Consider the following 144,179-nt stretch of genomic DNA (forward strand, 5'->3'; position numbering starts at 1 on the left):
TGTTAGAGCAGAGTAAACAGCAGCAGTCCCAACATGCCTGTGAGATAAGACCATGAGATTTTAAAAAGTCTGTGGTAAAAAAAAAAAACACGTGTGAGTTTAAGAGATAACGTAAAAAGTGATGTTAACTTGTTTTAGGGAAGCACGTTCAGGTGGAGACTGATCTTATGAAATTAGTTCCATCAATCAAGCGTGTGTGTTTGTGATTGAGAGAGCATAAAATGCATGCTAAAGTGGAAGGTTGAGTGATTAGCTGTTACCATAACATCAGTTCGTCAACCTGGGTCTAAAACAGGAGTGCCCACACTTTTAACCCGTGAGTTCTTTTGAAATTTCGATGCACGTTTTGTTTTAAGCTCATTTAAGTTATGTTGGTTGTATTGACATTTTTTATAGTACACGAAAAAAAATCAAGGAGCTATTTAAGCTTTTATGTAGGTTTATACAAGTTGTTTGCTCAGCCTAATTTTATTTCCTGCGCTGTTGTTTTTTGGTTTAGGTAAAGATTAGTCATGTTAGTTGTGTTGTTTACTGCAGAAGGTTTCAAAGAGGTATTTTTTTTTCATTTATAACCAATATTTTTTCTTTTTTTTGCATTATTAAAAAATCCTCACGCAGATTTATAAGCTTTTAACAGCAAATCGGCTGAAAATATCGGTTATTGGCCTCCTCTTAATACCCGTACTGGTCGGTCCTTAGTTTATAGCGATTGAATTGAAGATGGGCGCGAAAACAATCCCCACATTCCTGAACGCCAGCCCACCCACCGGCCCGCCGACGTCGTACAGTAAACACAAAACGTGAGTCGGGGGGCTCGAAAAACGTTCATTTCTATGGGGGGAAAACGATTGTGGCTGATGGGACGATAACAGAGCTGCAAGTTGAGCTACAGATAACATTAAATGGATTACTGTTGATGCACCTTTTAGATTACATAGACAAGGATGTCAACTGATCCAGACTTTCTGTTCTGAGGTGGGCCGTATCAGTAAAAAAATGGGAACTCAACATTTTTAGCCTAGTTTTTCAGATAATGCTTTATCTTTCAGGCTACATTAGTAACTTAACCCAGTGTTTTTCAACCCTTTTTGAACCAAGGTACACTTTTATCAATAAAAAAGTTCCGAGGCACACCGTCCGTCAGAAATGTTTGAAAATTATGTCATGTCAAATATTTCACTGTACAACCTCATAAGCAGATAATTAGTAAATAAAAAGAAGAAAATAATACTTAAAATAAAAAGAATGATGTGCTTCATGTTTTTGTTCTTTACAGTGCGATCTTAAACCGCTTAGTTAAAAAAATTAAGTTGTTAAATGTACTGTGCTACCTCATGAGCAGATAATTAAAAAAATCTACTGCCACCTACTGATATGGATGACTATTACAGTTCTTCGTCTAATGATAGTAAAAATACTGAATAATGGCCTGATTTTTTTGGGAAAGATGAAATTGGGCAAATTCCAGCGGCACACTAGACAAGGTCTCACAGCACACTGACTTAACCGACACAACAATGGTGGGTGAAGTATGGCCTACAGGCTTTTACATACACAAACAAAAATTGTCAAAATGATCATATTAAGGTACTACTCGTGTTTTTTTTGTTCCTATTGTCCCTTTGTGTTTCTACAGAAAAAATACTTCTACAGAAATAAAAAAATAAATAAATATCATATTTAATGTTTCAAAACTGGGGCTGAACATTTTATTTTGCTCTCTTTTGAAAAGAAAGAAAAAAAAACAATACTATAAAACACCACTACGGTAATACTATAATACAAAAATAGTACTCCAGAAATATAACAACAGAATAAAAAAAATCAATTAAAATAATGAAAATACTAAAGACATTTTACAAAAGTACTATGGACGTACTTCGAAAATACTTCTGTGGAAATACTCCGAAAATGTTTTTGTAGAAATGCTAAACCCTACTTAAGTCATTCCATAATAAAAAAAAATGATCTACAGTAAATAAAGTACTTATCATTCGCGAAATCGTATTATTATTTTTTTTAAATATGATAATGTAAAAGAACCGAGTACATATCCTGGTACTTGTCTGAAAAGGGTAATACTACACATCAACAATTTGACTCTTCTATTCTTGATCAGGGTATTACCTTAAACTAAACATTTCAGTTATTCAGCACTTACCTCGATTACTGTACTTGCTTAACAGTGTAGGAACATACTTGGCTTACAGTACAAGGTTGAAGACGTCTCCAAGTTCTCGTAAAAGCGCTAAATAATCACATTCGACGTCATTGGTTAATAAAAAATGCATTTATGGTAGACATTTTGACAGACAGTAACATTTTGACTGGTAAATGATTTGGCATCTTTAACAAGATGTGTGTAAAAAGTCTGCATTGATATAGATTTCATACATTATTAATTGACATGTGTGTCGTATCTTGTTTAAAAAGAAAAATCTAAAAACTGAAGCAGAAAGTGGTCAGTGTTTGGTTTTGGGAATCATGATGAACACAATCAAAGCAAACATAATACACAAGTACAACTCAGGCACTACTACCTCCTTTCCAGACCTGTATGTGGGGGCAAGAGTACAGAACCTCAACAAAAGTTCTTGATTTTCACAAGCTTCATATTTTACGCTTCTTCCATTCCGGTTCCTTTTCTGCCTCCTCGTCCTCACCGGAGTCCTCCGCAAACACGGGATTGGGCTGCGTTCTGCAGGATGGAACCAATCACAGGCTAATCAATAACGGAAAAAGATCATCAAAAGAAGGTCGTAAAAAAATAGAGTACAGTAGACCTCCAGGATACGGCATCCCTGACTCAAAGATGCCAATATGCTATTGGAAGAGGTCCCTGCCACAATGTAACAAATTTTAGACCCTTTCATAGCCTTTGACACGCGTGGCAGCACAGTCAAAGCTAGAGGCAAACCAATACTCCCCACTGGTCAAAACACTATAGAAACAAAGTTTTCAATTTCTAGTTTGGTATTAAAATGTGGTCATGTTGTGTGTTTGGGTGCCAGAATCAGAGAAAAAATAGTGATCGTAAATTTAAGATTTAGAATGTGATTTCTTGCTGTGCAAACAGGCAAGGTTCTAAGCCCGGTGTGGCATTTATCATATCCCTTCGGATGAATACAGAAGACGGTGATGAATATCTCCAATTAATCGGTGGGACGGGCATCCCTGAAAGGACACTCGAATTTCCAGCGAGCATTTATACAGGGTTTGATGTATTTCCGAGCACTTTTATGTTAAGTAGGTACGGGTCACTTCAAAGACACTCAATGTAGCTATCAATAAGTTAGCTAGTGTGTCAGATTGGCCTATTCAAAAGGAGCATAAATGATAAACAATTTGTGCAGCTTTCGGTTACAGTGAATTTGAGATTTCCTGGCACCCTGGACGAAACGAATTAGCATAAACAGCTAACATTAGTGTCTTACCTTTGCCATTATGAGGTACCTCCCTTTGTCTGTGCAACACCTGTAGCCGTAATCCAACCAGCTATGAAGAACTGGTAAGCAACTAGGCTTTTATACGCTTTAAGCTCAGCGTTGGTATTTGGAATACTCCATTTACATAATAGTGGTATAGAATGTGTGGACTCAAGTCAGGCAGACTGAATGATTTGGTTAGATCTGTGAAAATTTCAGGAGGAAGAAGACGGTATGGGTCGGTAGCTAGCCCTGCTATCCTCAGTTTCTCTAAATAGCGTTCTTTGTGCTTTCCGACAAGGTGAGCACCCTCATCTGACAGCTGCACAATATTCGTTTGACTAGTCATTGCCAATGGTATTAAATAGTATATCTTTTATGTTAATGTCTATTGTTTAGTGGCCTCATCTAGGGGAGTACTTTTTACTTACTGTTTGCTGTCGTCCGTCATGTGGTTATGGTCAAGTGTGTTCAAAGTGTCAGTACAATTTATACTTTAAATACGTTTGGATTTTATATTAGATTGATCAACTTGCTAGCTCCGAGCTCACCTGCGTCGGCTCATTGCAAACATGCGGACGTGCAACCTGGCACCTTTGCCCATGATAGCCATCTAGCGCCGTACGTTTCCGTTTCGAACATCTAAAGCTCTCCATCACTTGTGAATGACGACCGGCTCTTTAAACATTTACACTCGGCGCCGAGGATGCCCGAGCCCTCACGTCCACACTAAGGGCTGCAACGATTAGTTGACGTTGTCGGAAAAAAACGATAACAGACCATATTTTCATTGTTTGAATAAACGTACATATACGTGAATATAATCTCTGCTGAGAATCGCTCATGTGCAATAGCGTCTCTGTCTCGGGCGGCAACATACAGAAATGAAGGCGTCTGCATGAAGTACCATAAATGCAAAACGTCTCCAGAATGTAAAAAAAAAACCAACATGTGCTTGTTTAAAAATGGAAGTGGCAAACTTTTACCAAAACGGAAATCTGATGCAATTGGTATACTCACGTAAAAAGAATTAATCTTCCTTTATAATAAAGCAGCCATAAACTTAAATACTAGTCTTGTGTCAAGATTTTTGTTGTGGTTCAGATTTGAAAAATGGTAAATTTAAACTCAATCATTGGTAGGGGTTGTTAAGGGGAGAAAGCGGTAATCCAACGCATTCAACTGGAGGTTGGTAAGTATAAAGTACGTGTACCAAGACTTCTGAAGTTTGGGAGCATTTGAGCCTGGACGCGCCAACATTTAAAGGTAGGGGTGTGTAGTTTGAGGTGTCCTAAAAAAAGTTTAAAAATAAATATTTTGTCTATTAAGCAAGTGTTGTTAATGACCAGCAGAGTTCAAAGAGCCTTTATAAATACATTTTCAGCATGCCCATCTGCTTTTATCTTACTATTATCATCGGTGTTCCTGCCACGGAGTGTATTAGACTAGAAGAGAGGAAGTGGGGGGATGGAGAAGGAGAGTGATTTCATGCACCTGCTCGAGGTTTATTATCCCTATTTTAGAATAGAAATGGTGAAAGTAAGAAACGGACTGTTTTGAATGCAGTCCAAATGGCATCTTAGAATTTCAAATACCTGCAGAAGATGGCATCAATAAGTAGATTTTTTTTAAAGTTACATACAACACCTTTAATAAAGCATATGTAGCAACTAACTTCACTGAGACCACTGTGTTAGACAGGGAAATACCGGTATGCTGACTAAGTTTAGAAATGTTGGCAACGGACAGCATAAAGCCAAATTAGAGGTAAGATTTTGGGCCTGGGCTGGGTTCAGGCTTAAAATATCCTTAAGTCAGGCCGGTCGGGCTTCTCTCGCCGTCAGAGCTTTTCTTTTTCCATGGTTGGGGCGTTACATAAAATAATTTAGAAACACTGGTTTACGGGGATATAAAATGTTACTTGATTTTAATTTATCATTTATTTTCCTGTCCCTAAAAACGGACAGAGGTTTATTCGGGGATTTGTCTCTGCTGACCGAGCACGGTGTCTTATGTGTTTTAGAAAGGCATTTTTTTTCATCTTTGAATGAATCTGCGGTATGTTCAATTAAAGATGTATTTTTCATCGTACCCATTTGTCTTGATTTCATTATGTGACAAATAATAAGAAACAGAACAGCAGCTAAATTGAAGGAAAAACTAATCATTTTCAGATTATTCAACTAATAGTGTCAATGTTCGGCGATTAGGCGACTCAAAATAGTTGTTAGTTGCAACCTTAGTCCCCACAGAGCCCTTTCGGTCTTACTTCTTGTAGGCTGGCGCCACCCAGTACGGGTTCTCCGAGGCTTCCTTGGCGTGCCGCAAGATGGCCTCCCGAGCGTTGCTGTCGTCCGTCTTATCTAGGGCGATGTTCTTCACGATGAAAGAGGAGAGGGTGCCGCCGTGAGCCGCCACTCTGCCGCCTCGGCCTGGAGCGGAGAAATAAGTGGGGAGTCAGCTAACATGTTAGCCATAATTGGTGTGGGTTACTAGGCAACTGCCTAAAGCAAAGGTGTGCAAACTTTTTAAGGCGCGATCCAAATTGGTTTAAAGAGCTGGCAAAAGGGCAAGGCCAGGAGGCTCTACCGTAATTTCCGTACTCTTATTGAGCCCGAAATTTGAAAGTCAGTTTATAGGCCTGTGCGCCTTATATACTGCAGAATCCGTCCGATAAAATTGTAAATGCAAACATTAATTAAAGTATGCGTTGCCATACAAAGTTTTACAGTAACTGTCTAAATTGATTGCTGACCTGAGATGCAAAACATTGTATGCAACGGGAATCAAACATCAGTAGTGGTATGATAGCATACAACAAGGCATAGTCATTATCAGATTATTTTTACTCACGGTGCCAGAAACACTGATTTGCATAGTGGATTCAAATGGATAAAACAGTGTCTCCACTTCTACATCAATGAAAGTTATAGAATGGAGAAAACAAAGACTTACAACAAAATATTATATAAGCTCTTTTTCATACGCATATCTTAACCAAGAGCTTTATAAAGCACAGGTGAAGAAGTGGAAAGGCGGTTTAACCTATGCACTATACAAAACAGTGTTGTGGCACCGTGAGTAAACATAGTATGATAAAGCGATAAATTATAATGCCATTTCTTGTATCTTATGTACATTAATGGCCTCTCACCCTCACAACTGAGGTTTGATTCCCAATTCATGCATTGTCAATTGATTTTGGCTAGCGACACATGCTAATGTATTACTGTCGACACAATTTCATGCACCTTATAGTCCGGTGAGCTTTAAGTATGAGAATCATATGACAAAAGATTATTTTATGATAGTTTGAGCGTTATACATATTATATGCCTTTTTAAAACATTAAATTCTATAAAATTCAATTTAAAAAAAGTGCAATAGGGCATAGGTGTTTTTTTTAATTGATTTTGACAAACATCTTGATAAATATCTTAATAACTGATAAAAATAATTACCAACTAAAGACAAAGGTAGCCAGCTATTTGAATGTTGGGGACACAAAGCAGCACTAAGTTCAAAACATTTATTTGTTGTATTTTTATTTTTTTTTACAAATATATATATATATATATTTATTATTTATTATACAAGTAATATATTTTAAACATTTGTGTTTGGGGGGCTGGATTAAAAAGCCTGTTGTGTGGTCCGCAGGCTGGAGTTTCCCCACGAGAAGTATATTACTGCCACCTCCAAGGAACAAAATAAGAAGCGCATTGCATAATAGTAAGAAAATACCCAATTCAGCTTTACAACAATGAGAGCATATTTTTCTGGAGTCTTCCATTGTTACGAGCATTTGGATAGCATGTGTTGGAACAGGCTTGATTTTTTTTTTTTTTTTGGCTGCAATCCTTCACTGACGAGCCAGCTGGAACTGAACATGTGCTATAGGTAACTTATGGAAAGTAGCATGTACAAATATTTGGTTACTGTAGAAATATGCACAGGTAAGGTGTTTGCATTTGGGGTTGTCCCAAAATATATATTATACATATTTTTTTTAAACAAACATGGCCTCACCAGGTCCCGATACCGGAGGTTCAGGTTTGTGGGACTTCTTGGGGTCCAGTCGGTCCTTCTCCAGCTGCTTACGGGTGCTCCTCTGCCGGGCTTCTCTGAACATGGGCAAGGCGTGGGCTAGTGGGGACAGAATTAGAAAAAAAAGAATTAGTTCATTACCTGAACAAGAAATACAGTTTAAAGCGAGTTTATTGGACTCATATAATTCGGAGGACAGAAAATGTTCGTTCATTGTGTCAAAAATTATTATTGTTTTGGTTCAGAGACCCAAAAATTAAATCTCCTAAAAATGAGACCGTTTCATGAAACGAAAGCAGCAAGACCATGTCAATATTTTTACAATTGCTAGATACGCTACGGCGTCAGCATCCATGAGTACGTCCGCAAACAATGCATTGCGTGACACAATGAAATGAAATGATCTGCATTTATATAGCGCTTTTCAAGTCAATGACTTCCCAAAGCGCTTTACAATGTGCTCCACATTTCCCAATAGCGGCCTTGCAGCCATGTAAGGCGCTAACCTGCTTATTGGGGGTATTAGGGGTTCAGTGTCTTACCCAAGGACACTTCGACATGTAACACGGACGGAGCCGCCACGTGTCCTCTTCTGCCTGTGGGAAACTTGTCACGTTTACACAGAAGAGGGCATAAAAGTTACAGCAGATAGCATGCAAGTCACATTTAGTAGGAAATGGGAGAGATCTCACAAATACATCGGATTTCGCTCAAAAATGTTGTAAGTCTTGACTCGGCCAAGGCTCAAACCTGTGACGTTCCAGTCTCGGGGGAGGGCGCCAAACTGGTCTACATTCGCTGCTCTGCATGAGTCACGGGGTGCGGCACACCATTTAAAAGATATCTGAGACTCTTGCTAATTGGCGATGCACTACTGTATTTTTGGTACTGCATTTACCTGCTAAGGCTTGCAGAGATGCTCAGAAGAATCAAAATCATGATAACCAAGGAACAAATCTCGTGATTGTTAAGAAAGACGAAGAATTTACAATGAATCGCTACCATTGCTAAGTTGCGAGGCAGAAACCAATCGATGATCGGGACTTTTATTAAAATTAAGTAGTCGATTAGAGCAAGGAAGTTCTCCAAGGACCTGAAATACTCAGAAAAGGACATTTAAAAATCGGTTTCATTTTTAATCCGCCGTCAGTCTCCTCCCCCTCTGCATCCACCTGCAACTTCATTCGACCAGCTCAACAACAGGTAAATAAAATATTTTTTTTTCCTTTAAATGTACATTTTATTTATAATCCTATGCACCTATATCCAGTCATAAAAACAGGTTTGTGGTATGAAAATTTAAAAAAAGTGTAAAGGGTGTGGACGCAATAGGTTGTACACTGTACCGGAAAATAACAAAATGTTGATACGTTTATTATCATTGCTGAATTTAGCCCCAAGTTGATTGCATGATAGCAGATTAAATCAAGATCTGCTCAGTGATTGTGGTGATGAATTCTCTACAGCTAGCTTACTTCTGAACAGGCTAACCAATAGGCTAAGATCATCCCTGGAGATGCATCTGGAACTTCTACTATCTCGATTATGGTTTTTATAACCCTCCAACACCGCTAAAAAAACATGTTCTCCTTGGATCAACACAATTTGTGTAGGTTACCCTCTTGGACTTCAAAACGGTGAATTTCTCCAAAAGGTGAAATATTTTCCTGTCTGTATATTACACAAAAAATGTAATCACTATATACTATTTTGTTGTTTTATTGTTTTTATCAGGGTTACTAGTGGTTCAGAACTCAAAAGATAATAATCCACCCATCAACTACACTGCACCAAGTCAAATCAAGCAACACCAAATGTGAATACAATTCATAATCTTTACATGTATATTTAACTATAATGTGATTTGATCAGATATATATGTGTGTGTATGTGTGTGTGTGTAAGCATTACATATAAGTAGTACATACCATTTTATTTTGTTACTAATGTTTAATATGTATAATGTACATTGTTTAAATGGTCAGGACCCACTTTTGGGTCCTGACCAATGTTTTATGTGTAAGCACATATTTAACACCGGTTCCTCTCCCCTACTATACAGGAATTGTACTTAGCAATCCCCATCTCAGAATGAATTAATGTTAATGCATGAAAGGAGATATCACAGCTGCAGCTGTCATTGAATGAAAGCAACATTTGAAATATCTGTAACCAAGTAAGTCCTGTTTTTTTTTTTACCTTCTCTCCCCAAATCTTGTCTCGTGTCAACTCATTCAACGCTAGCCTTACTAAAATGGATCTTCGATGTCTACAGCCGTCAATGGCAGCTTAGCTAAAATGGATGTTATACATCTATAGCAGTCAACGGAAGCCTAGTTTGACTGGAAGTTTGATGTCTAAAACTGTCAATGGGAACCTGGCTAAAACAGATCCCTGATGTCTCAAGGCACGCATGGCAGCTTAGCTAAAACGCATCTTTGATGTCTATAGCTGTGCGTGGCAACCCAGTCAAAATGGATCTTTAAAATGTACTGTATAGCTGTCTTTGGGAGCGAATGAGTTAAAGGAATATTAAAACATATGTGAGCCTAACACCAATAAAAGCCTCACCGGCACTTAACATCACGAGTGTACGTGAGTACCCAACATATCGTGTGTGCGTGTCAAAAAGCTCAGATGAAGTAAATTTCCATCCGCCTTAATTCTCAACCACGCCCCATTAAGCAAAAAGGTTAGCGCTGACAGATTCCCCCGCTTCACTCCTCAACAAGCCCTCTAATTTTCCAGCATCAGGGCACCGAGTGCGTCATTCAGAACGAGCCGCCCGAATAGAAAGTGATGCTTCAGTCCTGAGGGCGGGGCTTGCGGCGCATCTCGGCAGACGCGGCAGTGGAGGCGTTCGGCCTTGGCGTGATCAATGGTTGAGGGGACACGTGGAGACGGCGTGGCAAGTTACTCATGCGCAACAGGGCACTCCATCAGCTAATGGAAGGCCGTGGACGACGCGTGGTTTTCTCCTGCTTCTGGTCTCAGTCTTCTAAGGGCAACTTCATAGGTCGTGTCAAAGTCCAAAAAGGAGATAAAGCAATCTCAGCGCCGTATGAGGGAAATTAAGCATCTAACCAGGTTTTCTCTTATATTTTTAAAGGTAGTGTCCATCCATTCATTATCTGCAACGCTTATCCTCAGTAGGGGTGCTGGAGCCCATCTCCAGCTATCTTGAGGCAGTGGACAGGGGACAGAGACATAACTCACTCGTGCATTCACACCTAGGGACGATTTTGGACCCGCCAACTAACCTGACATGAATGTTTTTGGAATGGGAGGAAACTTTAGTGCCCAGAGGAAACCCACGCAAGCCCGGGGAGAACATGCAAACTCCGCAAGGAAGGCTGGTAGCTGGATTTGATCAAGGTGGTGTCCGTAACTTCAATTCTGTATGCTGACGCCTTCTTGTTGAAATTACCATTGCAGCTTCTTTTGTTGCATTTACAAGTCTGTGAAAACCTTAGATGTGCTCGTATAAACTTCCCTTTTCACCTTTTAGGGAGTTTGGGTGAAATTTGGACTGTGTTTAAAACAGTTGTACACTTACTTTCACTATTTTCATGCTACACTAACAGAAAATCGCGAGCACACGCATTAAATCACACTCCACCACCCCGTTCCCTGCTTCCTAAAGTGTTGCGGGTCCTGAGCAGCTCTGATAAAAGTAAAACAAAAGCAGATAGGCGTGGTGGGAAAAAATTATAAAGGTTCTTTAAACTCAGTTGGGCATTGCTAACACATACTTAATGGAGAAAATAAATTATTTCCTTTTGAATTTTTGAGGACAACTCAAACAATGCAATATTTTGGAAGGCTTGATCTCTGAAGACTTTTCATAGCCATTATATTCACCCACTTTTTTTTGCAACACTTCAATGCAAAAGAATCTGTGTCGTTCCAACTTACGCGTGATGACATATTCCTGGGCCAAGGCCTCGGCGTGCTTCAATTTGGTCTTGCTCTTCACCACGCACAGCTTAGCCCCCCTGAATGGATGCCATGTCAATCATTTGGAACATAGAGGGAACGTGGATTTCCTATCATGTGGGCGAAAATACCTGTGACTCTTCACGGGGTCGTAGTAGACTTTGGTCAACCCGTTTCCGGTTCCTACCATGATCTGGTTGAGCTTAGGGTGCCACAAGCAGCGCACCACACTCTGAAATAAACACAAAGAAATATTCAACGCCTCATTGTACAATTCACCAATATAACTGTTTTTTTCCCTAACTGATACCAGTGACCAATAAAAAACTGCATCTGGAGACAATAGAAATTCCAGATATTGTATTCTGATGAGAAACATGAATGTTTTGAATCCCTTGAACACTTGTGGATTAAAAGAATATCGTAGTGGTTCCAGCTGACGATCAGATCTTTTTTTAACTTGGCCGATAACTGTGACATCATAATTTGCCGTTTCCGGTCTGATTACTATCGACCCGTTTGTTATCGTGCATTCCCACTTTTAATGCTTTGTATGTGTGCAGGTTGGCGTTGTTACAAGTGGGGATGAGCAAAGAGGTCTGCGCCGTGCTGCTTGACCATTTTTGGTGGTTGGGGACGAGGGGGCCGGATCTCCATGTGTGTTTTGTGTGTCTGTGTGTGACAGATGGCCAAGTGCCAATAGGCAAATGTGACAACGTCTATCCTCGGGGAAGGAGTAATGTGTGCAGTGGCAGAAGAGCAATGAAGATTGTGCATAAACCACAACATCATAGGTAAATATAGTCGTTAATTAAAAAAAATCTTGAAAAATATAACTAGTGCCTCAATGGTCAAAGGGACGCCGTGTAAAGTGAAAATAGACAGAATGAGAGAGTAGAGTGAGAAAGCAAGAGAGAAAGACAAAAAGAGAAAGCGATAGAGAAAAAAAAACAAGAAAAAAAAGCGAGAAAGACAAAAATATAGACGGACAGAGAAAGAATGAGAAAAAGTGAGAGACGGAAAAAGAGAGTGATAGAGAATTATATAGTGAGAGCGAGGAAGAAAGAGAGAGTGAAAGAAAGAAAGTAAAAGTATGAAAGACAACAAGAGTTGACAATATCTGTGTATTATTTGCCCTCATGTAGGTTTTAGATCAGGGGATGGTGTCATAATAGTCTGCGGTTTGCATTAGTTTGTTGTCTGTGCAGCCCTTTGAGACTTTGTAATTAAAGGCTATACAAATAAACATGACTTGACTTAATAGTTAGTGCCACCTAGTGGTGCAGAAGAACTTTAATTAAGAAAAAAAAAAATATTTGAATACTAGGCAAAAAGACATGAACTATCACACCAAAGTTAATTTTTATTAAAAAATAAAATTATAGGTCAAGAAATTTGTATTGGTTTTAGGTTTTTGAGTTTTTCCTTGCCCTCATGTTGGTTCCAGATCAGGGGATGGTGTAATAATAGTCTGAAAAAAAATAGTCTGTGTAATAACCCGGGAAGCCCTTTGAGACTCTTTGTGATTAAGGGCTATACAAATAAAAATGACTTGACTTAATAGAATCTATACATAAGGTCGTCGGCATGTTTGTCTGGCGTCTTGTTGCGGCACTAGTTTTCGTTTGCATTAGACATCAGTGCCATGTAGTGGTCAAATATTACATATTGGGGCATTAAAGATGGGGTGTGTCGTTTGAGGCGTTCTTAGAAAATATAGTAAAATATTTTCTCTATTAAGTATGCGTTCGCAATGAGTTCAAAGAGCCCTTATATTTTTTTTTCCCCATCAAGCCTTTCTGCTTTAATCTTACTTTTAGTAGAGCTGTTCGGGCTGCGGAAGGCCTTTAGGTAGGAGGAAAGAGGGAGTGGGGGCTTACTGAGTGAACTTATTCATGTCACCACAGTTTTTTATTAGTGTGGCAAGAAAATATATGTAAGACAAGAATGTAAGACAAGGCCTGTTCCAAGTATATTCCAAACGGCAACCCAAACCTCCCACAAAGAGAAAATTTTAAAAAAAACTGAGATTTGTAGGTGCCCAGGGGCAAGAGCACTTTAGGCGTGCAAACTGTAGTGGGGGGTGGGTCGGCGGTCTAGGACAGTCATGCACAGGATGGGGGTAGTCCAGATTCGGTGAGGGTCGGAAAGCTGCTTAGCGTCCAGCTGTTCGGCTTCCCACCAGGACACCAGTGCAAGGGGTGACCGTCTTACACGCACATTCATTCATGCCAACTCATACAACGGTATTTAAATCATCGTATCGTACATTGACACGATGCATTAACAAGAACCTCAAATTAAAGCGGTTATATTAACGTTCAAATTGAATGGGTGAAAATGTTGCCTCTTTTTCCCCTCTACTTGTAATTATAAGGTATGACTATCATATGTTAAAGCAGTGCATCTCAACGGGTCTTACTTTAGGACCCACCATCAAAGCCAAATTACAAGCTGCGGCCCAAATCAAGAACAAAATTCCACTTCTCAAATCTATTGAATGAAAGGATTAGGCAGTTTGAACCAAAAATAGTGTAATTTATTCAGAGTTAGAAAGACAAACCGAAACAACTTCAATAACCATAGATATTGGGCATAGAAGCCTACATCGCAAATAAGCAGCACCCTAAAACTGCTTTAAAATACCCACATTATAAAATAAATTAAAAATATTAATGCAATGTGTACCTAAACAACAATAATTATTAAATAAGGTTGATGATAGAGACTAGTATACAAGTAAAAAGCTGAAAATAACATTTTTTAACAATTATCTTTCAGCAGTGCTTCAATGGCAATCGGACACCAATTTTGTATTTTGCAATCATTTCCTTCTTTGACTCAATTTTCATTTGTCCTTCCCCTCATCACAATTTTTTGGAACCCATTATTGTTTTTATGTACATATGTATATACAGGAGCCATATTCCCCTCCTCCCATTATTATTTGGAGTAAAAAGAAACAAAACAAACAAAATCACAATAAAGCGAGATGTGGTCCCTCTCAAACACAATTTGGACAGCGCCGATTGACTTAACAGATAGAAGAGATCGAGCAGGGCATTATCTACTAGTGATCCCAAGAGCCAAGAAGAGAACCGCAGAGATCAGAGAGGTTCTCCATTCAGGCCCCAGTCCTGTGGAATGCTCTTCCCCCTGAGATTCTATCTGGAACCTCAGTGTAACCGTTTAAATCTAGGCTTAAAACACACTTATATTCTACAGCATATGAATAACCTATGTTTTATGTTGACAATATCCGGTGTATTATTTGTTATTGCGACATCCATTGCAGCCTGGTCATCCTGGAAGGGGGATGGCCTCATGTGCGGTCCCTTCTCAAGGTTTCTTCATTTTCCTCATGTTGAGGTTTTTGTGTTTTTACTTGCCCTCATGTAGGTTTTAGATCAGGGGATGGTGTCATAATAGTCTGTGGTTTGCAATAATCTGGTCTGTGTAGCCCTTTGAGAGTCTTTGTGATTAAGGGCTATACAAATAAACTTGACTACTGTTAATGAGTGTAATCGACCCTCTGTTTTTTTCTTATTCTTATTATTATTATTTTGCCAAGGCAAAGGCTCGCTATCGGATGATAACGGGTTTGTGACCCACTTTTGGGTCAGGACCAACAAATTGAGAAACACTACGTTAAAGCACCGCCGTTGCCATATTTCACACTCACCAAGCAAAAATCCCAAGTCAATTTCCTCACCCTTTTTATCCATTGAGGGATGAGTGCAGCTCAAGCCAAGAGATGAGGGGTTAATCTGCTCACCGCGTGCTCTTTAACGACACGATGTGACAAAAGCACGAGGGAATGCAATCCTCGCGTTGTCTCGTTTCAAATAAAAGACATTGGGTGAAAATATGTAATACGTTTTTTTTTGCAATTTGACCTCAAAATTGGATCAGGGGGACGTTTTGATGACGCGTCAATCCAACACCGACAAATTGGTCCCAAATGAAAAATCTAATCCCAAAGGTCAATCTAAGGTAAACGTTGTGTAACATTGCCAAATCTCAGGTCATGTAGTGTCAAGATTCAAACATGCAGTGCCAATGATAGCTATAGGCGTCTGAATTTCATTTTCCGTTTAAGTAGACTTGCAGGGAAAGGATGAGTTGTGAATTAAGACTAATATATCATTAAATATTCCAAGATAATTAAATAAATAGTTTCAAAATAAATTAATGTGTTTCCGCAGTGCACTGGTTGGCACGTTCGCGCAACACACGAAAGGTTCCTGGTTCGAGACAAGAGTGGAAACATTTGTTGGGCGCCACCAAGCTGTACTTGCTCAAGACGCACCAAAGGAAATGGTGCCCCAACGACCCTAGTGGTAAAGGGAATATACAAATTAAATAAATAAAATACATGATATAAAAAAACTAGTGCACCCTACATTTGAAGTGATGTGTAGAACAATGTAAATAAAGGATAACAACTCGAAGAACTCAAATAATGTCATTAATTTACGCTTTTATTTATCTCGAAAACAGGCCTAGATTAAATGAATATGTTAAACTCTAAGTAAGAAGACGACCTTGAAAAATGGTGTTTTACCTCAAAATTTTACAGATGTTTATTGCAATCAATTGAAAACAAAACTATAATATAGATCAGATTTTTGGGGTTCATTACAAAGTATCGACGATGCAGTCGAATTTGTATACTATATTGATTTTGGCCCTAAAAAAGGAAAAAGAAAAAAGCAGGAACATTTTTAGAAAACTAAGCATTTTTTGGAAAACTAGAAAAATAAAAAAAATAAAAAATGTTTTAAAAAATGTGAAACTACTCTCACATGGATTTTCTTTCATGTGACAAATGAGACAATGGACAAATGGTTTACACAACACCGGTTTACTCGCCATGTGTATTGGTTGATTTCTCCGACACATTTCCATTTTTTTTTTGCCCGAAAGCGAAAATGGCATAGTCCGCATATAGTGGATGCAACTGTTGCATCCATGGGTATATAGCAGGGATCGGCAACCTATGACACGCGTGCCACTGCTGTCATAGGTTAACCAGTGGCACGTGAAAATAAATATGACTAGTTTTTTGAAAATGCGCATTTCTACCTGAAAATTAGACATTTTCAGTTGCGCGCTGTGTTATTTAGAGGCTTTACGGTAGCGCCCCTTCTCCTCCGCTTCGTGTGTGAGTGTGAGACTGCGCGGCGCTGAGGAGAGATCCGTGTTTGAACGCAGCCACAGAAACATAGGCGCGCGATGAATGAACGAATCATTACAGTGCCTCCAACCAGAAAATCTCGTTCTCTTCAGCCAGCGTGGACAGATGACTGAGCTTCGTGCAAAAAAATTACCGTGCTGTTTGTGCATTATGCCTCGAGAGCGTTGTACCTCGCACATCAAGTGTTACACGTCATTACAAGACGAAACATGAACATGAATTCAAGGATGAGTCTGACATGGCAGACATTAAAACGCGCTGTGTCCAGATACGGCAAACAAACACAGACCCTGAAGACCTTTGTCACTGCTAAAAACGCCATTGTTCACTGCACAGGCAAGTACGGAAAATCTTTTACCTAATGCGAAAATATTAAAGAAGCGTGTGTGTTTGTGTGTGTGTGTGTGCGTGCGTGCCTTCTGCTTTGCTGCTGTTATTCCAAGTTTTGATATTTTCTGCAACAAGATATCATTGATGAATGGTATGGTAGCTGTCCATATCACTTGTTTTTTGATTGCAGGTCATTGTTGATGAAGAATGGTTGATTCTTGTGGTCAAAAGTTGAAGTCATGAATGGCTACAGGCCTTTCCACATGTTGTTTATATTCATTTTTTAGTTAATTTATGAAAGAGAATAGTGGAATATAAACTGGTCAATTATACGATTTAAATGTATATCCATGCTGTATATGTGGACTGGTGTAAAATTACAGCTCTGTTGGATATAAAAGAAATGTTGTGTGAGTCATTAATCTTGGTGTGGCACACTGATTTACAAGGAAATATGAAAAAGGCGCTCCACACCAAAAAGGTTGCTGACCCCTGGTATATAGTGTAAAGTCATACTTTTGGCAAGATTAGTACATTCGCATCTTGTAAGCAGATGGGACGCAGCAATGAAGCATGATACTTTGTAGGTCTTGAAGAGTGACATGAATAAAATCAATTTTGAACGACTGTTAAAAGTTAAATGTGGAACTAATGTCTGTTTTCGTAATTACATCACTTGTGCTTGCCCCTTGATAGGATTGCTCACATTTTCTTAGACTATCGAGTTTCACATAAATATTCTATTTTTTTTGGTCATTCTGGAAGTTTAATCACACCCACAAATGTGATGCTCCAAATAATCCAATTGCTCAATGGAAGGTCAGTTTTATACAATTTTTGTCTGAACTGTTCTTAGCTGTGCTTGCATAATTTCGAAAGGGTTTGTCAATCATCCATCAGCTGTCTAATGCAATTAGCAAACATGATGTACTATTAGAATATTTGAGGGTTGGTAGCTGGAAATGGGCCTCGATACACCTACGTAGATATTACAATACAGTGAAAATAGTCATTTACCACGTTAACGATGAATAGGGTGTATCTAATTAGTTAAATGTTATCTTGGTTGAAAAAAAAAAAGTGTTTTTTCTTTAAAAAAATAAGGACATTCCTGAGCGACCTTAAATTTTTGAACGTAGTGTTCGTATTTAACTCTGGAACCTATTATAGAAAAAAATTATCTGGGTTTCAAGGACGCAAAATCTAAACCACTAAATGGTATCACTCAACTTGCTATTAACTCCGCTCACATCTCCTACCACTCGAGAATTTAGTGCGACGTAGGCAGGTAGAGAAGAAAAATGCAAAAAGGCCACCAATCACTTGTACCTCACCGCAATGCACTCGAGATCAGAGCATCGTGGCAGGGTCCTCCTGGGGACGGAAGCTTACAGTGATGCATACATCACGTCTCCTGACTCAGATGATTTTAACAGAAGAGGCAGGAATCTATGGAGTGCTCGGGCCACACGGAAACGGGAGGGAGGAAAAATGCCTCATGACAAGAAAAGCTGTTGCCGTGTTCAGAAATATTCTGGTGAGTGTCAAAGCTTGGAGTGAGGTTTTTTGGGGTGTCCTTAGATTTTATGTTGCGACTTTATGCTTATAACTGCCGTTTTTTCAGTATAGCATGAAAACAGTGAAAGTAAGTCAAGTACAGTCCAAACGACGACCAAAACCCCCCAAAAGATGAGTTTTTCGAGTGCGTCTAAGAAATCCACCTACATACACACGCAACATAAGGAGCTTGACTGCAATGATGACACAAGCTGGAAGATGGCGTAAGCAAGTAGTAGTTCCAAATTCAGTACAGCCCCTTTTGAGTTATCATTGTCAATTAGTGTTGATTTTTTTTGGTATGTTGTTGTAGTCACACACCAGATAATACAAAATCAACTATGTTATTTTGGGGGAGATTTATTGTCATGCAACACCAGGCTGTACTTGCCCAAGACACACCACAGAAAGTGGTGCCCCTACACCCTTAGTGGTTAGGGGAAACCCACCAAATTTACTTTTTTGAGTAAAAAATTGTGTCTGTTTTTGAATGTGGAAGTTTAATTCTATTCTCTTAAATTTAGATTTTAATAGTGATTTTTCATATTTATTGTAGTATTGTAAAATGCAATTTTATATTGAAATCCTATTTTGACAATTCACATTTAATTAACTTTTTGCAGTAGATTTTGGTTTCAGATTCCTGATATTGCTCATTAGATAAAACTATTACAGTAATACGTAGGAAAAAAGGGGTGATTAAATATAGGGACTGCAAGCCTGATCAGGCCGACCATTGTGTCCAATCAAGCACGTTAGAACATAACACAGTATACAGTTTTGTGCATAGAATTAATATTGCTCCCAGTTTTATGTGCGGGAGGGTGAACGTACAACCTATATATTATTCAAAAATTGGACTCAAATAATGTCGGCTCGACCGACTGGGGAGAGAGGAGCCACTGATCTTCTGGGCTGTCTTGATGACCCTATGTAAGGTAATTTGGAATTTTTGTGAGAGGGTTGGTTGCTGCATCACAAATCACACACAGTTAAAAAATCGGAAATGTTAATTACATTTTCAGGATAGACTTATATCTACTTTAACCTTGACAGCCAAGAAACTGTTTTCACTCGACAATATTTAAAAACCATCAGGCCACAGATTTGAAAAATGGACTCTCAACAAGTATGCACTGAGCGACTCCACATCGCATTCTGGCACGATCTGACATATTTTTGGGAAAAGCAATTTTCTGTCCCCGCGTGACCGATTCCCCTCACTTTGAAATGAACGTCTGTCTTCCATCGGCAAAATAAGCAGCGAAAGCTAAAATGGAGCCGTGGACATTGTTTTTATTAATAACGGCACAATTCAACTCGAACACGAGGAGCTACATATTTATCGATTTTAAACATTTGCGTGATTTTTCTTAATCCGAAACAAGACCCTGCCGAGGCTTTTCCAGTGCCGTTTGTGTTCGTGAGACATTTTTGTCCCGCGATGTGTTTGGCGCCGGATATTTGAATAAGGCGAGACCAAGAGACTGCTACTGAAAATGCTTCTTTCTTCCAGATACAAGTTTATTTCCAGGCGTAAATGAGACTCCAACATGTTTTCTGGGCTGGGTTTCCTTGTGTTGGCTTGATGGAGTTGCTCTTGGATGGACTCCTTCCTGGCCTCCAGTGTGAACTCTGGATATGTTATGTGTTTGACTTGTTCCACTAGTTTGACTCTCTGAACGAGAGGAGGATCTTCAGAACCACAGCTCAGCACCATCCAAGATTTTATAGGTTGCTGTCACTCAAACAGCAAGTCATGACGTGTCATTTTTATTAGATCTCCACTATCTTCACACCAGAGATGCTATAAAAGGGCTGACTTAATGGTGGAGTCATGCTAATGATGGGATGTTTGTGTTTTCAAACGTTTGAGTCAAGGGACATTCCTGTGGTGTCCCCAAAAAAAGCCACCAACAATGGATGAACAAGTTTATCATACTCTTCCAACATTCATCTTGCACAGGCATACAGTATCACGTTGTGGGATACTGGGGGGAGGGCAACAAACAGGAGAACCTTACAAAGAGTCATCAATGCAGCCCAGAAAATCATCGCCTGTCTCTGCTAGGTCTGGAGCACATTGCAGGCTCGCACTACAGCAGCAGAACTGCCAACATTATTTAAGATGGTGTGCATGGTTTGAGGTGTCCTTACAAATTTGAAAGGTAAATATTAATATCTATTAAGTGTTAACAATGTCCAAGTGATTTCAAAGGGCCCTTAATGCAGGTATGTCAAAGATACGGCCCCCGGGCCCATTTGACGCTAGAAGGCAGAGTGTTGTTTGTGGGCGAGTTCAGGGGTGAAAATGCAATCACTCACATGTTGAAATACACCAGTAAACACATTTAATGCCAAACATGAAAATCTTTTTCCACATTGTTTGTGGGAAAAAAAGATGCCTCGTCATCCGTGATAATAATATATAAGGTAGGTTACTTATGTGGGCTTAAAGATAATGCATAAGACTGAAAAGCAAAGCTAAAAAATTGGAGTTGACATTCTTTTACTGATCCAGCATGCCTGAGAACAGAAAGCCCTGATCTGGTCCCAGAGCCAAACGGAGTTTGACATTCCTGCTTTATTTTCCACTGCGTCTATCTGCTTCCAACTTACTTTTAACAAAGCTGTTTGGGCCCCGGAACATGAGGTAGGAGAAAAAAGAGGCGGTGGGTAGCTATGAAGAGTGTCTTTGTGCCTGTCACCACAGTCTTTTTCGACAAAAGTAGGAGGAATGGGGAACAGGAGCGATTGCTGGAGAGTGCATCATGCTTGTCCATGCAGGTTTTTTTTGTTTCCAATTGTCAGTGTAGCATGAAAATGGTGAAAGTAAGAAGGATTCTTTAAATACAGTCCAAACGCCAACTCAAACCCCAAGAAGAGTTTATTCGGGAGTGTCTAATAAATGCACGCGCTTGCACGCACATCATAAATGAGCAGAGGCTCCAATGATGACACAAGCCAGGAGATGGCAGGGACAAGTAAAAAAAAGTTCCAAATCCCGTAAAGCTCTTGTACAGACTCTTATCTTGACTACAACCTCTTTGACCTGCTGCCCTCTGGCAGATGCTACAGTCTCTTAAAACAAAGACTAACAGGGGAAGAGACAAATTTCTTCCCAAGAACCGCCCTGAAAGAGCACACAAACCTTGGGAAAAATATCTTGCCGCTGTATAGAAAGATATATCTTCGAATGCCACGTCTAATCTCGTGGTAAACAATGTACACCACGTGTAAACAGTGACAACAAAGACAATTTTATTCTATTCTTAAGTTCACCCAATGACCGACGTCAACGTGCCAAAGTGCTTATGACCTGGTATGTTGTTTTACGTCCATGTTTTGACTACAGTTACCAGCTACGACTGACCACAAATGAGGAGGGGTACTCTGCTACAACATGCTGATGCCGTCCTAACGTAATCAAATTTCAACACCCGAATCAAAAAAGTGTCATATAACCGTTCGGCAGAGGCTTTTGCGGTGACTGAGAGCGTCGATCCAAGACAATTTGGTTACTTTGGTTTTCTACGAGAAAAGAAAATAGTGCCACGTCGAGCCTCCATGTGTGAATAACAACATGCTGCCGTCGACATTTCATCTCGTCAAAGAGAAGAAATATTTATTCCGTGCGGTGTGTCGATAGTGGGTGGCGGTCAACTGTTTTATATTAGAGTGACTTGCTATCTATGATAACCGAAGGTAACATCTGCAATACAAAACTATTGATAGAGCTGTGACAGTAGAAAATGTTTGTTTAGTACCATACTTTATGCTACTTTTGACTTAAAACGTAGCTAAATGTTCAAAATGTAAAGCTTATTTTTGACAAATATTCGAACCTCAGTTCGACCTCAAGTGTCTTTCTTTTAATATATGATGTTCTCCATTCACACTATGAAACGTGTGAAATCACAAAATTGGAAGTAGCGGTGTCCAAACCACGGCCTGGGAGCTATTTGCAGCCGCCAATTGGTTTTTTTTTTTAAGAAGTCTGCAATTTACTGCCAGCATTATTTTTAAAAATACATGTATATAAATATATGTATCTTTTTTTCATCTAGTAAAATTATTGTATAATATAAATAGACTAATATGCAAATGGGATTCAAGTTTAAATATTTTTAATATTTCAATACATTTGGTTCATTTCATGTTTTTAATTTTTACAGTAGATATAATGTATGTATCTTAATTGAATAATAGAATACTTTGCTAAATAATAATTTGGGTTAAAGAATATTTTCTGCAAAATTTGTTTAAAAATGAGGAAACTGTATACAATGTAAAGAAACATTTTATGATAATAATAAAATGTTTACATACAAATATGATTTCACTGCATTATTGCACTAGGGTTTCAGGTTCTGGTATTAAGAAAATTGTGACGTATTCCCAAATAAATGCTTAACTGTCAAAATATTTATATCAAATCTTATTGTTTTGGTTTTAGTTATTTTAAGTAAATGAAGTAGTGAGCCACAGGATCTTTGACCAAAAAGTGACCTTTAAAATAATAATAATAATAATAATAATAGAATACAAATATTCAAAATGGTGTGATTGGTACTGTAAATCACTTTTAAGTCAAACTAATTATTTCAGTTCATTTTATCATGACCATTCTATAATATTTAAATCAAGTAAAATGTATTTTTATAGTTTTGGGGTTTTGTCTTTTTGTTGCTGTTAAATCTTATTACACTTCTTTTTATTTCACTATTGTTACGATGCACTATTCTTTTTCATTCACAAACATTGCACTCATTATAACTTAGGCCAGTATCTAAAAACTATGTTGAAAATCCTCTTTTTCTGCCTTTTATCCCCTTACAAACCTTAGAAATCTAGTATGTGTTTAGCCTGGAGAACCATCTCTAATTCTGTTGACAATAAAGACAATTGGATTCGCCACTCCAAGTGCAGCTCTTACCGCATTAGTGACTTCTATCTCGTAGACCCGCTGAAAGGTGGTCCGGTCGAAGAACACAAGCTTCCCGCTGCCCTGATCTTTCTTGACAGACGTCCCCGTTATGATTAGCTGATCGTCCGGGCTAAAACAGCAGTCGGTCCTGATCAGGTTGGATAGAAACATGTACAATCATTATATTTAGAGCCCCATTCATATTCACTTTTGAAACAGTGATTGTAAAAACTGACATTGCAAAGTAGTTAGTCAGTCCATTGGCCATGTGTAATGGCTTCCTGAAGTTGCGTATGTCCCAAATTTTCAATGTGTCATCACCTAGAAGACAACAAGAAGTTGGAATGAGTTTTTTAAAGTAAAACAAGGAAAAACGATCTACTTTTTGGGAATGTTAACGTCAGTGATGGAAGAAACACGATAAAACACATTTCTTTTGTTACAACATGGTGTGTTGCTTCGCTACGAATAGAAACCAAAGACAAAATGGATATGGAGTGTCCCGGCAACGTTTGTTTGCAAACTCTTGATTGCACAAGCCAAACAATATGAAGGGTTCACCAATTTCACAATTTTTTTATGCAGTTTTGGGGGATTGGCTTGAATGAAACTGTATACAGTAATTTGTAACTAGATAGTTACTCTCAGGGCGATGCGCTACGTTTGGGTTTTGGTAATCTTGGAATCAGTATTTAAATGAAGTAACTATTAACTGTAACCAATTACTTTTTTTCCCAGTAACACGCTAAACACTGGTTAACGTATTCGGTATATTCTCACAGAGAGGCAGTCAAGTTTAAATCTTAAAAAATGCGTGTAAGGGAATATAAGACTGGAGACTTTGGCTAGAAAGGGACTTCTCACCTCCACGTGATGCAAGAATGGTGCCATCGTAGGAAAAGGCAAGCCGCGAAATGTCGGATCCTGGAGTGTGTGCTTGCCGAGAATGGAACTTTGTGTGCACCTATGGAAAAAAAAAACTTTCTAAGTGCTTAACATTTAAAAGAAGATTTGTTACTATACAATATTGAGTTGTTTTTAGCACCCGTGCTTACAAATCCCTGGAATAAGGAACCAGGGAAAAGTCAGCGATCCAATATTCTGGCCTGTCTAACACAAACTACTTTTGCCATGAGTTCTCCCTAAAAAGAGAAGAGATGATCAATTTACTCAACTGAAGTTGTTTTAAAGGTGCAGGAGGGAAGAAAACTCATGATAAATATAACTGCTAAAGATTTGATGTCTGCCATATAACTTGTGGACCAAGCCTCCCCAAAAAATACATGAATAAAAAACAATTAAAATGATTATGTTGATGAGGGGCAGCACGGCAGAGCAGTGGTTAGCGTGTGTGCGGCACAGTTCTGAGGTCATGAGATCGAACCTTCTGTGTGGAGTTTGCATGTTCTCCCTGTGCCAGCGTGAGTTTCTTCCCACATTCCAAAAATATGCGTGTCAGGTTAATCAGCCGGTCCAAATTGTCCCTAGGTGTGAATGAGCGAGCGAGTTGTCCATCTCTGTGTGCCCAGCGACCGGCTGGCAACCAGTTCAGGGTGTCCCCTGCCCACTGCCCGAAGATAGCTGGGATGGGCTCCAGCACTCCTGCGACCCTACTGAGGATAAGCGGTGCAGATGATGGATGGATGGATGTTAATGAAAATGGATTGTTGCCCTTAAAGTACTTTTCTAATAAGAAATTAGATTTTACATTTCCAAGGAAAGATTAACTTTTTTCAACCAATATTTATTTCAGGCGCACCCCCCCCAAAAAATTGGGTCATCTTTGAAGCTAAAATTGTATGTATCATTTTTTAGATGAAATGAAATGAAGATGACTCTACAAAAATATGTATCTTTTTTTAATCCAAATATTTGGGTCAATTGTTGCAAAATACAAATAATTGTGTGATTTAATTTTACACCTAAATATTATAATTGTTTTTTTAAAAACATTTTGTTTTAAACATAAAAATGTGGGTGGAATGTTTGTCACAACCCCACCAAAAATGGGTAACTTTTCTTAGAACGTCCCGAAAAAACAGTTCATTTATTTAAAAAAATTGGCTTATTTTGTTTTAAAGCTAAAATATTGAGTGAAATGTTTCAGACAACGCCCCAAAATGTGTACTTTTTCTTAAAACATTCCTAATGATTGGGTGATTTCTTTAAAAAAAAAAACATTTATTTTTACATTTAAGATATTAGTTTGTTTAAAGTACATGCCTAAAAACTGGGTAATCTCGTTTTAAATGTAAAATGGCATGTTGGTTTTTGAGTTTTTCCCTGCCCTCATGCAGGTTTTAGATGGGGTTTGTGTAATGATAGTATGTAGTCTGTAAAGCCCTTTAAGACGGTTTATACAAATAAACATGACTTGACTTGACTAAATTAGGATAACCCTAATAAACGAGTAACTTTGCTTTGAACAAACCAAAGAATTGGCTCCGTTTGTTTCACAAGTAAAAATACATATATCATGTCAGGACCAGAACGGAGACAGGACCCACTTGTGTTACGTTTCTCTCAGTTTTATTGAGAAGAAAGGAAAGGATTGCACACACAATCCGGTGATCGCTGGTCACGGGAAGCAGGTCGCTCTGAACACGGAAGTGGCACTTCCGTGGCGAGCGATAACGGTGTCGGGAAGGGAAAAAACGGAGAGCAAAAAACGTGGTCGGGATCAGCAACGAGTCGAAAGCCAGGAGAGGAGAGTGGACGTGGTCAGGATCAAAAAACGTGTCGAAGCGGGAAACAGACGGGAGCAAAAACAGGAGTGAGTCAGGGTCGAAAAGCTTGCCTAGAGTAAAGTGAGGTTCGCAGACGGACTGACAACAGGTGGATATAAATAGTGACAGGGAGCCAATCAGAGTCTGAGGCAGTTGGCGACAAAGGAGCGGGCACAGGTGCATCACATCCGTAATCATGACATAGGATTTCTTTTGTCAAAAGCAGACCTAAAAATTAAGCCATATTGCTGATTAATCAACATCTAAGAACCGGGGTACTTGCTTTGAAACAACCCAGGGTATTTGGGTTGTGGATCAACCAAGCCTCGACGTCAGATCAAAATGTTCCATGTAACAGATTGGGTTATTTTCTGACCTGAGAATAGAACAATTGACAATTTGGCTAAAGAAGATGCTGTCTGAATGGATTGCAGATAACGGCGATCCATCATTAAAGACGCGTGTTAAGCAACGGTCGGTGGAAGTGAGCTTGCTAACACCCAAACAAACATAACCTCGACGTATGCTGCGCCAGTTTCATTAATTCTAAACGCAGGGCAAATAAACGGGTGAAAAGAAAATGAAGCAATACGGCCTTTTTTTCCCTCGGTCTCGGAAAGGCGGATAAGGAATTTTAAGTGCCGCGAGTGCTTAGTGATAAGATATGGAAGCATAGAAGAGCGGCGGTGCGGCGAGTGTGAGGTGAAAGAGTGACGTGCCCCCACCACATTGGAGGGAATTGGGGTCATATCTGACTTGCAAAGTAAATGGACTGAGGTTATTAACAGAGACAAAATTAGATAACGGCGTCACCTTGAACTGTAGATAACCGGGATACCGCTCGTTTTTATTTTAGAGGTTTGGCCTTGGACAATTTTGTCAGGTTTCACCAGGGATGATTTGATTTTGCCCGTCATCATTTTGCTTGCATTAACACAAACTTGGACTCATTTGACTTTCATTAGGGGGTACTTGTTATCTCCTGCCTCTTTTGCATATAAGGAAAGGCCTCATTTCTAGAGAATAATGAAATGGAGTTTCCCCCCGTGCCACCTTGTCTCGGGTGAAGCTAAAAGAAAAAAAAAAAAACCTTCTTTGACTGAATAATTTTAAAGTACTGTTTGTGACATATAGAGGGTAAGAAACTTCCAATACTTCTTAATTTTTCTTAAGGCAAAATCAGAGGTCTTCAACGTGTAGAACACCCAATGCCCGTGGACTGGTTCGAAAATAGGTCTTGTGATTTTCTAGGAACTTACATTTTTAACTGAGGTGATTTTTTAAATAGTTGACTGACACTATCGTTACCCTACTTTTAATCATTACAGCCACGTGAACAAAACAGGTATATTCTAAATTAAGGAACTAATTGTTTTAAATCTTGGGAATAAAAGACTGGACACTTTGGGCTAGAAAGGGACTTCTCACCTCCACAGGGGAAAACTATATTGTTTTCCCAGTACAGTGGAACCTCGGTTTTTGAACGCCTCTCAGTTCGAACAAATCAGTTCTCGACCAAAAATTGAGAAATTCTTGCTTCGCTTTTCGTTAAAAAAAAATCGGAGTTCGAACGCCGGTACGCTAGGGGCGATGCTGAGCGGCGTACGGGTGTAGATTGCCCCCACCCCTCGTGAAGAACTGTTGTCACGTGAGCGTGCACTTCTTTTTGCTTTTGTTTTGAATATCGGTGAACGGAGTGTTTTAACCCCTAATTATGCCCCGGAAGAAGTTCGGTGCAAGCAGCAAAGTTGCTACAGGTGAAAAAAGAAGAGTAGTGCGTACAACTATTGCATTTAAGAAAGAAATAATAGCAAAATATGAAGGAGTTTCCGATCTTGCTATACATACAGCATGGCTTCTGCTGAGCACCACAAAGGTAAGAAATCCTATTCATTATTCTTTTCTTTATCCTTTAACCGCTCACCACTTGTTGTGGAAAATGACGTGACGTGTGCTAAATGACGTGTAAACAACCTGATTTTTTTATTTTTACACGTTCATGTTAGCGTAATCTTTCGTACGGAAGATTACGCGAACGTACGATTAGCCTGGGTTAGCTTCATGTTTACGTTCGTGGTAAACATCCAGGGTGTTGGAACGGATTAAACCGATTTTACATTACTTTTAATGGGAAAAACGATTTTCCGTGATCGACCAAAACTGTTTTCGAACAGGGTTCTGGAACGGATTATGGTTGAGAACCGAGGTTCCACTGTAATTTAAGCTATTGCATCAGTATTGTCAAGCACCGCTGTCTGTATATACCAAGCTCCGGTTCATCTCTGAAGAATGGAATGGATGATGCTTTACACCAAAAAACAAAGGTGCTGTATCAGAGTCAAATTAGGAGGCTTCTCCTAAACTGCTGCTGTGGTTTATGGCCTGTCAAAATGACAGACAGCCTTACAAATGTCCTCTCAACTCTCAAAAAAATCCGTCAATGGTGGAAAATTGTCGCTTAGTGTAACCTCTGTAGACACAGAAATATCAAATATGTAAATGTTTACAGAGTCTTATTTGACTTAGATTTCTTCCCAAAAGACGGGGTTTAATTTGTTATCATAAATCACCTCTCCTCCTTTTGAGTCCTCACGAATAAAATGTGAAATGTTTTATTTGCTTTGGGCTGGTTTCTGCTATTCAATGTTAATTGGTTGGGCTTAGGTTGGCTCGGGCTATAATACCCACGGGCCTGGGTCTGATAGGGCTGGAATTTTTTAGGCCCGATCTTATCCCAAGTGTCTACTGTAATTTATTATGACAAATCTAGACATTTAAATCGAAATGTATCTCCTATTGTACCAGAGATAAGCTAAAATGTTAGCTTTAACTCTAATAAGGACAACAGCAAAGTAAAACAAAACAAAAACCCAAATCTATCATTAAAAATTGGCAAATCAAAAGGATGTGAAAGTCAAGCAAGCAGTGAACCAATGTCTGTCAATCAGAGGTAGTGACAGTAATAGGCACACGTCTCTTCCTATTTCGAGCTCATTTACTGCTGTTGTGAACCGACTGAGCGTTTATTTACAATCCGCGATGTTGGCTGGTGTGTGTGGATGCCGGGGCATTTGCTTCCTGTCATGAGCTGCATAGCCGCTTGTGAAATCGGACCCCGTGTCCGGAATTCAGCAACGCTGCCCTTCTCCGAAGCAGTCGTAGTATCGGACGAAACGGTGTGTCATTGAAATGTATAAACAGTGCCAGGGGATGGCGGCAGAGAGTTAAAAAGTTCCAAATTATGTACAGCTGGTTTGAGAAATAAAAATTCTGAAATATAATATTTAAAACGTGTACAACTATCTGCCAGGGGAAAAGGACTTATTATTTTACATTTTCCCCTCAATTATTAACTGGAATCTTGGCAACGTGAATCAAAAGGTAGGTTAAAAAAAAGACGAGCATAAGTACTTGGGTGCCGTCATGTTCCTCCAGTCACCACCTAAAAACGATGACTGGCCAGAGTTGATAAATGGCAGAAGGAGCAGCGTGTCGTGTGTCACCAGAGATACCTTCGACCGCACGAGCCAACTGTTGTCGCCAAGTTATCCGAATGTCATTGTATGAACGCCTTGCTGTCCCGGCCCCGTCCATCACCTGCTCCCTGCTTGCCGCTGCCGCCACATCAAAACCTTTACAAGTACACACACCTAAGAAGCATTCGCCGACGACCACTGTGCAGCCAGTAATGACAGCTCACGCTGACCTTTGTTACTTTGTGGGGGGATCAAGTGGCAAAAGCGCGGTCCGGTACAGCTGCTCAGATCTTTCATAGAAGTCAACAAGTGCTGATAGCGTGTGTGCATTTGTAGACACTGCCCACATTATTTGACAGGTCGGAGTTACTGCATCGGCGACACACAATGAGAAGCTACCAACAAATCTTTATTTACAATGTTAAAGTGACAGTGTCTAATAATTCACCACAAGGGGTAAGATGTTAAGCCCAAGCACGATGGGCCTCGCCTGAAATGTCAATACATTCGGGTCGGATTGGACTCTTTCGCTGATGCTGAGGCTTTTTGAGGCCGTGAACGACCACTTTCCACAAGATCATCACAATATTTACTGTACTTAACTATTGCATTGTCAATTCAAAGAACTCCTTTCTGTCTCTGTCTATTATCCACCCGTCAATACTTGCTTGCTTCCTTAATTTGGCTTTCTCAACAGAACGGTTAAGTCGGCTTCACCCGTTGAGTTAGCTGCGAATTTAGGTAAACCACGTCCGGCGATCCAAAGCCGCAGTAGCCATGAGCCAGAGACATTCTTGATTCCAGCTCTCTGCCTCTCTCTCTTAAAGTTATTAAGAACGCACTATTGCTGTGGTTTATGGCCCAATTTTTAACTTGTGAATATGACGAACAACATTTTTCCGTCAAATCTTCAAAAAGTCTGTCAATGATGAAATAATTCGCGATTAATGTAACATCTGCAAGACACAAAAATATAAAAGGTATTCTTATTTTTCGTATTTTTATACTAATTTTCAACTCAGATATCGTTAAAAACAGACAAAGGAGTAGAGGATTCTTCTGATTAAAAAATTAAGCCCGAATCCTCACAAACTAGGGCTTAGCCCTGCTCAAGCTGAGTCTGGGTTTTATACCCGCGGGCCTGGCTGGATTTTTTTAGGCCTGAGCTTACCTCTATTCACCACAACAGGTCTTTGTAAAATTAGACTGGAACTGTAGCATGTGCAATGAAGGAAGCCACAACCACTGGGCAAAATTCGGAAGCCTACTTCCATATTTGCTTGCATAAGCAAGGATGCGTTTCAGCCAGCAACAGGACATTTAAAATGGTGTTAATCCCAGCGATTCACTGCAAAAGACCTTTATTTACACTGAGGAGCTAACAATAACATGAGAGGCTCACGGCAAACCATAGCCTGCAGCCAAGAGGCTAATATGATTGACTTAAGAAGGAAACAGTGGGAAAAATTACCAAATGAAAGTAGTGGACCAGCTACCTTCATAAAATTTGTATCACAATTATGGTACATCTGTGCTGAGCGCTGCAGAGCGCAGAAAGTTGACTAAAAGAATTTCAAAGTTAGCCTGATATCTTAACGCTCCCACAACAAGTCACTGCTGCCAAAATGTAATTTCTTAGTTAGGCGTTCAGTGGAATTGATAGGATCTGCTTTACTAGGAGATTTGAAAGTAATGAAAGACCTTGCCCAGAGGGCACGTACCCCGGCGGGTAAAATCTAGATTCTTGGAATGAATGGAAAATCACAACTGGACATCAAAGATGTTAGGGACTTGTATCAGTTGTTCTTTATTCTCATCGGGGGAATTTGTGCTGGCGGTGTGTGGAGTTTGTGGACATTGTAAAGTAAGCTACTTTTAGTTGTGTATTTCTCAGACTCCTATGCTATGAAATTAACCTGTTTTCTATTCTTAATATACAAGTAATCATCACACATAGTCACATTTTCAAAGATCGACGTTTTCAGTCTAATTCCATTGTTTTTAATACGTTTTCAATGTTTTTCCGTTGTAATGTAATACGCATGCGCGACTCCATTCTATATTACTGCGCATGCGTGACCCTTCAATAAAAACGTCTGCTGACCCTGATGTAGTCAGAACAACCTGGGCGGCCAAGCAAGATGGCTGCCGGGCTCACTACATGCGCAGTAGTTTTAACCCTTTTTTATGCCTTTATCTGAATATTTTTGTCAGCAATGAGTTTATATCTTTATACACTTCGACAACATGGCTAAGAAAAATGTTTGACAAACTGCTCAGAGATCAGATCAGCGGAACTGAGGTCTTACTTAATCATCCTGATGACATTCTCAGGGATCAGAATGGAGATTTTCATTTTCAGCTGAAATAGCCAGGGTCCAGGGGCCGCAGGCCCCGGCCAGGTCCAGGGCGGAGCCCGGTGGGGGGCGAAGCTCCCCTGAAGCCAACAGCATTTATCTTTTTTGCTATGTGAAAATTGCACTAGAATGAATTAAATCCAACAAAACAGAAACCATGTATTTTTTTCAGTTTTAAGATGTTTAAAACAATTGGGGGATTACAATGTTACAACCATCACCATTGTTGTTGTGTTTTGATGATGAAGATGGACCTTGTATTTAGCAACTAATCAACAATATATATGAAAATATATACATTAATAACCATTCATCATTAATTTGAAAATAGAATGCACAAACTGAACATGCTTAAAGAAAATACATGTCAGTCTGTGACAGTCTTCTCCAGCCATGACCACTTAAATTTATTCTTGAGAAATAATAGAATAGAATAGAATAGAATATACCTCTATTGTCATTGTTACAAAATGGGTTAACATAATGTGACAAATAATGTGGCAAAATGAATGGATTACAAAAAGTAGAATGTTTAAGGCGGATTTCTATTCATCTCTCAGCATTATTGTGTGTTTTGGAGTAAAAATTTTACGCAGTTGGAGTCTATGGATTGTCCTTGATGTAATGAAACCATTTTCGGACATTAAAAGATGTTGAAGAAGGCCTAGTGACGTTTTTGGGTGTCTTGTTTCAGACAGACCGTGTGTTTGTCTGATGAGTATATTTTGAAATGCATCATGTTATGACTCCCAAAGTTTAAGCTTTCGAATTATATGTTTAATGACGTGTTTCAGTGATCGATGATGTCGTACAAGACACGTATTTGTTGTATGGACATTCGGAGTGTGTTTTGATCAAGATATCTACTCAGTTTCTTATTTGACTACATTAAATAGCTGCCACCATGTATCTGTCTGAACGTTAAGGGGTTAAGGTGCTTTATGTTTTTAAAACTCTGTGTACATTCTTTCTTTGTAAATGTCTCGTGTTTCAAAGCGGGCACATGGGCTAATAGACAGCTGCGGCTTATATAGGTGAAAATGTACTGGGCAGGACTTATAATCACGCTCCTTAGTCCGAATTTTACGATACATGACAAGAATAATGTACAAAGTGTTTTGGTTTTCAAAGGGACAGGATCAAGATAAGTTCTAGCTTTTTCCTGTCTGCCCTTTTTTCCTTCTGTTTTGTCAATTGTTTATCAAAGCTATTGATTTTAAACTTATTGTAACCTTGTATATGATGACCAGTGGAAAAAAATGTCAATCAATTAATCAGAGTGGTAATGTGAATTTCCAAAGTGGGAAGATAACAGCCTTAAGTCATCTTTTACCAGTTGTCTTTATCATTTCAAATGTCTATAACTCGACATTAAAGGTGATTTTATAAATAATGATGAAATGCCAATGGACTTTTCCATTGTGTCATTCAAACCAGCTGTTTAGGCCCTTTCTTAACCATATCAACGACTGTCAATGACCTCATAACATTCCACCAATTTTGGGTAATGGTTTGAAAACAACGTCTCACCCATCGCGTACAAGAGGCCTATTTTCCTCTGATCCCGACCGACACGATCGAGTACCGAGCAATCACTGGCGGCAAGAGTTCACCTGGCAAGACCGAGTCGACCGGCGCTCATAAAATTAATCAAGCTCACGTCACCCTCAATAGTGAAGGTGGTGCATATGATTGATCGTGATTGATTCGGCCCGCATAGTCTGACCATGAGTAATAAAGGAGACAAGAGGAAGAAGGGGGAGGGCGGCGGCCATAAAAAAACAAGGTCGAATCCTTTTTAGGCTCGTGGCTGAATTCAAGTCGGGTTCCTGATTAGGGCAGAGGGCACCTAGCAAATATCTTGAGCCATTCAGACGGGGGCAGGCTCCAGCGGTCAGGGAACAGACATGACTATTGTGAGCTGCTATGGGACGCACGGTAAATATTTAGCCTGGACAAGGAGCGGGTCGTAAATTTTCGAGAGCTTTAATCCAATCTCCCAGGAGTGTGCTGCTTCGAGTGGAACTGGGGAAAGGAATCTTCACGTTTGTGACTAATGAAAGCGCAGCCCCCTCACACATAGAACTACCGCACGTTTTTAAAAGTTGTTATCTGATTACAAAGAGTAATTACGGTGAAGCCTACTTCCCGTTCCACTAATCTGGATTAGCTCAAACTCAAATCAAGACGTTCGGGATCGCCGGCAACAGTTTAACCGTCACTGTTCTTGTGTAAAATAACAGAAGCGTGAAGCCTAAAACAAGGCCAAATGAGAGCATAAGAAATGTTCTATTAATTGCAAGGTATCCCATTCAAAAGCACTCAAAACTTTGTTGATAATGTTGGTTTCACAGTCAATTTTGATCATTTCTTGGTTGAAAAATGACTAGAGCGATTATAAATGGCAAGACTGTTGGACATTCTTGAGTAGGTGAGGTTAAGTTTCGTTACTCAAAGAAAGTACTGAGTTAAGATATCCGCTTGAATGTACCCCCCTCGGTTATGACGTGGATTAAGATGTTTTTTTTTCATCTTCTGACAATGGAAACAAAGCTGGAGGTAATAAATACGAAGGCACACGCATTATGACTCTTGCTTAGGAATATAGCCATAGTCAATCGCTGACTGAAAATTTTTAATAACGGGGAGGCCATTAAACAATACCACGAGTATTGGTATGCCCTTAGAAGTGCATCCACCCACCAACGCCACTATGCCAGCCAAAGTCATGTTACAACAAAAGGAAAATAAAACTTAATTTTTCCTAAAAATGTATATTTATCATGTTATTACAATATAATTACGGTATATACATCGTATTTACTATATATATTATTTACTTATTTGTATAGGTTTCTGCATCCCGACCTCAAAACGAATTAATGTCCTATCCTGAGGGTCTGCAGTAGTTGGAAAAATATAAACAAAATTATTATATGAAGTTTAAAAAGTATCAAAGCGTATTATTTTCAAAGGTTGCAGATATTTTCTGAAGGAAGATGGATCCACAAGTGTTTTGGCTGCAGCGGGATGTGATATAACCTAAGGTCCAACAATGCCAAAATCAACCCATGAGATCAGCATTCAAAGGGTCGGAATGTGATTGCTAATTGTGCACTAATGGTGGAAAATGTAAAGGGGGGAAAAGTTGACTGGGCCCTTCATCGACTTCCATGCGTAGTCACTAAAAAAAGCATGTCAGGTAATCCGCTTACATAACCGCTTATATATTTTTGTTATAGAGTCAGTAAGCGAGGCCCCTGCGATGTTCCGTCGGGCTCAGACATGAAATATCCAAACAACTGTAGGAGGGCGCGTCCTGAAATTTGGTACAGACGTCTGCGGTGCCCTGATGATTAATCCTAATGACTCAGGGCTTGACCTCTGACTTTGCCTCTCGGAGCACCAGCAGGTGACATACCCTGACAATAAACATCTGCTTGAACGGAATGGCTGACATCTATTCTATGAATCCCAGATGATAATTGATAAAACTAGGACTAAAGTTCCCTTTTTGGGATAATTTTAATAAATTGAACTTGGTGAGAATTATAATTTTAAAAAGAAACACGCATTTTTTCGGAAAAAAATCTTCAATAACAAAAAGAAATGCTGCACCTGCCGATATTTAACATGTCAGTGATGTCATTTCTGGCATTTGATCAAGAAGCACTGCGGTGCTAAAATGCAGCTGCACAGTGAAGAGAATAAAAAACAAACTCCTGTCCAAGCCTGGTCACACTCTGTTCAATAAATTCTCATCTCCAATTCTGCTTGGTGAACCTTGACCCCCCTCTGACTGTGTGACCTTTGTAAGAAAAACAAAGTGGGTACAAGAGTGACCCTGGTTTACAATATTTTGAGGAATCCCCTGTATCTGGTCAAGAGAAAACTAGGCAGAGTATTCACCAAATACAAACAACTAGATGGAAAAGGCTACTGCAAGACTTAAACCCTAAAGAGGATGTAAATTGCCTGCTAAAGAGGGTGGCCTATAGCGGAAAGATCCAAAGTGGATATTTGACCAAGCAGCACACTAGTATTAGTTCATAGGCAGTTAATCAATATCAGTTTAAGTGCAATTTTTGACGCATTTGTTTTAATAGCGAATAATTATATATATATTAACATTCTATCTATCTGTCTATCTACCTTGGTCATATCCCTCAAGAGGGGTCACCGACAGCAAGACAAACATTTTTGGACCATGGCCAACCCAAATGCCCAAACACCCAAACAAGTTAGGCACCTCGGCACCCAAGTTGGTCATGCTTTCGTCCCTCCGGATGAAACGGGACACAAGAAAGCGGCCATGTCACTTGGATCAGGGTGACGCAACACACTCTTCTGTTCAACAACAGGGCCCGACAGCTTTCACTGGTTTACCCCTGCCGCATCATACAGGTGTCCTGCCCATCCCTTAGAACGCGTCCAAACATCCCACTATCTTAACACATCTCCACTCATTCCTATCACCAACAAGAGCTCTAGCTTACACTAGATATATTAACATACTAAAGAATATTTGTGCAGTTTTATCAAGGTTTTACATTAATGTCCTCTTTCATGTTTTTCAAACGAACACCGGGTGAGCAGAAGTGAAAAACAATGTAAGAATCCAAAGACTTACGCTGAGGTTCCTGTCCCAGATCTGAATGGATCCATCCTGGCAGCCGGCGGCTATGAGCTTTCCGTCGCGGTTGTAGGTGCAGCATGTAGGGATGACCTTCTTTCCTTGGCTCGAGCGCGGCTTGAAAACAGACTTATGCTGCTTTTCTGACTTGACGTCCCACGTTCGCACGGTTCTTTGGAAAAAGAAACAGGAACGTCAAAGCTCTCCAGGTGAGCTGAATAATTCAAATTGTAAAATATGAGGTCATTAGAGGGATTCCCTGTGGCAATGAATCAGAATCCTAAAGAGATACAGTGAGCTTCAACATGCTGTTAAGTGAATAAATCTCACAGGTTGTTGGAGAGCAAACAATAGATCATGTTGATGGGCCGGGAACTTTCATGAAACCTTGAAAGTCTTCTGCACATCTGCTGAGCACACGCAAGGCAGATCGGATCCGAGCGTGAAGATGTGTGGATATAGTCACACAAAGGAATAGTCATTGTATTTGTCAAATGTTTTTGAAATAATTTTGGTACCTACAGAGGACACCGTGATCTGGTGTGCCTACCTTAAAATGTTTTCATCTTACAGTGTGGAATAGCGTGTTTAGGCCTCTCTTTACAGCATTTCCTCAGTAAACAACATCCACAGCAAATTATTTCGAGTACTCAAAACAGTATAAAATTCAAACTTTTTTGTGTTCGTGCGTAGACGAGTACTTCTCCAAGATGGCTGCCAGACATTGGTCAACTTAGAATAAAATCGAGGTCTGCTATTGGTTTGGGCCATAACAAATCTGGAATGCTTTTGGCATTAGTAGTGCTTACTATGTAATGTATTTATTATGTATGTATTTACGGTGGTTCTTAGCAAATTACCATAGTTTTCCATCACCTGCTGAAATGCAATTTCAATGGATTGATTTAGTCTCCCAGAGGTCTACTGTACAAAAGAGCGCAGTAAAAACTGCAACTAGCATAGGGACTGTTGAAATGAGATGACAAGACTCCCAGCACAAAATTCATTTGGGAAGACTCTAAGGGATTTTGCTTGGCGGTTGAAGTGAAGGTAAAGGGAGTAAAACATCAGAATGTCCACATTGTTTAAATCAGGGGTCTCCAACCTTTTTAGGTTTAGAGCTACTTGTTGTTACTTATTAGCAAAACAAAAAAACCATTTGATATGCATATAACAACAAATTATGTAATTATGTTATTACCATGTTTATTATTGGAAGTAGGGTTTAATAGACTCAGTCACCCACAATAAAATGACCTAGCACTGGTGAGCTATTTTCAGAACAGGACAGCGAGCACCTCAACTGTCCTTAGGGGGCACCCTGGTGCCTGTAGGCACAGCGTAAAAGAACCCTGGTTTAAATGTTTGTAGCAGACAGCTTACTGTGATTATGTTTCCGGTGGGGGATAAGATGATGTCATAAATCCCACAGGTCTACATTTTGACTCTTCGCAGAACAGGATTCCAAATGTTTCTCCAACCCGCTGAGCGCTGTAGCGAGCGCCAAAACCTTCAGGGTCAGAGGGTCAGACCGGGGTGCGTAAACACACGGTCGGGGCTACTACTACTAACAGAATTCCTCCTCAGAACGTTGCAGACGAGCACACTCAAAGCCGTGTTTGGACAAAGTCTAACAATGTGACAAAAATGCCAGCTGAAGAATTACGGCTTGAGTAAGAACTGGCAAGGGTCAAAGAAAACTCTTTTTGATCTATCGTCGTGTTTAAGTCGATACAAAGCAAAAAGAGTTAACAAGGCGAACGATAACAGCACTCAGGCCTCCGCCAAGGTGGAACTATCCTAAACATGTCCGTCTGATTCATTTAAAAACAAATGTGAAATGTTATACTCCATTTCTGTGGGTGGCAGTAAGTCAATAATGTCTAGTAATATATCGATTTTTCTCATCTTCCCTCCTGTGCACTCATGCTAGTGCTGCATAACTTCGCTTTTACCAGTAGTAGACCATAGGTTTACACTAGAGATTTTTACAGTTATTTGTGTTATTCAACTGTAACTATATTTTCCAGACTATAAGTCGCTCCGGGGTATAAGTTGCACCAGCCATAAAATGCATAATTAAGAAGGGGAAAAACATATAAGTCACACTGAGTATAAATCACATTTTTTGGGGGAACTGTATTTGATAAAACCCTTAAGAAAGACAAAAAACACACATAAGTAGCACTTGGGGAGTACGAGTCGCATTTTGGGGGGGAAAATGTATTTGATAAAACCCAACAAAAAAAAACAAGTCAAAAAGAGAGGATAGGCTGAATAACTGTATTAACATTACACATATATGCATATTTTAGATGCGCTCAAATATGTCAGTAACGACGTAACATTAAAAGTTATTTATATATATCTAGCATGAAAAACATGCTGATTAAACTATGAGCTACACTCCAAATCTCAAAGTCCAATAAAATATTCATCTTTAGTGTCGCGTTTACCGGTAAAAACTCCCCCAACTCAGAAGGAAGCAGTTCTCTCCATCCGCTTTGTAAAATGTCCCCCACACAATAGGGCAAAATTGAAATTATCAACACAGGCCTAGAGGGCCCCCTTGCGGTTTAGTGTGAAAATAAAATGTAAAGTGATATACAGTACCGGTAAAAAAAAAATGTATACGCAACAATATAATCTGTTATTAATTTCACATACAAGTCTCAACAGAGTACAAGTTCCACCCCTTGCCAAACTAAGAAAAAACTGAATAATAGTCCGGAAAATAAGGTAGTCAAAAGTGTTTTGAATTTCCTGTTATTTCTAATACATTTTTAAATCAAATTTAAAGTAAAGGAAAAAAGTGAGATGTCCGGAAAGTGCAAGACTGAACAGGATGCTAAATAAATTGTTACCATCCATCTGTTATCTCCAGACCTGGTGCAACTGTCAAGAAAATAAATATGTCATACCCATTTGTAGTGCACACAGTAGATTGTAATGCTATTTAAATCCAAAGGATATTTTCACGCATAATTTGCAGGGGAGAAAACGTTGGACTGTTTGGTTAGAGCTCAAGATATCTTCTCATAGTTTCTTATTTACTGCAGAGCTGGAGCTAAGGTGAAGGCTAAGCGGCTCATAGCGATAGAAGCCTTCGGTAACGTCCGTAATCATGGGAAATGTGAACTATCTACGAAATGAGACCGACGAACAGGCTGTGCTGGTGAAAAACCTCAGAGCGTACAGGGAGTGCAGTCTGCTGTGTTTTACGGAAACGTGGCTCACGTCTAGCATCCCGGACGCTAACGTGGAGCTACCCGGCTTCAGCGCTGTTAGGGCAGACAGAGACTTAAAAGCTTGCGGGAAGTGAAGAGGAGGCGGACTTTTTATCTACACGAGGTGGTGTAACCCTGGGCACAGAAATTTCCATCTGCTGCAGGGACGTCAAACTTCTGGCCTAGCATGTGACGTCATCCACTCCGCTGTTGCTAAACTACAAACACAGCACCCCGAGGCCATCCTGTTAATCTGTTAAGAATCAACACAAGGATGCTACTGGAAGTGTGAATTTCCCTACGGAGATGAATAAAGTATCCATCTATCTATCTATCTATTTGACTACATTAAATAGCTGCTTTTCCTTACTATTTGGGTAGTACTACATGTCCATATTTTTAGAGCCGAGTCCTTATGAATGGCCGTCCAAGTAGCACTACAGATCCAAAGTGTAACTCAAAATGGTAGATTCTAAAATGCTATTCAAGATACAAACTGAGCACTGCAAATGCTCTGACGGACTGGTGTGAAGATAGCATTTTCCTGTAGGCTACAACAAAGAGTACCCAGATTAAACGTCATGCGAAATCAGTTTTCCTTCAAGTCTCTCTTTGGCAATATGATCGTGATACTTTCCCAGACTCCAAGCACAGTTCCTTATGAGAGTATTTTAACACATTCATAACCAATGACAACTCAAGACATCAAAAATCAATCTTGGCTGCAATTGATTTAGTAGGGAGCACGTCGCACCGATAAATGTGGCTTGTTGTGGAAAAGTAACACCAACTCATATGTAGCGCGTAGAAGCCAGCAAAAACATTTTGGTCCCGTTCCTTATCTCCGCAACCCTTATTTTCCGTTCAGTCAGCAGTCTCCTTTTCCCTCGCCGTTCCCTCGACACAAAAGCTTCAGTGAATGTAATAAAATGAGGACCATACATCTCCAGTCATGCGTGGGCACTTTATGAGGTGGACGAGCGGTTCACACATCAACCAGGGAGGGACAATTCCCCCCGCTGGCCTCCCAGGTTTTATCCGTCCATCAGGTTGCAGGCCTGGCGGGGGTGACTGTGATCACTTTGCCCGATGTAGACAGATAAAGGCCGCCCGTGCGGGGGTTATTTATTGGTCAGGTTCTGGTGACTGGTTGCGCGGCGTGACGGCATCCTGACGGACTGTGACTGTGTTTTGGGAAAGGGGGATTAGGACAGATATTTGAGGATGCTTCGCTCGCAATTGCAGCTGAGGAGGAGGTATAACAGCGCTCAAGCAAAGCAAGAAATATATTAACACAGTTAGAAAAGGTCATAGGTTAAGAATTTTGTTTAATGATAGGGTCCAATCCAAAATATAAAACCGTTTAGTTTTTGACCCCAAGAGCCAAGAAGAGATCCGCAGGTTCAAGAGCGTTCTTGATTCGGGCCCCAGTGCTGTGGAATGCTCTACCCCATGAGATTTGATCAGCAACCTCCGTGGAAATATTTAAATCTAAGCTTAAAACACACCTCTATTCTATAGCATATGAATAACCTATATTTTATGTTGACAATGTCTGTGTATTATTTGTCCTCGTGTAGGTTTTAGATCAGGGGATGGTGTCATAATAGTCTGTAGATTGCAATAGTCTGTGCTTTGTGCAGCCCTTTGAGACTCTTTGTGATTAAGGGCTATACAAATAAACATGACTTGACTTGATTTAGTGAGGTTTAAGTTAAAAAACAAGGGCTTAGTTAGTATTGCTGAGAGTTATTGTTTTGGGTCATGATAGTGTAGGAGTTAGAGAATGCATGTCAAACAATTAGCCCACTGGCCGGATCTAGCCCGTAAAATGATTTAATCCAGCCAACTATAAATTTCCAAGTATGTAAAGAAAAAAGATGCGAGTCTTTACGTCATTTTTATCAAAGTTTTTTTTTTTTTAAAGCAAACCAAATGCTCTGTCTGGCCGCTGGAGGGCAGTGTTGAGTTTGTACAGCATGGAGAGTTGGTTCAGGTGTAAAACTCCATTAATAATAATAATAATAATTTCCTTTGTATTGTCATTCTTTGTAACAATGTACACAGAACGAAATGTCGATACATCTGACCCGTTGTAGCGAGTCGATGCAGCCGCAGCCAGAGGGCGCCGCCATTATACCAATTAGGTATGTCTCGGTCGAGGCGCGAACCAGCGACCTCCCAGTCTCAAAGCGGGCACACTACCATCTAGGCTACTGAGCTGGTATCACTCAACTGTTAAAATAAACCAGTTAACACATTCAACGCCAACCCTGAAAATATTTTGTCCATTTTTGTGAATGAATGTGTTGTTTTTAGAAAATATATAATTTCACCAGTGATTATAATATTTAGGGTAGGTTACTAAAGTAGGCTTAATGATTAAGAATAATACTGAAAAGCAAAGCTAAAAATTTTGAGTTGACATTTTTGTATTGACCTGGCCCGCCTCAGAAAAGAAAGTCTAGATCCGGGCACAGGACACCCCTGGGTTAGAGTAAGGTGCATTGGACAAGGGCAAACAACTTTGTGTCAGTCTTACGACTGGCTTTAACTGCACTTATGACTGAGGTAAGGCTGTAAAGGGGGCAGTCAGCTGGCTACATTTTTAGGAGGTTAGAGCAGGATATTGGTTGATTATGGTCCATTATGGTAACAGTTCCTATTAGTCTCAGTAAATCATAAACTGTTTGGCCTGGACTATAAAACTAACTTTAGTCACTTTGTTACTAAAGCTTTAGTTAGTAAAGCAATTCTCTGAGTCAGATAAGGTTTGAGGGGTTAAGTATAAGAACAGATAAGTACAGAAATGAAAATCATTTGATTAATCGGTCAGTAATTTTGTTAATCAATCAATCAATTGAAAAAAGCTGTCCTGCAAATCCAGTTTTCTTAAACAGAAATGTGTTCTGTAAGAATACCATCTAGTCATATATAATCCAATGTGGACCAACGCTACAAACTCAAGCCGAGTTTATTGTCCAACAGGCAAGTTTCCAACGAAGACAAGAGAATTAAATGTCAAATAATTAGCCAGGACTTATCAGACTTATTAGACCTTGACGTCGCAGCTTGAGTGTGCTTTCAGGATGGATTTGAAAGACTAGCACACTGAAACATGCTTAGTCTGTCCACAAACGTGACCTTAACAACAAATTGCCTCAAAATAACAGACTATGGAAATCTTTTCCTAACCTTCATTGCAATACATCATCTGAAAACCACATTCGTGTGTAAAGCTACCAATGATCAGTTTTACCGGATGAGGTGAGGGGGCCCTATCGTGGCTGCAGAGCTGGAGCTAAGGTGAAGGCTAAGCCGACAGCGACGATTTGAGCCTTCGGTACCGTCCGTAATCATGGGAAATGTGAACTCTATACCAATAAGACCGATGAACTGGCTGTGCTGGTGAAAAACATCAAAGCGTAAAGGGAGTGCAGTTTGCTGTGTTTTACGGAAACGTGGCTCACGTCTAGCATCCCGGATGCTAACGTGGCGCTACCTGGCTTCAGCGCTGTTAGGGCAGACAGAGACACAAACGCCTGCGGGAAGGGGAGAGGAGGCGGACTCGCCATCTACGTGAACACGAGGTGGTGTAACCCTGGGCATGTAAACACAAAGATTTCCATCTGCTGCAGGGACGTCGAACTTTTGGTCTAGCGTGTGACGTCATCAACTGCGCTGTTGCTAAACTACAAGCACAGCACCCCGAGGCCATCCTGTTAATCTCTGAGGACTTCAATCACGTGACTCTGGATACAATACCACCTGCTTTCTTTATTATTTTATTTTTCAACACAAGGATACTGCTGGAAGTGTGAAATTCCCTACAGGGATGAATAAAGTATCTATCTATCTTTTAAAAGTGTATTTTTTTTCAGCAAAAATTAGAGACCTATGCCTTGAATGGAAAAATGTTTTATTGAAGTTTTGAATCCAGCTGCGTCCTTGTAAGCCAGCCAAAATGACGGGAATCCCAAGATGAAAATTGTGTGTGTTCACAGGTATGAAATATGTGCGCATGTGACATGTGGGTTCCATTAGCCGGTGGCCATCCATCCCATCTTCACTCCACTTCCCATAACCCGTTTGCGTGCGTTTACCTGGGTCGCCAGGAAATAACATACAAGGAATACATGTCGATCCTGTTACCCATGATTCTATAAATACGCCAAGCTTTGTTAGGATTCAAATACATAACAGGCCTGATCCAAGGTTTGTTGAACCACCTAACAAGATCCAGAAATGCTTTTGGAAGCTGGTGTTAGTTTAAGCCATTCTTAAAGTATGCAGTCGTCGTGGAAAAATAAATGTGGACTAGAGGTATCAATTAAGCCAAAAAATAATTGATTAATTGAAATAATGCACAAAGTTTTTCTTTGTTTTGATTGTAAATAAAACAAATGTTCTGTTTCAGAACAGAAATTAAGACATTCTCAGTTGTCCGATTTATGAATTATTCAGGGTAAAAAAAATCCAGGGACTTGAATAATAATCACAATTACAACAAACATATTCTACATCTGGGGTTCAAACTCATTTTAGCTCGGGGGCCACATAGAAATAAAATATTCTCACTGGGGCTGGACTAGTAACTTAATGGCATAAAAAGTGTGTCGGGGGTCTTTTTGGAAGCTTACATTTAAATTAGTATTCAGGGATGCAAGATAAATTGATTATTGAGGCATTTTTTCTTCAGTATTTTTTCCTTCGCCAAGACTTTATCTCTCGTTGTGTTTATCGACTGCGTTTGGAAAAAAAAAGAAAAAAAGCTGTTCATCGATTGAATTCATTTCTGCTAGTTTATTTAACTCAGAAAAGCTCATGCAGACTGGAAAGTGACGAAAATATAGCATGTTAACACTAATGTATCATTGACATTAAATAAAATGTCTTTCTGATTTTTTAATTTTTTTTATGAAAATGTTCACCTGAATATGGGAATTTTGCTGTTAGATTTCATATCTATTATTACCAATTAGGAACTAAATCTTCTTTGAATTAAGCAAATACATTCAGGTGCTACATTTTCCTTTTTATTATTTTTTGTATTGCCTTAAACAACAGGTCGTTGACTTTGATTATGAATACAATAAAATTAGGATGGGTTTCCTCAATGTCTTCTGGTTGATTCATGTTAGTCAAGTATTTCGGATAAAGTGCGGGATTTGGAAGTGGTGCCAGGCTTTGGAGACATGTAGAGGACACATAAAACTGCCAAATCTTGTTTTGACTAATGCAAGGAATTTTCTTCTCTTGTGCTTCTCTCGGCAATTTCTCACAGGCTGCAGAAAATGATGTGGTGAGCGACATTTGCCCAGTGGGGCATGAGTTTGACACAGGAATTGTACACTGAACCGACGATTAAAATGATCATTTGCTACAGCTGTAATGTGAACTAACAATAATGCACGTTATAATTGAAATTCTCTTCCACCTTCTTTCCAATGATTAAGCCCCACCATGTTACTATATGTTTATGATGGTCATTACCGTAGTCATTGAAAAGGAAGAATTTTTATTCTATCGCAGGACAATCTCCGCCACCCGCCGCCACTACTTCCTTCCAGAAGAAAATGCTTTGCCCACGTGAACACTTCCGAGAATGTGGGTCGCAGCAAGTATGAATGAAACTCCGAGCTTCAATTAAAATGTCTTGGACGGTCCAGTGATCGTAATTAATAAGCTATTCATGTTACTGACAAAGGAGGAGCTTGCATGTAAGAAGGGACGTTTGAAGCGTTTAGAAAGGATTCGCTAACACACATTGGTGCAGTTGGCCGACTGGGGTGCATTGAAAGAAAGAAAGAGAAAAAAAGCCCTATTGATGTATTCACGAGCTTTTGTCATTTACAATATGGACATCTTCATAACATGTTTTCAACCAAAATCCTCCCCCACAAAAAACTACAGAACAGAATGTGACGTCGACCACCTGTCTTATAAATTGAAGAAGTGGCAAGGTAGGTGATGAGACCCTAACACTCTTTCCATCATCCAACCTCAGATCTTATGTCGACCCCCTGACAGAAACTGCAGGTGCTCCATGTGAGGTGGTCCTCACATGCGACTCCTTTTATTTTCTACCGGCCCCAACGTGGCGGGAGAGAATTTCCAGAGCCCCGGACGAGAGCGAAATAAACACAAGTCCCATCTGGGAGCGTTGTGGTGCCTGTAAACAGTAGGCGGAGTGAATGTTCCTGTTTCTAGTAATAACCCCTAAAGCGATGTTTTATGCAGACCTTCACATTCTCAAAGCCCGAGTGTTTATTTTAAGGCAACCCTTAGTGGTGTGAATACTTCACTCTATTAAATTCAACACTTTTTATTCAAAGAGTAAGCAAACAAATGTACCATCTCATAAAAAGAAATGTGTATTTATAATACACATGAAAGACCCTTTGAAGAAGCTGACATGTTTGGCCACCGTCTTACAAGTACAGAAGCCCGAATGACCATTTTACAAAGGTAATTCGTCCCGGTGGTGCTTACAACACACAGCCACTTGCCTTTGAGAGCTGAGATCTTCCGCTTTTTTCCCCAGTTTCCTTTTCTAGCCACTCATGCAGTATTTTATTCACCCCTAGCTATAATTGTTATTGTTAGCTGCACCGTGTCAATTAAGCTTGCTTCATCCTTCAGTGTGACCTGCCTTCCTGGCAAAGGAAAGTTGCTGAATTCCATGATTTAGCAGATTCTGCTTTGCTCTTGCGAACCTTTATGACACGCAACAAAATTAACATTTGTCTCTGGTACCGTGACTATGACTCGTGTGATCATGAGATCGAATCGACTGCCTTTTCATATGTCATGTATACCACTGGCGGTCCAGTGGTTAGAATTCAGTGCTCTCATCGCTTGCTAAATTGTTTTGTTTGAGCTGAGAAGTAAGACAGGAAATTAAACCAATTTCTAATAGAAGATTAGGGATGTAGGTTATTCATGAATGCGTGTAACAAACCGTTAAATTCGGTATATCTAAAAAACGGATTCTTATTTTTTTTAAAATACAAGTATATGAGCACTCAAACAGGCTTAGAATGTCGGTGTGCCATCTAGCTGTAGGAAAGGCAAATGGCAATGTCGGGTAAATATTTTTCATGCATGTCATGTTACAGCCCCTAATGCGGCTCGCGAGCCACGTGTTGGCCATCCCTGCTATGGTGGGACCAATTAAACCCTGGTGGACCATCACAATTTTCCTATAGTATGGAAGTTTATTTATTTATTCTTCTTGTTTGAAGAAATAAAAAGGAAAATTTGGGATTGAAACTCGCTTGTATGCGACCCATGCGAGTACCGGGAATATATGCAAACTCTTGTCTCTTGACAAGGGTGTGTTCACATTTTATAGTCACTGTCATTTGATGTTTGAAAAGAGATGAAGGGATGGACTTACCCGTCATTGGAGCATGTCATGAACTCCTCTTTTATTTTGGGATGCCAGCTGCCGTCGTTTAGCATCGCTGTGTGACCCTGCAGAGAACAGTCAGTTAAAATAACAATAATGCCAAAATATGCAAAAGAGAATCATACAAAATAAGAAAACCGGTAAATGAGCTTTTTGTGCTTACACATTTTAAAAATAAGTCCTTAATTTTTAATTTTTTCTCATATGTCAAAAAATTGAAATTTGATGGATATACTCGTCAATAACACTCAAGGATTGTGTTAATACCCATGCTACAAATATAGAGAGTTTGTGTCCATTTCCCAAATAATGTTTAAACCAAATTTTACGTGCCTCCGTCTATTTAAAACACACGTCCGGTAGGAATTCTAGAAGATTTACAACCAAATTGGCTTAAAAAAGTGTAAATAAAGAGTGGCGTGACCTCTTTTCCTCTGCGGGAATTCCTCATAACAAATGACTCAAAGTGGAATAACAGAAAGGTCGCCCCCGTGCCCCTTACCCGCCCACTGTCAGCGAGAACGCTTTCAATGAGGGAGGAAGATTTCTTTTTTTAACAGGGGTGAAGTGCGACGGATAGGTTGTTATTTAGTTATTGGAGCGGAGCAGCTCAATAACAAATCAAAGGGATGCCACGTTACATAGAAGCAAGTTCGACCAAATATTTGCACTAACTGAATTATTTCTACTCATTGAGTAGCAAGCAGGCTTCTCTTGCACTAGCATTTATAAGAATATATAAATATACACTGTTGGGCTGCAACTCACGTTTATTTTCATAATCGGTAGATGGGATTTCTTGAAGACATTTTTAATTTCTTCCTCTTTATTCAAATATTGAGGTTTTGGACACATACAAAAAAAGTGCACAATACAACAGCATATTCTATAATATAAAACCATAAAATAAATCAAAGTGTTTGTCAATAAACTTGTCAATACACACACAAAAATACAAGTATATGCTATACACCAGGGGTCGGGAACCTATGGCTCGCGAGCCATATATGGCTCTTTCTATGAGTATCTGTGGCTCAGAGACCAATTTGATTGCATGCAAAATTTCTCCATCTTGTTCAAAACCGGAGTTGTCTATCCTATCCAAGTACACGTAAAGCCAAACCAAAGCTAAACACGGGAATAACACTTCGCAGTATATATAGGGCACGTTTTTCACTACAATTTACAGTCAAGGTGTCACACAAAAAAAGGGGGGAAAAAAACTCGTTTTGGCTGTACAACGCTAAAGAATCCTTTATTTAAAAGTTCACTATATAATCTGTGTTCAGTGTTCAGATACTTTATGATGAATCCACAGAACTGTAAATACGCCAAAACACCGGAAGAGAACTTAGTCATTTGATTGGGTGAGTGGGAGGGATGGGTGGAGCTATGCAAAAAGTACAAGCATTCCCTCCCATCTCTCGCCAAAGGTAAGCACATAAGGCTCCCTATTCTCAGAATGTTGTGACGTTTTTACAAAATAAATGCTTGCATCTGGTTTTGAAACCAATATGTATGAAAAAAGGGTCAAAAGGAGTTTAACCGATCTTGAGTAATTGCAAGAAAGAGACAAGTTTAAAGTGGTCTGTTTGTTGAATTTGGGACAGGGGCTCTGGCATTATTCTTTTTTCATAATTTTTATCAAATCATCAAAAATAAATGTGCTGAAGACTAAGCTTTTGTCTGGGGCGCCGGTTTAGCAATTTAGTAAATTTGTCTCATAATATATGGTGTGGCTCTTTCCCAAAATAAAATTAATATTTTTTGCTTTTATGGCTCTTTGAGTCAAAAAGGTTCCCGACCCCTGCTATACACCATGAAAATTCAAGCATTTTCAAGGATTTCAAGCACCCGTATGAACCGTGATCATTTTATAATTACAATATAAAATATTAAAACCAATATATTTGATTGATATAAAAATAGGGGGACCAGATGTCTTCATTTAAAGTTATTTGAAGCCCCTGATATTTTAATGCAGCCCAATCATTTGACAATATTTTAATCATCTTATATCAGAAACAGTCAAAAAATGACAGTCGACCACTGTAGACATCAAACCAGTTTCCGTTTAAGTAGGATGGCATTAAATAATTGAAATATGAGAAAATAACTAATACTGCAATAAAACAGAATTCAGAAATCAAACGTTTTCACTAAAACAGTATCTAAAACTGAATTTAACCAATTATTTTCAGGATCTTCACAGGGGGTACACCCCCAAAATGTTTCCCATAAGCAACAGGCAGTCTTAAACACAGCAAAACCCGAACATGAACAAGCCATTAGCGCACATCTTTGTATATGCATATGCGGCCAATCTGTTTTTGCCTTTGCATGCAGAGTGCAGAGCATGAACACGCAACAACAAACTTTTTGCTCCCAGGTCCACGATACCTTTACGCATCGACAGGGTGACCCCTCACAACAAACATCGAAACAACAAAACGCATCTGGTTTGTTCTCTGCATGACTAAAAAGTTCAGATTATTCAACTAAATGTTATAATTGACCAGGGATTGGCAACCCAAAATGAGCTTTAAGAGACCAAATAAAACTAACACCAAAATGTAAACCTATATAAAAATGTGTATCGAATTCAAACATAACTGTTCATTCATACTTAAAAGCTAGTCATTTGATATTGATTCTAAAAGTTTTAAAGAACTTCACAACATTAAGAATGTTCGTTCTCACAAAAAACTACAAAATGACAAAAAACATAAATCCCCAAACCGCGCAGTCTTTTTCCATTTGGATAACTCCTGAATAAGTTCCAGGGAGCCTCTAGAGCAGTGCTCCAGAACCACACGTGGCCCTAGAGCCACGGGTTGCTGCCAGTGTAGGAACCATTTATTCTTGAGTGTATAATTTATAATCAATATTTATCTAAAAGATAGATAAATAGATACTTTGTTCATCACACTTCCAGCAGTATCCTTGTGTTGAAAAATAAAATAATAAAATAAAAGATATAGAATACAAAAATACCCAATATAACGTATCGATATAGAGTATTTAAATAGTGCTACGGAAAATACACACTAATAAAAATCGGGTAATATGCAAATGTGGGGGTGGAGTTTAATGTGGGCTTTTACTCCCCTGGGTGGAGTTAAAGAGCCTCATGGCATGAGGAAGAAATGATTTCCTTAGTCTGTCCATGGAACAAGACTGTGACAGCAGTCTGTCGCTGACAAAAGCAATCATCTCAAATCAATCAATATTAACCAATTAAATTAGGAAGCTGGTTAAATGGCCAGTCCCTCCAACTACCACAAAAAAGCATGAAAGACTGAAAAATCTATATCGTGAGTTGTATTGGAAATGGGGTTACTTCTCAATGTAATTGCACTAGTTTTTGTTGCACTATTGATACGATGCACTTGTTTTCATTGCACTATTGCAACGGTGTACATTTTTCATTGCACTATTATTAATGCAAGGAAATTGCACTTACCACATTGTAAATATTATGGCTTCTCTAATTTTTCTCTTTTCAGTCTTTATTATTTGTTTATCTTGTTTAACATGGAGAGTCCTGTCGAATAGAATTTCAAACTATATTCACTACATTGTTAGCAATGACAATAAATTCCATTCTATTATTGTCTGCCCATTGATTATAAAGGAACCCTATTAGATTTCTTTTAAATCCCCAAAAGTCGCACCTTGGTGTTGACCATATCAACAATGTATTGGTCTCCCTTGATGCACTCCATCACGTTGAAACCATCACGATCCAAAACTTTGGCCTGAGCGTTGCCTGAAACCACCAGGATGCGGTCGCCGGTGATGCTGTACTGCAGGGCCCGGATCTGATGACTACAAGAGATGACACCATTGGTTTCTGTTGCATTCTACTTGTACTGTACAGTCAACAAATTTGCATGGGGTGTCATTTACTTTACAGTAAAAAATCTGAGCAGGAAACAGTGTTCGTACACCTTTTTCATGGTCATATTCAAGCACTTTTTAAGGACTTTCAAAGCCAATTTTCCAATTTCTCTAGTGCCATTAAAAGAAAAACATCTTGTTTGAATCATGTATTGAGCAGAGCCACAAAAATATTTGATTTAAATATGTGATTGTAATCTTGCGTGTGAATTTATCGAGACAATTTTTTTAGATCTAGAGTAAATTGCAAATATATTTGTTTTAAAGAAATCTCTCCACATATAGATCCATCCATCAATCCATTATCTGCACCGCTTATCCTCAGTAGGGTCACGGGGGTGCTGGAACCCATCCCAGCTATCTACGGGCAGTGGGCAGGGGACACCCTGAACTGATTGACAGCCAGTTGCAGGGCACACAGGGGACAGACAATTCGCTCGCTCATTCACACCTATGGACAATTTGCATGTTACACAATTAGTGTAACATGCATGTTTTTGGAATGTGGGAAGAAACCGGAGTGCCTGGAGGAAACCCACGCAAGCACGGGGAGAACATACAAACTCCACACAGGAGGTTCGATCTCATGACCTCAGAACTGTGCCGCACACGCGCTAACCACTGCCCCGCCGTGCTGCCCTCCTCATATAGATGTTGGGTAAAAAATGATATATGTAGTAAGAATTAGTAGCTTACATTCACAGTTGCAGCAAGCTCTTGCCATTACAATTTACCAATGGGAAAGGCAACCTTTATTTTTTGCATGGCCTATAATAAATATCCGTAATCAATATGTAATCCTTACACGAAAACAAATTTTATAGTGCCCTATTTGTAGCATACACTTGTGTTCTTAGGCGGAACCCGTAAGGGACGATGACGCATCATACGCACTAATGCTTTGTGATTATTGGACTAATGCAAGCTGCTGTTATCACAGGGGAAGAAAAAATGCAAATGCAAAGCGAAGACACCAGAGAGCAGTGTCAGTGTCATTTTTAAGCAGACTTGTCGAGAAACATGGCAACAATTTCGAGCATGTACAAGCACAACAGCCAAAATTTAAGCACTTTTCATTCCTTAAAAACACAAGATTAAAAGTCAGGCATTTTCAAAGATTTCAAGCACCTGAGAAAGGAGGTATCAATTACATTTTTTGCGATAACAGCCTGACATTTAAATTCCATGCGGAGCATCGCACGCGAGCCGAGTGGGCACCACTTAACCCGGGTGAGATTAGCAATTTAGGTCACTCTCAAATAGCATTAACGCAGCGGGACGCCGATGGCGCATATCAACATAAAAAACTTGCGACGCGGAGATGAATTTGAGGCTCAATGGATAAATCTTTTGGTCCCAGACATCTGCGGAGCGGCAAGCAAGGAAACTCCCGGAGAGAGATGTAATCAACCTAAATGCTGCGTACGGGTAGCGAAAAAACAAAGAGGCCTACTCCAGCACTTGAAAGGAGAGATACCAATTGGGCCTTTTTTTTTGCGTCGGTGAATCACGGCGTTAACACGCAAACAAAAAGCCACTACCATCTGGTTGCAGGATAAACAAATGTGTGTGCGATGATGTTGGGGATGCGGCACGGCACGCACATGTGCCGGATCGGGTTTTCATTTGTTTCAAGTTTCTCAGTACAATTGGGTAACAAATGGGGATGCACAATGTCTGTTTTTTTTCCCTACCAATACCTGATAAAAGTCATAAACTTTGTCACGCGTGACGTCACAGACGAAATTAGATGCAAAAACACTGCGCTGGTCGAAAGACCGGGAAAAAGAAAGCTCTCATTGCTGCTATTTGGATGTTAAAATGTTATCATGTTGTGTTTGGGTGAGTCAGAGAAAAAAAATATCATAAATGAAACTTTTACAGGAGAGTTCTGCTTAAATGCAACAAAGACAAAAGATTGGACCGAGGCACTCATCAAAATTGCTCCGGTTTGCAGCGCACACTTCATATCTGGTAAGAAAAATGAATGTTTATTACTGTTGCTATAAAGTTGATATTATTGATCATATCGGCAAAGTATCTCGTTATTTTCTTAGCTTCAGCTAACTGTTAGCATGCAGCCTAAATGTCATCAAGATATGCTTCTCCTGAATAAAATAAATATATGAATGAGTTCATGGATCTAATAAAGAACTTGGATTGTGTGCCCAACGTTTGTTTACAATGCATGCTTGTTTTTTATGATCGACCAGTTGCACACAGTGATTACAAGGCTAACGTTGCCATATATCTCCATTATCTGCACCGCTTATCCACAGTAGGGCCGCAGGCGTGCTGGAGCCCATCTTCGGGGAGAGGACACCCTGAACTAGTTGCAGGGCACACAGAGAGAGAACCATTCACTCGCCCATTCATATCTAGAAACAATTTGGACCGGCCAATTAACCTGACATGCATGTTTTTGGAATGTGGGAGAACACCGGAGTGCCTAGAGGAAACCCACGCAGGCACTGAAAAAAAATGCAAACTCCACACGAGGAGGCTGTGGTAGCTGGACTTGAACCTTTACACCGTGGGGCTGCGCGCTTACCACTCATCCGCCGTACCGCACATATTAGTTTTTTTTTTTAATCCAAAGGCTTCACCCAAAACAAATTCTTTTTTGTTAAGATTACACAGACTTGTAATCTGTGGTTGATTTGACTGAGTTAGATGATTTGATGAACAGATTGGAATGTGGTTTAAAAAAAATAAAAAAATAAGACATTGCTACGGTTACTTGAGTAAGTTTTCACAAAGTACTTTTTTACTTTGACCTAAGTAATTATTCGAATGACTACTTCCATCCATCCATCCATTATCTGCACCGCTTATCCTCAGTAGGGTCGCGGGGGTGCTGGAGCCCATCCCAGCCATCTTCGGGCAGTGGGCAGGGGACACCCTGAACTGGTTGCCAGCCAATCGCAGGGCACGAATTACTACTTTTTACTTCTAATTGAGTCATATCATTCTGAATTAGCAGTATTTTCACTTGAGTATTTTTTGGGCTATTCTACCCACCTCTGATGATTTGCTAAGCCTTTTACAACAAAATGTACTCACCAGTCGCACGGCTGCAGGGAACGGAAGGCCTGCAGAGCTCGGTCCATGCCGGCAAAATCCCAAAACCGCACGTCGAAATCGTAACCGCCCGTCACTAGACGGGCACCGGATGGATCCAAAGCCATTGCGGAAACCTGACCAAAGGGAGAGCAGGTCAAAAGTTTACAAAAGAAAGCAACCAGAACTGAACCTGGAGGACAGAGGGACGGGTACCGTCTTAGTGCCGTGCTGCAGGGTGATCTCATGAGAGTCTGGGATTTTCTTGACAGGATTCTAAGGCAAAAAAAAAAATCATTGTACGATCTCTTAAATATAACATAAAAGGGTTAGTGAGATTTTAGGAGAGTCAAAATGATGAAGCGTGCACCTTATAATCTGGTGCACCACGGGGTAAAAAACTCGAAAGAAAAAGCAGAAATGCTTACCAGTTAGTTAGCATATTTGTGCAATTATTGATCAATCGATAATTATCACTTAACACAATTGCAAGACTATGATGGCAGCAAGCATGGAACGCGAATAGGGGCGCTAAGCGTGCAGAATGCTAACCACAGATGACCTAGGACAAGGCGAAAGGTCTTTTCTCATTATCCAACTATTTTTAGTCATGGTACCAGATAGAAATGTTACAGAAATACGAAAACAGAAAGTAATTGAAAATTTATGTAAGTTTATGTTTCATGGTTTATTGGTTCAAGTGACAAACAATATTGAATACCTTAATATATTTCAGGGTGATTACTTCTTACAGTGCCTTTTTGATCATTCAGCTCAGAATCTTATGCTCTCTATCAAGACTTTGGAAGGATGGACAATCTGCTTCCCAACCTTTTCTGTACAATTGACCACTTTAGTGTCTGACAATAGTCTCACGGGCAGACCTATATATAGCATCAACAATGCGGTAATGTGACTCAAAATAGTCTGACGATGACATAAAGCCTAATGCCTTTTCGTGCGTCATCTGCATCCGTAGTAGTCTAGTGAATAGTATCCCGCGTTCTCCCTGGCGCGATCCGTGTTGATTTCCGTTGCATCTAAATTTTCGCAATTGTGATCAGCGATATATTTCGACTGATCAAATCAATGCTCAATTTCGGTACTTATTTATTTTTGCAACCCTAACTCTTACTGTAGTTTTAATTATATGCGTCTTATAGTCCAGGATGCCTTGCATATGAAAGAAATATCACAAAAAACTCATTTTAGGGTGTGTGTCTCATAATCCGGTGCGCATTATAGTGCAGAAAATATGGTAATTTGTAACAGTAATGCAGAAATACAGTACAGGAATGGTATATGACGCTTTCTAATGCTGCCATCTAGCGGCCATAACACAACAGGGACTCATTGCATGACATACATCGTCCTCATCGTCATCTTGCTCCTCATCGTCTTCATCTTCGCTGTCACTGTCACTGTTGCTTTGAGCGGTACCGCTGCCGTCTTTGAAACCAGGGGGGAGGGGGGGTCCCACAAAATCCTCATCATCATCGTCTTTATTTGAGTCTTTCTGGTGCGACAGAGGGTCCACAGGTTCTGAGTCTGAACTGCTGCTGTCGTCTTTTCTGTCACACAAACGCAAGGCTGATCGAACGACTCATTTTGAAAGCTTAGTCGTGTACCCTTATTTTTATCTTGAAAACTTTATTCAACAGATAAAGTCTCAAAGTCTTACAACACAACAATCAGAATTTTAAGACCTTACACACTCGTGTGATCTAAGGCCTCCTTTTTTCTTCCACACCATATCAATCCACACCGCACGCAGAAAATGTTTGAATGGATATCTTTTACAGCAGCAGTCGTTTTGTATATTTTTTAATCTTAAAAACAGTCTATAACATAGATAGATAGATAGATAGATACTTTATTCATCCCCGAAGGGAAATTCACTTTTCCAGCAGCATCCCTGAGCTGAGAACAATCGAAAATAACACGGGAGCTGCTGGAGTGGCTGCCATTCGTGACGGCGCCGGAGAAACGATTCAATTTGAATCATGTACAAACAAACAAACAAACAATTGAATCATGTACAAACAAACGAACAAAATATTTATGTTTCAATAAGTGGAGTGTTAATAAAATGGGGGGAAAAATAATTTCTGATACTGATACATGACTAAGTTGCTAATGTAAACCCGTGCCTTTAATATGTTTCTATTTTTCTATCTTTTTTTCCTTGGCTATGGCTAAAGGGATAGATAGTATGATGAAAGAATTTTTTTAACTTAAGAGCGGGTGGGAATTTGTAATCTGGAGGCTTCTCTTCATTGCCTTTTCGCAAGTTCAAAATATATTGATGTCTTTTCTCTTTATTTTGAGTGTGTACTAAAGTTTAAACTTATTACCTAGTTTTCCTGGATTTTTTTTTCTTGTTTTTTTTTCGCAAAATGAATAATATACGTTAAACAAGAAATGTTAGCTGACAGCAGGACAACTTTTAAAATACATTTCCCTCCATGATTAAAAAAATACATGAAAAACTTTGAAAAAAATTTAAATTGGACGAAGTTGGATGGGAGAGGCAGTGAAAGCTCATCTATCATCTCCAAACAATATAAATTCTCGAGATAACGATCTCTTGCCACCTAGTGGACACAGTAAATAATAGTCTGCCCGTGACTGGAAAACCACCCAAATACTCAACAACAGCATTCAGTTTGGCAATAATGATCCACTTGTCACTAATTGTACAAAATTTGACCGTTTCGTGTAGCACAGCAGACAAGTCCTCATGGCACCCTTGGGTGCCACGTCACTTTGATTGTAAAACACTGCTGTATAGAACCCTTACAGAACGGTCTCAGAAAATTTGAATAATGGAAGTGATTTATTTTCTGCAATGCAAATAAAAAATTCAAATGTAAATTTGGAATTCATTACTAATCAACTAAAATATTGCAAGCTTTCTATTTTCTAATGCTTCTGATTATGGCTTTTATGATGTTGAATCTTGAGATAGGATAGTTGTGTTATCGCCATAATCACCAATATTGAAACAAAGACTTGCAGTATACTAGTTGATTTGTATCATTAAAGAAAATGAAGAACTCCATCACAATATTCAAATTTTCTGTCGGAGACCTGCATATTTTAAACCAAATGCTGAAACTCAAATTAAGGACAAACACATAAAAATCATATATAGTATTTACCTGGAGGAAGACGCAGTCTTCTCTGTGTCTCTCTGTATGTGGACAGTTTTTGAGCTTTCTGCTTGCTCCTCCATTTCCCTCTCCCTGTCGTCTGAGAAAAACAATACTTTACAGCCTCACAGTTCCGATAATTCCCAATATAATCGTGAGGGTTTAGAAAAATCACCTAACACTTGGCGACTCCTCTCAATGGCCGTTCGCCGAGTCTGTTCAAAAATCGCGTCGAGGTCAAACGTGCGGGCCTTCTTTCCTGGTAGTTAAAAGAAAATGTAAACTTTACTCGGAAGAGCGCTCCTATAATCACACAGCAATCTATCTCTTTGTTACGTACCGAAGCCTGCAAATCCCATAACTGAAGCAATGTCACCATCATTGCTCATTTTGCCTGGAGAGTATAATTTGAAACAAAAATGTCATCCACAACACATAGATAATTTCTTACTGTCATGAAATTTAACATTTTACCATTCACAAGTCATTTTAAAATGCATTGAAAGTAAACAGTGGGTAAAATGTAACACAATTCTAAAACCATTGTATACTGTGTGCACGTAAATGTTATAAACAGAATGTTATTATAGATTCAGAATATTTATTGTCATTTTCAAAGACCACCGAAACTTTGTTTGAAGCATCCAGTCATTCATACATAATTGAAAGAAAACACAAAATTCTCAGTTTAAATATCCATAAAACCATCCATCCATCAATTATCTGCACCACTTGTCCTCAATAGGGTTGCGGGGATGCTGGAGCCCATCCCAGCTATCTTCAGGCAGTGGGCAGGGGACACCCTGAACTGGTTGCCAGCCATTTGCAGGGCACACAGGGACAGAAAATTCGCTCACTCATTCATACCTAGGGACAACTTGGACCGGCCAATTAACCTGAAACGCATGTTTTTGGAGGAAACCAGAGTGCCCGGATGAAACCGCCGCAAGCAAGGGGAGAACATGCAAACTCCTCACAGGAGGTTCGATCACATTACCTCAGAACTGTGCTGCACACACGCTAACCACTGTTCCGCTGTGCTGCCCCATTCATTCATAATTGAAAGAAAATACAAAACTCTCAGTTTCAATATCCATAAAACCACCCATCCATCATCTGCACCGGTTGTCCTCAGTAGGGTTGCGGGGGTGCTGGAGCCCATCCCAGCTATCTTCGGGCAGTGAGCAGGGGACACCCTGAACTAGTTGCCAGCCAGGACAATTTGGACCGGCCAACTAACCTGACATGCATGTTTTTCGAATGTGGGATGAAACCGGAGCGCCCGGAGGAAACCCACGCAAGCAAGGGAGTACAAGCAAACTCCTCACAGGAAGGTTCGATCCCATGACTATAGAACTGTGACGCACACGTGTTAACCACCGTCCTGCCCTACAAATAAATCATAATTTTAAAACCAATTTTGCTCTTTTATTGCACAACTTTGTAAATCAAGGACTCGATCCACTTCACATGATACTTTGCTGCAATCATGTGGCTGTTATAGAGCTTCCGGTTCTGTCATATAGCAACACAGGAAGTTTCGATCTCATGACCTCAGAACTGTGCCGCACACGCACTAACCACTGCGCCACCGTGCTGCCCCTCATAAAACCAAATACCCACAAATAACCCAATATAAACATGCAGATATGGTACCATGAAAATATAATAGCAGCATGAATAAATAAGTGCAATTGTGTCCGACTGTCATTCACTCAGAAAGGAGGAGAAAGTGAGTAATGATTATATATTGCAGTAATGCCATATTTTCCATATTTGTCCATTGCAATTGATACTTAACTTGGAAATTGGCACATTGCAAATGTACCGACACCAAATTGTGAAGTGTGCTTACGATTTATCACGATATAGCGACACGTACTGTAACCTTTATCGTGTTTGGATTTATCATTATTTTAAGGATGGTGCTTTTAAAGTTTATGTCCTTACTTTCAAACTTAAATAAAATTCAATATGACTTTTTAGCCTTTATATCAAAATTTGAAGCTGGCAAACAAGGTTTCATAATAGTCAGTCACATTAAATTGAAAGAAAATACTGATTTGTGTTATTGATACTGTGGCTAAGCTAACCCAACATGGAGAAAAATCTAGCTAACGCGCTGTTTCCTTGTTATTGACAGTCTTATACAATGGTTTGACGAAAACACAAATAAAAACAGGTATTGGGGAGTAACATGAAGCCAAAAAAATGCGATACAAGTATGTAATGTAGCTCGAATTTACACAAAAAGTGAGTACCTTCGGTGTCGGAATCCATGATGGAAATTAAGATCCTTCTTCTAGGGAACTGGTTGTATTTTTCTACTGAGGAATCATAGCGCTCCAAGTGGTCAAAGCAAGAAATGAAATTAGACGATACAGTATGTTTCCGCTAACGTTTAAAACAGAAATTAAAACCTACAATTCAAGAAATAGAATTACTTTTGTGTACAAATATTTTGGTTCAATGGTAAAGTAGCATTGAATTTAGAGTCATGGACATCTTCGTGGTGGAAAAATTATATGCAACGAGATTAGATATGGCACTCCGGGGATAAACATGTAAAACATTGAAGAGGAAATAAGATAAAGCGAATGAAAAGGCAAATATTTTACATAGCGTTTATAGATCAACCCGAGTTATAATAGTGCATCGTAACAGTAGTGCAATAAAAAGTGCAATAACATTAGCAGCAACAAAAATTCCCAAATAAGTCAGGAGATAAGCCTAAATATTTTCAAGGTTTTGCGCCCTTGTTTAGGGTGGTTATGGCCCTGGCCCAACATAACGTCCTTTTCACTGTTTTAAGGAGATAACAAAGTTCTATGTTTTATGAGTTTCATGCAAAAGGTTTAGTGCTATTGTTTATGCATCTTTCTTATTTCTTTCCCCCTTGCAAATTTAGTGTTGCTTATTATACGTTGCGGTATATTTTAAAAATAAACTATATGTTGTCCCGAACAAAAATTGTGATACAGCGTACACTTGTGAGGCCCCTTTTCAGAGTTTCTTATATTCCTTATGATGAGGTTTTGAGTTTTTCCTTGCCCTAATGTTGGTTTAAGGTCAGGGGATGGTGTAATTGGAACAGTCCTTTGAGAAATTTTCACAAATAAATATCATTTGACTTACACAATTTGAAATGATCAAAAAACGTATAAATTATCGGGAAAACGTATAAGTTGACATGTCATGATTTGCCAATTGCCCTCACCTGCGCTCACTCGTTAAGCCCCAGCTGCCACTCATTCCCCAATTAGTCCTTCTATTTAAACATGTTCTCGTTCACTCTTGGTCAGTCCGTCAGCGAACCTCAGAGCATGCAAGGCAAGCACTTTTGACTCTGGCTCCCATTTTGAAACCGACCTGTTTACTGTATCAATCCCGATCCAAGATCCGTTCTCCTGTCCCGGCTACCCGTATCCTGATTCTGTTTCCTTTATCGATCCCCGATCCAAGCGCCATTCTCCTGTCCCGGCTACCTGTATCCTGATTCTGTTTCCTGTATCGATCCCCGATCCAAGCTCCGTTTTTCCGTCCCGGCTGCCTGACTTGCTTCCGATCTCCGACCACGCTTCGTTTGCGAGGGCTTCCTGTTCCTTCCTGCCCAGCGAGCACCGGATCGCTGTTGTTTTTTTTCCGCTTGCCTGACTTCGATTCCCCAACAAAGCATTGTGTGAAATGTTACACATTTGGGTCCACTGCCTGTTCCGGCCGTGACATGACAGTTATGTTACCATTGGGCTGATGGGTAAGATCCCACAAGGCCAAAATATACAGATTGAGGGATAGCTTCTTCCCGAAAGCTATCAACATACTAAGCCAGTTTTAATGCAATATCCAGGTTCTAAGTGCAATATCCCAGTTGAAGAAAATATTGTTTTAAGTTCAATAACCCAATTTCAAGTGCTAAATCCCGGTTGTGTATAGGTTTTATTTTAAATGTGAGTACTTAAGTACTTCAGCGACAGACTGCTGTCACAGTCTTGTTCCACTGACAGACTGAGATTATTTCTCCCTGATGCCATGAGGCTCTTTAACTCCACCCGGGGGAGTAAAAGCCCACATTAAACCCCACCCCCACATTTGCATATTACCCTATTTTTATCACAGTGTGTATTTTCCGTAGCACTATTTAAATACTCTATATCAACACGTTATATTGGGTATTTTTGTATTCTATATCTTTTATTTTATTATTTTATTTTTCAACACAAGGATACTGCTGGAAGTGTGAATTTCTCTACAGGCATGAGTAAAGTATCTATCTATCTTTTTTAAACGTATACTTTGCCAACTGGAGTGCAACCCTAATTTTGAGGTAGCAACACAATGATAATAGAGGTGATTCTGATTCTAGCGCACCGCTTTATTTCAAAACTAAACTAAAGCTTTATTTATCTGTCATGATTACTGATGCGAGGCACCCGAGCCTGCTCCTTTGGCGCCAACTGCCTCGGACGCTGATTGGATGTTACTTTTTATACCCCCGTCTTCCTGTCACCAGTTTTCAGTCCGTCTGCGAACCTGAGCTTACGCTAGGTAAGCCTTTCGACCCTGACTCTCTCTTGATCTGATTCCCATCTGTTTCCCGGCTCCGACCCATTTTTTGAACTTAACTACGATTTTTGCTCCCCCATCCCGACCACAGATCTGTTTTTTCCCGCTCTCGACACTGCCATAGCTCGCCACGGAAATACCACTTCCGCGTTATAGCAACCTGCTCCCAACGATCTACAGATAATGTGTACTATCCTTTCCCTTCTTCCAAATAAAACTGTGAGTAACGTTACGCAAGTGGGTCCTGTTTCCTGTTCAGATCCTGACATTATCGAAGTAGTTGGACATTAGTCAATTTTCTATCAAATAGAAGCCACTCAAACAGTCAAAAAGGACATTTATTCAAAACACTGTATTGAAATGTAAAAAATTGGAAAGCTGAAAAGAAACAGTATTTATATCTTGTGCTTCTAGAAAATATTCACATAGCCTTATACTTCCCTTTAGTGTTAATATTTGCCTGAAATGCAAATATTCAGATTTCATCGGATGCTGCCATTCTCTCAATGGCAGCCCAGTCCACTTCGCTGGTGCTGCCGCCGCACAATTTGTCCACCCAGTCCATATCGGATGTGGTACCATGGATAGCGTCTTGTTCGTCTAGAAGTTCTGGCAATAATAGTTTGACGCTCTGCTGGTCCTCGTCGGCCCTGGCGGAGGTGTTGGGCCGATCCCTCGACAGAGATGTCCCTGACGGGAAAATGGTCAAGAAGCATTTCAAAGCGGGAGAACAAGGGTTGGAAACGTATGGTTATGGTTCTGTTCATGAATACATCTGGCTGAGAGAGGCCCAAGGTAAACTTCTCTAAGAATTTAAAATTTTCGCGCATGCAAAGCCAAAGCTAGACTGCAAGCCATACATTCGGTCCGGAACATGTAAGGCAAAGTTTTAACTAAAATTTACTCTCGCTGTGCTACACCAACAGACCCGGTTTATGGAAACCTTCATATCGAAGCTCAGTAAACAATGTATAGTGGGACCTCGGTTATCGCTGTTAACGGGGACCAAAACCACTCGCGATAAGTGAAAATCCGCGAAGTAGTGGCGCACCTTCCCAAAAAAAATATATATTTTTTTAATTATTATTTTTGTAGACCCGGTTAATGGGGAGCAAAACCACCCGCAAAAAGTGAAAATCTGCGAAGTAGCGACGCCCCTTCAAAAAAAAAAAATCTCATCTCATCTCATTATCTGCACCGCTTATCCTTATTAAGGTCGCGGGGGGGCTGGAGCCCATCCCAGCCATCTCCGGGCAGTGGGCAGGGGACACCCTGAACTGGTTGCCAGCCAATCGCAGCAGCAAATCACATTAGTTCTCGCAGCTTGCTGCGTTCTTCATCGACGCACGAGCCGAGTGGTCCACCGCTAAGAGTCGTACAGCTGGGCGATTTTACGTCCGCCCGGGACGATCGGAGACAAATTCACGACAGGGTTTTTACCGCGGGTGCCGTTCGGTCGCTCCTGCGAGCGAACCCCTAACCCGCGGCGCGGTTCCTTTCGGGCGCGATACGCACAACACCGACACAGTTACAGGGGTCCCGCGCACGTCCGCCGCCTTTCGTCCGCCGCCTTTCGCCCGCCGCGCGCGGACGGCCGCCTGTCGTCGCGCCGCGCTACCGGGGTCGTCGGACGAGCGGGCTACCACCAATTACGGGGTTAGCTTGATCACGCTCGCCGCCTTTTCTAGCGTCGCGCCATGTGACGCCGTGTGACACCGTGTGACGCCGCGTCCGCCGAACTCGCTCCGTCGCGCGGCACGGGAGTGACCTCCGCCGACTCCTCCCCCATCCCCCGTCCCATCCAGCCGGCCGCCTTATCCCGCGTCCGCTGACATTCCGCCGTAAAAAATTGCAAAAAGTGAAATTCTGCGAAGCCCTTTCAAAAAACAAATAAAAAAAAAAAAAAAAATAATGATAATATTTTGTTTATTTAAACCATTACAGACCGCAAAGCTCTGAAGCCGCGAACGTCGAACCGCGAAGTAGCGAGGTCCCACTGTATACAGTCACGGTTGCCATGGCGCCCAATTGGCCCCGCCCGTGTGGCGCCAGCTGCGGCTCGTTGACAGATTGGCTTTGCGTCTATTTAAGCTCAGTGCTCTCACTCTTTCTTTGTCAGTCGTCAACGAACGTCTGCCCTGCAAGACGCGGCTTTTGACTCGGTCCTGTTTACTGTTAGTATTTCCTGTCCGGTATTGTTCCCGTTTATTTTGGCCTGTTTAATAACGGTTTCCAGTTTCGATCCCGTCTAGTTTGTCTTGTATAATTTCGATATCCTGTTTTGATATCAATCCTGTCTGTCCCGTTGTTTAATATTGGTTTCCAGTTTCGTTCCCGTCTAGTTTGTACTGTTTATTTCGATACCCTGTTTTGATATCAATCCTGTCTGTATCATCCTGTCCGGTATCGACCCCATCTGTCCGATATCTCCTCGGACAATTGATATCGATCTTGCCGGCCTATGGCTTCCTATTAATCTGCCTGACGTGACTCCCCATTTCCCGTAAAATAAAAGGCTTGTGTGAGAAACGTCACGCATTTGGGTCCTGATCCTGTTACGGTTCATGACATATACAGCAATTTCACGATGCAATTTCCACCTCAGAACGGATTAATACTGTATCCCGGGGGTTGACTGTATTTTGTGTTCCTACCTGGTCTTTGCTGTAGATGAAACCTCCCGCTGTCCTCCGATAATCTTCCAGAAGATTCTGCAGTCCAAGGCCTACGCTGGGTTCTATAAAAGAATATTTCAACAAAAAAAACTGAAAATTGGCTTCACTGTGAGATCACAATCCTGGGAAATAGCAAAAGAAAGAAAATGGTACCTGCGACTACTAGAGGAGAGCGGAGCTGAGGCGGACCTCGCGGAAGAGACGGAATGACGAGAGTTTGGGAAGGGGTTAGTGTTGAGCTCCTCGGCCAACAAGCTGGCTTCGTGCAACCTCTGGTTGAAGTGTTTCAAGAGCAAGGCCCTGGCAAGACAAAGAAAACAATATCTGCTATCCATTGCTTTAAAATGCTGTTTTCTGATGTAAATTTTAACCCTAGTGTGTTTTATTGTGGTAACTTTTAATATGGTGTGTGTATGCACGGCAACCCTCGTTTTATGTCACCAGTAAGGGATCGGTTTGCAGTGTTACGGGTTTTACTTGATTATACTGACAACAAAATTGTTGTTGGATCAGCCCACAGTAGGGCGACTTGACAGGGTTGGACATTTCAGCAGAAAACCGGGTCTGAATATCAAGTCAAGTCAAGTCCTGTTTATTTGTATTACCCTTAATCACAAAAAGATGTCATGAGCTCTCTCTCTACCGGTAACAAGCACCAATCATCTCCCTGCTCAGTCACTGCACCCGGATCTGTTCCACTTGTCTGTTCTCGTTTACCACCAGCTGTTCTGAATTCCCTGCCAATCAAGGTCTGTATTAAAAGTCCTGGATTACAGCCTACCTTTGTCAGATCGTCTGCAAAGCCTACACCCGGTACTTGTTTGCCCGCGCTTCTGACTCTAAACCTGGAGCTGTTTGACCCTTCTGCCTTCTCTTCTGCCCCAGGCTTCCAGACTCGTGTTTTACCTACTCCAAGACCAGCCACACCAACCTTGTTGCTTGGTTTCCTCTTCGTTCCATCTTTCAAGCCATCTTCCTTGAACGTAGTCCTAATTCTCCACTTCAAGATATCTCTACTCCATGACCTGCCGCGCCAACCTTGTTGCTCGGTTTCCTCTTTGTTCCATCTTTCAAGCCATCTTCCTTAAAGGTAGTCCCAAATCTCCACTTCAAGATTTCTATTCATTCCCGTTTCTTAACTTAATAAACTTTCTTAACATGACGCAATTGTGGTTCTCGTCTGTCTGATCCATAACAGAAGTCTCAATGGGGCTGTACAGATCACAGACTGTTATTACACCATCCCTGGATCTAAAACCCATATGAGGGCAAGGAAAAACTCAAACCTCAGCATGAGGAAAATGAAGAAACCATTAGTTATCCCCCTTCCAGGATGAGCAGGCTACAATGGATGTTGCAGTACACAGACTTTGTCGACAAGAAATGGGTCATTCATAATCTATAGAATTGAAGTTTGTTTTAAGCCTAGATTTAAACAGTTCCACTGAGGTTGCAGATCAAATATAAAAAAAAAATCTTGACGTTTACTATATCTAAAATACAACATGGTTGGTTTAGTTTTTTTGCAAATCGAAATACCGTATTTATTTGTGTATAAGCCCCCTTTTTTACCTAAAAAGGAACTCAAAGTTTGGGCGTTTTACAGCATTACACTACCGTACTTGTGCAATGATGGCTCAGCCTAGAAATATCGCTGACCACAATCGCAAATCATTGGATGCCAAAGGAATCGAACACAGGTCGTAGCTGTGAGAGCGCCAAACCTATTTACTACCAGAGACGAATGTTAGAGAATGGAGAAAACATAACGGGACTGTGAGTTCCAGCATGATCAGGTGTTTGGAAGTCTCAGAGGTGATTGGAGAGGTGATTGGAGAAGTGGTCGCAGCTTATAATACAGTGCGCCTAATATATGGATCAATATTAAGTCGCAAGGTCTCGCAACAAAGGCAAGCAGCTGCCGACTAGATTTTTCCTCGTAGGCGATGTGGTCCGCGGTGTATGCTGGGATACATATGCCGGCGTTTCATTTCCCAGCCAATGTGTCAATCATCATTTGAATCGATCACTATTGGCTAAAGTTATTCGGAGGTAAAGGGGGCGGATCCTTTTTATCATTTAGAGGCTCGCATAGGCTAAAGGGGCAAAACAAAGCCTGCAATTGGCCGAAAAAGATGAATGTGAATAGCAAGTTTGGTTGTCTACGGCATAGAGCAAACATGTTTTACCATTCTGTATTTGTAAATATTTTACTCTCCTGGATTTACTACACTCACGGATATAAGAGGACCATGGTTGCACATTATTATTGAACGCATCGACTTCGGTGAGCTACTCTGGCTATATATTTTCCCGGTATCTTGTTTCAGAGTGATCTCGATGGGTCTTTTTTTTAAATTAAACTCAATTCCAAGTGTTTATTGTCATATGCACAGTAAAGTTGCGAGCAAAAAAGAAAATAGAAACTAAGGAATGGTTGGAATTTCTTGAATCCCAAGACTTTAACCTTCCGAATGATATTTGGAACGATGCATTTGAGTGACATCGTACGGACACCGCATCCGCACGTGTCTACGACACGTATTTGCTTCTTTGCAAGCTTTCGGAATGTTAAGGGGGTAATAAGTTTGACTGAACTATCTGACTGTTTTGCCGACGTTCCCATTGTAGCGCCTTATAATCCGGTGCGCTTTATGTATGGAAGATATAGGACCAAAAACTATTTTTTGGGGGTGCGCCCTATAACCCGGTGCACCTTATAGTGCGGAAAATACGGTAATAAAGAATATATGTAGAGTTATTTTCCGAATAATTCCCCCCCAAAGAAAGCCTTGTATCCAAACTTACTTTTGCTTTCCTTGCGGGTTCCTGTTATCAGCACTCTCTGGACCCGCAGAACTCTACGAAAAACAAGAGCACACATGAGCAACCGCACCAACAGAATACGACAGAAAACTAAGCAATCGACCCAACCGGAGATCTGGGAAACGGTTTGAACTCCCTCTCGCGCAAGCCGGCCCTTTTCTTCTGATACACCGAGTGCCTTTCCCGCTGCTTGCGCCTCATCCAGATCTTCAACTCCCGTTTCTCGTCGTCCTCGTCGGGGACAGAACCCCGGCTAGGTTCTGGAAGCTCGCTCCTGAAAAAAATGGAAAACCAGTGTTTTTTCTACGTCGTGACGCTTGTCCGAAACGAAGGGAGGTGGCGGTACCTGCTGTCGAATGTGTTTATTAACGAACCATCCAGGTCAGATTGAGATATGTAACCTTCTCGCACCAGACCTTCGAGGATCTCGGCCGTGTCAGACAGCCCGGTCTGGTCCAGACTGTCGTCGCCTATACTGGATATTCATGCGCAAATAGACAAGGAAGCAAAAATAATATGTGAATACATATATATCAGTGTCTGAAGTAACGTCTGCCCCCTATTTTACCTGATGCCCTGGGCGTGCATCTTTTACGTCAGGCGTACAACTTATTTTTGTCCGGGTGGCCGACAACTTTTTCAAGAATATTATTATTATTATTATTTTTTAAATCAAATCAAACGTTTGCTTCATTCCGATTTCGAAATCTTCGTTCGGTTTGGAAATTTCAGTTCGTTTTGCAATTTGCATACTCGGCAGCCAATCAGAAGCCTACATCTAATAACTTCGTGCTTCCGGACTTTCCCGAGCGTTATAAGGTCGTGCGTTTGCATATCATTGTCCAAAGTAGACGCACAGAGAACACAAGAAAAATGGAGAAGTGGTTAAGAATCAAGCCGAAACCTCAGCCCCAGAAGAAATATTCAAAAGAAGCTAACAAAATGAATGACGCTACAAAACGTAAACGTTCATTAAAAGCATCTTGGAAAGAGGAGTTCACGTGGCTTGTAGCAGGGGACGGAAAGCAAACATTGCATAAATGAAGATGAGTAAATCCAGGTACATACTGATGGCAGATGGAAAACAGCGATGTCATATACATGCAATCAATGTTATAAGTAGATTTATAATAAACTTAATTTTAAAGTGTTGTTCTATTATATATTCTGATTATAAATCCTTAATCTTTTGCAACAATGTTCTTTTTGTGATTAGTAGTCTTATTGTGTTTCAAGTTGTGAAAAATGGGGCAGGCAACCTAATAGCTGGGCAGGCAACTTTTCAGAATTGTTTGCCCTGGTGTCCTGTAACTTTTTGTCACAAGTTTCAGACACTGATATATTACCGTATTTTCAGCACCATAAGGCACACCGGGGTATAAGGTGCATCCCCTAAATAGTCATTTTATCTTTTTTTCTACTTTTAGGCTCCACTGACAAATAGAAATAAAAAAAAATATATTGCAGGGTCTTGTTCCAGAACTCCCCCCTAACACTGCTCAAACACCTTTGCTAAAAGTAAGCTAAAACAGATAACAAAATGGAGAAAAAAAGCATAAGGGCTCTTTGAACTACGCTAGGCATTGTTAAAACATACTCAATAAAGAAAATATTTAACTTACACCATTTTAAAGACACCTCAAAAGACACACCCCTTTAATTTTATCTTTAAAAAATGACTAACAATAACAAAAAAATGTTTTTTTTTTACTGTGTGTTGCCTTTAGTGTGTGTGTGTGTGTTTAAGTAGACCAACTTACTCGTCAAGTGTATCCGATGTTGCAGTTGATAGACGTCCTGTTAGAAGAATAAATATTTTAGATATATATGTATGCATGTGTGTGTGTATTTAAAGGTGGCCAATTCAATAAAAAAATCAAATGGCATTCAACAAATACTAAATAACTGCACAATAACTCATTCACTGAAGGCCTGATTGAAACAAATCTTTATCGTCTAACTGACAATAAATTTGTATGAGTTGGAAATATCAAAATGAACATCTTTACTTTGTTCATCGTGACAAAGCTGAGAGGAAGACGAATCAGACGGCTTTTTGCCAAGCTCGTGGTTGACAGGAAACCAATCTTGCTCATCTTCTTTATCCTCCGCGCAGATGTCAAGTTCTGGTGAAGAGTAATGTTGAGGCAGCGGGGCTCCTTCGGAATGATACAAAAAAGATGGTCTGTCATTTTCTTTGGAACATCAAATATATTCATCAGCCATCTACAGTGCCGTGGAAAAGTATTGTCACCTTTCTGATTTAGCATTTGTTGTTTTTTTTGCATAATTATCACTCACAAAGGTTTCCGATCATCAAAGCAATTTAAATACCACACAGAGACAACCCAAGAAAATTCTAAAGAGTCACGGTTGCCATGGCGCCCAATTGGCCCTGCCCGTGTGGCGCCAGCTGCGGCTCGTTGACAGATTGGCTTCCCCTTCTATTCAAGCTCAGTGCTCTCACTCACCCTTTGTCAGTCCTTCAATGAACCTCTGCACCGCAAGACGCGGGTTTTGACTCTGTCCAGTTTCTTGCCTGTGTTTCCTGTCCGGTATTGTTCCCGTCTATTTTTGTCCTGGATATTATCGATCTCCAGTTTTGATCTCGTCTAGTTTGTCCTGTTTAATTTCGATATCCAGTTTCAATATCAATCCTGTCTGTTCCGTCCTGTCCGGTATCGACCCCATCTGTCCTATATCTGCTCGTGCAATTGGTATCGATCTCGTCAGCCTCTGGTTTCCTGTCAGTCCACACCAGACTGCTGCCTTACGTCTTACGCCCAACGATCACCGAATCACTGGCGTTTGGGTTAACGTGCATGACTGCCCCATTTCCCGTAAAATAAAAGCTTGTGTGAGAAATGTCACGCATTTGGGTTCTCTTACTGTTCTTGACATAAAGGCGGTTTTGAAATGTATACTTCCTTTTTTTAAGGCACAAAAAATCAATACCTACCTGGCCCTGTGTGAAACAGTAGTTTTAGGCTTAAAACACACTTAAACCACACTTCTATTCTATAGCTTATGAATGACCTATATTTCATGTGGACAAGATCTGTTTATTATTTGTTATTGCAAAATCAATTTTGGCCTGGTCATCCTGGAAGGGGGATTACCTCATGTGCGGTCCCTTCTCAAGGTTTTCTTATTTTTTCTCATGTTGAGGTTTTTGAGTTTTTCCTTGCCCTCATATCGGGGATGGTGTAATAATAGTCTGTGGTTTGCAATAATCTGTGGTCTGTGCAGCCCTTTGAAACTCTTTTCTTTGTTAAGGGCTCAACAAATAAACATGACTTGACTTGACGCCTGAACCTGAAAGCGAGTTGTGCCACAAAAATTGAACTTTTTGGAAGGTGTGCAGCCCATTACATCTGGCGTAAAAATGACACAGTGTTTGACAAAAAGGCAGTTCATGCTAAAAAAAAACTCAAATATGGCAGATGTGAAACAATTTTGCAAAGAAGAGTGGGACAAAATTCCTCCAAAGCTAGTGAATGACTTATTACCAATTACTGTATCGTAAACGTATAATTTCTGTTATCGCTGCCAAAGTTGGCCCAACTTGCTATTAGTTTCAGTAAACAATGGCATTTTCACATAATGGAATCAACATTTCAATACTGCATTTTGTATTTCCTTGGGTTGTTAACATCAGTTTAAAGATCTGAAACCGCTGTGAGTGATAAATATGCAAAAAACACAGAAATCAGGGAGGGGGCAAATACTTTTTCAAGGCACTGTATATTCCTTATCCATCTATGATCTGTAGCATCCATCGGAATTTGAGAAGAAACAAACTCACTGGTTTCGAGTAGGTTCTTTCTCACGTCGACGTGAGTGTGTTTTGGCTGAGTTTTGGGCTCTTCTGCTGGGAGAGCCAGTCTTACTGTTTTTCTCACAGCAGGCTTCGGGGGTGAGGATTGCTCGGGCTTGGGTGTCTAAACAAACGAAAAAAAGGATTATTCCTGTTTGCAAATCTGAAAGAATCATCTAGTACAATGGTCGGAAACTTTTTCTGTACTACGACCAGTTCAATGTTTACGGCCCGACCCACCAGTGACAATAATACCAATAAATAATGATAATAACAATAATACAATTAAATTACAATTAAATAATATTAATAACAATACTAATACTCCAAAATCTGGTCACCAACCTGTTGTGCACATGGACCAGTTTCATGTCTGATATAATTTCATATTAACATTAGTAATAATAACAATAATATTGAGAACCATATTTATATATGAGAATAAGCCAAAATCCGCTGTAATATCAATAGATCACTAGGAATCTAAATCAGTGTTTCTCAATTAATGGGTCGGTACACAAAAGTGGGCCGCAGACCTGTTTTAATGTGTCGTGACAAAATAATGCTAAGAAGAAAAAAAAGAGGGTCAATTACACAGTAGATGGCGATAATGCCCTGTTTAATCTGTTCTTCCTGATCGATCGGCGCCATCCCTGATTTAAAAGATGTGTTTTATTATTGCACCCTGTTTATCCTGGAAGGGGGATTACCACTTGTGAGGCCCCTTCTGTAGGTTGAGGTTTTGAGTTTTTCCTTGCCGGCATGTTGGTTTAAGATCAGGGGATGGTGTCATTTTAACCTATGTAGTCCTTTGAGGCATTTTTGTGATTAAGGGCAATACAAATAAATGTGTTTTGACTTGACTTTTGTGATATATTATGATGGATAATTATTAATAAATATTTATAACCAAAAGTAAAAACAGGTTAGGATTAATGTGAAACTAATAATTCGCCCAATTTTCTGCTAATTGATAGATGTTTTTTTTTCCAGTGTGCGGCCCGTTAAAAAAATTCTTCTCGATTTTCTGTCATTTTTACTTCATGTTTAATTTTAAGGTGAGGTGCAAAGTTTAAAGTGTCGATAAAAAGTTTATAATTAAATATTTTCTCTATTAAGTTTGTGTTAACAATGCTAACTGAGTTCAAAGAGCTTTTATATATTATTTTTGACCTCGCCTATCTGCTTTTATCATACTTTCATCACCGGTGTTCCAGCGCATTAGAGGCTACACTAAAGGAGGCGGGGGCATGGGGTGGAGGAGATGGATTTTGCGCGCATGCACAAGGTCTTATTTTATTTCAAGATGAAAATGGTGAAAGCAAGAAAAGTTCTGTTTCAAATACAGTCCAAATGTCCAACCAAACCCCCAAAAAGATGAAAAAGGAAGAGTTCATTCGAGCGCGTCTAAAAAAGACACGCGCATGCACGCGCTATACAAGCAGCTTGACAGAGGCTGCAATGATTTTGGCAAGAAGATGGCGTCAGCAAGTAGAATATTTTGAAGTTACAGACACAACCTTTAATGTGGAGAAAAACCAGAGCGCAAAAAAATAAATAAATAATACGTTGCAGAGGAAATCCTATGACAAAACAATAAACAATGCTGGAATACCTGGCTGAGAATTTGAGACTGGGGCAAGTCATTTTCCAGGCAATCGGCGATGGTCTGCAGCTCAGCCAGTTGCGAGTCCAGCTTGGTGAGGTGGGACGAAAACCAGACGGTTGCATTTTTGGAAGCGAGCTTGTGATCTTCTTCCGTTTTCGGAGTCTTGGTGGCTTTCGAAAACTCCATGTCGGTGGGATCCTGACTGCAAAGAGGAAAGACGCCTTCCGGTTCCCTTAGGTGATGTCCGCCTTCACTTGGTGTATTCATTGTTGTATAGAGCTCCGGGTCAAGAACTTCGTCAGGGGATTTTCTTGTTGTTTCCAAGTTTCGAGATGTTTCTGCTCTCCTCGCATAGGTGGTTTTATATTGATCTGCATCGAGTTTATCGTCAAAGTGACTTCTCTCTGATTCTCTGTTGGGATCTGTGTTGCTCTTGTGGATATCTACAATATTACCACAAATACAAATCATGTAAGAAAATACTGAGGAAAGAAAACATGATATTTTAATAATGTCATATATATAAACAGTGAAAATAAATCACTAAAGGGACAATAGCCTAATTCAAAGACTTTTTAAGGACTTTCAAAGGCATTGCCGTTAAAAGAAGAAATCCTGTGTGAATCATTAATTTTGCAGAGCCACAAATATAATCAGTGACTTACATATTCCATTTTTAATATTTCTTGTGCATTTATTACGACATGTGATTTTTAGATCTTGAGTAAATCAGGAATATATTTGTGAATCAGAACAATACAAATTTTTGAGACAAATTTCTCCCCTTAAGATTTACCACTGGGAAACGCTACCTTTATTTTTGGCATGGCCAATAATCAAGATGTACCGTATTTTCCGCACTATAAGGCGCACCTAAAAGCCTTTATTTTTTTCAAAAGCTGACCATGCGCCTTATAATACAATGCGCCTTATTTATGGATCAACATTAAGTTTTCCAACTAACTTGCAGCCGCCGACTCGATTTTCCCCCGAACGCCAAGTAGTACGCGGTGGATGGTGGGATTTATTTACCGGCGTTTCATTGGCTAACCAATGTGTCAATCATCAGTTGAATCGATCACTATTGGCTAAAGTTATTCGGAGGTCAAGAGGCGGATCCTTCTTATCATTTACAGACTGCCATTTGCTCAAACGGCAAACAAAGCCTGCAATTGGCCGAAAAAGATGTGTCAATCATCAGTTGAATGGATCACTATTGGCTAAAGTTATTCGGAGGTCAAGAGGCGGATCCTTTTTATAATGTACAGGCTGCCATTGGCTTAAACAGCGAAACAAAGCCTGCAATTGGCCGAAAAAGATGAATGCGTATAGCATGTGGCCGATGGCATAGAGAAAGCATTTTTTTCTATTCTGTATTTGTAAATATTGTATTCTCCTGGATTTACTACCCTCACGGATATAAGAGGACATTGCCTGCACATTATTATGAACACAATGACTTCGGTGAGCTATTCCCGGTTTTATATTGTCTTGTTTCAGACTGAACTCGATGTTTCTGTGATAAGCGGTGCAGATAATGGATGGAATGGAGTGTCTATTTTTAAATTAAACTCAATTCCAAGTGTTTATTGTCATATGCACAGTAAAGTTGCGAGCGAAAAAGAAAATAGATACGATGGAAAGGTTATCATTTCTTGAATCCCAAGACTTTAACCTTCCGAATGATGGAACGATGCATTTGAGTGACATCTTACGGACACCGCATTCGCACGTGTCTTCGACACGTATTTGCTTCTTTGCAAGCTTTGGGAATGTTAAGGGGGTAATAAGTTTGACTGAACTATCTGACTGTTTTGTCGACGTTCCCATTGTAGCGCCTTATAATCCGGTGCGTCTTATATATGTCAAAAATAGGACCAAAAACTATTTTTTCGGGGTGCGCCCTATAACCCGGTGCGCCTTATAGTGCGGAAAATACGGTAATCCTTGCACTAATACACAATTCATAGGGCTCCATTTAGGTGTTGCATGCACCTGGCTTGTTAGGCACGACCTTTAGGGAGCAATGACGCTTCATAGGACAATGTCTTACAAACTAATGCCAGCTGCCGTGAATCACAGGGGAATGGTAAATGGTCTGCATTTATATAGCGCTTTTCAAGTCAATGGAGACTTCCCAAAGCGCTTTACAATGTGCTTCACACTTACCCATTCACACAAACTCACACACACACTCACACACCAATAGCGGCCGTGCAGCCATGCAAGGCGCCAACCTGCTTATTGGGGGCATTAGGGATTCAGTGTCTTGCCCAAGGACACTTCGACATATAACACGGAGGAGCCGGGAATCAAACCTGCGATCTCTTAATCCCAAGACAAGCGAAGAAATGCAACAGCACAACAATCCATAATAGAGCAGTGTCAGTGTCATTATTAAGCGCGCTTTCAAGCATTTACAATCACTTCACCCAAAATTCAAGCACTTTTCGATCCTTGAAAACACAACATTAAAATTCAAGAATTCTCAAGGATTTCAAGCACCCGTACAAACCCTGTTTTTTTGTTCTATGCAGGGAATAAAGAAAACTGTCAGAGTACTTTACTAAATGTCTGTCTATATATTTTGGGGTTAAAACTGCTGCTCAAAATGTTAAGGCACAGCCATAGTGAAAACATAAACTAGAAATTGTAATCATGTTAAATGGAAATGTATGCAATGCAAAAATGAAAGAAATTTTATTTTAGGTCCTGTAAAAAACAAGAAGAAGGAATTCCACATCGACAATTAAAGGCTAAGAAGGCGAAAAAGAATACTTAGAAGTAAGAAAAACTTGGCTAGAATAGGAAACAGTGGAAAAACGGTGAGTCATAATGCAAATACTGTAAATAGCAGAAATTGATAAGCCTTTTTCGTACCAGAGTAGGTGATGGGGCGTGCCTGATGCTGCGTTATTCCCTCTTCGATGTCGAGCACGCTGAGGAAGTTGCGACCGCACTGATCCTGGCAAAAATGACAGAAGTTTTATGCGTGCTCAAAGCAAAGTCCAACACAGCACGCATAATAGTTTAATTTATTATTCATTTATTACGCTAATTACAAGCACTTAGGATAATTACAAGAAGGAAGGCATATTGCCACTGTCATGTTAAAAAAATATTTCCAAAATTTGTTTTTTTCTCAGGAAAATGAATAAATACCCGTAACATATTTCGTCCCCAAAAAGATTTTTTTACATGAAAAGAAAAAAGTTATAATATCTCATCTCTCATCTCATTAGCCGTACCGCTTATCCTCATTAGGGTCGCGGGGGGGCTGGAGCCCATCCCAGCCATCTTCGGGCAGTGGGCAGGGGACACCCTGAACTGGTTGCCAGCCAATCGCAGGGCACACGGGGACAGACAACTCATTCGCTCATTCACACCTAGGGACAATTTGGACCGGCCAATTCACCTGAAATGCATGTTTTTGGAATGTGGGAGGAAACCGGAGTGTCCGGAGGAAACCCACGCAAGCACGGGGAGAACATACAAACTCCGCACAGAAAGTCTGGAGCTGGATTTGAACCCACGACAGGTTCCCATGACATGAACTGTGCCGCACAAGCGCTAACCACTACCAAATTTGGTAGCTAGGGGTCAATTGTTGTTGCATATATACACATAGAAATAGCAAATAAATCAAATTAATTAATTGAAATCATTACTTTGAAAACTTATTGTTGAAAGAAGGAATGTTATGAAAATTAGGCAAAAATGTTGCCGAGTCTTGAATAATTTTTGATGACTCATAAATTTGGGGTCATTATCTCACATGTGGTCGTGGTTTTCTTTTATTCCAGGATGAAAATGGTGAATGTAAGAAAAGGACTGTTTTAAATACAGTCTACATGCCAAACCAATCCCCCAAAACGATCCAAAAGGAAGAGTTCATTCGAGAGCATCTAAGATTTTCACATACTTGTATGCGCAACAAAAGATGCTGCAATAATGATTTTAGCCAAAAGATGGCGTCAGCAAGTAGGATACCGTAAATTCCGGACTATAAGCCGCTACTTTTTTCCCAAACGTTCAACCCTGCGGCTTATTCAGTGATGCGGCCAATTGATGTAATTTTCTAACGGCCGCCAGCGGCGCTCAAGTACAAAAGGTAAGATTTAGACTGCAACTTCTTAGTTTGTGCACAAATTAATTTAGCGTAGACTCATCCTCATCATGCAAATTGCAAAAAGAAAGGCACATAACGAGCAGTCCGATATAGAAGGAAACAGAGCTACCGCACGCAAACTTTACTCTGCGAGCGTGATGCTAGCGTGTTTTTAAATAAGGGAGCGTGGCACGACGACTGTGACAAAGTCTCTTTCCCATACTGAAGGAAGACGACTTGGATGAAGTCAGTTATAAGGAGGAGGTTTGAGGAAGGTTTACCGGGCTAACTACAAGTACGGTATGTTTTCTTAACAGAGCTGTTTACTGTTTACTTTAGCGTGTTGCTAGTAGCGTTTTGCTACCCTTCACAGGCACGGTTTGGGATGAAAGTTATAATATTATTATTAAAGCTTTGAAAACTCTCTCGGTGTACCGTCTTTCTTTGTAAATATGTGTAACCATGTATAATATGTATTTGCAACTGTATATTTTTGTAATGTATTTATTTTAGAAACTTATTCTGATATGTTTTGTACGAGCAAATGAGAAAGAAGGGGCGGGGCAAACGCGGGCAGACGGGAAGTGGAGTAAAGGTGAGACGTGTTTGTGGATGCGGCCGACAATAGCGGATATATATTTTTCCCACCCTTACCTTTGGAAATATACACTTTTTTTCCTTGGATTACTTTCAACGGGCACCCGGACTCTGCAGATCTGCATTAAATCTTAAGTACCGGTATCATTTTCCGTTCATTTTGCCGGCTGTGGTTTTAGACTGTATCGGGTATGGGTTAATTTCGTGTTTGTATTGCGTTTTTTAAATGTGGGAGCAAGCGGCTAATATACAGGTGCGGCTTGTTTATGTACAAAATCGGTTTTCCTCCTGGAATGTGGTGGGTGCGGCTTATAATCAGGTGCGCTCTATAGTCCAGAATTTACGGTAATTTTAAAGGTACATACACCACATTTAATTTTATCTTAGTAGTTTTACTGTTTATTCAAAAATAAATAAGACCTTATTCAAACATGAGACATACCCTAAGCGACTTGCAGCTGTAATCGCAGCAAAAGGTGGCGCTACAAAGTATAAACTCAATAGGGCTGAATCATTTTGCACACCCACTTTTTTGTTTTTTATGTCTTGTCCAGCATGGTCGCCGTGGCGACCGGCTGGCCCCGCTCCCTGGGCACCAGCTGAAGCAGATCGCCTAATTTGCGCGTTTGCTTCTTAAGGGGGGTTTTGGGTATTGCGGGTGCTGGTTCATTGCATTTTCTGTTCTGCGTCTTCTGTTCTGCATTGTTCTGTTCTGTCTGTCTTGAGGAAATCTGTGTTTGCACGTTTTGAGTTAAAACCTGTTTTGTGAGTAATCCCTGGTCTTAGTTCCTGTTTGCCTGTAAAGCCTGTTTTTGTTTGTTTTGTCCCTGAGTGTTGGACGACTTTTATTTTACTAAATAAAAGTACGGATCGTTAACGCGAATGAGTTCTCCCTTCCTGCCTCTGTTCTGGTCCGGTCTCCGTGACATTTTGTTTGTTAAAAAAGTTTAGAATATCCAATGAAGTGTGTTCCACTTTGTGATTGTGTCCCACTTATTGTTGATGCTTCACAAGAAATTATTATTATTAGTTTTATATCTTGATGTTTGAAAACTGAAATGGGCCAAATAGTTTCGCAAGCCACTGTATTTATTTAAAAAAATACATCAAAATTATTTTATCATCTTGATATTTTATTTAAACAAAAAGATATCAAAATTCTGTTGAAAAAATGTCTTTTTTACAATTATTCAAATCTAATTGTATTGAATTATTTATTTTTTTAATTAATAAAAATAGTAATATGTGTAAGGTGGGGTCTATTGGTTAAAACTGATTGAAATCGTTTAAAATTGGATTATTTGGGCCCATAATCTAAAATGACATAAATGATTTTAATTTGTAGAATGTAGAATCATTCATGCTGCTTACCAAAGGTATCCTGTCTTGTCCTGTCATGGTGTCATCTTTCTCTTCAGTGGGACCTTCTCTATACAGTTTCTCCAGATGGTTTTCTGTCAACTTGCAAGTGGAGGTGGGAGCTAAAAGCGGGGCTTCAACAGACACAGCTTTGTCTACGAGCATAGGGGACAATTCTAGAAGAAGATAAAGAAAACACAAATGAACCACAATACAACAGTGAAAAAATAAATACAAATCACTCATTACTCGGCTCCGTGTTTGTGAAGGCATCAAAGCACTCTGGAGGTCGTTTGTAGGTGGTGGCGAAAGCGTGGAGCTCTGCGGATGTGGCCCTCGACGTGTCTGACTGTGCTGGATAGGTCGGCACAGAGCGGTTGGATCCCGAGGGCCCCGGGAGCGCGGCTGACGACAGCAGAAAGCACGAAAGCTTAGTGACGATGAGCTCAAGTTAGAACGCTCGTTGTATTCTGTTCGTACCGATTTCAATGGGAGCTTCGACCTCAGAGGCGATTTCTTTAGGCTCCTCTTTTTTCTGGAAAAAAGAAATAAATGAAACCTTAAGTGACATTGTTTAATCATTCAACACACACGGTCATTGTAGGTTTACCTTATTATTTCCTTGACATTCGAAACACAGAGACACCTCGCTACTTCCCGCTTGAGTTATCGCTGGTTCACTGCCATATTTAATTATTCAGTGCTAGAGTTCTTTTGCATTTAACTTCACAATTTTTTGATTTTTCTGCTTCAAAATTGCTCAAATTTCACAGAATTTTATGAATATTAACAATACAATTAGTGTCCTTGAGCAAGACACATGAACCCTTAAAGCCCCCATAAGCAGGTTGGAGCCTGACGCCACTATCAGTGTGTGTGAATGGGTAAGTGTGAAGCACATTGTAAAGCGCTTTAAGAGGTCTTCAGTGACTTGAAAATCGCTATATAAATGCAGACTATCTATCTATCTTTTTGAAACTGGCCTTTTCTTACTATCACCAATCTCATTCTAGAATTAACAAAACTGCGAGCATGCGCTCGAAATTACTCTATTCCCCATAATTTCACCTTGCCTCATTTCCTCTTCCACCTATTCTCCTCTATTCTATTCTATTTATGAAAAGAAAAATAAGACAAATTTGGACTCATTTTAATTGTATCGATTGCTCCGCAGAAGGGTGCGTTCAATCTTTCAATCTTGACTGTTGATCTCTTGCTTTTTATTTGACTTACTCTAATTCATGTTTTTGGCATGTTTTTCAGAGGATATTTGTCTAAACTGGTTAAAATAGAATTATAAATAGTTCTTTTTTTGCATTTTATCATTTATTCATAACATTGAAGAGTTAATATTTTTTAATTGTATTTTATTGTTTTGAATTCTAGGGATTTTGTTTTGTTCTTCAACTTTAAATCTGTTCAGTGTGTAAAAATCTAAAATTGTTTTGTATTGTACAATTTTTTGTAGATTTGTAGATTTATTTATATTTTATGTGATTTATAGAGATCCGCTACAAAACATATAAGATTATTAATTACTAAATCATTTGGTGCATAATGTTTTATTATAATTGATGATGTATCATTAAAAAAAAAAAAATCTGGGGAGCCGTTTGGGAGTCGAAAGAGCCACCTCTTCTCAGTGAGCTAAGCCAAAGAAGTCAATTTTCTAAATAGAGCTGTCCTTTTGGGTGTGACCAGTAGGGGGAGGTAACGCTTTACATGACAACGCCATAATGACAAGTCACCATAACAGGCTAGTTATTTTTGCGCACTTTACTTTAGTTTGTCTTCATTTATTGCATGGTCTGTAGAGTCAGACTGCCAAGAAACGTGGCACTGGCAACAATTTCAAGCATTTTTAAGCACTTCACCCAAAATGTAAGCAATTTCCAGACTTTAAAACACAACAACAGAGATTATAATTCATGCGTTTGTTACCTCCCGTCTCGATTACTGTAATGCCCTACTCTTCGGTCTCCGGAAGTCCAAACCAAGAGCCCGCAGCTGGTACAAAATGCTGCAGCGAGGCTTTTAACTAAGACAAGATCACAAGATCAAGTTTGATCACATGACCCCGATTTTAGCTAAGCTGCATTGGCTCCCTGTTAGCTTAAGATGTGATTTCAAGGTTCTGTTGGTATCAAACAAAATCATGCATGAACTTGCTCCCTCATATCTTTCAGATTTAATCTCCCCCTATGTTCCGGTCCGGAGCCTTCGCTCTGAAAACGCTGGTCTACTTGTGATCCCAAGAGCCAAGAAGAAATCCGCAGGTTCGAGAGCGTTCTCCATTTGGGCCCCGGTGCTATGGAATGCTCTTCCCCCTGAGATCTCATCTGCAACCTCAGTGGAACTGTTTAAATCTATGCTTAAAACACACTTCTATTCTATAGCATATGAATAACCTCTATTTTATGTTGACAATATCTGTGTATTATTTGCCCTCATGTAGGTTTTAGATCAGGGGATGGTGTCATAATAGTCTGTGGTTTGCAATAATCTGTGGTATGTGCAGCCCTTTGAGACTCTTTGTGATTAAGGGCGTCACAAATAAACATGACTTGACTTGACATTAAAACTCAAACATTGTCAAGGATTTCAAGCACCCATACGAACCCTGTTTTAAAGGACAGCTCAAATGACGCACCTCACCTAAAAAAAACGATGTTTTTTTTTCTTTTATCTACCTCTTGTATTGTGTTGCGTGACTCATTAGAAAGCTTCATCCTCTCTGCTTCTCTCCTCCTCTGCCTACAATCACACAAAACCAAATTAATACATCTCCCGAGTCAAAAATGTACACTCTAAGGTTTTGTCTCGTGCCTCTTGCTGGAGTTGGGTGTCGAAGCTGCGGTTCGGTGAGCTTCGGCAGAGTCGTTGACTCTGAGAAGCTGCAGACGAGCTTCTTCCGAGTTGCGTCTGCCCGCTACTAAACCGGCCAACTCCACCAGGGAGATGAGACGAGCCTTCTGGGATGAGCTGGGTGCTGGCGCGGACATCTGAAGAAGATTTGGCCAGAAATCAATGAGAAATGTTAGCAGACTTAGAACACAATCATCAAAATGAACTCTAACCCTGTAAATGCCAAACCCTAGGTCCTAAACCTAGCCTCTAACTTTAAACCATCTATCCCAGGCATGCCCAAAGTCAAGCCAAAGGGCCAGTTACGGCCCGTGATTACATTCTTACTGGCCCGCGGCCTCAATCACAAAATCAATATTATGTGGCCCACCAGTAATGTTGACCGCAGCATAAAATATCTTTGTACAGGAAAGAAAATTCAATATTTCATCAGATGATGAGCATGAAGTCACTCACTACAAAATCATGCAGGAACTTGCTCCCTCATATCTTTCAGATTTAATTGAAACTTGCCTTGCCCATGTTCTTGCACATGTCGACTGCACTACGTTTACTGCTCACCTTGCACAATGTCTGACCATTTCCTTTTTTCTGCACTATGTTGTCTATGTTTGCACCAATGCATATGCTGACTATTTTTTGCACTATGATGACTTTGCACCAAATGCAATATTGCACAACCCTTACGATACCAACGGTATCACGACAACACTGTATGTAACATCCCACATGCCGACATTTCTTGTGTAAATACCATGTAAATTATAACTATAGCCTTATCCCCCTTGTTTTATAACCTTATCTTCTCTGTTCCTTTATCTTCTTGTCTCATACCTCACTGTGAATGTGTAAAACTGGAGTGTCATGCCCAATTTCGTTGTCACAATATGTTAACCCATTTTGTAACAATGACAATAAAGGTATATTCTATTCTATTCTATTCTATTCTATTCTATTTCAGCTTTAATCTAGATCGTCTTAGTCACTCGTAGCAGACCACAAGGTTATTGTAAATTACATAAATTGTCACGATACACTAGCAAATGTTATCCTCAATGAAGCATTGATTTGGTAAATAAATTAAACTTGTTTACCAAAATTATCTTGTTTTTTTTTCTGCATAGTCTGGCTTCCTGTGATGCTTTTTTGTGTTTTTAAGGTTTATTAACTCTTAAAAAAGAGGGATGGGCTGTTGTTGACAGGTAGGCAATTGTAAAATTTTGTGTGCATTTTGTGTGTGTTGTCAGTTATCTGAATTGATCTCCAAAAGCCGGTTATTGGAAGGAAATCACGGTCACTTTTAGAGCAGGCTTCGGTAGAACACGCACCCTTTTCGGTGTGGGTTCTATATGAAGAAGCTGGAGTTTGGGGCTTTCTTCCAATAGCATTGCAGGGATGTAAAATTGCTTGTGAGGAAGCGGCGTTGAGGTCAATTTAGGGAGGTTGAAGTCTGATTGCGTGCTCGGCTGCAAGTGGAGCAGACGAAGGCCGTGCGCGCTCTCCGATGCCGGCTTGTGCTGAGAAATCCGCGTCTGGGGCTCGGCTGGGGCGCTGCGGCTAAAGCGAAAGAGTCTTTTCGTAGGGGGAGATGCGTTTGGCGTTTTTTGCTTGTCTTTCTGGCTCACACCCTGCAGCTGGAGTAACTTGAGGCCCAAAGCTTGAGACGACGCGTCGGTGTTCTTTTGGCCGGCAGAGGGCGCAATCGTATTGGTATTCGAGGTGATCAGGAGCCCTTGGCCGGATGGGATTAATTTTGCGCTTTGCTGAAAGGGAAGATTGGATGACTCCGCTTGCACGGACAGGGGTCGAAATTCCTGTAAAAATAAATACAAATAATTTAAACAAAAAGAGTCATTCGTTTGAATCGATTTTACAGAGAAGCAACAATAAAGTGATCGACGTAGTGATCCAGTGATGCGCAAGCAAACGGGACAAAGAGGCTCGAATTCAACGACGTGGTGGAAAACTTGAAAACAACAAACGAAAAGCGTCACTTTGCGTCATCCTTTATAAAAGGAAGGTGCGCAAATTTTGACGTAGTTCATGAAGGGGGCAAATTAAACAGGCGTGATACAACTAAAACGGTAAGTAAAGAAAAGTCATTGTTTTCAATTCCAATTACCGGTAACAAAAATCTAGCCAGATTTGTGTTAATAACAGTTTTCCGCCATTTTCAAGCTTAATCCATTTAAGTAAGTTTAGAGCTTTGGGAGATGCTGAGCACCCAAAGCGTCTGGATCGTTAATTCTTTTTTTTCCATGTCACTTAAAGGTACAACATTGTGTCATATTTGACCACTAGATGGCACTGTATTTTCTAACGCAAAGGAAAAACAGCGCCAAATGAGCACAGCCTAGAACAGGGGTGTCAAACTCATTTGAACTCGGGGGCCACACGATAGAACAAACATTCTGTCGGGGGCCGGACTAGTAGATTAAAGAGAAAGAAAAAAAGAGATAAAGAAATAAGAGAAAGAGGGAGGGAAAAGGAGCAAGGGCGGGACAAAGAAAGAAAAAGAGAGAGAGGGAGAGAGCGTGAGAAACAAAAGATAAAAAGTCGTGAGAGAGGGGGAAAAGAAAGGGAGAGGAAGAAAGAAATCCAAAGAGAAATAGAAAGACAGAAGGAGAGAAAAGAGAAAAGAAAGCGCCAAGGGTAGGAAGAGAGAAAGAGAAAAGAGAGAAAAGGAAAAAAGGAAGTTAGAGCAAAAGAGGTTAAAAGACACAGAGAGAAAAAGAGACAAAGAGCAACAAAGGAAGAGAAAAAGAAAGACACAGAGAGTGAAAGAGACAGAGACAGAGTGGGAGAAAAGGGGTGGAAAAAAAAGAGAGAGGTGAGAAACAAAAGATAAAAAGTCGTGAGAGAGGGGGAAAAGAAAGGGAGAGGAAGAAAGAAATAGAAAGACAGAAGGAGAGAAATGAGAAAAGAAAGCGCGAAGGGTAGGAGGAGAGAAAGAGAAAAGAGAGACAAGGAAAAAAGGAAGTTAGAGCAAAAGAGGTTAAAAGACACAGAGAGAAAAAGAGACAAAGAGCAACAAAGGAAGAGAAAAAGAGAGACACAGAGAGTAAAAGAGAGAGAGACAGAGTAGGAGAAAGGGGTGGAAAAGAAAGAGAGAGGGAGAGAGAGAGAGAAATAAATACAAGTACAGCGTCTTTGTTCGAGGGACCTGGCTTTGGCAACATCAAGTGGACATATTTCAACCTGGAGCTTGTTTTTCTCTTGCACTTCTCTGAGTGCTGTCTCGCGGGCCGGATTCAATCCCTTAGCGGGCCTGATCTGGCCCGCGGGCCGCCTGTTTGACACCTGTGGCCTAGAAGTAAGATGACAGACAAACATGGCGACAACTACTAAGTAAGGATTCCGCGATGTAAAAGAAATACAAATTTCCTGACCAATGAATATATTTTTAAAAATTAATATTGGTGCGTTCAATTACCACCCGTAATAAGTGAATTTCCAGGGATATTTTCATGCCCCACATTACTGTATGACTTTTAGTACAAAGACGAATGATACAAGCAAACTTTAGTTTACTCGCTGAAAAACTTTCGAGTGCTAGTGTTTACGCCTACAATTACCTCTAAACAGGAAAAGAAATATACAGAAAAATGTGCATATAATATACCTATATTTTTCTTCTGATTTTACGCTATTCATAGCTTCTTTTTCAAGTCAAATAAGAAATAATATGATTAAAGTAAGCAAACTGGTTTCCTACGGGAGATTCATTCATACCCGTCAACCTCAGCCAATTACTCCCCTTATTAATGATCGCAATTCCTCTTATTAAGCGATACTAAACCTTGAAAACACAATGAGGCACCTGTTTACTCACAGCAAGACAGACTATATAGAATGACACAACAATATTAAAGGTGGTCTCCGTAACTTCAAGATGTTCTACTCGGTGGCGCCAGAACATCATGGCAGCTTCTGTCAAGCTGCTTGTGTGGCGTGTGCTCGACGCGCTCGAATAAACTGTTCTTTTTTTTAACTTTTTGGGGTTGTCATTTAGACTGTATTTGAACGGTCCTTTTCTTACTTTCACCATTTTCATCCTAGAAACAAAGAAAACCTTGAGCAAGCTCGTGAAATCATCCCCTCTCGCCTTCTTTCCTCCAGCCGAATGCGCTAGTGATAAAAGTGAGACAAAAGCCGATAGGCACTGTGAAAAAAATATATCAAGGCTTTTTGAACTAAATTGGGCCTTGTTATATGGCAACCAGTTCAGGGTGTCCCGGCCCACTGCCCGATGATTGCTGGGATGGGCTCCAGCACCCCCGCGACCCTACTGAGGATGAGCGGTGCAGCTAATGATCATTAGCTGTACCGCTTATCCTTATTAGGGCCGCAGGGGGGGGCTGGAGCACGGGGGGCTCCAGCACCCCCGCGACCCTACTGAAGAGGAGCGGTGCAACTAATGATAATATATATATAGTTTTATATATATATATATATATATATATATATATATCATTAGCTGTACCGCTTATCCTTATTAGGGCCGCGGAGGGGGGGGCTGGAGCCCATCCCAGCAATCATCGGGCAGGGGACACCCTGAACTGGTTGCCAGCCAATCGCAGGGCATATATATATATATATATATATATATATATATATATATATATATATATATATATAAATTTGTATTGTGATGGTCCAATTGACCACCTATTTTTCAAATTTAGCAAATGTATTCCTCGGTTTAAAAATTACTGACATGCATAAATTAGCAAAGCAGGGCAAAGAATTTACCCAAACTTCCAAGCTGGGAATGTGTCACGTAAAAACATACCTGATGTATCGGTCCCACGTCATAACTAGCGAGATTGCTGATGTGATCAGGTTGAGGTATGCCAGGGATGGGAGCCTGGTGGTGAGGACAAGGGTGGTGCTTTTGGGATTGCGACACTGCAGGTTGGGAAAGATGCTGAGGTGGCACAGTAGTCGCGGAAGGTGAAGGCACGTAATGGCTGGCTGGGTTGGCGTAGGATTGAGTTAAATAAGAATTCTGCTGGGCAAGTTGTAGATTTGAAAAGGAAGCTCCCAAAACATCCATCAGGCTCATGTAGTTGATGTTCTGCAAGACAAAGCCACCAGGTCAGGAGTCCGCAACCCAAAATGTTGAAAGAGCCATCTCATCTCATCTCATTAGCTGCACCGCTTATCCTCAGTAGGGTCGCGGGGGTGCTGGAGCCCATCCCAGCAATCATCGAGCAGTCGGCAGGGGACACCCTGAACTGGTTGCCAGCCAATCACAGGGCACACGGGGACAGACAACTTCACACCTAGGGACAATTTGGACCGGCCAATTCACCTGAAATGCATGTTTTTGGAAAGTGGGAGGAAACCGGAGTGCCCGGAGGAAACCCACGCAAGCACGGGGAGAACATACAAACTCCGCACAGGAAGTTCGGTAGCTGGATTTGAACCCACACAGGAGGTTCCCGAGACCTTAGAACTGTGCCGCACACGCGCTAACCACTGCGGCGCCGTGCTGCTGAAATTACAGTTTGCTTTGATAAAATTAAAATCATGTATAATAATATAATAAAGCAATCCAGTTAATGATGGCCTGTTTTTCTGATACTTCGAAAAACAACAACAAAGTGCAACATGCATAACTTGCCCCTTATCGGTGTCACGGTTGCCATGGCGCCCAATTGGCCCCGCCCGTGTGGCGCCAGCTGCGGCTCATTGAGGGATTGGCTTTCCAACTATTCAAGCTCAGTGCTCTCATTTTTCCTTTGTCAGTCCGTCAACGAACCTCTGCCCCACAAGACATGGGTTTGACTTGGTCCTGTTTACTGTTGGTATTCCTTGTCCGGTATTATTCCCGTTTATTTTTGTCCTGGTTAATATCGGTTTCCAGTTTGGTTGCCGTTTATTTTTGTCCTGTTTATTTTCGATATCCTGTTTCATTATCTATCCTGTCAACCCCTTCCTGTCCGGTATCGATCCCATCTGTCCCATATCAACTCGGGCAATTGGTATCGATCTCGTCAGCCTCCGGCTTCCTATCATTTCACGCCAGACTGCTGCTTAACGTGCATGACTCCCCATTTCCCGTAAAATGAAAGGCTTGTGTGGGGAACGTCACACGTTTGGGTCCTGATCTGGTTCTGGTTCATGAAAATCGGAGCAACAAAGAGTGCAATAAAACACAGCATGCATTTGTAAAAATAAAATAGCAGCCTTTTGAAAAGGTAAAGTAAATACAATGGCATTAATACAGTTTAAGTTTGATTTCTGAGTAGCTTTATTCCTCTTTTGACCTTTGGGGTCCATGGCTGATCACTCATAGGTTTGTTTAAAACAGCCACCGGGGTCAGGGGTGTCCAAACTTTTCAGAAAGCAGGCTAGATTATGTCAGCTGAAAATTCAGCATTCTTTGAACAGTCTTTTTAATAAATTCACCCTTCGTGAAAGGTTAGCAGTGCCTGGCGATCAGCATCGTGACCTCGTAGCTCGCCTTTGTAGCAATTTTATTTGACTTGCAAGGTCTTGTGAAAAAGCGCTGCTGTGCCAATGCTTCCAGTTGCTTCACTGTTTCACAGCGTTTGTTTCCAGTTTGTTTGTTTTTTTGGTAGTCGGCATGTTTCGTCTGGCAGTGCCTCTTGCTATTATATTCTTTGAAAACAGCCACAGTTTAATGAGGCAGTTGTTTTCGATTTTGGTGAAAAAATACTCCAATTTCCATTTGTCCTAGAAGCTGTGGGAATCACAGTCAACTTTCCTTTTTTTATTTTACAGTGGCCATGTCAGGAATGGGTTGGGCTAAATAAATTTCTCACGGAAAGCCAAGGGCATGGTGGCCAAAGGGCTACTGCCATGATCTGGGGAAATGGTTATTATATTGTATTTATTTGTTTCTGTTTTTATTTAATTTTTACAAATATATTTTATATTGCAGTCAACAATACTGGCGGGCCAGATGTTATTAATTTCATGACAGAGGGCACAGACCAGTAAGAATTTGATCAGGGGCCGTAACTGGCCCTCGGCCCGGACTTTGGACACATCTGACCTAGATGAACTTTAAGGTGTAGACTAGAGGCCAAACTAAGAAGTGTCTTACCTGAACCAGTCGGCACAGATCTTCACCCAAACGCTGTCTCATTGGCACAGTCTGAGGGGTGGCTGCCTGGCCGGGACCAAAAGGATCCATGGATCCTTGAGGTTGAAACATGCCGTGGTCCACTGGTGTATTGTTAGGATGCGGAGTCGCTCTAGAATGGGGGAGCTCCGTGGGGGGTGCCGGTTGAGGTTGGGCGGACGCAGTTGGTGGCATGGGTCCTCTTTGTGCATCCGTCGCTGGGTGGCTTTCGGCCTGACTGGAAGATCAATGACAGAAAAAACATATTATTGAAGTCAAAAAGTGTAAAGTTGATGCAATAGTGGGTGAATGAAGAGGTTGTCGGAGATAAAAATTGTAAAAAAAATGAATTACTACCATATTCCTTGGGAAAGGGAATGATGCGTGGGCCTTCTTCATATTTCTTGATAACCACAAGCTTTGTTTTCATGGTTATTACATTTTTACTTTTCCCTTTAGCATCACTACAATCCTTGGCACCCGAAGTGAAAACATACAGTACAAATTTACAGTATTGTATTGCCGACTCGCAAAGTCTTTATGTAGCTGATTGGGATCGTAATCTATAGAAAGAAAGGCATTGTGGGAGGGAGTTAAGCCAACAGCATAATGGCATCCTCATGAGTTTGTGACACAAACCAATACTAGACCAGTATCTTTTATGACATCGAACATTAGCAAACGGGCATTTTGAACAACATGTACGCAAGAACGCCGCAAATTTTGTGCAAAATAATTTGATTTTGATGTCGTAAAGTGGGGAAATACTGTCACAAAGGGCTAAAAAAACATTTTATTCAACTTCGTAAATGGAAAACTTGGAAAGGTGGGGAGACCGTATCCCGAGAGACTGCTGAAGAGATTTGACAACTACAGTCGTTAATGGCACTAAAAGGAAAAATAATTCTACGTATATAGCCAAAAATTGATTTTTTTACATGGACAACCGTTATTGGCACACAGTGTCTTAAAGGTAGGGTGCGTCGTTTGAGGTTGTCCTTAAAAAGTTGAATTTAGATTTTTTTTTTCCATTAAGCAGGCGTTAACAATGCCCAACTGAGTTCAAAGAGACTTTATAACTATATTCCACCGCCTATCTGCGTTTATGTTACTCTTATCAGAGCTGTCCGAGGGAGAGCAGTTGGGTGGAGAGTGTTTTCATGCTCGTCCTCGTGGTTTTCTGTTCGTGTAGCATGAAAATGGTGAAAGTAAGAAAAGGACTGTTTCAAATACAGTCCACACTCCAACCCAAAGCCTCAAAACGTGACAAAAGAAGAGTGTATGTAATGAGTGCACGGTTCACAAAAGCAGCCTGACAGAGGCTTCAATGATGACCTAAACCAGAAGATGGTGTCCGCGAGTAGAAAATGTCCAAATTCCTGACAGCACTTTTACGTTTTCAAATGTAAAAAGCAGAAAAAGTGAAAACTTACAGGGATGAAGAGACGGACGTGCCCATCAGTTCATCAAGCTTTAAACTCTAAAATAAGATTGTTATTAATAATAAAGCAAATCTGCACGGTGCACCAAATAGCAACTTCAGAGAAAGATGGATATTAACCGCTTGAGGCGAGTAGAAATTTTCTGACGCCATCCCGATGGATAGAGATGATGACAGCTCGGTGCGGTCGTCACTGCTTTTGCCTGTGTTTAAAAAAAAAAACATGTAAGTGTGATTGATTACAGCTGTTATTCCGGATAATCGAGACACCGTGCCTTCTTTTTCGGGTGTGACATCCAGATCGTCAAAACAAGGTCTCTGTAAAGCTGGGTTTGGGATCTGAGTGCTTGGGTGGAGTTGGGCAGGATCGTCGGGTCGAGGAGACGGGGAACGCTCCGGCTCCTCTGGTTCTTCAACGTGAGAGGAACTACAAGGATACAGAATGTTCGTATTTAAGTAGAAATTACCTGAAATTGGTCAAAAATGGACCAATCCACTACTTGGCTCAATTTGTTCTGGGTCGTTTTAGATCAGAGGTGACCACCCTTTTTGACACTGATGGATACTTTTTGTTACTGATTGGCGCAGTGGGCTACCATTTTGAAATACATTTAGAGAATTACTTATTTGTTAGGACCCGAACGGAAACTGTTGTGGAAAATAGACTTGCATTTGTATTTGCATACATTTAGAAATGTAGAAAGACTTGCTTACAGTTGTGAGGGAATGTTGACATCATTTCGAGAAGGTCCTTGGCAAGACAGTTGAGTTTCCCTAAAAGGGCATGAGACCTGCAAGGTCCCTCTGAGCAAACTGAGGCGAACAACATGTCCTAATAAGGGTACGACAGCGTCTTCCTTGTTGTTACGTCAGATCTCCGCCGCCTCTTGGGTTGTACTCAAATTGAAGCTATAAAAGCATTGTTATGTCTGGAGTTCTCTGAGTTCTTTGGGATGACGAAATAAAGAGCTCCCCCTCATGGCAAGCCTCCGTGTACTTGATTAAATCACGTAAGAGAAGACTTAAAAGATTATCGAACCTGCATTTTCCCCTACAAAACAGGACCCAATCGCGTAACGTTTCTCACGAGTTTATTGAGTTAGAGAGAGGAAGGGCAGCGCCCGCGATCCGTTGCTCGTTAGACGCGGGAAGCAAGTCGCTCTCGCAATCGGATTGTCATCGAATATGGAAGTGGATCTTCTGTAGCGGGCGATGGCAGTGTCAGGGACAGAAACGGGTCGATAGCCGGGACAGGAGAGCAAAAACGTGGTCGGGATCGGAAACGAGTCGTAAGCCAGGACAGGAGAGTAGACTTAGTCGGGATCAAAAATGGGTCGTAAGCGGGGACAGGAGAGCAGTTGTGGTGGGGATCAAAGCAGGTCGTAGTCGGAGACAAACGGGAGCAAAAAACGGGACAGGTGGGAGTCAAGGTAAAAAAAGGCTAGCCTTGTATACACAGAGGTTTGCAGACGGACTGACAACAGGGGATTGACAGGACTGGGTTCAAATAGTGACAGGAAGCCAATCAGAACCCGCGGCGATTGGCGCCAAATGAGCGGGCACAGGTGAATCACATCAGTAATCATGACAGTTATTACTTCGTTGATACTATGATATGACCAGGTTGCAATTATTAGGAGTTGAGTCAACCAATAAAACATTATGTCAATGAAAAATCAAATTTACTACAAATGATATCGACCCATCAAAAGTAAGCTGTTTGCAGAACCTGTCCCCAGGCTTACCAAGGTTTTCTGAAGGGGGCTTCTTGGCATGGGGACCACGTTGTAGACCCCTTTTTTTTAGACTACCTTTAAAAAATTATTTCGTTTAGTGGCCATTTTTATCCACTGTGCAGCTTTTCTTGGACAATGGAAATGTGGAATTTTATTATTTTGAATTTGAAAATCACACTATCATTTTCTGCAAAATTCTATTCTTGAAAATATATTGATATTTTTTGCAAACAGAATCGGAACAAAAATGACTTTTTGGCACTGTATATAAGAAATTATGGTTGAAAATGTATCTTTTTATCCATTGTATTATTTTTTGAGGAAAAAATACCACATTTTTCTCTTAAACAAAATGATTCCTGTTTTTTTTTGTTTTTGTTTTTTGGTTGTTAGTTCAAGAAATGTAAAAGTGTGTTTTTTAGGTCTGCTTTGTCCCAGGTCACCCAATGTTGTGGGTTGTTTCTAACAAAATTACTCAATTTGGGGGGACTGTTAAAAATGTGGGGATTTTTTATTTATTTCATCAGATTGAAAATAACGTTTCCATTTTTGAATAGATGAGGTAGGGCAGGGCAGCACGTGTGCGGCACAGTTCTGAGGTCGAGAGATAAAACCTTCCTGTGTGGAATTTGCATGTTCTCGCCGTGCTTGCGTGGGTTTCCTCCGGGCACTCCGGTTTCCTCCCACATTCCAAAAACATGCATGTCAGGTTAATGGGCCGGATCGAATTGTCCCTAGGTGTGAATGACTGAGTAATTTGGCTGTCTCTGTGTGCCCTGCGATTGACTGGCAACCAGTTCAGGGTGTCCAAGATAGCTGGGATGGGCTCCAGCAGCCCCGCGACCCTACTGAGGATAAGCAGTGCAGATAATGATTGGATGGATGGATATGAGTTAGGGCAATTTTGGGTGATATTTGTCAAAAAAAAAAAACAATTGTGGGTTTTTTTTTAATCATGGACTCATTAAGTTATTTTAAACACATTAACTTGTCATGGTCGCCGTGGCGACTGGTCTGCCCCGCCCCCTGGGCACCAGCTGAAGCAGATCAGCTAATTGCGTGGCTGCTATTTAAGGTGGGGTTGTGGGTATTGCGGGTGTTGGCTCATTACACCTTTTCGGTTCTGTTATGCCTTGTCCTGTTTAGTTTAAATCGGAGGAAACCTGTACCTGACCATTCTGAGTGTAAGAATGTTTTTGTTCTGTTTTGTCCCGGAGTTTTTGGACAACTTTTATTTTGGTAAATAAAAGCTTTGATCGTACGCAATTGAGTTCTCCCTTCCTGCCTCCGTTCTGGTCCGGTCACCCCTTCCATCCCGTGACATTAACTATTTTAGGAGGTTGTTTTATACTAAACAGCCCAATTTTTAGCATTATTCGTCCAATATATATAACTCAAAGTTGATAGGTCTACTTTTTACCCATATTGTGTTAGTTTTTTTACCTGTCTATCTTGAAATGTTCACTATGTGTGGCAGCAGTGTACAAAGACATAAAAAATACTTACATTGACAGTTCTTCGTGTTCCATCTCGTGGTCCTGACTAGCCTCAGCATTTGGACATTTGGCATCATTATTGTTGTCCCTCTCAATCTCGGTGTCCAACTCAGGTTGCAACACCAGGTCCCTGGTCCGACGTGTTTCCAGGAGGCTCGGGTCAAGCTGATGCGCGAACCTGCTCTCCAGAAGGCTCAGTGAAGTGAGCAGCGCCGGTGCGGAGGTTTTGACCCGGATGACGATCCCGTCCTTGTGTGTTCCTTCATTCTCTGCCTTTTTCTTTTTGACGTAAAGCCCGAGGAGAACCCTCTTGTCTGCCCAGCGCAACATCCACTCCACCAGCCTGCCTAGCACTGGGAACCGGGATTCTAATTCGGGATCCAGGACCTGTTGGAGTTCTGCGACATGGTCCACTGTGGGGGAGGAGCCTAACGCCAAGGAGCTTTGATTAGCGTCAGAAACGGAGCCTCCACTTTGGCGTCGGAAGCCGAATAAGCTCATTTGCCTCTCTGTCCTGTGCTCGGACAGAACCGAACAAGTTAGGTTGGTTTTGGAGTCCCCAGCTTCATCCAAGGCGGCTGAGGTCCTCGATTCTGGGGTGGTGCCGTGTCTTGAAGGTCCGGGACAGCATCCGGGTCGGAAGACCGGGAGCAGCGCTCCACTCTGTTTTTCTGCCGGTTTCTGGCCGTCCCTTTGCCGGCGTTGCACGGTGGTGAGCACGTCGAAGGTGAGTGAGTGCAACTCCCGGTCTCGGAGGGTAGAGCTAAAGGATTTAAGCAAGGGGGGCTCGCCTTTGTCGCTTCCGTCCTTTTCCAGCATGTAGCTGAGGAAAAGCTCCAGGAAGGTGAGATACTCATCGTCTTCCAGCTCGAACTCCCACGTTCCCAGACTGGGGAGGGAAGGTAGCGTTTCGTCTTCTACAGCCTTCTTGGTCACAAAAGTAGATTTCTTTGATTTAATTTTTACTTTCCTGTTGGAAGGCCAGAGAAAATCGTTAATGGTACCACTAGTAGGTGAGAAATAGAGACGATTGTATACTGGGAATCCTTGATTTTTGAATTAGTTCAATTATGACACTGCCCTGTGGTGAGGGGACTTCTCCCCTTGAGAGGTGAGAGAATTCTCCCACCATGGTCTGGTGCGTGTCGTAAGAGGCGACTAAAGTGGAGTGAGCGAGGGGACTGAGGATCCTCTCCTCTCTATCTCTACTTCCTAAGAGACAGCAAGGCAAAGAAAAGGGGGCGGGAGACCGAAAGGTCCCGGAAACCCTAATTATAGGGTCACTAAATGTGAGAGGATGTGGAAGTAAAGCGACTGAGTGGAGGAAAGGATGATGACTAAAAGGAAGGTTGATGTATCAGCCTTGAGTGAAACCCCTCTTGAGGGATATGACCAAGGTAGATAGATAGATATAGATAGATAGATGACACTGTTGTATTTAACTGTCAAAACGTATGTGTAAATACGTAGCGAAGAGGTAGAAGAAGATCACGCTTGAGTACAGTGATGGCAGAAAAGAAGCGACTTGGCATTGATGAAGATAATGCTAGCTCCTAGTGAAAAAGAACATCACTCTTTTTGTTGGGATAGAGGAAGATCACGATTGTTTTCAGATTAAAGTAAGTTAGCTCATGACGTAGAAGTAGACGACTTTTATTTACAGAAAAGAAGAAGACACAAGTTTCCAAAGTACAAGAACCTGGAACTTGTTTTCAACATACTCGTCGCGTAGTGGAAGATGTAGCATGGAAGAAGAATGATCTAGTTCCATTGAAGAAAATTACGCTTTTTATTAAGATAGATAAAAATCAGGTTTGTTTTCAGCATAACAAGAGAATGATCTGGTTCCCAACGTAGAAGAGGGTGCTCATTTTTAACATAGAAACAAACGCCTCTAATTTTCAGAATCGAAGACTGGACACAAGTTCAATCATGAAAAGATTACTCTTGTTTTCGATGCAAAAAATGAGCTAGGTCATTACATAGTCCAAGATTATGCTTGTTTCTAGTATGACAGTAGGTAAAAATTTCTGATATTGGAGGACCTGACACTTGTTTTCAATATTAAAGACAAAGAAAGCAAGAAAGAAAGAAAAAAAGAAAGAAAAAAAGGAAGAGGGATAAAAGGGGATGGATATAGACAGAAGGGGGAGGAAAAAAGGGAGAAAGAGAGATGGAAACAAACAAAGAGAGACGAAGAGAGAAGAGAAACAGTGAGAAATAAAAAGAGAATAAGAGGGAGAGACAGAAAGAGAGAAATGGCAATGGAGAAAAGAGATATAGAGAGAGAGAGACAAAGAAAAAATGAGTGAGAAAGAAAGGGAGAAAAACAAGAGAAGGTGAGAAAAATGAGAGCGATAAAGAGAGAAAGAAGACCGAGAGAAATGGGAAAAGAGAGAAAGGAGAGGAACAATAAATTGAGACAGAGACAAAAAGAGAGACAAAAAGAGAGACAAAAAGAGAGACAAAAACAGACAAAAAAAGAGACAAAAAGAGAGACAAAAAGAGTGAAAAATAGAGAAAGAGCGAAAAATAAAAGGGACAAAGTGATAGACAAAACAAATAGAGACCAAGAAAAAAAGATGGAGAGAAAATTAAAAGAAAAATAGAGATGAAAAAAGTTTGAGAGAGACCTAATAGAAAGTGAAAGAGAGGGAAAAAGGAGAGCGAGAAAAGTAGAAGGGAAAGAGAAAAATAGAGAAAAATAGGAAAGCGAAATAAAGACAGAGCGAAAAATGGAAAGAGAGAGAAAGAGGGTGGCTTTTGGGAGTGGTGCCTGTTTCTGATGACATCTGGTGAACATATTTAAAACTGCAGCTCATTCTTCTCTTGCGCTTCTCTCGGCGTTGTCACGCAGCCAGATTCAAACCCTTGGCGGGCGATTAAGACATGTTATAAATCAAGGACTCCCAATTTTGCACCGCGGATGCTTCCTTGTCATCCGACTTAATTCCAATATATGTGTTGTGCACCTGGGTACGAACGAGACATAACGTTTGGACGAGACGCTGTCGGTCTTCTGTGGCCTTCCTCCATCAGGGCAGTTGGTGGAATTGGTCTCAGCTTTGTCTCTCTCATCTTCGTCCTCGTCTTTCTCCCACAGCTGAAGATCCACAGGCGCGAGGTGCCGAAGCAGGCGCGCCAGGTGTTTTCTCCTCAGCCGCAATTTTTCTTGGATCAGGGTCTTCATAGACTTACCGCCAGCTTCTGTGTCCTCGTCTAGAAGATAGAAAACAACCCTGTTTTTGTTCTTCTTCTTTTTTTAACACATGTCGGCTATTTTGTCGGGTTTTGTTATTGGGTTGATTAGTAGGTGGAGAAAAGAGTGGACGTTGCCTGAATCCAAAGCTGGGAGGTAACGGGTTAAATTTGCTCCATTTTGTATTTCTAGGAGTATTTTCATATCATTTTACTGTTTACTTTTACTTGAGAAGATTTGGGAAGAAGAAACTGTACTCTTACTCAGCTATATCAGGCTACGTTGAGACAGTTACTTAAATCCATGACACGTACGTATGCGTCTGTCTGTCTCTGTTAAGGCGCATTCATTTTGTCATTGACCTCGTTCCCTTTACTTAGAATAGACAGTGACACAACAGGGCAGTCGAGATCGAAACCAGACAGGACAGACGGGATCGATACTTAATACTGGGTACACGGGCAAGATACCGGACAAGACGAGACACACGGGATCGATGCCAGATACTGGAACAAGATACCGGACAGGACGGGACTGATACTGGATACTGGAGCAAGATACCGGACAGGACGGGACTGATACTGGATACTGGATACAACAGCAAGATACCGGACAGGACGGGACGGATGGGATCGATACCGGATACTGGTTACATAAGCAAGATAGTGGACAGGACAGGATAGACGGGATCGATACCGGATACTGGATACACGAGCAATATACCGGACAGGACGGGACAGACGGGATCGATACCAGATATCAGAGCAAGATACCGGACAGGACGGGACCGATACCGGAGCAAGATACCGGATGGGACAGACGGGATCCATAAAACATACAACAGCAAGATATCGGACAGGACGGGACTGACACTGGATACTGGATACAACAGCAAGATACCGGACAGGACGGGACGGATGGGATCGATACCGGATACTGGTTACACGAGCAAGATACCGAACAGGACAGGATAGACTGAATTGATACCGGATACTGGATACACAAGCAAGATACCTGACAGGACGGAACAGACGGGATCGATACCAGATACCGGAGCAAGATACCGGACAGGAAGGGACTAATACCGGAGCAAGATACTGGACAGGACGGGACAGACGGGATCCATATTGGATACTGGATACACGAGCAAGATACCGGACAGGACGGGACAGACGGGATCGATACCAAATACCAGAGCAAGATACCGGACAGGACGGGACAGATGGGATCGATACCGGATACAACAGCAAGATACCGTACAGGACGGGACAGACGAGATCGATACCGGATACTGGTTACAAGAGCAAGATACCGGACAGGACAGACGGGATCGATACCGGATTTTTGATACACGATCATGATACCGGACAGGATGGGACAGACGGGATCGATACTAGATACTGAATACACAAGCAATATAACAGACAGGACGGGACAGACGGGATCGATACCGGATACTGGATACACAAGCAAGATACCGGACAGGGCCAAAATACACGTCTTGCAAGTGCAGATGTTCATTGGCGGACTGACCAGGAGTGAATGATAGCACTGAGTTTAAATAGGAGGGGAACCAATCAGGCAATGAGCAACAGCTGGCGCCAAACGAGCGGGCCCAAGTGAGGGCAATAGGCAACCGTGACGGTTGTGGTCATTAATTTTAATAGGGAATTTCATTAAGCTCTGATTTTGAGCATGAACCAATAAAATAGTACAATTTGTACATCACTAGAAAATTCTGTTGACAAGATGACGTACCTAAAATGTTGCATTCCGTCAAGCTCTGCATCAGTGAGTTATATTTCTCCCTCAGGGAGACTCTGACGGATTGTTCCTTCTCCGGGAAGGCAAGTACCAGCGTGTCTGCCACCTAGGGAGGAAAAGCAACAAATATATCCGTTAATTCATCGCCTTTATTTTTTTGCCTCGTCTGAAAATAACGTTTCACCAAAGGAACTGGCGGCAATTCAGCCAACAGGCTGAGCAGGAGGTCCTGTAGGATTTCCTCGGCGTTAAGGAAGTGAGAGAAATGCAGTAAGCGGTGAGCCCACAGAAGAGCGTCCATGCATGAGGAAGTCACTCGTGAAATATCAGGAGTCTTTAAGGTAAAAAAAAAACACCATGTTCAAAATATGATAACTCAAAATCTAACATGACTGTGGTACCTGCTGCATCCTGGAAGCCTGAAATCTTCTGCAGGCAGCGGAAAGCTGATCCCTGACATGAAGCATCCAGCATAAAGCGCACAGCTCTCTAAAACAGGCTTCAGGGATCAGAATGGAGATTTTCATTTTCAGCTGAAATAGCCAGCGTCCAGGAATAAACCATGGCGTAGGTTTTAGGCAATTTACTTGTCCAAAACCATGCTTATAATTATCATTTAAGTAACATTTTTAGAAAATTAAAATAATTTGCCCACATAACTGATTTTTTTGTAAATACTGCAAGATAAGTTCAAATGCAGTTCAGTCCCTGCAGCTTGTGCGACAATGCGGCCAATTTTTCTAACGGCCGCCAGGGTGCGCCAGAGCAATAAAGGAAAGAGTGAGACAGTCGGATTTTGAATTTGTTTGCTACGCAAGAGAAAAAGTGAAAAAGTCGGAATGCCTTTGGGGTTCAAAAACAGCGGAAATCCGCGGATCCGCGGAAAATTCTGATCCCTGAGGCTTAAAGAGGAAAATGAAATGAGTTAGTGATCAAAAAGTAAGCAGTATCTAGAAAACCCCGTATAAGTTCATTTAATGAGCATCTGCCTTTTGGATAAGAAATATTCCAAATCCTCACAGTTTCTCTTTTGTAACTAACATTTGTCAATATTTATAAAGATAAGAAACCCCTTAAATCAGGTCAACACCGTGGTGGGTGAATTATTTCTTAAATTTGCCTATAATCGCTCAGTGAGCCGTCTTCTAATAATACAACCTGGTAATAACATGATAGTAACATAGTAACAACATAATAACATCGGTCGATTATTCTTTTTTATTAATCGATGAATCGGATTTCATGAGCAAGATACCGGACAAGACGAGACACACGGGATCGATGCCAGATACTGGAACAAGATACCGGACAGGATGGGACTGATACTGGAGCAAGAAACCGGACAGGACGGGACTGATACTGGATACTGGATACAACAGCAAGATACCGGACAGGACGGGACGGATGGGATCGATACCGGATACTGGTTACATGAGCAAGATAGTGGACAGGACAGGATAGACGGGATCGATACCGGATACTGGATACATGAGCAAGATACCGGACAGGACGGGACAGACGGGATCGATACCAGATATCGGAGCAAGATACCGGACAGGACGGGACCGATACTGAATCGGATTTCTAATGTCCCTCCTATTTATTCAAATATGGAAGTTTTGGAAGGATAGACGATAGTGCACAAAACCAATATTCTATGACATAAAACAATTTTAAAAAATATAAGTGTTTGTCAATTGACTTGATACAACAAATCGATGATCTGATTAAGTTACCAACGCTTTTAATCAATGCTTTTAAACATCGATTTTAATCGATTTGTTGTTGCAGCACTAATTACATTCCCACCAAAGTAAGACAAATACACTGAACGTTTAATGTTGTGATTAAACATTTCAATCATGTTAGGCTGAGCAAAAACGAATGTAAAAATCTTAAGTTTGGTGCAAAGAAGGAGCAACAACTCGAAAATGTTTTACTCTACTTTGGGCAGCCGTAAATGAGTCAGTTGAAAACGAAGCACTTCTTTATGATAAAATATATTTTATTGCAAACACTATTGTTAAGAAAAAAAAAAAACCCCTAATGATATCTTACCAATCGTTTGGCAGGAATCAGGATCCAGATATTTTCTGTGGCTCCGTCCAAAGAACCCACCATGGCCGGCAAACTTCATCAGGCCCTCAGGGAAACCCTTTTCTTCTTTGGGGTACGACGGGTAAGCATATTTGGTCTTGATCTAAAAATCATTACAGTTTTAGTGAAAACCCCAGTGTGTACTAGATAGAAACCACTAATGGTGTAAAATACTTCCATTATCCATCCATTATCTGCACCGCTTATCCTCAGTAGGGTCACGGGGGTGCTGGAGCCCACACAGGGACAGACAATTCACTCGCTCATTCACACTTAGGGACAATTTGGACCGGCCAGTTAACCTAACATGCGCGTAGGGAAATTCACATTTCCAGCAGTATCCTTTTGTTGTTTATTAACAGATTAACAGGATGGGCTCGGGGTGCTGTGTTGTAGTTTAGCAACAGCGGAGTGGATGACGTCACACGCTAGGCCAAAAGTTCAACGTCCCTGCAGCAGATGGAAATCTCTGTGCCCAGGGTTACACCACCTCGTGTTCACGTAGATAGCGAGTCCACCTCCTCTCCGCTTCCTGCAGGCTTTTGTGTCTCTATCTGCCCTAACAGCGCTGAAGCCAGGTAGCTCCGGGTAGCTCCACGTTAACGTCCGGGATGCTAGACATGAGCCATGTTTCCGTAAAACACAGCAGACTGCACTCCCTGTGCGCTTTGATGTTTTTCACCAGCACAGCCAGTTTGTCGGTCTTAATTGGTAGAGAGTTCACATTTACCATGATTACGGACGGTACCGAGGGCTTATAACGCTGCTAGCCGCTTAGCCTTCACCTTAGCTTCGGCTCTGCATCGACGATAGGGCCCCCCCCTCACGCCGGCACGAGAATTCTTCAGGGCAAGGAGTTGATTCCTCGAATAAACGCATTTTTGTGCGTTAAAACCCATAACGATAGGATAGAAAGTAATCCAAAGTGTAGTTGTCAGACGGGATCAAAAACACCGAAGATAGAAGCAGACAATTAAAACAATAAATCACAAAAAGAACAAAATAACACGGAGCTGCTGATAAACTTGAATACCCTAAATCAAAGCTTGATTTCTCACCTTGTGTAACAGGTGACGTGCCCGCCGCAGGTTGCCGATGTACCACTGAGCAGCGGAGTGGCAGCAACGGGCAGATCTAAGGAGCAGCAGGATCCGCTGCAGAACTTCCGACACTTTGTGGCGTGACTCCACTTCGGCGAGCTGCCCCAGCGTCCCCACAGGATCCTGAATGGATGCACCCAAGTTTTTATGTCCTGCACTATATGAAAGTCGAGTTTGTGTTGCGTACTTGAGTGTTGGGAGAAGGCTGAGGACAATACAAAGGCGGTGACGGCAAATACAGTCCATTGTGCACAAAAGCAGACAGGCCTGAGCACAGGTCTTTAGCGGAATCCAGTAGGGAAGTCAGTTGTGACGTTAAAACGTCCACGCCGGCAATGACAGAGGCTTTAAGGATCTCCTGAGCGGACAACTGTAAGGCATCCAAATCTTCGACCTCCACAGGGTCTGGTTGAAAAAACACACATTTACATGATGGTAGGCCTGGGCGTTTCCTGGCTGTTACTGATACAGCAGTGAACGCTTAGGCTTCTTCTGATTCAAAAGATTAATAATTTAAGATTAGAGCTACTCTGATTCTGATTAGTCCTTATGGCTACTAGTTTCATTTAGTTTTCCAAAATAATTGTTATCACGTTATTACTATGTTGTTACTGTGTTATTACTAGGTTATAACAGTGCCTGAAATAATGTCTGCCCGGACACCCGGGGCGTGCATCTTTTATGTTGGGCGACAACTTTTTCAAGAAAGAAAAAAAAATCTTTTGTTTTTATTTATTTATTTCAAATCAAACGTTTGCTTTATTCCGATTTCGAAATCTTCGTTCCGTTTGGAAATTTCGGAATTTTGGTTCATTTAGCAATTTGCATACTCGGCAGCCAATCAGAAGCCTGCATCGAATAACTTCGTGCTTCCGAACTTTCCTGAGCGTTATAAGGTCGTGCATTTGCATATCATTTTCCAAAGTAGAGGCACAGAGAACGCAAGGAAAATGGATAAGTGGTTAGGAATCAAGGCAAAACCTCAGCCCCAGAAGAAAGATTCAAAAGAAGCTAAGAAAAATGGATGACGCAACAAAACGTAAACCTATATTAAAAGCATCGTGGATAGAGTTTACGTGGCTTGTAGCAGACGACGCAACGCAAATATTGCATGAATGAAGATGAGTAAATACGGGTGCATACTGATTGCAGATGGAAAACAGCGATGTCATATACATGCAATGAACGTTATAAGTAGATTTATAATAAACTTTATTTTAAAGTGTTGTTCTGTTATAAATTCTGATTACTGTTTTTACTATTTTCAAGTTTGGCTTCAGCGTAATCCCTTTGGGGACAAGTTTAAGTATTGTATTATTGTGTTGTGCAGCTGTTTTTTGTGCAAATTGTTTATTTTTGTTAATAATAAATGTTGTTTTTGTGGTGTGCTTAAACAAAAAAAGCCACAAACACAAACAAACTCCCCCAATAGAAAAAAACAACAATGGCCAATCACTGGGGAGCTCTTTTTAGGACAGGTTCTTCGAGCTAACCAGGGTTTTCTAGTGCCCACAAGCACCACCCTTGTGACCCCTGAAGCAGCAGTTTAATGACGTACACAAACCTGTTAATATTGAGTTATTGTTTTGCTCCCCGCGGTTATTGTCGAAAAGAGACCGCAGCTGTCCCTGAAAAATGCTTTCAGGGAGTAAATCTTTTGGAAGGTGAAACTCTTGCTTGTCAAGCCTGAAAAGAACAGAGAAAATTGTGACATGAATTCAAAAGATGACAGAACCACACCAACCGACACCGACCGAGTCAAGTCCAAATGGGCCTGACTGTAGTAGACATAAGCGAGGCTGATGGTGGCACTGGTCTTCCAGTCGCCCAGTTTGTCGGCCAACCATGCCGTCTCAGGGAGCAGACCTCCGAGCAGGAGCAGGTCCATAGTGTAGTCCACAGACCACTTTTCCGACATGTGCTGCTGCCGGATCGCTCGAGCCGCCGTCTCCTGGCACAGCGGCACTAGCCGACCTGCGTCTGAAGCTGAGAAAAAAGGGATGATATACAAATAGACATTATTTCAAATTGAAGTGACAGTGTGTGATAATGCACCACTATAAGTTGTCGTAGCATAGAATGGAGCTGAAGTGTGGTGTCCTTAAAAAGTTGAAATTCAAATAGATTATCTTTAGTATGAGTTAACAATGACCAATTGAGTTCAAAGAGCCTCTTTATTTTATTTTAACTGCGCTTATTTTAACTTTTAGCAAAGATGTTCAGGGCAGAGCACATTAGGTAGGAGGAATAGGGGGTGGGGGAAGTGGGGGAGAGGGACCTCATGATCGTTTGGTTATTTCTCTTTGTAAGTGTAACAGAAACATGGTGAAAGTAAGAAAAGACCTGCTTGAAGTAGTCCAAATGCCAACCCAAACCCCAAGAAAGATAAAAGTTTATTAGAGCGCATGACTAATTTTGAACTTTAACCAAAAACTAAGAGTGAAGGAAATAAAATTAGGCTTATATAAAGGTACATAAAAACTTAAATAGATCCCTGATTTTTTTTTACAATATTAAATAAAATGTCAATACAACCCACATAATTTAAATAAACTTAAAACAAAAAGTGCATGGAAATTTGAACAGAGCTCGAAAATCGAAAAGTGAGAAATGCTGTTTTAGAGCCATATTGACGAACTAATGTTACGGTAACAGCTAATCACTCAGCTTTCCACTTTAGTGTGCTTTTGATGCTCTCTCTCATTCACAAAGACACACGCTTGATTGACGAATGTCATGATTACTGATGCGGCTGAGTCTGCTCCTTTGGCTAACTGTCTTGGACGCTGATTGGCTGCCTGTCACTTTTCAAACCCCCGTCTTCCTGGTTCTGGTTATCAGTCCGTCTGTGAACCTCTGCTAACGCTAGGCAAGCCTTTCCACACTGACTCTTCATGTTCTGATTCCTGTCTGTTTCCCGGCTCCTACCGTTTTCTGAACTTGGCTACGATTTTTGCTCCCCCGTCCCGGCCACAGATCTGTTTTTTCCGCTCTCGACACAGAAATACCACTTCTGCGTCTGAGCAACCTGCTCCCGCAACCAGCGATCTACGGATCGTGTGTACTATCCTTTCCTTTCTTCCAAATAAAGCTAAGAAAAATGCACACAAGTCCTGACAAACGAACTAATGTTATGATAAGAATACATCGGTCTCCACTCGAACGTGCTTCCCTAAAACAAGTTCACTATATATTTTATGCTATCTCTTAATCACACACACGCTTTAAAAATCTCAATATTATCAGCGGTCTTGATTCAAAGGCATGTCGGGACTCATGTCGGGTTAGCAGAGCTGTCGCTGTTTACTCCACTCTGATGTTATTCTTCCTGCTTCAGTGGCATTGCTTCTGGTCGCCTATCCAATCAGAAGGCGTGGGGCGTCCAAGACAAAGGTAGGGAAAAGGGGAAGAGGGGCTTGTCTGCATCTGAGCCTAAATAATTGGCCAGTCGAATGAATAGATATGCAGATACCAATATCAGTCAAATTTGCAAATATCAGTGCCGGTAATCGGCCCACCGGATAATCGGTCGACCTCTAGTACATTATTTAAAAAAATCTGCTGATTTATCATTGATATTTGACATTTAAAAATAGCTCCCCTAAAAAAATAACTGGACTTATGATTTCTATGTTACACAAACCATGAGGTAGATGCAACGGCGGCAGTACAGCCACATTGTGTGGAGGCAAGACGTGAAGTGGCTGGTTGGTAAAATAGGATGCCATGAACCTCGCCAGAGCCTGAATGACGGCAGTGACCGCATCAGTGTGAAGTTGTGCAGGCAGAAAAGGATCAGCTGCAGGAGACAAAGTGGAATTTTGAGCATCATGGACAAACATGACAACGTTCAAAAGACGGACCTGTTGTGCAAGACTCGTGGTTGAGATGATGTCCGGCATTGTGTAGTGCCAAGTGGGCCATGTGGTCACCCAGTTCCACGGCTTCCTTCAATTGGTATTGAGACAGGAGGCTGTAGAGGAGAGCCAGACAAAGCCTTGTTTCCTCAGAGGCGCTACCGGGGCAACCTACGAGAGAGAGACATGTTTTAAAATACGTTTTCAATTTAAGAACGGAATCTACTTACATTTTTTACTCTCTTCCCAAATCTGAGTCCGAAACGTCTCAGCGCTGTCGAAAATAAATTGTTCACCTGAGGGAAAAAAACCCCACTATTTATGATGAATTCACCTCGGGAAAAATATGTATTAGTTATCTCAATTATTTATTTCCCGTGTTAAACTGGACTTCGTGTAGAATGGAGCATCGATAATTGAGGAAATATATTGTAAAATTATTTTAAAATAATAAATCGGACATTTTCTCATATTTTAACTGTATTTTTGCAATGTGGAGGTGCAGGCATTGGGGGAAAAAAACAATTACACAATTTTTTTTTTTTTAATTATATTTTTTTCTCCTTATTTTTAACTGCCTTTTTGTATCTTGGGGCTGCAAACACTGAGGAAATTATCCAAAAATAATTGTAAATGTGAAATAGGATAAAAAACATTTAAAATGCGGAAAATTATCAGCGTAAAAAATAACATTGTACGAGGGATGATTCTTATTTTTTGGTTAATTTTTCACACTTTTTGAGGTGTGGTATTTCAAGCATTGAATAAAAATATTGTAATCATTTTTTAAAGAAGAAAATGACAAGCCAACAGACTCATATTTCTAGGTTGGAAATAATATCATCATAATGAAACTGCTTTTTATATTTTTGGAGAATGTTTTTACTAGAATATTTGTATTTTAAGTATTTTTTATTAGAAAACATTGTTATTTTTTATATAATATTTTAACGTGTTTTTCTAATAAAATACATATAATAATTCAATATGGCGGATAATATTGATTTCATTTTTCTAGTAATTCATTTAAAAATACTTTTTAGTAATCCTTTATCTATAATATTGTGCTTTTGTAATACTTTTTTATTTTTAATTTAAGATTTTTATGAAGAGGGCAGCACGGCGGCGCAGTGGTTAGCGCGTGTGCGGCACGGTTCTGAGGTCATGAGATCGAACCACCTGTGTGGAGTTTGCATGATAATGGATGGATTTTTATGAAGAATTGTCTTTGTAAAATATGAAAAATATACCCTAAAATGAGCTAAACTATCTGTCAGTTGAAAAGGACAATCTGAATCTTTTTTTTATTGCTTTATAGTATATTTTTAATCTTTTTGCAATGCATGATTGGTCTGTTGATTTCTTACCCGTGTGACCGACTGACGTGGGACCCTCTTCAAATTTTTCCCCCGTCGCTTGCAGAGCTGCTTGTATTTCGGACATAATAATTGAGAGCTCCTCGTTGCCGTCTTCCCCCTCAAGGCTTTGTACGTCGTCTTTGTAGTGCTGGCTGATTTTGTGCACCCACTGCCACACTCGAAACAGTCTGGAGGCACAATATAAAATCTCGTATGATGGATTTACTAGCGTTTGGAATAATGAAAAAGACAAACCTGCTGGATGGTCGGTGAGGTTGCGAGTGAGAAAGAACACGTCGGCTTGTGCAGTAATCCTGAAGCAACGGCACGTGGTAGAGGTCCAGCACTAAAGGTTGAGAGTCTTTCTCCTCCAAGGACCAGACGGTTCTTTTCTGCAAGATATAGGCCCAGTCCAAGGCTTCGGCGGCCATCTTGAGGATGAGCACAGCGCCGGAGAGTCTGTCGACACGACTAACAGTGAGGAAGTCTGGCGGCGGGGCTAGTAACAGGTGGACCAGCCGCTCAATGAGCTCAACCATCAGACCTAAGCAAGGAGGCCCATCCAAGTGAGTGCTATCCCACGGGAGGAATGAGAAAAGGGCTTCGAGGAGCTCCAGAATACAAGAAAAACAGTACGGCCCCTTTTTTATAGAGTGGGCCTCGCCGTCCGGCATCACGTGAAACAGAGCTGAGAGCTGCACCACGCGGAGGACGGCAACCTGAAGCAGCGAGGCCCGGTTTTCCACCGCCGACCCGAGAGACATGCAGAGAGCCCATGCCGTCAGCAGCCCGTTCCGGATCTTGCCGAGATCCTGTCGGAGACGGGAAACGGTCATCTCATAGTGCTCTTCCTGATCTTGGTTCGAGTCAGTGTCCAAAGCGTGGAGCGTGTCGAACATGGAGGCAAACTCCAGGCGGCCGTCGTCCGCAAGCTGGGAAGCGGGATCGGGGCCGTCGATATCAGAGTCGTCCTCAAAGAGGGACTAGGAAATTTACATTGGGAAGAAAATATGAACAAATTAATTTTAACATAAAAAATGACTCTAGTGTGCCGTGAGTTCCTGTCCGGTGTGCTAGCAGGAAATGGCCTAATTTTAATGCCTTATTTAAGCTGTGAAACGAATTCAATAACAAAAATAATTAATAAAATAATAACAAAATAATGTAGTTATAAAATTTATATAAAAAATAAAATAATAATAAATATTTTAAACAATATTAATAATAGGGCAGCACGGCGGCGCAGTGGTTAGCGCGTGTGCGGCACAGTTCGTGGGAACCTCCTGCGTGGGTTTAAATCCAGCTCCCGGCCTTACTGTGCGGAGTTTGTATGTTCTCCCCGTGCTTGCGTGGGTTTCCTCCGGGCACTCCGGTTTCCTCCGACATTTCAAAAACATGCATGTCAGGTTAATTGGCCGGTCCAAATTGTCCCTAGGTGTGACTGAGCGAGTGAGTTGTCTGTCCCCGTGTGCCCTGCGATTGGCCGGCAACCAGTTCAGGGTGTCCCCTGCCCACTGCCCGATGATTGCTGGGATGGGCTCCAGCACCCCCGCGACCCTACTGAGGATAAGCGGTGCAGCTGACGAGATGAGAATATTAATAATACCAAAAGAATAATAACAAAAATGTGTTTCATTGACTGATCATTTGCTAATTCAAAAAACAATATTAATCGACTACCAAGAAACGAGTGAAAAACAATTGAAATTAGTACAAATAACATTCAAATAAAGTCCTACTATTTTTTTATTAACATAAAAATTATATTAAAAATAAATACATAAAATAAAAAATAAAACAAAATGTGTTGCCGACCAGCATTTTTAAAGTAAATTTCTACATTAGCAATATTTTATTTCATTTGAACATAGATAATATTTCTGGTTTCTTCTCTAATATAAAAGACAATACAAATCTTTGAAAATGTTTTGTTTATAAACTAAAATTTGGAGAATATGGAGACGTTCCGATAAAAAAATTGTAACAATTGAAGTTGTATAAAAAAATGCTGATTATGACTATTTAATTGCTAATTTTAATGCTATCTGACTATTCACCAGTTTTTATTGAACAAATAGGAAAAGAAAAAACTTTGAATTTCTGTAATATTTTCTTGACATTAATGGCATAATATTTAAAGGATAAGTATTCAGTTAAGATTCATAGATATTTATAGAGAATAGTATAAGTATCTCGTAACTGCAGCAAAGAGGAGTCGGGAGTTGAGTCTGAAAATAAAATGTGATTTCCAACATGCCTACAAAGCATTATATTGGAACAAACCTGAACTCTTTCAAACACTTCTTTGGTGCTGTTGAAGGTTCCCTGGTCCTTCAGAAAATAAGGCAAAGTGGACTCTTGTAACGTCGCAGATACGATTGACTCTGCAGGAAGCTCACTAGACGACTTGACGTCCAGAGTGAGGTACGACTCCAAACACATCCTCGTGTACACCTGCGGAATAATCCCTGTTTACCTTGCTCTGCTTTATGGCATAGAAATTTGCTGCTGCGGGTACCTGAGATGAATCCAGAAGCTGGCAGGCTTTCTGAAGGTCCTTGCCTGTGTTCTTCAGCAAAGTTTTCACCAGCGTAGCGGGAGAAGGCCTGTCGAGGACCCTCAGTACGGTAGCCATGTAGCCGTCGGACACGATAAAGTACAGAAGGCGCGGGTGCCACGTGACGGAATAGCGCTGCCTCATGGCATCATGTGCTGATATGCTAGAGCTTGACAGGTAGGCTTCTGCTCCTCCTGTCTTGGATCTGAAAATATAAAGCAACATTTCTTAGCTACTGAAGAAAACGGATAGAGTTAACACTCGTCGATGGCAGCGAACAAAGTGACCCAAATGAATTCTCTAGCCGTCTTATTCCCAAACAGAATATTTTTTTCAATTAGGCACAGAACATGTAGTGTTCCACCCCACAATTATGCAAACATGTTGCAAAATATTCGCCAGGGGACTCGAGAAATTGACCCATGTGGCCTGTTTCCCTTAGAGCTGCGACTTCATTGAAGGAACACAACCCTTTCAAAATGGCAATCCTGTTAACACATCATGTGAGGCCATCTCCGGAACGGACAGAAGTGGAGTTAACAGCGATATTATGTCGCTTATTTTGGCTTGGAGGTAGGCAATTGTGGCGTTTTTCGCCGCTTTTGCAATTGGTATAATTTTGTCCGGCTAGCTCCCCGTTTGGGTCAGAGCTACCGACGGCTTTCCTGTTTTGTTTGCTCCCCGTTGGCGCTTATTAGCTTCCCACAGTGTGTTGTTTGTAGCCTGGCGTTAGCACTGGTTTTGCCGTATCCCTTAGTCTATACCCTTGCCACTTTTCGTTGTTTGCTCCTGGTTAGCCTGGCTCCTCACCACATATTTTTTTTAATTGGCTAGCCTGGTGCTAGTACTGTATCTGTTTGACCATGTTCTGTGGTTTGTTTAATCGTGGCCGCCTTCATATTTGTAGCCGTAGCCACTTTTCGTGGTAGGTTACTGGTTAGCCTGGCTCTTCACTGCATGTATTTTAGTGGGCCTGCCTTGCATATTTCCACCGAGGCTGTGGCAGCCTTTCGTTGATCGATCCCGATTAGCCCTTCCCTGTTGCAGGCTCTCGGTTTTTTAGCCAGTTAGCCCCTTATTGTCTGGTCACCCTTTGTTGTACCATTACTGCATCCACCTGCAACACAAAACATTGGCATTCTCCACAAAAAATAACAAAACTTCAATTAAAACACTTATAACCTCCTCGGCTAATTAGCGCATAAAACAATATAGTGACTGGCTTTCTAGGGTGCTGTTCCTCTGATGATGTCACAGCTCAGGCTGTCTTTAAAATGCATGTAAGTGATTAAATTGCCCAAAATATGACTGAAAACATACCGGTAAGTCACCAGCGGATGAAGGGGGAGGAAGTGTGCGGCTCCAAAGTCGACATCGCAACCGGAGCTGGTGAGTACGAGAAGCCCGCCGAGACGGGCCAAGACTAGAAGGGCGCCTCGCTTCAGGACGCAGGCCAAGAAAAGGCCATCATGTGACCAGCTTAGACTGCCGACCCAGTAGGATCTAAAAAAACGTTGTATTAGATACCTATTAGTATCTAATACATTGTAATAGCAAGTTGCATGCAAAATAAATCATGCTATTTCACCTTATGAATTTGGACGGAATCTGATCCATTTTACAACCGCAACCTCCAAGTCCGCTAGACACTGAGACAAAATTCTGTGTGCTGACGAAAAGAACTTGCGTATCCTACATCAAAACAAACATTTTCAGTTATTGAATGACCTCAGAAGAAGGTGTATAGCAGGGGGTAAGCTACCTGATGCCCCCTAAGAACACATGAGTAGCCCGTGGACTGGTTATCAAAATAGCTTACCAGAGATGGGTCACTGTGATTTTCTAAGGAATTGGATTTCTAACTGACATGATGTTTTAGTGGTTGACTGACTTTTAACCCTATTTCTCACGATTACAACCTTGTGATAACATAATGATACCATCCATCATCTGCACCGCTTATCCTCAGTAGGATCGCGGGGGTGCTGGAGCCCGACTCAGGTATCTTCGGGCAGTGGGCAGGGGACAACCTGAACTGGTTGCCAGCCAGTCGCAGGGCACACAGAGACAGAACACTTACTCGCTCATTCACACGTAGGGACAATTTGGACTGAACTGCATGTTTTTGGAATGTGGGAGGAAACCCGGAGGAAACCCACGCGAGCACAGGGAGAACATGCAAACTCCACACAGGAAGGTTCGATCTAATGACCTCAGAACTGTGCCGCACACGCACTAGCCACTGCGCCGCCGTGCTTGCCCATAGTGATACCATTATTTGTTATTTTAGAAATAAATATAAAACTGGGAACCATTCAAACTAGTAACAAAAAGTACCTCTAACCTTCAAAAAAGTGGGTGACCCTTGGTGTAAATGCATACCTTAGGTTGCCGTTGGTTCAGGGCGATGGCCAGAAGTTGTCCGTCAGGAGAGAAGCCCACCACCAGTCCACCTCTGGACTTGACTGCTTGACAGGGCGGGGTCAGGCGTGACATGAGGTACGTTTTGGTGGCCCATTGGATTGTGAAGTCCAAAGTACTAAGCAAAAAATGAGACATTCAAACATGTATAGGATGTTGACAGCATCTGATTTACTACAGTTCATTTGTTAAATATCTTACTGGTATCTTATTACTATTAAGGGTTTAATTTATATGGCACTTCATTCGATGTGCACCCGTACTTACGAACAAGGCCAGCAGATGCAATTTATCTACAGCAAACGTTTTTTATTTAATGTCTTGTACCGCAGAATGTAGCAGCCCAGCAATCCGTACAAAAATGTGGACAGCAAGCTAGCACACCAATCTATCACTACACTCACTAACTAGAAACCGTCTCGGCAACAGATGGCGCTACTGTAAAGGATTTATGACCGCTTGGTCGGAATAGATTCCGGTTGTAAGTCGGACGTTACCTGTACATTATTCTTTCACTCACACATTCGAAACAACTCTTCTCATTCTCTCTTGTAACATGTTAAAAAAGTCCTTAAAATGAGTATTATTTAATAATTTCATTACTTAGTAAATTTGGAGGAAAAATTTTGTGCATTTTTTTATTTATTTTTTTATTTCCAAAGTAAAATGTGGAAAAAAAATCAAATAAATAAGCGAAATTATCTGGTATAGCATTAAAGAACTATTTTTACAGACATTTAAAAAAAAAGAAAAAATTCAATTGAATTGAAATACAAATAATTGCTCGTTATACAGTTCTTATTAAAAAGGTGCAAAATTGTCCGCCATAAAGGATATTTTTTTAAGATATTTTTAGATATTCTTTAGATATTATTTTAGCTGGCTAAAGAATTATTTTAAATGGGCAAAATTATCTAATAATCCATACATCCATTATCTGCACCGCTTATCCTCAGTGGGGTCGCGGGGGCTCTTGAGCAAATCCCAGCTATCTTCGGGCAGTGGGGAGGGGACACCCTGAACTGCTTGCCACACAGGGACAGACAACTCACTCACTCATTCCCACCTAGGGACAATTTGAACTGGCCAATTAACCTGACATGCATGTTTTTGGAATGTGGGAGGAAACCGGAGTGCCCGGAGGAAACCCACGCAAGCACGGAGAGAACATGCAAACTACACACAGGAAGGTTTGATCCCACTGATAATCCATACATTAAAAAAAAATTTAAATACCAACACCAAAAACATATGAAAAATGTAATTCAATTGAAATACAAATTGCACACTAAAAGATAAACCATAAAAAAACCATCGTAGTAAAAAAACATTAATTCTTATTACAAGGGGAAAAATATTCTAAAATTTGTAAAATTATATGAAATCTTATTGTGGAGAATTTTACTCATTTTAAAAATTATTTTTACGAAAATTGGAAAGTACTAGAACAAATATAATACTAATAATACCAAAAACAATTAACGTCATAATAAAATATTGTGATTATAAAACACTGTTAAAAAAAGATCTAAAAAAGACAAAAAATAAATAAAAATAAATTGAAATGGTTCCAACAACTATCAATAATGCTCACTCACCCAAACAGCAAATGAGGATCCATCCATTCAATTTTGAGAAAGCTGAGGATGAGCTTCTTCCCCGAAGTAAATACAAACACCAATAAGCAGATATCACCCAAAGTCTGAAATGAAAGCACGGAGGTCAAAACACTAAGCGCACACGCAAACCACCAATGGCATCAATCTACACCAACCTCGCTGTCAATAAAAATACAGCTGTGGGATGCTTCTTTGTCCTTTAAAGTAGGCAGAGGGGTGTCTTGAGGTGGCGGTATCTGCACCCACTTTCCCTCCACTGTGTCGTCGCACACCAAAGTCAAATCCTCCAAGTCGGTGCATTCCCATAGGAAGGCTCGCCCTAACGTGGTGACTAACAAAACGCGCGACCCGTCATCGGATACGTGGACGGACAACCGTTCTGAAGTCCCTGCGAGAATGGAATTAGGACAAAAATACAATTTTGGTGTCAAAACTATGGCCCTAGGACAATTCGCGGCCTTGTGAGTGTCTATAAGCAGCCTGAAGCATACACTAAAAAATATTTGTTCCTTAAAAATATGTTTACATACCAATCAACCTCAGCCAATAAATCCCTTTACTATGGTTGCATTTTCCCTTATCAAGCGATAATAAAACTTTCAAACACAAGGCAGCACCTATCGGCATATACCAAGACATACTTTGTAGAAGAAGTTTACAATATTTTTTTCCCTTGGGCTCAATAGGCCTTTTCCATACCCTTCCACCGGTGCCAATTCCTCCCCAAATTAATGATTGAAATTCCCCTTATTAAGCGATAATAAACCTTACAAACACAACGCAGCACCCATTCACTCACAGGAAAAACAGACCAAAAAACAACACACACTAAACTAAATTATTTTAGCATATTCCTTTCCTAATCTGACTGTCCTGAAAAAAAAAAATCACATTATATATCTCATCTCATCAGCTGCACCGCTTATCCTCAGTAGGGTCACGGGGGTGCTGGAGCCCATCCCAGCAATCATCGGGCAGTGGGCAGGGGACACCCTGAACTGGTTGCCAGCCAATCGCAGGGCACATAGGGACAGACAACTCACTCGCTCATTCACACCTAGGGACAATTTGGACCGGCCAATTCACCTGAAATGCATGTTTTTTTGGAATGTGGGAGGAAACCGGAGTGCCTGGAGGAAACCCACGCAAGCACGGGGAGAACATACAAACTCCGCACAGGAAGTCTGGAGCTGGAGGTTCCCAAGACCATAGAACTGTGCCGCACATGCGCTAACCACTGCGCCGCCGTGCTGCATATATACATATGTATATATATATATATATATATATATATATATATATATATATGTGTGTGTGTGTGTGTGTGTGTGTGTGTGAGTGTAATTTTTGATAAATGTATACATCAGTTTTATATTTATCTACATGTTTAAAAGTTCGCATGTCCTCTATTTACACTTTTAGGATGGAAGAATTGTTACTTTGATTTGATATAACATAAAAAGTTAATTTTATGTTAAAAAAATAATAATAAAAATACAAAAGTTAGGTATTTTATTCTCCCGGTTAATTTTCATTACAAATAATACAAAGATGGGTGATAGCGGGGCAAAAACAATCCAATTTCGGTCGGACCCACTACATGGGTTACTTTATACTAAATTCTGTTTTATTTTGCGAAAATGAATACCAAATTTTGACCGTTCAGTACCAAAAAAATATATATATATATATATCAATATCAATCTGGTCTGATATAACAATTTAACAAAAAAGAGGATTTGAAAAAAAAATTGCATCTATTTTTCCATCCATCCATCAATTTTCTGCGCCGCTTATCCTCAGTAGGGTCGTGGGGTGCTGGAGCCCATCCCAGTTATCTTCAGGCAGTGGGCAGGGAACACCCTGAACTGGTTGCCAGCCAGAAAACTCACTCGCTCATTCACACCTAGGGACATTTTGGACCGGCCAATTAACCTGATAGGCGTGTTTTTAGGATGTGGGAGGAAACCAGAGTGCCTGTAGTAAACCCATACAGGCACGGGGAGAACATGCAAACACCACACGGGGAGGCTGTGCTCCCTGGAATTGAACCCTGGACCACCCATCGGCCGGGACCTATTTTCACCCTTCCTGAAACTATTTTTTAATACAAATATAGGTAATGCTTGGAGAAAAAATATTGTTAAATCAGATGAAAATCCTCCCAAAATTGGCAAAAAAATTGTCATTTGTTGGATCCAACAACCGGGATAAATTCTGGATCGGTTCCTTTTTTACCTTTTATTTTTAAGTGTTTCTACATTGTAAAAAAACTTATTTAGATATATGTTTAAAACAGATTCCTCAAAAAAGTTAAAATGAAAAAATAATAAACAAAAAGTGTTATTTATAAACTTACCTTTTTTCTGGTTGTAGCCCTCAGAGCAGGGGTCAGGAACATATGGCTCGCATGCCATTTATGGTTTATTTCATGAGTACTAATGGCTCGGATATTAAACATTGTGCAATTACCAAATATATTGATACATACCGAGCCGATAGTCACATGTGCAAAGCCAAATCGATACTGTCTGCTAATGGGTCCAGTATATATATAGGACACAATTTCAACTACAGTTTACAGTCAAGGTGTCACAACAACAGACGCCGTTTTGGCTGTAAATTAATAAATAATCCTTTATGTGGAAGCTCATTAAGCAATCTATGTTCATTGTTGGGACACTTTATGATGAAAAGCCACATAACAAACTTGAAATACCCAGAAGCTTAGCAAAGCACATAGAGCAGTTTGATTAGGTAAATGGTAGAATAATAATAATAATAATTTCCTTTGTATTGTCATTCTGTGTAACAATGTACACAGAACGAAATGTCGATACACCTGACCCGTTGTAGCGAGTCGATGCAGCCGCAGCCAACAGAGGGCGCCGCCATTATACCAATTAGGTATGTCTCGGCCGAGGCGCGAACCAGCGACCTCCCAGTCTCAATGGGGGGCGCTATAAGCAGGGCTGCTCTGAAGGTTAATAGGTTAGTGTCTTCATCTGCAGTATTTTGTGGTATTTTTATAAAATAGCTTTGCTCTCACCTTGATTTGAAACCATTATTTAGGACCAAAATGGCAGTCCAAATGAGCCTCAACACTCTTAAGTAACTGCGGGAGGGAGACAAATTTTAAGTGGTATATTTATATTTATTTAGGACACAGGTTCTGGCATTGTTATTATTTCATAAATTTATCGAATCATCAAACATATCATAATATAATGTGCTGGAGAATGAGTTTTTGTCTGAAGAAGGGTTTGGTTGAATATTGTCTTAAAATATTTGGTGTGGCTCCCTCCCAAAAAAATCAAAATATTTTGGCTTTTATGGCTCTTTGGCCTCCTCAATTCTGCATTAGAGTAAAACACTTGAACAGAACATGCACAACTTGAAATCCATATTAGAAATGTTATTTATCACATACCCTGAAGCGAATTCATCATCTGGATAACCGCAATGGTCGCCACGACAGTCCTCAAAACGTCGTTATCCCTGTTCCATAAAAACAGCTCTCCTGTCGCTAAAATTCCGCAAAACCACATTCCTAGAAAAAAAGCAAGTCATTGTTTCAGGAGAGCTAATTTCAACTCCCGACATCGGAACCCACCATTGCCGGACGGAGCCATCGTCACCACGGTGTTGAGCAAAGAATGGAGTTTGGGGGTCTTTTTCTTGGTGCGCCCAGAAACCATGTTGATCTCGCTGATCCGTTTGTCGTCGAACAGGAAGACGCATTCCTTCTCCTAGAACACCGAGAGATAATTGAACTGCAAAGATGATTGCTACTAGAGCTATCCAATTACTGTAAACCATTTAAATGTGATCAGGGAGATCTTTACCTTGATATTTATGTTTGTCAAGGACAAAAAACATACAGTAGACCCCAAAAGTGTCACGGTCGCCATGATGCCCAATTGTCCCCCGTGTGGCGCCAGCTGCAGCTTGTTGACGGATTGGCTCCCTGTCAGTATTTAAACTCTGTCCTGTCAGTCCCCTCTGGTCGGTCCGTCTGCGAATCTGTTTCTACACGGCAAGCCTTTTTAGCCTATCCCATGGTTTTGCTCCTGTTTGTCTCCCGCTACGATCTGTTTGATCTTGACCACGTCCACTCTCCTCTCCTGGCTTTCGACTTTTTTCCCATCCCGATTATGTTTTTGGTCTTCTTCTTCAGACCCGTTTTTCTGTTCGCGACACCGCCATCGCTCGCCAGGGAAATCCCACTTCCGCGTTCAGAGCGACCTGCTCCCCGCGATCACCGGATCGTGTGTGAATCCTTTCCCTTCTTCCCAATAAAACTGAGTAACGTTACGCGAGTGGGTCCTGTTTCCGTTCCGGTCGTGACAAAAGGTATATTAAATTTCATTTTTCCTTTCAGTATTTACTGTTATTCATACCTAAGCACACATATGAGACTTAAGTAGTACTTACTAATATACACCATTTTGTTTTTTAAATATTTTTATCTGGGATACTGAGGTTTCCTTTCCCCGCTATACCGCAATTTTCCTTTGTCATCCCCGCCTCAGAACGGAATAATGTCCTATCGCAAGGGTCTACTGCAGGGATGTCGAACTCAATTTACCTTGGGGGCCACAGGAGAGAACAAATATTCTCTCAGGGGCCGGACTAGCAGATTAAAGAGAAAGAAAGAGAGTAATAAATTAGACAAAGCGTAGGAGAGGAAAAAGAGGGTGGGACAAAGAAAGAGAGAAAGGGAGAAAGAGAGAAAAAAGAGAGAGAGAGACAACGTGAAACGTGAGAAACAAGAGATAAAGACAAATAATGAGAGAGGGGGAAAGAAAGAGAGAAATACAGATATCCAAAGAGAAATAAAATGAGCGAAGGAGAGAAAAAAAGAAGGAGAGAAAGAGAGAATGGGAGAAGACAAGAATGGGAAAGCAAGAGAGAGAGAAAGAGACAACAGAGAGAAAAGGGAAAATGGAGCAAAACAAGGTAAAAAGACAAAGAGAGAGAAAAAGAGACAAAGATAAACAAAGAAAGAGAAGAAGAGAGACACAGAAAGTGAAAGAGAGAGACAGCGAGAGAGAGAAAAGGGGAGGGGAAAAAAGGAGATAGATAGATAGATAGATATATGTAGAGAGAGAGAGAAAGAGAGAGAGAGAGAGAGAGAGAGAGAGAGAGAGAGACAGAGAGAGAGAGAGAGAGAGAGAGAGAGAGAGAGAAATACAAGTCCACAGTCTTTGTGAGAGGCACCTGGCTTTAGCAACATCAAGTGGACATATTTCAACCTGCAACTCGTTTTTCTCTTGCGCTTCTCTGAGCGTTGTCTCGCGGGCCGGATTCAATCCCTTAGCGGGCCTGATCTGGCCCCAGGGCAGCATGTTTGACACCCCTGGTCTACTGTCTTGTATTTATCCTTGAATTGTCTACATTTAATGTCCTTAGCATTTTCTATTTTTGGTCAAATCTGTACCTGTCCAAGCCAGCAAAATCGTGGCCATGGTTTCTTTCGTTTGATCCTGGAGGACAGAACCACATCTAACTTCAGCTCCATGCTTGTTGCCGGACACCATCAGTTTTTACTGATGCTATTCGGAAGAGCTCATTGACAACCTGAAAGAAAGGAAGCAATATACACAGTATATATTTTCTTATTATATTGGTATGTATTTTGTTGGGAAAGCATTTTATAACAAAACATAAACGTGTGTTTAGTAGTGTTATTTCTATTTAACATTTTTAACAATGGCAACTCCTTTATGTATTGTACAGACGTGGTGCTAGTCTGAGTAACCGATTGATTGTTTTTGAAAAGAAATGACGGATCAATGTGATCCTCCAATAAATTTGATTTCAAACTGGCATGAGAAATGATTTACATGATCAGTGTCTTTAAATACACGATGAATTCTTTCAAAACTATTTTCTAAATTGGGATATAATCCAGTGTTTTTCAACCTTTTTTGAGCCAGGGCATATAATTTTTTTTAGCAAACTAAAATAATATCTAAAATTTAAAAAGATATTCCTTATGGCAGACATTTTTTTAATAAGGAATGTATAACGAGTAATTATTTGTATTTCAATTCAATTGATTTTTTTTAAATGACTGTAAAAATAATTCTTTAATGCTATACCAGATAATTTAACTTATTTAATTGATGTTTTTTTCCTACATTTTACATTTGAAAAAAGTTGTGGAAAAACGTTATAAAATGACACTGAACAGTATGTTTAATTACAATATAATTTATAATACCCCCAGTTTTTACAGCACAGACACTTGACAATGGCGTAATATTTGGAGAAAATGATTCATAAATGTTTTATAAAATTTTAAATTTTAAAAAGTGACATTGGATAGTTTCTCACGGCACACTCGTTGAGAATCACTATATATGTAATTTACTCTGTGCCCTTATACAGGGGTTTGGGGTTGAGTGAAGCTATTTTAACGCTACAGTTCTTCTATTTTTGGGTTGGTTGGATCACATAACAACTATGGTCGTAGGGTCACCATATCCTGTGGTGTATGTTGGGCATGTACTGCCTGGTGGCGCCCATACAACCTGGTAATAAAATAACATAGTTACTACATTGTAATGACATAATACGTTGTTCTTTTGGGAATGCAAAGCAAACTGGTAGCCCTTCGTAGTAATTAACAATTAGGTTTTTTAGTGACAAAGATTAGAGAAAAATTAGCCGAATCATACGAAAGTGTGACTGTTTAATATGCGACCTTTTCTGTTTGCATTTGTTTGCTGAAATGCTTGTTTTTTTCATGCAAATGTGTCCTTATTTAAAGAAAATAAAAAGAAAACAAATCAAGCACTGCATTTACGAATTGTTGCTATAATTTAACAATGATCTTTTTCTTAGCCATCTAGCCTCTAGCGTACATACCGAGGTCTGCACTCTTTTTCTTCATCAATACTGCCATCTTCACGGTGCTATTCCGGCAGCTCTGACCAAGCTTTTGACATTTTGTATTACTAGTTGGCACAATTTGTTAAAGATTCCCCTTAAAAACGGAGTTTATCTTCACCGTTCCACCATTTTGTTGCCAATGACGACCACACACAGCTGTTGTTAGCATTAGCCACCTAGCTCATTTGTCCGAGAAAAGGAAACAGAAACACACCAAAAATATTCGTCGTACTGACACAATTTTCGGGAACACATGCTCCCTCTACTTCGATAGTTCATTTACAAAGTAATTAACAATATTCAACCGCAACTAATGATGTTTTTAATATGTCATTCGAAACTCCCTCCCTTCGATGGTCCAAACATATTTCCCATAATCCTCTCGGCGAGAAGCCTCGACCCGTTGCCGTAGAAACGCTAGGAGCGGTGACGTCACGACGATGCGTTTAATCACTCACCGTACTCAGTTAAACTTTAAATGCAAAACTAAAACCATTTTTAAAGATATGATTTGTGTCCATTAATAATAATTCCAGACCAAAAAAACATAACTGAATATGAACAATATTTATTCTGTAACGTAAATGCGCCTAAACACTTAGTTCATTTTAACAAAAATAAAAATGCATTTAGACTCTGAATGAATGCCAATAATAGGGGATTCATTATTGTTAAATTTAATTTCCTACTGATTTTATTTTCAATGACTTTTGGATGACTCCAATACCAATTATGCTAATAAAAGACAAAATAAACTAAATATGAATAAAATGATGACTCACAACACGTGGTAAGCTTTCTCTCCTGGCTTTGATCTCTTTGACCTCCGGCAAAACGAACATAAAATGCGAAAGAAACCAAAAAATCGTATTTGACAAATTCGACAAAAATGGCAGGTCTTATTTCCTACTTTCCCCTGCAGGTTGACCTTTGGCAGCATTTGTTAGCATTTCACACTAAAATCTGGCCCGAGGAAACTACATAAGCTGTATGCATAGTGGAAAAATTTGAATAAAAAAAGAGATAGGTATAAAAAAAGATGGCCTGCTCATGCCTTGAGAAGCCGGGAATCAAACCTTCTAACTTTCAATCACGAGACTCTACCTCCTAAGCTACTGCCGCCCCCCAAAATTGATTGACAAGCAATAATTGGTAGTAACAGGTCTGGCTCTACAAATTCTACTGAAGAAAAACATAATAAAACACGACACTTGGGACTACACAATAAAGTTGAAGGATAGAGAGGATGATAGGCAGGGTTCGTGAATATAATGATGACTCACAACACGTGGTAAGCTTTCTCTCCTGGCTTTGATCTCTTTGATCTCGGGCAAAACTAACATAAAATGCGACAGAAACAAAATGAAAATAAATACAAACAGCTTGCCGACATCATTTTTGCCGTTCCGTGTATTCCGTTACTCCCCAAGCCTGCACAAAATTTAGTCATTGTATTCATATTTAGTTTCTTTTGTCTTTTATTCGCATATTTGGTATTGGAGTCATGCAAAAGTAATTGTAAGTAATCCAGTTAAAGTAACCCTAACCCAACCCTGATAATAAATAAATAAAAGTATTTTTCCGTGGACTGTTCATTTCCGCCTGTCTGTCATGTGCAGATGGAGCTCTTTATTGCTGTCACAAGCAGCACAAAGGAGTCATGTGGACATAACATTAAAAATAGCTGAATTGGTCGTGCAGGTTTTTCCTTATCATGCCTGTTGAAAGGCAAACTTTACTTTTGAAGATTTAGTCAGTCCAACATGAGAACTCCAAAGTTGGTCTGAATAAAACAGATTTATTTTGAGTAACACATTTTATTTGGCGTTTTATGAGCCTGGATTTTACTTACGGAGATTGCTCCCGGAAAAATAATCAGCAGCAGTCAGCAATACGTAAGACCATGTGTAGTGGAGCGGAAAAGCTGTACGACAACAACATGTAATTAAGTGGGAGAACAATTCCCAACGTCGTGCATTCAATATAGGGAACACGAGTTGGCATGGTAACCCGCTTTGCCATCTGCAGGACCATTCATATTCAGGCGACACTCGGGGAAGCTGTCAAGAAACCATTTCATCATGTTTCTCACCTGACAGTGGATCGGTGTGTCTGTCTTATTGGCAGGGTTGGGTAGGGTTACTTTAACTTGATTACTTTCAATTACTTTTGGATGACTCCAATACCAAATATGCTAATAAAAGACAAAAGAAACTAAATATGAATAAAATGATGACTCACAACACGTGGTAAGCTTTCTCTCCTGGCTTTGATCTCTTTGATCTTTGGCAAAACTAACATAAAAAGCGACAGAAACAAAATGAAAATAAATCCAAACAGCTTGCCAAGATCATTTTTGCCGTTCCATGTATTCCGTTACTCCCCAAGCTTGCACAAAATTTAGTCATTGTTGTTTCCTTAGTACAGGTCTCATTATTATTCATTTGTTTTTAATATCTTGATGATGTCACCCTGGTGCAGCAACTCTAGATGATCAAAATAACTGGGCTTAATATAGAACCCTGGGGTACACCACATTCAGGGTTGGGTAGGGTTACTTGAACTGGATTACTTTCAATTACTTTTGGATTACTCCAATACCAAATATGCTAATAAAAGACAAAAGAAAAAAAAGATGAATAAAATGATGACTCACAACACGTGGTAAGCTTTCTCTCCTGGCTTTGATCTCTTTGATCTCCGGCAAAACGAACATAAGATGCGACAGAAACAAAATGAAAATAAATCCAAACAGCTTGCCAACATCATTTTTGCCGTTCCATGTATTCCGTTACTCCCCAAGCCTGCAAAAAATTTAGTCATTTTATTCATATTTAGTTTCTTTTGTCTTTTATTAGCATATTTGGTATTGGAGTCATCCGAAAGTAATTGAAAGTAATCAAGTTAAAGTAACCCTACCCAACCCTGCTTATTAGAAAAAAAGCCGTGCACTAGTGGTGAGTTTGTCTGCCTTCCAGATTAGAGGTTCAAGGTTATTGAGGTTGGATGGTGATCCGAATATGGAAGTGGATCTTCCGTAGCGAGCGATGGCGGTGTCAAGGACGGAAAAACGGGTCGGTGGCCGGGACAAGGGGAGCAAAAACGTGTTTGGGGTCGGAAACGAGTCGTAAGCCAGGACAGGAGAGTAGACGTAGTCGGAATCAAAAATGGATTGGAGGCTGGGACGGGGAAGCAATACAGGTCGTAGACTGAGACAGACGCTAGCAAAAACGGTACAGGTGGGAGTCAGGGTCGAAAACGGCTTGCTTTGTAAAAACAGAGGTTCGCAGACGGACTGACAACAGGGGATTGACAGGACTGGGTTTAAGCCAATCAGAGCCTGCAGCAGTTGGCGCCAAATGAGCGGGCACAGCTGATTCAAATCAGTAATCATGACAGTAATATGTTTTGTATTATTTTTTTGTAGTGTTACAGCAGTTTTATTATTATTGTATTTTCGTTTTTGAGTTTTTCCTTGCCCTCATATAAGTTTAAGATCAGGGAATGGTGTAACAATAGTCTGTAGTATGCACGGCCCTTTGAGACTCCTTTGTGATTACGGGCGTCACAAATAAACACGACTTGATTTGACTAGTAGCATCAATCAATTTTCCTTGCCCGCATGTTGGTTCAAGATCAGGGAATGGTGTCATTGTAACCTGTGGAGTCCTTTGAGACATTTTGTGATTAATCACAAATAAATGGGACTTGATTTGAATGGATAGGTAATACTTAATTATAGAAAAAAAAGTCCATGCAAGGAGGAGAAAATTACTGGTTGCTGTTAGCTTGGTAATTGTAGAATAAAGTGAAGATACACTTAAATATAATTGGATTCTGTGTGTGTGTTGTTATCTTGAAATAGGATGCAGTTAAAAATAGAAGTTATCAGATATAGGTAGAAGTCCCCAAAAGCAGGATTTTATCAATTATTTGTATTAGTAGGAAAAAACACTGATTGTGCATCCCTACTTTTTACCCAACAGGTTTATAACTGTAAAAACAAACCTAAAAAAATCATATAATGCCTGTCATTGGTCTGATTTGGCCGTGTTCCTTATCCTTTTCATCTACGCATAACTATAAACTTGCGGTTGCCTCGTACCATTGTTGAATTAAAACCTGTCCATCCTGCTTTTGTGTGCCGGAGACTTTCTCACGTGCTTAAAGAATTGTGCATATATCACCACAAACCCAATCTGTGTTTAGAATATAAAAGGAAAACAATCATGGTGCGCAGTATTCGTTTTACTGTGACTGAGTTGCTATAGTGAGCAATGTTCCCTGTCATTTTCCAGGGGTCTGAGCGTTCACACAAAGTCGGTGAGCAACGCTTGAAACAACAGTGAGCAACAGCAATCCCAAGTGTGGCAACTAAATTAATATCAAACATGTCCGAAACTTGACATCAAGTTACATTTTGCTTCTCTTTTGAATGAATTGACTCATAGATAGATAGATAGATAGATAGATACTTTGTTCATCCCCGAAGGGAAATTCACATTTCCAGCAGCATCCCTGAGCTGAGAACAATCGAGAACAATCGAAAATAACACGGGAGCTGCTGGAGTGGCTGCCATTCGTGACGGCGCCGGAAGAAAAGATTCAATTTGAATTATTTACAAACAAACAAACAATTGAATCATGTACAAACAAACAAACAAAATATTCATGTTTCAATAAGTCGAGTGTTAATAAAATATTTCTGATACTGATATAACCAGATAAAACTACCCCCCCCTTACGTATTTTTTGACATTTTTTACATACTAAACACTTACCTTTTTTTTCAATATATTCGACACTACCCCCCCTTACGTATTTTTCGAGAATTTCGACATACTAAACACTGACCTATTTTTCAATATTTTTGACACACTACCCCCCCTTACGTATTTTTCCACATTTTCGACATACTAAACACTTACCTTTTTTTTCAATATTTTCGACACTACCCCCCCTTACGTATTTTCGAGAATTTCGACATACTAAACACTTACCTATTTTTCAATATTTTTGACACACTACCCCCCCTTACGTATTTTTTGACATTTTCGACATACTAAACACTTACCTTTTTTTCAATATTTTCGACACTACCCCCCCTTAGGTATTTTCGAGAATTTCGACATACTAAACACTTACCTATTTTTCAATATTTTTGACACACTACCCCCCCTTACGTATTTTTCAAGAATTTCGACATACTAAACATTTACCTTTTTTTTCAATATATTCGACACTACCCCCCCTTACGTATTTTTCGAGAATTTCGACATACTAAACACTTACCTATTTTTCAATATTTTTGACACACTACCCCCCCTTACGTAATTTTTGACATTTTCGACATACTAAACACTTACCTTTTTTTTCAATATTTTCGACACTATCCCCCCTTACGTATTTTTCGAGAATTTCGACATACTAAACATTTACCTATTTTTCAATATTTTTGACACACTACCCCCCCCCTTACGTATTTTTCGACATTTTCGACATACTAAACACTTACCTATTTTTCAATATTTTTGACACACTACCCCCCCTTACGTATTTTTCGAGAATTTCGACATACTAAACACTTACCTATTTTTCAATATTTTTGACACACTACCCCCCCTTACGTATTTTTCCACATTTTCGACATACTAAACACTTACCTTTTTTTTCAATATTTTCGACACTACCCCCCCTTACGTATTTTCGAGAATTTCGACATACTAAACACTTACCTATTTTTCAATATTTTCGACACTACACCCCCTTAGGTATTTTCGAGAATTTCGACATACTAAACACTTACCTATTTTTCAATATTTTTGACACACTACCCCCCCTTACGTATTTTTCGAGAATTTCGACATACTAAACACTTACCTATTTTTCAATATTTTTGACACACTACCCCCCCTTACGTATTTTTCCACATTTTCGACATACTAAACACTTACCTTTTTTTTCAATATTTTCGACACTACCCCCCCTTACGTATTTTCGAGAATTTCGACATACTAAACACTTACCTATTTTTCAATATTTTCGACACTACCCCCCCCTTAGGTATTTTCGAGAATTTCGACATACTAAACACTTACCTATTTTTCAATATTTTTGACACACTACCCCCCCTTACGTATTTTTCGAGAATTTCGACATACTAAACACTTACCTATTTTTCAATATTTTCGACACTACCCCCCCTTAGGTATTTTCGAGAATTTCGACATACTAAACACTTACCTATTTTTCAATATTTTTGACACACTACCCCCCCTTACGTATTTTTCCACATTTTCGACATACTAAACACTTACCTTTTTTTTCAATATTTTCGACACTACCCCCCCCTTACGTATTTTCGAGAATTTCGACATACTAAACACTTACCTATTTTTCAATATTTTCGACACTACCCCCCCTTAGGTATTTTCGAGAATTTCGACATACTAAACACTTACCTATTTTTCAATATTTTTGACACACTACCCCCCCTTACGTATTTTTCGAGAATTTCGACATACTAAACACTTACCTATTTTTCAATATTTTCGACACTACCCCCCCTTAGGTATTTTCGAGAATTTCGACATACTAAACACTTACCTATTTTTCAATATTTTTGACACACTACCCCCCCTTACGTATTTTTCCACATTTTCGACATACTAAACACTTACCTTTTTTTTCAATATTTTCGACACTATCCCCCCTTACGTATTTTTCGAGAATTTCGACATACTAAACATTTACCTATTTTTCAATATTTTTGACACACTACCCCCCCCCTTACGTATTTTTCGACATTTTCGACATACTAAACACTTACCTATTTTTCAATATTTTTGACACACTACCCCCCCTTACGTATTTTTCGAGAATTTCGACATACTAAACACTTACCTATTTTTCAATATTTTTGACACACTACCCCCCCTTACGTATTTTTCCACATTTTCGACATACTAAACACTTACCTTTTTTTTCAATATTTTCGACACTACCCCCCCTTACGTATTTTCGAGAATTTCGACATACTAAACACTTACCTATTTTTCAATATTTTTGACACACTACCCCCCCTTACGTATTTTTTGACATTTTCGACATACTAAACACTTACCTTTTTTTCAATATTTTCGACACTACCCCCCCTTAGGTATTTTCGAGAATTTCGACATACTAAACACTTACCTATTTTTCAATATTTTTGACACACTACCCCCCCTTACGTATTTTTCGAGAATTTCGACATACTAAACATTTACCTTTTTTTTCAATATTTTCGACACTACCCCCCCTTACGTATTTTCGAGAATTTCGACATACTAAACACTTACCTATTTTTCAATATTTTTGACACACTACCCCCCCTTACGTATTTTTCGAGATTTTCGACATACAAAACACTTACCTTTTTTTTCAATATTTTCGACACTACCCCCTCTTACGTATTTTTCGAGAATTTCGACATACTAAACACTTACCTATTTTTCAATATTTTTGACACACTACCCCCCCTTAGGTATTTTTCGAGATTTTCGACATACTAAACACTTACCTTTTTTTTCAATATATTCGACACTACCCCCCCTTACGTATTTTTCGAGAATTTCGACATACTAAACACTTACCTATTTTTCAATATTTTCGACACTACCCCCCCTTAGGTATTTTCGAGAATTTCGACATACTAAACACTTACCTATTTTTCAATATTTTTGACACACTACCCCCCCTTACGTATTTTTCGACATTTTCGACATACTAAACACTTACCTATTTTTCAATATTTTTGACACACTACCCCCCCTTACGTATTTTTCGAGAATTTCGACATACTAAACACTTACCTATTTTTCAATATTTTTGACACACTACCCCCCCTTACGTATTTTTCCACATTTTCGACATACTAAACACTTACCTTTTTTTTCAATATTTTCGACACTACCCCCCCTTACGTATTTTCGAGAATTTCGACATACTAAACACTTACCTATTTTTCAATATTTTTGACACACTACCCCCCCTTACGTATTTTTTTGACATTTTCGACATACTAAACACTTACCTTTTTTTCAATATTTTCGACACTACCCCCCCTTAGGTATTTTCGAGAATTTCGACATACTAAACACTTACCTATTTTTCAATATTTTTGACACACTACCCCCCCTTACGTATTTTTCGAGATTTTCGACATACTAAACACTTACCTTTTTTTTCAATATTTTCGACACTACCCCCTCTTACGTATTTTTCGAGAATTTCGCTATACTAAACACTTACCTATTTTTCAATATTTTTGATACACTACCCCCCCTTAGGTATTTTTCGAGATTTTCGACATACTAAACACTTACCTTTTTTTTCAATATATTCGACACTACCCCCCCTTACGTATTTTTCGAGAATTTCGACATAATAAACACTTACCTATTTTTCAATATTTTTGACACACTACCCCCCCTTACGTATTTTTCCACATTTTCGACATACTAAACACTTACCTTTTTTTTCAATATTTTCGACACTACCCCCCCTTACGTATTTTCGAGAATTTAGACATACTAAACACTTACCTATTTTTCAATATTTTTGACACACTACCCCCCCTTACGTATTTTTCGAGAATTTCGACATACTAAACACTTACCTATTTTTCAATATTTTTGACACACTACCCCCCCTTACGTATTTTTTCACATTTTCGACATACTATACACTTACCTTTTTTTTCATAATTTTCGACACTACCCCCCCTTACGTATTTTCGAGAATTTCGACATACTAAACACTTACCTATTTTTCAATATTTTTGACACACTACCCCCCCCTTACGTATTTTTCGACATTTTTGACATAATAAACACTTACCTTTTTTTTCAATATATTCGACACTACCCCCCCTTACGTATTTTTCGAGAATTTCGACATACTAAACACTTACCTATTTTTCAATATTTTTGACACACTACCCCCCCTTAGGTATTTTTCGAGAATTTCGACATACTAAACACTTACCTATTTTTCAATATTTTTGACACACTACCCCCCCTTACGTATTTTTCCACATTTTCGACATACTAAACACTTACCTTTTTTTCAATATTTTCGACACTACCCCCCCTTACGTATTTTCGAGAATTTCGACATACTAAACACTTACCTATTTTTCAATATTTTTGACACACTACCCCCCCCCTTACGTATTTTTCGACATTTTTGACATAATAAACACTTACCTTTTTTTTCAATATTTTCGACACTACCCCCCCTTACGTATTTTTCGACATTTTTGACATAATAAACACTTACCTTTTTTTTCAATATATTCGACACTACCCCCCCTTACGTATTTTTCGAGAATTTCGACATACTAAACACTTACCTATTTTTCAATATTTTTGACACACTACCCCCCCTTACGTATTTTTTGACATTTTCGACATACTAAACACTTACCTTTTTTTTCAATATTTTCGACACTACCCCCCCTTACGTATTTTTCGAGAATTTCGACATAATAAACACTTACCTATTTTTCAATATTTTTGACACACTACCCCCCCTTACGTATTTTTCCACATTTTCGACATACTAAACACTTACCTTTTTTTTTCAATATTTTCGACACTACCCCCCCTTACGTATTTTCGAGAATTTAGACATACTAAACACTTACCTATTTTTCAATATTTTTGACACACTACCCCCCCTTACGTATTTTTCGAGAATTTCGACATACTAAACACTTACCTATTTTTCAATATTTTTGACACACTACCCCCCCTTACGTATTTTTTGACATTTTCCACATACTAAACACTTACCTTTTTTTTCAATATTTTCGACACTACCCCCCCTTACGTATTTTCGAGAATTTCGACATACTAAACACTTACCTATTTTTCAATATTTTTGACACACTACCCCCCCTTACGTATTTTTCGAGATTTTCGACATACTAAACACTTACCTTTTTTTTCAATATTTTCGACACTACCCCCTCTTACGTATTTTTCGAGAATTTCGACATACTAAACACTTACCTATTTTTCAATATTTTTGACACACTACCCCCCCCTTACGTATTTTTCGACATTTTTGACATAATAAACACTTACCTTTTTTTTCAATATATTCGACACTACCCCCCCTTACGTATTTTTCGAGAATTTCGACATACTAAACACTTACCTATTTTTCAATATTTTTGACACACTACCCCCCTTAGGTATTTTTCGAGAATTTCGACATACTAAACACTTACCTATTTTTCAATATTTTTGACACACTACACCCCCTTACGTATTTTTCCACATTTTCGACATACTAAACACTTACCTTTTTTTCAATATTTTCGACACTACCCCCCCTTACGTATTTTCGAGAATTTCGACATACTAAACACTTACCTATTTTTCAATATTTTTGACACACTACCCCCCCCTTACGTATTTTTCGACATTTTTGACATAATAAACACTTACCTTTTTTTTCAATATTTTCGACACTACCCCCCCTTAGGTATTTTTCGAGAATTTCGACATACTAAACATTTACCTATTTTTCAATATTTTTGACACACTATCCCCCCTTACGTATTTTTTGACATTTTCGACATACTAAACACTTACCTTTTTTTTCAATATTTTCGACACTACCCCCCCTTACGTATTTTTCGAGAATTTCGACATAATAAACACTTACCTATTTTTCAATATTTTTGACACACTACCCCCCCTTACGTATTTTTCCACATTTTCGACATACTAAACACTTACCTTTTTTTTCAATATTTTCGACACTACCCCCCCTTACGTATTTTCGAGAATTTAGACATACTAAACACTTACCTATTTTTCAATATTTTTGACACACTACCCCCCCTTACGTATTTTTCGAGAATTTCGACATACTAAACACTTACCTTTTTTTTCAATATTTTCGACACTACCCCCTCTTACGTATTTTTCGAGAATTTCGACATACTAAACACTTACCTATTTTTCAATATTTTTGACACACTACCCCCCCCTTACGTATTTTTCGACATTTTTGACATAATAAACACTTACCTTTTTTTTCAATATATTCGCCACTACCCCCCCTTACGTATTTTTCGAGAATTTCGACATACTAAACACTTACCTATTTTTCAATATTTTTGACACACTACCCCCCCTTAGGTATTTTTCGAGAATTTCGACATACTAAACACTTACCTATTTTTCAATATTTTTGACACACTACACCCCCTTACGTATTTTTCCACATTTTCGACATACTAAACACTTACCTTTTTTTCAATATTTTCGACACTACCCCCCCTTACGTATTTTCGAGAATTTCGACATACTAAACACTTACCTATTTTTCAATATTTTTGACACACTACCCCCCCTTACGTATTTTTCGACATTTTTGACATAATAAACACTTACCTTTTTTTTCAATATATTCGACACTACCCCCCCTTACGTATTTTTCGAGAATTTCGACATACTAAACACTTACCTTTTTTTCAATATTTTTGACACACTACCCCCCCTTACGTATTTTTTGACATTTTCGACATACTAAACACTTACCTTTTTTTTCAATATTTTCGACACTACCCCCCCTTACGTATTTTTCGAGAATTTCGACATAATAAACACTTACCTATTTTTCAATATTTTTGACACTCTACCCCCCCTTACGTATTTTTCCACATTTTCGACATACTAAACACTTACCTTTTTTTTCAATATTTTCGACACTACCCCCCCTTACGTATTTTCGAGAATTTCGACATACTAGACACTTACCTATTTTTCAATATTTTTGACACACTACCCCCCCCCTTACGTATTTTTCGACATTTTTGACATAATAAACACTTACCTTTTTTTTCAATATATTCGACACTACCCCCCCTTACGTATTTTTCGAGAATTTCGACATACTAAACACTTACCTATTTTTCAATATTTTTGACACACTACCCCCCCTTAGGTATTTTTCGAGAATTTCGACATACTAAACACTTACCTATTTTTCAATATTTTTGACACACTACCCCCCCTTACGTATTTTTCCACATTTTCGACATACTAAACACTTACCTTTTTTTCAATATTTTCGACACTACCCCCCCTTACGTATTTTCGAGAATTTCGACATACTAAACACTTACCTATTTTTCAATATTTTTGACACACTACCCCCCCTTACGTATTTTTTGACATTTTCCACATACTAAACACTTACCTTTTTTTTCAATATTTTCGACACTACCCCCCCTTACGTATTTTCGAGAATTTCGACATACTAAACACTTACCTATTTTTCAATATTTTTGACACACTACCCCCCCTTACGTATTTTTCGAGATTTTCGACATACTAAACACTTACCTATTTTTCAATATTTTTGACACACTACCCCCCCTTAGGTATTTTTCGAGAATTTCGACATACTAAACACTTACCTATTTTTCAATATTTTTGACACACTACCCCCCCTTACGTATTTTTCCACATTTTCGACATACTAAACACTTACCTTTTTTTTCAATATATTCGACACTACCCCCCCTTACGTATTTTTCGAGAATTTCGACATACTAAACACTTACCTATTTTTCAATATTTTTGACACACTACCCCCCCTTACGTATTTTTTGACATTTTCGACATACTAAACACTTACCTTTTTTTTCAATATATTCGACACTACCCCCCCTTACGTATTTTTCGAGAATTTCGACATACTAAACACTTACCTATTTTTCAATATTTTTGACACACTACCCCCCCTTACGTATTTTTCCACATTTTCGACATACTAAACACTTACCTTTTTTTTCAATATTTTCGACACTACCCCCCCTTACGTATTTTCGAGAATTTCGACATACTAAACACTTACCTATTTTTCAATATTTTTGACACACTACCCCCCCTTACGTATTTTTTGACATTTTCGACATACTAAACACTTACCTTTTTTTCAATATTTTCGACACTACCCCCCCTTAGGTATTTTCGAGAATTTCGACATACTAAACACTTACCTATTTTTCAATATTTTTGACACACTACCCCCCCTTACGTATTTTTCGAGAATTTCGACATACTAAACATTTACCTATTTTTCAATATTTTTGACACACTACCCCCCCTTACGTATTTTTCGAGAATTTCGACATACTAAACATTTACCTATTTTTCAATATTTTTGACACACTACCCCCCCCTTACGTATTTTTCTACATTTTTGACATACTAAACACTTACCTTTTTTTTCAATATATTCGACACTACCCCCCCTTACGTATTTTCGAGAATTTCGACATACTAAACACTTACCTTTTTTTCAATATTTTCGACACTACCCCCCCTTAGGTATTTTCGAGAATTTCGACATACTAAACACTTACCTATTTTTCAATATTTTTGACACACTACCCCCCCTTACGTATTTTTCGAGATTTTCGACATACTAAACACTTACCTTTTTTTTCAATATTTTCGACACTACCCCCTCTTACGTATTTTTCGAGAATTTCGACATACTAAACACTTACCTATTTTTCAATATTTTTGACACACTACCCCCCCTTACGTATTTTTCCACATTTTCGACATACTAAACACTTACCTTTTTTTTCAATATTTTCGACACTACCCCCCCTTACGTATTTTCGAGAATTTCGACATACTAAACACTTACCTATTTTTCAATATTTTTGACACACTACCCCCCCTTACGTATTTTTCGACATTTTTGACATAATAAACACTTACCTTTTTTTTCAATATATTCGACACTACCCCCCCTTACGTATTTTTCGAGAATTTCGACATACTAAACACTTACCTATTTTTCAATATTTTTGACACACTACCCCCCCTTAGGTATTTTTCGAGAATTTCGACATACTAAACACTTACCTATTTTTCAATATTTTTGACACACTACCCCCCCTTACGTATTTTTCCACATTTTCGACATACTAAACACTTACCTTTTTTTCAATATTTTCGACACTACCCCCCCTTACGTATTTTCGAGAATTTCGACATACTAAACACTTACCTATTTTTCAATATTTTTGACACACTACCCCCCCTTACGTATTTTTCGACATTTTTGACATAATAAACACTTACCTTTTTTTTCAATATTTTCGACACTACCCCCCCTTACGTATTTTTCGAGAATTTCGACATACTAAACATTCACCTATTTTTGACACACTACCCCCCCTTACGTATTTTTCGACATTTTTGACATAATAAACACTTACCTTTTTTTTCAATATATTCGACACTACCCCCCCTTACGTATTTTTCGAGAATTTCGACATACTAAACACTTACCTATTTTTCAATATTTTTGACACACTACCCCCCCTTACGTATTTTTTGACATTTTCGACATACTAAACACTTACCTTTTTTTTCAATATTTTCGACACTACCCCCCCTTACGTATTTTTCGAGAATTTCGACATAATAAACACTTACCTATTTTTCAATATTTTTGACACACTACCCCCCCTTATGTATTTTTCCACATTTTCGACATACTAAACACTTACCTTTTTTTTCAATATTTTCGACACTACCCCCCCTTACGTATTTTCGAGAATTTAGACATACTAAACACTTACCTATTTTTCAATATTTTTGACACACTACCCCCCCTTACGTATTTTTCGAGAATTTCGACATACTAAACACTTACCTATTTTTCAATATTTTTGACACACTACCCCCCCTTACGTATTTTTTGACATTTTCCACATACTAAACACTTACCTTTTTTTTCAATATTTTCGACACTACCCCCCCTTACGTATTTTCGAGAATTTCGACATACTAAACACTTACCTATTTTTCAATATTTTTGACACACTACCCCCCCTTACGTATTTTTCGACATTTTTGACATAATAAACACTTACCTTTTTTTTCAATATATTCGACACTACCCCCCCTTACGTATTTTTCGAGAATTTCGACATACTAAACACTTACCTATTTTTCAATATTTTTGACACACTACCCCCCCTTAGGTATTTTTCGAGAATTTCGACATACTAAACACTTACCTATTTTTCAATATTTTTGACACACTACCCCCCCTTACGTATTTTTCCACATTTTCGACATACTAAACACTTACCTTTTTTTTCAATATTTTCGACACTATCCCCCCTTACGTATTTTTCGAGAATTTCGACATACTAAACATTTACCTATTTTTCAATATTTTTGACACACTACCCCCCCCCTTACGTATTTTTCGACATTTTCGACATACTAAACACTTACCTATTTTTCAATATTTTTGACACCCTACCCCCCCTTACGTATTTTTCGAGAATTTCGACATACTAAACACTTACCTATTTTTCAATATTTTTGACACACTACCCCCCCTTACGTATTTTTCCACATTTTCGACATACTAAACACTTACCTTTTTTTTCAATATTTTCGACACTACCCCCCCTTACGTATTTTCGAGAATTTCGACATACTAAACACTTACCTATTTTTCAATATTTTTGACACCCTACCCCCCCTTAGGTATTTTCGAGAATTTCGACATACTAAACACTTACCTATTTTTCAATATTCTTGACACACTACCCCCCCTTACGTATTTTTCGAGAATTTCGACATACTAAACATTTACCTTTTTTTTCAATATTTTCGACACTACCCCCCCTTACGTATTTTCGAGAATTTCGACATACTAAACACTTACCTATTTTTCAATATTTTTGACACACTACCCCCCCTTACGTATTTTTCGAGATTTTCGACATACTAAACACTTACCTTTTTTTTCAATATTTTCGACACTACCCCCTCTTACGTATTTTTCGAGAATTTCGACATACTAAACACTTACCTATTTTTCAATATTTTTGACACACTACCCCCCCTTAGGTATTTTTCGAGATTTTCGACATACTAAACACTTACCTTTTTTTTCAATATTTTCGACACTACCCCCCCTTACGTATTTTTCGAGAATTTCGACATAATAAACACTTACCTATTTTTCAATATTTTTGACACACTACCCCCCCTTACGTATTTTTCCACATTTTCGACATACTAAACACTTACCTTTTTTTTCAATATTTTCGACACTACCCCCCCTTACGTATTTTCGAGAATTTAGACATACTAAACACTTACCTATTTTTCAATATTTTAGACACACTACCCCCCCTTACGTATTTTTCGAGAATTTCGACATACTAAACACTTACCTATTTTTCAATATTTTTGACACACTACCCCCCCTTACGTATTTTTTCACATTTTCGACATACTAAACACTTACCTTTTTTTTCAATATTTTCGACACTACCCCCCCTTACGTATTTTCGAGAATTTCGACATACTAAACACTTACCTATTTTTCAATATTTTTGACACACTACCCCCCCTTACGTATTTTTCGAGATTTTCGACATACTAAACACTTACCTATTTTTCAATATTTTTGACACACTACCCCCCCTTACGTATTTTTCCACATTTTCGACATACTAAACACTTACCTTTTTTTTCAATATATTCGACACTACCCCCCCTTACGTATTTTTCGAGAATTTCGACATACTAAACACTTACCTATTTTTCAATATTTTTGACACACTACCCCCCCTTACGTATTTTTTGACATTTTCGACATACTAAACACTTACCTTTTTTTTCGATATATTCGACACTACCCCCCCTTACGTATTTTTCGAGAAATTCGACATACTAAACACTTACCTATTTTTCAATATTTTTGACACACTACCCCCCCTTACGTATTTTTCCACATTTTCGACATACTAAACACTTACCTTTTTTTTCAATATTTTCGACACTACCCCCCCTTACGTATTTTCGAGAATTTCGACATACTAAACACTTACCTATTTTTCAATATTTTTGACACACTACCCCCCCTTACGTATTTTTCGAGATTTTCGACATACTAAACACTTACCTTTTTTTTCAATATTTTCGACACTACCCCCTCTTACGTATTTTTCGAGAATTTCGACATACTAAACACTTACCTATTTTTCAATATTTTTGACACACTACCCCCCCTTACGTATTTTTCGAGAATTTCGACATACTAAACATTTACCTATTTTTCAATATTTTTGACACACTACCCCCCCTTACGTATTTTTCGAGAATTTCGACATACTAAACATTTACCTATTTTTCAATATTTTTGACACACTACCCCCCCCTTACGTATTTTTCTACATTTTTGACATACTAAACACTTACCTTTTTTTTCAATATATTCGACACTACCCCCCCTTACGTATTTTCGAGAATTTCGACATACTAAACACTTACCTTTTTTTCAATATTTTCGGCACTACCCCCCCTTAGGTATTTTCGAGAATTTCGACATACTAAACACTTACCTATTTTTCAATATTTTTGACACACTACCCCCCCTACGTATTTTTCGAGATTTTCGACATACTAAACACTTACCTTTTTTTTCAATATTTTCGACACTACCCCCTCTTACGTATTTTTCGAGAATTTCGACATACTAAACACTTACCTATTTTTCAATATTTTTGACACACTACCCCCCCTTACGTATTTTTCCACATTTTCGACATACTAAACACTTACCTTTTTTTTCAATATTTTCGACACTACCCCCCCTTACGTATTTTCGAGAATTTCGACATACTAAACACTTACCTATTTTTCAATATTTTTGACACACTACGCCCCCTTACGTATTTTTCGACATTTTTGACATAATAAACACTTACCTTTTTTTTCAATATATTCGACACTACCCCCCCTTACGTATTTTTCGAGAATTTCGACATACTAAACACTTACCTATTTTTCAATATTTTTGACACACTACCCCCCCTTAGGTATTTTTCGAGAATTTCGACATACTAAACACTTACCTATTTTTCAATATTTTTGACACACTACCCCCCCTTACGTATTTTTCCAGATTTTCGACATACTAAACACTTACCTTTTTTTCAATATTTTCGACACTACCCCCCCTTACGTATTTTCGAGAATTTCGACATACTAAACACTTACCTATTTTTCAATATTTTTGACACACTACCCCCCCCTTACGTATTTTTCGACATTTTTGACATAATAAACACTTACCTTTTTTTTCAATATTTTCGACACTACCCCCCCTTACGTATTTTTCGAGAATTTCGACATACTAAACATTCACCTATTTTTGACACACTACCCCCCCTTACGTATTTTTCGACATTTTTGACATAATAAACACTTACCTTTTTTTTCAATATATTCGACACTACCCCCCCTTACGTATTTTTCGAGAATTTCGACATAATAAACACTTACCTATTTTTCAATATTTTTGACACACTACCCCCCCTTATGTATTTTTCCACATTTTCGACATACTAAACACTTACCTTTTTTTTCAATATTTTCGACACTACCCCCCCTTACGTATTTTCGAGAATTTCGACATACTAAACACTTACCTATTTTTCAATATTTTTGACACACTACCCCCCCTTACGTATTTTTCGAGATTTTCGACATACTAAACACTTACCTTTTTTTTTCAATATTTTCGACACTACCCCCTCTTACGTATTTTTAGAGAATTTCGACATACTAAACACTTACCTATTTTTCAATATTTTTGACACACTACCCCCCCTTACGTATTTTTCCACATTTTCGACATACTAAACACTTACCTTTTTTTTCAATATTTTCGACACTACCCCCCTTTACGTATTTTCGAGAATTTCGACATACTAAACACTTACCTATTTTTCAATATTTTTGACACACTACCCCCCCCTTACGTATTTTTCGACATTTTTGACATAATAAACACTTACCTTTTTTTTCAATATATTCGACACTACCCCCCCTTACGTATTTTTCGAGAATTTCGACATACTAAACACTTACCTATTTTTCAAGATTTTTGACACACTACCCCCCCTTAGGTATTTTTCGAGAATTTCGACATACTAAACACTTACCTATTTTTCAATATTTTTGACACACTACCCCCCCTTACGTATTTTTCGAGAATTTCGACATACTAAACACTTACCTATTTTTCAATATTTTTTACACACTACCCCCCCTTACGTATTTTTCCACATTTTCGACATACTAAACACTTACCTTTTTTTTCAATATTTTCGACACTACCCCCCCTTAGGTATTTTCGAGAATTTCGACATACTAAACACTTACCTATTTTTCAATATTTTTGACACTACCCCCCCTTAGGTATTTTCGAGAATTTCGACATACTAAACACTTACCTATTTTTCAATATTTTTGACACACTACCCCCCCTTACGTATTTTTCGAGAATTTCGACATACTAAACATTTACCTTTTTTTTCAATATTTTCGACACTACGCCCCCTTACGTATTTTCGAGAATTTCGACATACTAAACACTTACCTATTTTTCAATATTTTTGACACACTACCCCCCCTTACGTATTTTTCGAGATTTTCGACATACTAAACACTTACCTTTTTTTTCAATATTTTCGACACTACCCCCTCTTACGTATTTTTCGAGAATTTCGACATACTAAACACTTACCTATTTTTCAATATTTTTGACACACTACCCCCCCTTAGGTATTTTTCGAGATTTTCGACATACTAAACACTTACCTTTTTTTTCAATATTTTCGACACTACCCCCCCTTACGTATTTTTCGAGAATTTCGACATAATAAACACTTACCTATTTTTCAATATTTTTGACACACTACCCCCCCTTACGTATTTTTCCACATTTTCGACATACTAAACACTTACCTTTTTTTTCAATATTTTCGACACTACCCCCCCTTACGTATTTTCGAGAATTTAGACATACTAAACACTTACCTATTTTTCAATATTTTTGACACACTACCCCCCCTTACGTATTTTTCGAGATTTTCGACATACTAAACACTTACCTTTTTTTTCAATATTTTCGACACTACCCCCTCTTACGTATTTTTCGAGAATTTCGACATACTAAACACTTACCTATTTTTCAATATTTTTGACACACTACCCCCCCCTTACGTATTTTTCGAGAATTTCGACATACTAAACACTTACCTATTTTTCAATATTTTTGACACACTACCCCCCCTTAGGTATTTTTCGAGAATTTCGACATACTAAACACTTACCTATTTTTCAATATTTTTGACACACTACCCCCCCTTACGTATTTTTCCACATTTTCGACATACTAAACACTTACCTTTTTTTCAATATTTTCGACACTACCCCCCCTTACGTATTTTCGAGAATTTCGACATACTAAACACTTACCTATTTTTCAATATTTTTGACACACTACCCCCCCCTTACGTATTTTTCGACATTTTTAACATAATAAACACCTTTTTTTTCAATCTTTTCGACACTACCCCCCCTTACGTATTTTTCGAGAATTTCGACATACTAAACATTCACCTATTTTTGACACACTACCCCCCCTTACGTATTTTTCGACATTTTTGACATAATAAACACTTACCTTTTTTTTCAATATATTCGACACTACCCCCCCTTACGTATTTTTCGAGAATTTCGACATACTAAACACTTACCTATTTTTCAATATTTTTGACACACTACCCCCCCTTACGTATTTTTTGACATTTTCGACATACTAAACACTTACCTTTTTTTTCAATATTTTCGACACTACCCCCCCTTACGTATTTTTCGAGAATTTCGACATAATAAACACTTACCTATTTTTCAATATTTTTGACACACTACCCCCCCTTATGTATTTTTCCACATTTTCGACATACTAAACACTTACCTTTTTTTTCAATATTTTCGACACTACCCCCCCTTACGTATTTTCGAGAATTTAGACATACTAAACACTTACCTATTTTTCAATATTTTTGACACACTACCCCCCCTTACGTATTTTTCGAGAATTTCGAGATACTAAACACTTACCTATTTTTCAATATTTTTGACACACTACCCCCCCTTACGTATTTTTTGACATTTTCCACATACTAAACACTTACCTATTTTTCAATATTTTTGACACACTACCCCCCCTTAGGTATTTTTAGAGAATTTCGACATACTAAACACTTACCTATTTTTCAATATTTTTGACACACTACCCCCCCTTACGTATTTTTCCACATTTTCGACATACTAAACACTTACCTTTTTTTTCAATATATTCGACACTACCCCCCCTTACGTATTTTTCGAGAATTTCGACATACTAAACACTTACCTATTTTTCAATATTTTTGACACACTACCCCCCCTTACGTATTTTTCGAGAATTTCGACATACTAAACACTTACCTATTTTTCAATATTTTTGACACACTACCCCCCCTTACGTATTTTTCCACATTTTCGACATACTAAACACTTACCTTTTTTTTCAATATTTTCGACACTACCCCCCCTTACGTATTTTCGAGAATTTCGACATACTAAACACTTACCTATTTTTCAATATTTTTGACACACTACCCCCCCTTACGTATTTTTTGACATTTTCGACATACTAAACACTTACCTTTTTTTCAATATTTTCGACACTACCCCCCCTTAGGTATTTTCGAGAATTTCGACATACTAAACACTTACCTATTTTTCAATATTTTTGACACACTACCCCCCCTTACGTATTTTTCCACATTTTCGACATACTAAACACTTACCTTTTTTTTCAATATTTTCGACACTACCCCCCCTTACGTATTTTCGAGAATTTCGACATACTAAACACTTACCTATTTTTCAATATTTTTGACACACTACCCCCCCTTACGTATTTTTTGACATTTTCGACATACTAAACACTTACCTTTTTTTCAATATTTTCGACACTACCCCCCCTTAGGTATTTTCGAGAATTTCGACATACTAAACACTTACCTATTTTTCAATATTTTTGACACACTACCCCCCTTACGTATTTTTCGAGAATTTCGACATACTAAACACTTACCTATTTTTCAATATTTTTGACACACTACCCCCCCTTACGTATTTTTCGAGATTTTCGACATACTAAACACTTACCTTTTTTTTCAATATTTTCGACACTACCCCCTCTTACGTATTTTTCGAGAATTTCGACATACTAAACACTTACCTATTTTTCAATATTTTTGACACACTACCCCCCCTTACGTATTTTTCCACATTTTCGACATACTAAACACTTACCTTTTTTTTCAATATTTTCGACACTACCCCCCCCTTACGTATTTTCGAGAATTTCGACATACTAAACACTTACCTATTTTTCAATATTTTTGACACACTACGCCCCCTTACGTATTTTTCGACATTTTTGACATAATAAACACTTACCTTTTTTTTCAATATATTCGACACTACCCCCCCTTACGTATTTTTCGAGAATTTCGACATACTAAACACTTACCTATTTTTCAATATTTTTGACACACTACCCCCCCTTAGGTATTTTTCGAGAATTTCGACATACTAAACACTTACCTATTTTTCAATATTTTTGACACACTACCCCCCTTTACGTATTTTTCCACATTTTCGACATACTAAACACTTACCTTTTTTTCAATATTTTCGACACTACCCCCCCTTACGTATTTTCGAGAATTTCGACATAATAAACACTTACCTATTTTTCAATATTTTTGACACACTACCCCCCCCTTACGTATTTTTCGACATTTTTGACGTAATAAACACTTACCTTTTTTTTCAATATTTTCGACACTACCCCCCCTTACGTATTTTTCGAGAATTTCGACATACTAAACATTCACCTATTTTTGACACACTACCCCCCCTTACGTATTTTTCGACATTTTTGACATAATAAACACTTACCTTTTTTTTCAATATATTCGACACTACCCCCCCTTACGTATTTTTCGAGAATTTCGACATACTAAACACTTACCTATTTTTCAATATTTTTGACACACTACCCCCCCTTACGTATTTTTTGACATTTTCGACATACTAAACACTTACCTTTTTTTTCAATATTTTCGACACTACCCCCCCTTACGTATTTTTCGAGAATTTCGACATAATAAACACTTACCTATTTTTCAATATTTTTGACACACTACCCCCCCTTATGTATTTTTCCACATTTTCGACATACTAAACACTTACCTTTTTTTTCAATATTTTCGACACTACCCCCCCTTACGTATTTTCGAGAATTTAGACATACTAAACACTTACCTATTTTTCAATATTTTTGACACACTACCCCCCCTTACGTATTTTTCGAGAATTTCGACATACTAAACACTTACCTATTTTTCAATATTTTTGACACACTACCCCCCCTTACGTATTTTTTGACATTTTCCACATACTAAACACTTACCTTTTTTTTCAATATTTTCGACACTACCCCCCCTTACGTATTTTCGAGAATTTCGACATACTAAACAATTACCTATTTTTCAATATTTTTGACACACTACCCCCCCTTACGTATTTTTCGAGATTTTCGACATACTAAACACTTACCTATTTTTCAATATTTTTGACACACTACCCCCCCTTAGGTATTTTTAGAGAATTTCGACATACTAAACACTTACCTATTTTTCAATATTTTTGACACACTACCCCCCCTTACGTATTTTTCCACATTTTCGACATACTAAACACTTACCTTTTTTTTCAATATATTCGACACTACCCCCCCT

The 144,179-nt window shown here is 39.6% G+C and overlaps 2 protein-coding genes and 2 long non-coding RNA genes across 5 annotated transcripts; 2 read left to right on the top strand and 2 right to left on the bottom strand.

The window, feature by feature from the left end:
• Positions 1-2,271: 2,271 nt before the first annotated feature.
• Positions 2,272-59,694, bottom strand: wdr70 (WD repeat domain 70). The gene is made up of 18 exons (XM_088355961.1): positions 59,623-59,694; positions 57,702-57,755; positions 57,537-57,620; positions 57,371-57,461; positions 55,576-55,780; positions 54,426-54,485; positions 54,213-54,346; positions 50,924-51,077; positions 47,238-47,314; positions 36,609-36,783; positions 24,284-24,383; positions 23,656-23,740; positions 23,429-23,567; positions 11,540-11,640; positions 11,388-11,467; positions 7,455-7,571; positions 5,695-5,857; positions 2,272-2,698 (listed from the first exon to the last, which is right to left on the bottom strand). The coding sequence occupies exons 1-18, from the start codon at positions 59,639-59,641 to the stop codon at positions 2,611-2,613; spliced, it is 1,926 nt and encodes a 641-aa protein (XP_088212087.1). The 5' UTR covers positions 59,642-59,694; the 3' UTR covers positions 2,272-2,610.
• Positions 59,695-62,244: 2,550 nt separating this feature from the next.
• On the bottom strand, positions 62,245-119,072 carry cplane1 (ciliogenesis and planar polarity effector 1). Its single transcript, XM_088355515.1, has 47 exons — positions 118,959-119,072; positions 117,132-117,267; positions 116,949-117,068; positions 113,674-113,906; positions 113,498-113,601; positions 111,861-112,017; positions 111,067-111,170; positions 110,799-110,981; positions 109,440-109,683; positions 109,205-109,375; positions 107,177-107,904; positions 106,931-107,109; positions 105,794-105,859; positions 105,570-105,734; positions 105,350-105,505; positions 103,461-103,692; positions 103,271-103,392; positions 101,894-102,111; positions 101,665-101,829; positions 100,568-100,709; positions 98,911-99,008; positions 98,694-98,843; positions 98,504-98,615; positions 96,519-96,765; positions 93,557-94,516; positions 90,590-90,741; positions 90,435-90,517; positions 90,307-90,353; positions 88,856-89,111; positions 86,573-86,857; positions 83,109-83,594; positions 81,742-81,917; positions 81,606-81,669; positions 79,396-79,450; positions 79,165-79,320; positions 78,928-79,091; positions 75,732-75,816; positions 72,858-73,294; positions 71,231-71,366; positions 69,435-69,584; positions 69,186-69,222; positions 67,772-67,900; positions 67,534-67,699; positions 67,408-67,460; positions 64,753-64,899; positions 64,579-64,661; positions 62,245-62,614 (listed from the first exon to the last, which is right to left on the bottom strand). The coding sequence occupies exons 1-47, from the start codon at positions 119,037-119,039 to the stop codon at positions 62,400-62,402; spliced, it is 8,835 nt and encodes a 2,944-aa protein (XP_088211641.1). The 5' UTR covers positions 119,040-119,072; the 3' UTR covers positions 62,245-62,399.
• Positions 83,565-98,063, top strand: LOC148350123 (uncharacterized). 2 transcript variants are annotated; one of them, XR_015853010.1, is made up of 6 exons: positions 83,565-83,864; positions 93,660-93,761; positions 93,841-94,273; positions 94,363-94,448; positions 96,650-97,055; positions 97,126-98,063. It is a non-coding gene; the product is annotated as an uncharacterized LOC148350123 (long non-coding RNA). The 2 variants fall into 2 exon arrangements; XR_015853009.1 differs by having other exon boundaries at positions 96,650-98,063.
• Positions 98,112-102,933, top strand: LOC148350124 (uncharacterized). Its single transcript, XR_015853008.1, has 5 exons — positions 98,112-98,850; positions 98,928-99,007; positions 99,411-99,448; positions 100,582-100,688; positions 101,677-102,933. It is a non-coding gene; the product is annotated as an uncharacterized LOC148350124 (long non-coding RNA).
• Positions 119,073-144,179: the final 25,107 nt, after the last annotated feature.

Source organism: Urocampus carinirostris, chromosome 16 (genome assembly GCF_059441175.1).
Source record: "Urocampus carinirostris isolate Australia breed hairy pipefish chromosome 16, RoL_Ucar_1.0, whole genome shotgun sequence".
Taxonomy (NCBI): Eukaryota; Metazoa; Chordata; class Actinopteri; order Syngnathiformes; family Syngnathidae; genus Urocampus; species Urocampus carinirostris.

Bases quoted from the DNA above. Each gene is read 5' to 3' on its own strand.
- cplane1 (XM_088355515.1), bottom strand. From the start codon at position 119,039: ATGGAGCTGAAGTTAGATGTGGTTCTGTCCTCCAGGATCAAACGAAAG. The intron at 110,982-111,066 runs GTGAAATAGCAT...ACGTTTTTTTAG, and splicing joins ATTCCGTCCAAATTCATAAG to ATCCTACTGGGTCGGCAGTC. The intron at 99,009-100,567 runs GTAAGATATCAT...TGATCCCTGAAG, and splicing joins TGATTCCTGCCAAACGATTG to CCTGTTTTAGAGAGCTGTGC.
- wdr70 (XM_088355961.1), bottom strand. The intron at 54,347-54,425 runs GTACCCGTCCCT...CCCTTTGGTCAG, and splicing joins TGCAGCACGGCACTAAGACG to GTTTCCGCAATGGCTTTGGA. The intron at 11,468-11,539 runs GTATTTTCGCCC...GCATCCATTCAG, and splicing joins GACCCCGTGAAGAGTCACAG to GGGGGCTAAGCTGTGCGTGG.